Source organism: Caloenas nicobarica, chromosome 5 (assembly GCF_036013445.1).
Source record: "Caloenas nicobarica isolate bCalNic1 chromosome 5, bCalNic1.hap1, whole genome shotgun sequence".
NCBI lineage: Eukaryota > Metazoa > Chordata > Aves > Columbiformes > Columbidae > Caloenas > Caloenas nicobarica.
In genome coordinates, this window is record NC_088249.1 from 1,425,833 (window position 1) to 1,564,997 (window position 139,165).

At 46.6% G+C, this 139,165-nt stretch overlaps 9 protein-coding genes across 11 annotated transcripts; 5 read left to right on the top strand and 4 right to left on the bottom strand.

The window, feature by feature from the left end:
* Positions 1–4,375: 4,375 nt before the first annotated feature.
* RPS29 (ribosomal protein S29) lies at positions 4,376–5,418 on the bottom strand. Its single transcript, XM_065636643.1, has 3 exons — positions 5,299–5,418; positions 5,071–5,170; positions 4,376–4,497 (listed from the first exon to the last, which is right to left on the bottom strand). The coding sequence occupies exons 1-3, from the start codon at positions 5,358–5,360 to the stop codon at positions 4,489–4,491; spliced, it is 171 nt and encodes a 56-aa protein (XP_065492715.1). The 5' UTR covers positions 5,361–5,418; the 3' UTR covers positions 4,376–4,488.
* Positions 5,419–7,139: 1,721 nt separating this feature from the next.
* LRR1 (leucine rich repeat protein 1) lies at positions 7,140–15,609 on the top strand. Its single transcript, XM_065636427.1, has 4 exons — positions 7,140–7,378; positions 7,469–7,567; positions 10,877–11,604; positions 14,210–15,609. The coding sequence occupies exons 1-4, from the start codon at positions 7,199–7,201 to the stop codon at positions 14,460–14,462; spliced, it is 1,260 nt and encodes a 419-aa protein (XP_065492499.1). The 5' UTR covers positions 7,140–7,198; the 3' UTR covers positions 14,463–15,609.
* A 2,347-nt stretch (positions 15,610–17,956) lies between these two features.
* MGAT2 (alpha-1,6-mannosyl-glycoprotein 2-beta-N-acetylglucosaminyltransferase) lies at positions 17,957–19,848 on the top strand. The gene has a single exon (XM_065636317.1). It carries the CDS (start codon positions 18,011–18,013, stop codon positions 19,349–19,351), a length of 1,341 nt encoding a protein of 446 aa, XP_065492389.1. The 5' UTR covers positions 17,957–18,010; the 3' UTR covers positions 19,352–19,848.
* Positions 19,849–21,024: 1,176 nt separating this feature from the next.
* DNAAF2 (dynein axonemal assembly factor 2) lies at positions 21,025–32,882 on the bottom strand. The gene is made up of 3 exons (XM_065635487.1): positions 31,041–32,882; positions 24,028–24,174; positions 21,025–22,270 (listed from the first exon to the last, which is right to left on the bottom strand). The coding sequence occupies exons 1-3, from the start codon at positions 32,880–32,882 to the stop codon at positions 21,773–21,775; spliced, it is 2,487 nt and encodes an 828-aa protein (XP_065491559.1). The 3' UTR covers positions 21,025–21,772.
* Positions 32,883–33,941: 1,059 nt separating this feature from the next.
* POLE2 (DNA polymerase epsilon 2, accessory subunit) lies at positions 33,942–53,173 on the bottom strand. The gene is made up of 19 exons (XM_065635488.1): positions 53,106–53,173; positions 50,532–50,632; positions 48,887–48,962; positions 47,422–47,499; positions 46,539–46,632; positions 44,428–44,502; positions 43,499–43,582; positions 42,874–42,930; positions 42,467–42,515; positions 40,940–41,012; positions 40,178–40,350; positions 38,079–38,168; positions 37,825–37,879; positions 37,319–37,378; positions 37,152–37,229; positions 36,679–36,787; positions 34,777–34,953; positions 34,590–34,657; positions 33,942–33,960 (listed from the first exon to the last, which is right to left on the bottom strand). Exons 1-19 carry the CDS (start codon positions 53,171–53,173, stop codon positions 33,942–33,944), a joined length of 1,584 nt encoding a protein of 527 aa, XP_065491560.1.
* A 4,252-nt stretch (positions 53,174–57,425) lies between these two features.
* KLHDC1 (kelch domain containing 1) lies at positions 57,426–86,280 on the top strand. The gene is made up of 13 exons (XM_065636581.1): positions 57,426–57,633; positions 61,646–61,716; positions 63,861–63,978; positions 64,825–64,943; positions 66,805–66,883; positions 67,603–67,686; positions 69,655–69,738; positions 75,598–75,656; positions 79,891–80,003; positions 80,734–80,806; positions 84,734–84,818; positions 85,144–85,196; positions 85,322–86,280. Exons 1-13 carry the CDS (start codon positions 57,532–57,534, stop codon positions 85,494–85,496), a joined length of 1,215 nt encoding a protein of 404 aa, XP_065492653.1. The 5' UTR covers positions 57,426–57,531; the 3' UTR covers positions 85,497–86,280.
* Positions 86,281–86,836: 556 nt separating this feature from the next.
* On the top strand, positions 86,837–98,860 carry KLHDC2 (kelch domain containing 2). 2 transcript variants are annotated; one of them, XM_065636848.1, is made up of 14 exons: positions 86,837–86,902; positions 88,425–88,616; positions 89,449–89,528; positions 90,163–90,280; positions 91,639–91,754; positions 93,966–94,047; positions 94,136–94,219; positions 94,884–94,964; positions 95,082–95,140; positions 95,456–95,565; positions 96,025–96,097; positions 96,801–96,888; positions 97,543–97,595; positions 97,863–98,859. In XM_065636848.1, the coding sequence occupies exons 1-14, from the start codon at positions 86,876–86,878 to the stop codon at positions 97,984–97,986; spliced, it is 1,287 nt and encodes a 428-aa protein (XP_065492920.1). In that variant the 5' UTR covers positions 86,837–86,875; the 3' UTR covers positions 97,987–98,859. The 2 variants fall into 2 exon arrangements, with proteins under 2 accessions (XP_065492920.1, XP_065492921.1); XM_065636849.1 differs by lacking the exon at positions 94,136–94,219 and having other exon boundaries at positions 97,863–98,860.
* A 235-nt stretch (positions 98,861–99,095) lies between these two features.
* Positions 99,096–120,494, bottom strand: NEMF (nuclear export mediator factor). 2 transcript variants are annotated; one of them, XM_065636845.1, is made up of 33 exons: positions 120,373–120,494; positions 119,520–119,588; positions 118,925–119,027; positions 117,912–118,037; positions 117,686–117,834; positions 117,400–117,467; positions 113,630–113,716; positions 112,636–112,712; positions 112,175–112,245; positions 112,008–112,083; positions 110,967–111,029; positions 110,564–110,641; positions 109,988–110,196; positions 108,436–108,621; positions 107,883–107,946; positions 107,546–107,634; positions 106,967–107,070; positions 106,359–106,421; positions 106,009–106,121; positions 105,149–105,206; positions 104,743–104,801; positions 104,140–104,260; positions 103,683–103,953; positions 102,859–102,901; positions 102,724–102,773; positions 102,282–102,429; positions 101,939–102,016; positions 101,662–101,856; positions 101,005–101,037; positions 100,368–100,474; positions 100,239–100,282; positions 100,064–100,143; positions 99,096–99,541 (listed from the first exon to the last, which is right to left on the bottom strand). In XM_065636845.1, the coding sequence occupies exons 1-33, from the start codon at positions 120,429–120,431 to the stop codon at positions 99,464–99,466; spliced, it is 3,219 nt and encodes a 1,072-aa protein (XP_065492917.1). In that variant the 5' UTR covers positions 120,432–120,494; the 3' UTR covers positions 99,096–99,463. The 2 variants fall into 2 exon arrangements, with proteins under 2 accessions (XP_065492917.1, XP_065492916.1); XM_065636844.1 differs by having other exon boundaries at positions 103,683–103,956.
* Positions 120,495–132,478: 11,984 nt separating this feature from the next.
* Positions 132,479–134,501, top strand: ARF6 (ADP ribosylation factor 6). Its single transcript, XM_065636554.1, has one exon. The coding sequence runs from the start codon at positions 132,731–132,733 to the stop codon at positions 133,256–133,258; it is 528 nt and encodes a 175-aa protein (XP_065492626.1). The 5' UTR covers positions 132,479–132,730; the 3' UTR covers positions 133,259–134,501.
* Positions 134,502–139,165: the final 4,664 nt, after the last annotated feature.

Here is a 139,165-nt window from a genome sequence, read left to right on the forward strand (position 1 = left end):
ATCTTTTCACTTTATTTTCAAGTATGAAGCTGCTTTTCAATTGCTCTCCCTAGCTATTTTGTACAGAGGGGTTTTTATTGTTATCATTAACCATCACATTGATAACACACAGTTTACCACCCTGCAACAGCATCCACAGGGCAGAGAAAGTGCCCCAAAGCCATTTTACCATCAGAAAGGAGCTTTTTTCAGGAAAGAAGGACAAATACCCACAACTCCCTACCCGACTGCGATGTCTCTTTGCAGGTCCAAGTGCCCAAATAATTCCGACAGTGCTGCCATTTGCAAAGCCTTGTCTCTAAAGCTCAAGCAACAGCTTAATCAAGTGCTCCCAGCTGATACAAGAAATTCAGTAATTGGTTAGAAAAGCAATTAGTGTTTTCTGATTTTTCAGAATCACACCAAAGTCAAACACACCCCACAGGACTCACCGCCCTGCGTACACCAGTGGCAACTGGGAGAAAAAAAAACACCCAAAAACTATCACCAGAGGAACTAAATCTTTTTATTATTATGTATTTAGTGCAGCAGCTCACTTTTACTCTGAAGTTTCCAGATGGGAACCAGGGATTTAACCATTTCTCACTCAAATAGAGCTGCAAAGCTGACCATTCCCCAGCCCAGCACCAAACCTGGACCAGCCAAAACTCCCCAAGCGACCCTGAATCTGCGCCCATGGGTGCTACACGGGGCTGCTTTTGGTCACAGGAGCAGCAAAAGGAGCCACTTGCTGTCATCCTGCCAGGCCACAGCACATCACGGCTGGTCAGCCGTTCACATGCGATGGTCTGCACGGGATTTTGAGAATTGGTGTATTATTAGCATGTAGAAACTCTTGTAGAAATCTGCTCAGTCCAATGGCATTGCCTCAAGGCAAGGGGAAGATGGAAATCCTCTGAGCAAGACAGCCCCACACAGTTAAATTTTCATTTTTATATCAGGCTTCAGCTATTAATTGATCTTATTTAGTGCCCCAGGATTTGCTGTTCCTTCCCTATAGTTATTATAGCTCTGGGCTTAGCCCACCCCGGGCAATGAAGCAGCAGCTCTCAGGACAAAAATAATGTTTTCACATTTGTTTTGTGTTACTTACCACTTACCGCGTACTTTTCCATGTTTCATTAAATCAGACAATTCCTAAAGCACTGTTGCCAGCTGACCGACCGCAGCAGCACGTTAAAGCTCAACAAAGGACAAGAACCGCGATGTCAGGGATCTGCCCCGGCAGCTCGGCGCTGAGCTCACGCCCGCAGGATCCACATCTCTGTCACCATGAGAAGAGGCTCCGTAACAGGCAAGTACAACTGTGCTTCAGTGAGGGACTCGCCAAGGACAACAATCACAGAATCACTTTGGTTGGAAAGACATCAAGTCCAGCCATAACCCACCCCGGCACTGCCCCGTGTCCCTGAGAACCTCATGTCCGTCTGTCCAGCCCCTCCAGGGATGGTGACTCCAGCACTGCCCTGGGCAGCCTGTTCCAATGCCCCACAGCCCTTTGGGGAAGAAATTGTTCCCCAGATCCAACCTCAACCTCCCCGGGCGCAACTTGAGGCCGTTTCCTCTGGTCCTGGCGCTTGTTCCTGGGGAGCAGAGCCCGACCCCCCCTGGCTCCAAGCTCCTTCACAGAATCACAGAATGTCAGGGATTGGAAGGGACCTCGAAAGCTCACCCAGTGCAATCTCCCCGCCAGAGCAGGAACACCCAGCTGAGGTTACACAGGAAGGTGTCCAGGCGGGTTGGAATGTCTGCAGAGAAGGAGACTCCACAACCTCCCTGGGCAGCCTGGGCCAGGCTCTGGCACCCTCACCATGAAGAAGTTTCTTCTCAAATTTAAGTGGAACCTCTTGTGTTCCAGCTTGAACCCATTACCCCTTGTCTTACTGTTGGTTGTCACCGAGAAGAGCCTGGCTCCATCCTCGTGACACCCACCCTTTATATATTTGTAAACATTGATGAGGTCACCCCGCAGTCTCCTCTTCTCCAGCTCCAGAGCCCCAGCTCCTCAGCCTTTCCTCACACGGGAGATGCTCCACTCCCTTCAGCATCTTCGTGGCTGCGCTGGACTCTCTCCAGCAGTTCCCTGTCCTTCTGGAACTGAGGGGCCCAGAACTCGACACAATATTCCAGATGCAGTCTCACCAGGGCAGAGCAGAGGGGCAGGAGAACCTCTCTGACCTACTGACCACCCCCTTCTAATCCCCCCCAGGTCCCATTGCCCTTCCTGGCCACAAGGGCCCAGTGCTGGCTCATGGTCACCCTGCTGTCCACCAGGACCCCCAGGTCCCTTTCCCCTACACTGCTCTCTAACAGGTCATTCCCCAACCTATACTGGAACCTGGGGTTGTTCCTGCCCAGATGCAAGACTCTACATTTTCCCTTGTTATATTTCATTAAATTTTTCCCCGCCCAACTCTCTAGCCTGTCCAGATCTCGCTGGATGGCAGCACAGCCTCTGGCGTGTCAGCCACTCCTCCCAGCTTGGTGTCATCAGCAAACTTGCTGATAGTACACTCAATTCCCTCATCCAAGTCATTGATGAATATATTGAATAGTATTGGTCCCAGAACTGACCCTTGAGGCACTCCACTAGATACAGGCCTCCAACCAGACTCTGCCCCATTGATCATGACTCTCTGGCTTCTCTCCTTCAGCCAGTTTGCAGTCCACCTCACTACCCGATCATCCAGTCCACACTTCCTCAGTTTTGCCGTGAGGATGCTGTGGGAGACGGTGTCAAATGCTTTACTGAAGTCAAGGTAGACCACATCCACTGCCCTGCCATCGTCAATCCACCTTGTTACGTCTTCATAAAAGGCTATGAGGTTGGTCAAACACGACTTCCCCTTGGTGAAGCCATGCTGACTGTCCCTGATGACCCTCTTATCCTTGATATGTCTTAAGATGGCACCAAGGATAAGGTGTTCCATCACTTCCCCAGGGATGGAGGTGAGGCTGACCGGTCTATAGTTGCCTGGGTCCTCCTTCTTGCCCTTTCTGAAGACTGGAGTGACATTTGCTTTCCTCCAGTCCTCAGGCACCTCTCCCGTTTCCCAAGACTTGGCAAAGATGATGGAGAGTGGTCCAGCAATGACTTCAGCCAGCTCCCTCAGCACCCGCGGGTGCATCCCATCTGGACCCATGGATTTATGAGTGTCCAGATTGCTTAACTGGTCCCTAACCCAGTCCTCATCAACTGAGGCAAACTCCTCCATTGCCCTGCCTTCCTCTGGGGCCTCAGGGGTACATGGATCCCCAAGACAGCCTCCGGCAGAGTAGACAGAGGCAAAGAAGGCATTCAGTAAGTCTGCCTTCTCTGTATCTTCTGTCACCAGGGCACCCACCCCATTCATCAGTGGGCCTACATTGCCTCTGGTGTTAGTTTTATCTGCCATGTATTTGAAGAAGCTCCTCCTGTTGTCCTTGACCCCTCTTGCCAGGTTTAACTCTAAGGAGGCCTTAGCTTTCCTAGTTGCCTCCCTACATCCTTTAACAACAGCCTTATATTCTTCCCAAGTGGCCAGCCCCTCCTTTCAGGCAGTTCAGAGATCAGGTCTCCCCTCAGCTCCTGTTCTCCAGCTGAACCCCCAGCTCCCTCAGCCACTCCCATCACACTTGTGCTCCAGCCCCTTCCTTCTCTGAGGGGACAGTTCTCACCTCAGGAGAAAAGCTTTATCACCGCACAGAACAAACACCCCAGCCATCAGGCCAGTGTCTGGGTTTGTTCCCATCCTCTCCTTATCATCCCATCTTATTTAATAACCAGCCAGACAAAAAAAAAGAGCCTATTAGGGATTCGAAAACTAGACACAGAGCACTCAGCTGGAAGGGATCTCCCCATCTGCCACTTCAGATATGAACAAAACACTCGCAAGGTTACAAATCTCACCCAGGGCAGGGTAACTTCAACAGAGATGCTCCAAAACCAGCCTGGCCTGCACCCCAACACTTTTAAACCCTGTAGAGGGAACTAGAAGACTCAACTCCAGGTATTTGGCACACTTGGTGTTTCTCCTGCCCAACTCTCTTCAGTTCCACCAAACCAGCACCTGTAAGTGGCTGGAAGTCTCAGAAAACACCAGATTAATTCACTTCTACTCATGAAGGAGAAAGTTTGCACTACCCAGTACATCACACACAGCTCTGGCCCAGCAAACACCTGCCTTGTCCAAAGGTTGCCATAGGCTCCAGACACCCTCACCCTGTCATATTTTGGGATGAACTGTAGTTTTCCGCACAGCTTCCCATCCTTTGAAGCACTAGATCTCCTAAAGAAGGCTGGGGCATAAACTTTGACACCCAGCTCTGAGCTGCAGACATGTTGTAACATCAGAATTTTTTAAATCAGCAACAACAGCAAACGTGCACACATCAGTTGGGCAGGGAGACTATTTATTAAGTAAGGCTGTGCCGAGATGCTGCAGATGTGTCATGGAGGCTCAGGGAAGCCCTGGGAGCTTCTGGTGAACAGCCTCATCCTCCCAGCGCTCAGTCCAGCTGCAAGAGAGTGAGAAAGGAGAGAGGAATCAACAGGAAACAACACCACCAACCCTCCCGGAGTCCCAGTGCTGGTACTTAGAATAGAATCACACAATAGTTTTGGTTGGAAAAGACATTCTGAGACCACACATAACCCACCCCTGGCACTACCCCATGTCCCTGAGAACCTCATGTCCATCTGTCTAACCCCTCCAGGGATGGTGACTCCAGCACTGCCCTGGGCAGCCTGTTCCAATGCCCCACAGCCCTTTGGGGAAGAAATTGTTCCCCAGATCCAACCTCAACCTCCCCGGGCGCAACTTGAGGCCGTTTCCTCTGGTCCTGGCGCTTGTTCCTGGGGAGCAGAGCCCGACCCCCCCTGGCTCCAAGCTCCTTTCAGGCAGGTCAGAGATCAGAAGGTCTCCCCTCAGCTCCTGTTCTCCAGCTGAACCCCCAGCTCCCTCAGCCACTCCCATCACACTTGTGCTCCAGCCCCTTACCAGCTCCGTTCCCTTCTCTCAACTCTCTCCAGCACCTCACGGCCATTCCCGCCCTGACCCCAGGCTGGTGGCGCGGCCCCCCAGCGCTTACCTTGATGAAGCCGATGTCCTTGGCGTACTGGCGGAAGCACTGCCGGCACATGTTCAGCCCGTATTTGCGGATGAGGCCGTGGCGGTTGGAGCACACGCGGCTGTGAGGGGAGAAGAGAACGAGGCCGGTCAGGGCGGGAAATGGCGGGCCAGGGGGGGAGGAGAGACAGAGCGGGGCGCCCCATAGAGCTCAGCAGCCACCCGGGCGGCCCCGGGGCCGCGCACTGACCAGGAGCGGGAGCCCTGGCCGAACTTCCTGGGGTGGCTCCAGTAGAGCTGCTGGTGCCCCATGCTGCTCGCCGCTCGCCCAGCTCACAGAGGAAAGATGGCGGCCGGCGCCTGCGCTAATCAACCCCGCGGCGCCTCCCGGCCTGCCCCGCGCCGCGCCTGCGCGCAGCGGCCCCGCGGCCCCGCCCTGCGCGGTGACGTCGGCGGCGTGACGGCACTAGGGGCGGCGGGGCCGCGGGTTTGAGCGCCGGGCGCGGTGGCGCGTGCCTGTAGTCCCAGCTACTCGGGAGGCTGAGCCCGCCGGATCGCTTGAGCCCAGGAGTTCTGGGCTGCCGTGCGCTATGCCGAGCGGGCGTCCGCGCTAAGGCCGGCATCAATATGGTGAGTCCCGGGGAGCCGGGGGACACCAGGTTGACTAAGGAGGGGTGAACCGGCCCAGGTCGGAGACGGAGCAGGTCAAAGCTCCCGTGCCGGTCAGTAGCGGGATCGCGCCTGTGAATAGCCACTGCAGCGTAGCCTGGGCAACACAGAGAGACGCGGGCTCCTTTTGGCGCCCCCCGGCAGCGCCCGCGCTCGCCTTTTGCCTCCCGAGCCCCCGCAACACCCCGGCGCGCTACCGCCTCCTGCTGGCCGCCGGTGGAAACGCCGCGCAAGCGGCAAGGCGGACCCTGCGCGCACCGCCCCCTGCTGGCGGCCGCTGGCACCTGTGCTGCGTGCGCATGCTCCGAGCCCAGAAAAAAAAAAAAATCTATTCTAAAGTCTAAGCCCTGGACTAAAAAAATAAAATAAAATAAACGTGGAAACCCAATACTGAAAGGATTCACTGTTGTTTGTTTGTTTTTTCTCCTAATTCTGGTTAATGCACTGAAAACCCGTCAATGATTTTATTCCAGTTTCTACGGCATCCACGCTTAAAGTGACTCCTCCCAGATACTGAAATGTCGCTGTCAAATGGAGATTCCCAACCTGCCCTGCCTCTGCCAACCCACTTTTATGTTATGAATGCTTTTTTTTCCCCTCGATTTATTGAATTTCTCCCTGTTATTTTGGTAACAAGTTTTCCATAAGACCCTACATTCTCTTGTCAGTAATGAAGTGTGAGCCACTGTCATCAGAGTAGGTGGACGACAAAGGGTGACTCGGGTATCTGTATCAAGCAAATAGCAACTGCACGGTCACATTGAACAAATGTGGCTTTTTACCCCAAATTTGTTTCTCAACGCCCGTGACCGCTCTTTCTGATGGTGTTACTGTCCCCTCACACCCGCCGCCGCCTTCGAGCCTTCCCGCCGAGCGGGGTCCGAGCGGCGCCGAGCGGGGTCCGAGCGGAGCCGAGCGGGGTCCGAGCGGCACCGAGCGGGCTCCGAGCGGAGCCGAGCGGCACCGAGCGGGCTCCGAGCGGAGCCGAGCGGGGTCCGAGCGGAGCCGAGCGGAGCCGAGCGGGAGCCGAGCGGGGTCCGAGCGGGAGCCGAGCGGGGTCCGAGCGGAGCCGAGCGGCACCGAGCGGAGCCGAGCGGCACCGAGCGGGCTCCGAGCGGAGCCGAGCGGGACCGAGCGGCGCCGAGCGGGTCCGAGCGGAGCCGAGTGTCGCCGAGCGGGGCCGAGCGCCGCCGCCTCCTCCAGGGGGTGGTGGCGCTGAGGGTCCGTCTCTCGGGCTGCCCGCGGCTGCCGGTGCCGCCGGTATCGCCGGTGTCTCTTCCCGCCCTGCGATCGCGTCCCCGGGGCGGCCCCGCACTCCCTGTCCGGCAGCGGAGGCCGGCGGGCGGGATCCTGTCAACCAGGCACCGCATCGGGCGCCTGTGCGCGGGGAGCGCGGGAAGCCCCGGGGGCGGTGCCGGGAAGCCCCGGGGCGGTGCCGCCCGGGAGCGCGGCCGCGGTTCGGCGGGGCGGGCGGTTCGGCGATGCGGCTGCAGTGCGAGGTGGAGGTGATCAGCCGGCTCCTGCCCACCTGCGGGCTGCGGGGCCGCGGCCGCGCCACCCGGGCCCTCCTGTCGCTCGGCCGCCCGCCCGGGCGGGCGCGGGGCGGCGGCGTTTACCTCATGGTGTGCACGGCGCGGGACCGGGGCGGCGCTCGCTACAAGGTGGGGACGCCGCCGGGGTGAGGGGAGGGGGAAGGAAAGCCGGGTCCCCTGGTCCTGCCGCGGTTGCTGAGCAGCCGCTGTGTCTCGTAGGTGCAGGAGAACATCGAGCGGTTCTTCACGCGGTTCGTGGAGGAAGGCAAGGCCACCGTGCGGCTGCGGGAGCCCGCCGTGGATGTCTGCCTCAGCAAGGTGGGTCCGGGGGCCGTGAGGAGGGGGCACCGTGTCTCTCGGGTCCCCAGGCTGTCTGCTTGGGGTCTGTCCGGCTAATCCGCGCTCTGAGTCTGGGCTTAAGCCTCGTTTGACCTGGTGCAGCTTTGGCACAGGCGTGAGGAAGCTTGGCTCTGTGTGTCCTCAGCAAAACAGAGGGAAACCCGCTCATTTTTGTGAGCTTCTTGGCTGGGCTGAGCTCCGAGTCTCCCTTCTGCTCCCAGAGGAGCATAAAAATCCATTTTTTCCGTAGTTTTTCATCTTTTATTGAGAAAGCAATGACTTTTTTTTCATCTCTCTGACGCAACATCTTGCTCTTTGGCCGTGAGTTATGGATACAAACTGGAACACAGCAGGTTCCACTTAAATTTGAGAAGAAACTTCTTCACAGTGAGGGTGCCAGAGCCTGGCCCAGGCTGCCCAGGGAGGTTGTGGAGTCTCCTTCTCTGCAGACATTCCAACCCGCCTGGACACCTTCCTGTGTAACCTCATCTGGGTGTTCCTGCTCCGGCGGGGGGATTGGGCTGGATGAGCTTTCGAGGTCCCTTCCAATCCCTGACATTCTGTGATTCTGTGAGTTCTGTCAAACACATCATTGTTTATGGTCTTTCTAACCAAAAACTAGAAAATATTCACGTCTCGGTGGACAGGCTGTGTGCCCGCTGTGGATTTCAAAGCTGGGGACACGTGGTAAGGAGCGGCGGCACAGGCACCATCTCACCTTAGCACTTAGCTGGTGGTAGGACTCAACAATGTATTTGTTTAGAATTCACAGGATATTTGGAATCTGTAAAGTGTTTTTAATAACGCTAAACTCACCAAAAAACATCACACCTCAGCGTTCAATTTGTGGATTTTTTTTCTGTGCCTGTTCAACTAATCTTTTGTAGCCTTGTAGAAGAGGAATTGAGAAACAAGGGGAATTAATCTGTACTTAGAACAGTGGCTTAATGAAAAGAAAACAAATGTGACCCAGCAAGAAAGAAAAAGCACTTATTTGGAGGGGGAATAAGGGGAATAATTTTTTTTTTCTTGTCAGAAGCAAATGTGCTCTGTATCTTGTAAAAGGAAAAACTCACATGTGTTGTCTTAAATCCAAAATATCCACATCCTTTACTCTGAGCATTTCTGCAGAAGCATGCGAAGTCAAATAGTTTGTCTTGGAACAAAGGCACAACAGCAGACCTGTTGTAAGAGATTCTACAAGTAGTACCAAATTAGAGAGGAAAGGTCTGTGTCTTGGTGCTACGAGATCTAATTTAGACCCTCGATAGGGCCTGTAAGGAAACTGTGTGACAGACATTCGGTACGGGTAGTAATTTAGTTAAAAACTACATCTTGTTTTCTGTATGAGATGATAGTACATGATGTTGTTAGACTGAAGAGAAAGTCTCAACCGAATCTAATGAAACAGGAATTAAAATAACAACCAGAGTTGATCCTCACTTCCCATTTTTAACACAAGGCTCCAGGAACAAATCCACTAAATTCTTCCAGTGATAATATATATTCCTCTTAAATGCTTCAAATCTGGAAACCCAATTTGAGATTATTGATAATTTTTCCGTAGTGCTTCTGCTCGTCTTTCATAATTTAATTACAGAAAGGTTTCTTAACTCTCAAGGATGGACAAAAGCTTTGTAGAAAAGAAATTTCCAGGTATGAATGTAGCGATTGCATGCAACTACCATGCAACTACCCACCCTCTGTGCTCTGCCAGGCGCTGTGACTTGCTGTGTTCAGCCACATCAGAAATTAAGTTGAGAAACATCAGTCTGGAGCATTCAGCCCTGCAGCAAAAATAATAAAGTCACTGTGGGCTTTTATTTCCCTTCGACAAGCCCGTGCCTGCTGTATTGCGCACAAGGTCTGAAATCCGTGTGAGCCCTGATTGCCTTGTCATCACTTATTTAGTTCTGAAACAAAGAATTTATAAAGCATTAATGCAGATTAACCTATTTTCGTGACATTTTTCTGTGGTTGAGAGTTCAGTCTTGGGGCAGAAAATTATGTCCTGAGCAGTTCCAACTAATTCTTTGCTGTTTTTTTCTTAGATGTGTCTTAGAATTGTTCGCAACACACTCAAGGTTTCTCAACAACAGGGTTTACAGATACTACATTGCTTTTACTAAGGGATTGTGGAGGAAGTTTGTCTCAAGGATCCAGAACACAAAGTACTTTTATTTTGAAGTCATGTGAACAGCCCCTAAACTTATTTTTTATTTTTTGGCTACAAGAATCAGGTATCTCGTGCTTTGAGATCAAAGAAATATGGCCTGTAACTCAGTTCTAATGTAGAGTTATGTATTTTACTTGGTCCTTACAGATCTGGAGGACTTTTTCTCCTTGCTTCCAAATTTAATTAGCTATTTATTACCCTCAGAAACATGAGAAATCTGCCTGTAGTTATGGGGCATCACATCAGGAGCTGAAAGATGTGCATGGGATGCTTAAGGAGAAGGATCATTTCAGGTTCCTGATGCAGTCAAATATGTTTGACCTTTATTGTCTTTATTGATATCACATTAGCATCCAGAAGTCTCCAAGGTCGCTGCTCTGTTTAGAAGAGAAACAGTTGGTCACCCTGGTATTCATAAAACTTAATTATATCAGTACAACAAAGGTATCGCAGCTTTCTTGACCTTTATTTAAAATACAGGTCATCTGATAGTCCATTCATCTGACTCTTTGTCCTTATTGCCATTATATTGTATCCCACCTAACGCAAAATTAGTTGTTTGCAGGACTGCAAGTAATTATCCTCCTGCTTGATGCTGGCACAACCAAAGAGCTGTGTGTGAGCAGAAGCACTCACTTAACCTGCCTTGAAGCTTTCCACCTACCTTTATGTTGAATTTAACCTCAGCTTCCATCCTTTTCCTTCCTTGCAACTTTCAGAAACAATTGCGTCAAGTTTCAGATCTCCGATTTCCCCGTGCCTGTTTTTATAAGCTCTCCCTTTATCACGTTGCAGGTGATCACAGTGCATCAGGCTTTTTTTTCTGTGCTTCATTCCCAGCTGTGAATTCAGTGCTTTGTTCCTTTCCTGAGCAAAGCGATGCAGTTTGTTTGATCTGGATTGTTCAGAGGGGTCCTAACTTCTCATTCACATTGCACGCCGTTTGTTCTTCAATGCTGTAAACAGCACGTCAATAAGTTGTTTCCCTTTCCCGTTTTGTTGCCCTGCTGAGTTACATCTCCTGATACACATACAAAATCATTCTGAAAGTGTCAGTACAAATGAGCACAAGAGTAATGAACTTTTAATTCCACGTTTGTGTTTTCCTGTAGGCAAATGCCAGCAATTTAAAGAATTTCCTTTCAGCTGTGAGACTGGCTCACCAGGGGACTGACATTGGAGCCCTCCCGCTCTCAGCTCTGGTACCAGCAAAGACCTCCGAAGTTGAAAAACCCAAGACAAAAATGATCATAACTTCAAGAAGGGACTATCCTCTCACCAAAAACTTTCCATACTCCCTCGAACACCTCCAAGCCTCGTACTGCAAACTCGCTCGGATCGACACGCGGGTGCTTTGTTTGAAGAAACTCCGAAAACTCGACCTAAGTCATAATCATATTAAGCAGCTGCCAGCCACTATTGGTGACCTGACCTGTCTTCAGGAGCTGATTTTACACGACAATCACCTGGAGTCATTCAGTGGGGCTCTGTGCAGCTCCACCCTTCAGAAATCTCTTCAGTTCTTGGACCTCAGTCAGAACAAAATCAAAGCACTTCCAATTCAGTTTTGCCAGCTGCGACAACTCGTTAATTTAAAGCTCGATGACAATGAGCTGATTAGGTTGCCATTCAAGATTGGCCAGTTAGATCATCTGCGCTTTCTCTCAGCAGCTCGAAACAAACTTCCTTTCCTGCCCAGTGATTTTAGGAAACTCTGTCTGGAGAACTTGGATCTCTTTGGGAATCCTTTTGAACAGCCCAACCCGCTTGTTCCCAGCGTACAACTGAAAATACCATTGACTTTGTTAGAATGTGCTGCAAGGGCCACCGTCAATTACAGGTAAGAGCAGCCCGATGGGTACACATAGCACCTGCTCCGTTTCAAACCTCTCCAGTCCAAACTTTCCTGACCTGTTTGGTTTTTTCCCTGTCAGTGGCAATTGCTCTTCACCTATTAAAAGTCATAAGGTTAAAGTTGCTTTAAATTCCATTTCTAAAATCACCCTTTTGTTATACAGGATAACGTAGGAAATTGGTGACTTGGAAGCATTTAGGTGAAGCTATAGATTAAAATGTTGTTTGTGCACAAAATGGGGGCACCATAACAGAATATTTTTGCCCAGCCATAGGAAAAGTTAATCAGTTCTCCTACCCTGAACCACTTTGTACTGAGGAGTTTACAGTAGATTTTGTGGCAGGGATTGTATTTTGTGTTGGGCTCTAGCTTGGAAATTGCTTTCAAACGTGGTTGCCCTTCACCTTTTGCTCACATTAAGTGCATTAAACTGCGTGTAATACCCATTAGCCTGTCACTGCCTCTTCACGTGCGAGATTAGTGTGTTGGCAGAAGGCTACCTGCTGCCACACAGCTCCTAGTTAGACACAGATCCATCTGCCTCTGCTTTAGGTGGGACCTTCCACAAGCTCAGCAATGTCAGAAAATACCACGAGGTGGCTTCTCAGAGGGCGAACATCACGCTGGGGTTGGTGTTACCCATTCCAGGCTTCTCCCTGCCTTAGGTTTTCCTTCAGCTCTTAATTTCCTTTGATGTTGGAGTGAGAGCGTTCTGTCTTATGCAGAGAAGCCCAGTTCTGAGGTGATTTTAAACTGATCATTTAAAATGATCATCATCTTTGCCAGGCTGCTGTTTGTTACCAGTTTTCTCCCCTTTCCCCAAGCCTGGGATCTTTCTGGTACCAGTTGCTGCTACTTCTGGGTAGAAAGGGAGCAAGAAGATGGAAAAGAGTCAGAAAGGGGGTGAGAGACAGACTTGAAGTGTTCCTAATTGACATTTTATGCCCATTCGTGCCTTGAGGGTGGGGAGGACCCCATAAATCCAGGGTAATCGCTCAGAAGTTGGTGCTAAAGGTGTCTGCAGGTGTGCGGGACACGCCCTGGAAATTAGCTGAGCTCCATGTTCTGCTTCAAATCCGATCCACTTCTGACCTTGCTGATTTTATTGGAGTAATTAAACTCCACATGCCTCCTTTCCCAACTTTATATAAATTGCAGTGGTTCTGATATAAACATTAAGGCGTGCTTATTTTTCTAGGGAATATAATCCCTCGACACTGTCAGATTTTGGTGCTCAGTTATATTACCATAGTACCTAAGGATACCTGGTGATTAACCCAGCCCCTGACCCCCATGTAGTGGCCTTTAAAAATCGGCATCAGACAGAACAGAAGAGGCTTTTTCTGCTCCAGAAGCCTCAGTGAGACAAGGGGCGATGGAAACAGTCCCTGTGCCCACGGGGACAAGGGGCGATGGAAACAGTCCCTGTGCCCACGGGGACAAGGGGCAATGGAAACAGTCCCTGTGCCCACGGGTCTGCAATTACTAGGAGGCAGCATTGGTCAGATTACCTTAAATGGAAAAGAAAAAGTTTAGCAAGTGGGCAACAGACATCGTGTCTGACATCCTGGAGGTGAGAATTAACAAAGAATGAGAAAGAGGAGTGATGATGGGCTGTAAAAACCTCAAGAAAGGAAGAAAACGAGGGAAGACATAAAAGCAAATGTTTGGAAATCAATCTTCATAGTGGCATTCTGGGCAGGTACCGGAGCTGTGATAGTGCTTGTCCTGACCGGAAAAAAGGATGTCCTGAAATCGAGGTGGTAGGAAAAAAAAAAAAAAAAACACAGGAATCTCGGCTGTGTGGATGATGGTGTGGAGAAGGAATTGGGAATATGTAGGTGTAGTCAGGATGTGAGTCAGTGAGACCTGTTCCATGCGGCTGAGTGGCACCGGGCACTGCTGATACCCACGCGGTGCGCTTAACTCCACAAAGCGCCTCAGGGCAATGATTTATTTGGTGCCCCAAACACAATGCCGCTCTGCTGCGAATTTAAGAAGCAGCAATTCTTGTTCTTGTCACTGAATGTCATTATTGACATGATGGGAGAACTTTAATTTATTTCCTGCCATGTAGTACTCCTGTAAAAAGGCTCACTGCATCTCCTCTTTCTTCTGGATATGGTGTTTTTACGCCACTGCCACTTCTTCACGTTAGAGAGTGAGGAGTAAATTGTAGATGCTGTCAGGCCAGAATGAAGTACAGTGATCTTCTGGCTAATGTGAGGGAAGACCAGATACGTGCCCAGTTGTCTCATTATTCTTAATCTTCTTTCTAATTCTCTGTCACTGTCATACAGGCTGCTATGATTTGTGTGAACTACCTGGTTCTTGCTGCAGTGTCTTCTGGAGTTCAGGTCCTTGGTACTTAGGGGTCAGTAAAATCACTGCATGTTTTTAGTGACTGCCGTAGAAAGTGGTGTTTAATTCCTAACCAGTCCGATACTTCAAGTGGCAAAATTTCAGATTTATCTTGCCTGTGATCTCAGAAAAGCTTTTTCTTCCAGCTGGTGCATATGGCACGTCACTGTGTTTGAGCGACACCGGTTAATTTTGTAGTGAATTCACACTCGCTCCTCTTGTCCAACAGAATCCCTTATGGTTGTCATCTCCTTCCTTCTCACCTCTGCGAGGATCTGGAAGTGGCTAAAACGTGCCAGTGCGGCAGCGCCTGTCTGAGCAGCTTCATTCAGATCACGGTGACCATGAATCTGCACCACGTTGCTCACACCGTGGTCCTGGTGGATAACATGGGAGGCACGGAAGCGCCCGTCATCTGCTACTTCTGCTCCTTGGACTGCTACTCCCAGTTCCTCGACAGGTACCTGCAGAGTCACGGGTGACTGTTCACAGCCACAAAAGTTCTGTCCGGTCACAGAGAAGTCTGAAATCGTTTTCCGCATGTTACCTGCTCGTGCTGCCGACAGCAAATGTCAGTCTTGCGCTGAGGGACACTGTGGCCTCGCTCTGTTCCTCCGCCATACGAATCTCTCTTCGGTTGGAATAAAAAGTGTTGCTTAGCTTGAATGAATCTTCCTTAGAATGTATTTTGCTTTCTTTTTCCTATTACCGTGACTTTGTTTGGAATATCATGACAGTTTTCTTCGTTTCGTGGTGTAAGCGGTTTGGAAGGTGAGCGCACATCAAACTGCTTTGCCCGCTCACGCTTGAGGCTCTGAACTCTGCCCGCACAAAACAACCGTGTTGACTTTATCACTGGACTGGACTCTTCCCGGCTTGTTTACTGTAGAACAACGGGGTCGGCTGCTGGGAGAAGAAATTGCAGTGTGGGCAGTTCAAAACTGCTCCTGTAATTCCAGGTGGTGCTTTTGAAACAGTTCTGCTGTCACATTCTCACTTCAAGCAGGGACCAGCGCTGCCGGTTTTTTACCAGAGCAAATGTTTTTTGGTTTTATCTCTTTGTTATACAAGAAATGTCTTTTTTTCTAAATATGTGACCTAAACTTTTTTTCTTAACTCTCACCTTTTAAAGATTCCTGAATTGTTCACCGTGTGTTGAATTATTAAATTTTGAAACCTTTCTATGTACACGCGAATTGTGTTTTCTCTGAAAAACGAGTTTTTCATCCAGTACATTCTAGGGATTAGCTCCCGGCCTTTTTCCTGGTGAAGATACCGAAATACTTGCGCATATCCACACCTTCACTTCATATCTTGTCATCTGGTCCCTGGCCAGGGTGTGATAGAATCACGGAGTCATTTTGGTTGGAAAAGTGGAACAAAAGTCCCTTGAGAAGTCCTCAGGCATCCCATGCCCTGGAGCACGCGATGGCACGGAGGGAACGTGCTACACCGGTATTTTTGAAGCGGTATTGGCTGCCCAAGGGTGAATTACACATTGTGCATCACTTCGGGTTATAGAAAAACACATTGCTGTGCCAGTTAGATGTAGTCTCAATGGGAAAACAGGACTTTTATAGTTCCTGAATGCAGAACTGATCTAGACTGAGCTTCGGGTGACAGCCAGATGTGACGCACAGCGTCAGGAGCAGCCTGACAGGCTTTGGAAGAATAGACTTGGCTCACGGGTTTCGCACAACATTCCTGCACGTTTTTTAAATTATCAGTCTGAAACTCTTTACTAATCTCAGATGTTCACAGCAGAAGTAAATCCTGACGCACGCCTGCTCAAGGGCCTTTTCCTGCGGCAGAGGAACCTTTATTCTAGAAATACTGAGTGTCATTAAAACTTTGTGAATGTCAAAATAACCTGACTGTTCTTTTCATGCAGTGTTTGTAAAACAGTAACTTTTAAGCAACTACAGGAAGTTTGGGATGAATCATTCCTTAGATGTTGCTCTTCCAACAACAGAGAACTTGTGAAGGAGGAAACTGAGCGTGGCTGTTTGCCTGAACATGGGTCTGCAGAGCTGACCCAGGGATGTTTTAAAACGTTCCTGCTGCTGTACAGGGAGAGATCTCAGCCTGATTGCAGCAGCCTGAAGGTGACTCACTTAGAAAAATACCTTTTAGGTGGAGTAAAACATTAAGAGAGCGGCAGTCCCCACAAACACACTCTCTCCATGCTGTCTCGAGGGGGTGGGAAGGCTCTGGTTGCGGGTTCATCCCACAGGCAGCCCCAAGGTGAGCAAGTCGGGGTTTAGGTTTTGGGGCTGTTTTCTCGTGCTGCAAGCACAGGAGTGTGTGTGACCCAAGAGCTGTGCGGGCCTTTGGGGAGAGAAAATGGAATAAAAAAATCGTTCTCAAAAGAAATTTGTACCTCATTTCAGGACAGCCTTTTGAGCAGGGCCTGTTGTGACAGGACAAGGGGTGATGGTTTTAAACTAAAGGAGGGAGATTCAGGAAGAAATTGTTGTCCCTGAGGGTGGTGAGAGCCTGGCCCAGGTTGGCCAGAGAGGTGGTGGCTGAACCATCCCTGGAGACATCCCAGGCCAGGCTGGACGGGGCTCTGAGCAACCTGAGCTGGTGCAGATGTCCCTGCTCATGGCAGGGGGGGCACTGGGGGAGCTGGGAAGGTCCCCTCAACCCAAACCATCCTGTGATTCCATGAACTGTCACTAAAAATGCATCCAAACCAGCTCCAGCCCCTCCTGTTCACCTTGTGCCCGAGAAATCTTTAATCACCCCGATTCTCCTGAGCTTTGTGTCACCGCGGTGTGACCCTCGCCGTGTGCCATGGGGACACCGTTACCCAACCGGAGGGACACCCACAGCCCTGCAGGACGTTAAGTCCGGCTCTGCGGAGCGTGAGCTGCATTTTGGGGGCAAGAAATAGTTAAAATTACAGGAATTTGTATCGATGTGGGCGGGTGAGCCTTGGGAAGCCCCAGGCTGGGGCACAGTTGTCACCAGGGTTGTCACCACAGTTGTCAGCAGGTGCCACAGCCGGTCTGTGCCCACTGAGGGGCCGGGACACGACGGGTGCAATTGCAGTAATTCCTGCCATTATCTGTGATTGTGGAATCGTTAGAGATTCTTCTTCTAATTTTAGAATGATGGTTTCATTTCAGATAATTATTCTAATCTTAGAATGATTGTCTTACATTCTTGAATTCTAGAATAATTATTATGGCAATTCTATATTACCTTGTTCTTGCTATTCTAGAATTATTTTCCTGTATTCTTGCCATTCTAGAGTGATTTTTTTCCTTAATGTGGTGTTCTTGCAATTCTACAGTTTTCTTGTATTCTTGCCATTCTAGAATAATTTTCTTCTTCTGTATATTATTGCTCTTGCGGATCTGGTTCTAGAATTAATTCATCTTATTCCTGCAATCCCGGAGTGGATTTCTTGTTCTTGCCATTCTAGAATGATTTAATGATCTTTAAAATCTGGAATTATTTTCTTTTCGCAAGCCCAGAATTATTCCCTTATCACGTTCTTGCAATTCTATAATCATTCTTCTTGCAAATCCTGAATTATTTTCTCATTCTTGCACTGCTAAAATCATTTCATGATCTTCTCGCAGTTCCAGAGCGATTTTCTCACCTCGTTCTTCCCAATCTAGAACGACCTCATGCGATTCTCCCAACCGCAGAATTATTTTCTTCTCTTATTCTCGCTCTTGTGGAACGACCCGGGGGCTCACTCTGGCAAACCCGGAGTTCCCCGGGCCCACCGCGCCCCGTTCCTGCCAACAGAGGGCTGGGCCCCGCTCCTCCCCAGCGCCGCCGGCCCGGGGCGGCCCCGCTAATGGCGGGCGGCGCCTGCTGGGCCCCCACCGGCGGAAGCGGCGCTGAGTGGCGGCCGTGGCGGCCAATCGAGCGGCGGGGGCGGTGCCATCGGCGCCCTATGGCGTGCGGCGACGTGTGCGCGTGGGGCGGCGGCGGCGGCGCGCGCTGCCGGTGGGCGCAGTCGCGGCGGCGGCGGCGGGAGCGGCGGGAGCGGCGGCCGCCGCCGCCGGGAAGGATGCGGCTGCGGATCTACAAGCGGAAGGTGTTGGTGCTGGCGCTGGCGCTGGCGGTTTGCGCGCTGGCGTTGTGGGGAAGCGGCGGCGGGCGGAGGCGGCAGCAGCAGCAGCAGCAGCAGCAGCAGCAGCAGCGGGGCGGTCCCGGTAGCACCGGGGAGCCGCCGCGGGTCAGCGAAGCGCCGCCGCGCCGCCCCGCCGCGAACGCCTCGGCCGCATCGCCGGCGCTGCCGGTTCTCACCGAGAACGGGACGCTGAGTTACCGCTCGCTCGTTTACCGCCTCAACTTCGACCAGCCGGTGCGGAACGCGGGGCGCTTCCCGGGGCGCTCCGGCCCCGCCGCCGACGCGGTGCTGGTGGTGCAAGTGCACGACCGGGCCGAGCACCTGCGGCTGCTGCTGGAGTCGCTGCGGCGGGCGGCGGGAGTGGAGAACGTGCTGCTGGTGCTGAGCCACGACCTGTGGAGCGAGGAGCTGAACCGGCTGGCGGCCGCCGTGGATTTCTGCCCGGTGCTGCAGATCTTCTTCCCGTTCAGCATCCAGCTCTACCCCCGCGAGTTCCCGGGCCACGACCCCCGCGACTGCCCCCGCGACGTGGGCAAAGCGGCCGCCCTGCGCCTGGGCTGCATCAACGCCGAGTTCCCCGACTCGTTCGGGCACTACCGCGAAGCGCGGTTCTCCCAGACCAAGCACCACTGGTGGTGGAAGCTGCACTTCGTGTGGGAGCGGGTGCGGGCGCTGCGGGAGCACGCGGGGCCCGTCTTGTTCCTGGAGGAGGATCACTACCTGGCGCCCGACTTCTACCACGTCCTCAAGAAGCTCTGGGCCCTGCGCGAGCGGGACTGCCCCGAGTGTCAGGTCGTGTCCCTGGGCACCTACAGCCCCGTCCGCGGCGGCTTCGCCGGCCGCGCCGACAAGGTGGAGATGAAGACGTGGAAGTCCACCGAGCACAACATGGGCATGGCCTTCGGCAGAGACACCTACCAGAAGCTCATCGAGTGCACGGACGCCTTCTGCACCTACGATGACTACAACTGGGACTGGACTCTGCAGCACTTGACTGTCTCTTGTCTTCCAAAGTTCTGGAAAGTGCTGGTTCCCGAAATCCCCAGGGTTTTTCACACGGGGGACTGCGGCATGCACCACAAGAAAACCTGCAGGCCGGCCACCCAGAGTGCCAAAATCGACTCTCTCTTGAACAGCAACCAACAGTACCTGTTTCCCGAAACCATGAGTGTCAGTAAGAGGTACTCCATGGCACCCCTGTCCCCTCACGTCAAAAACGGAGGGTGGGGAGATATTAGGGACCACGAACTCTGTAAAAGTTACCGCAGACTTCAGTGAGGATCACTCTGCAGCCTTTTTCCTTTTGAGTTGTTCCGTACTGCCTTTTACAGGCACACACGTGTATAAAGAGCATTTATGAGTTGGTTTCTGCTTTAATATGAATAAACATTCTCGTAAAAGGTGTCCCGAAATAGTAATCTTTCGTGTTCGGCAACCACGTTCTGGAAACGGGTTCCTTGCTGCTGCTGGAGCGCTCGCAGCAGCGTCGCAGCCCCTGCACGAAATGCAACCGCTGCCACGTTTGCTGGGAGGAGGAGAAAACTGGTATTTAAGTGCATTTTTTCTGGTGGGAGGTTTTCCCCCACCGGGGCGGTGAGGAGTGAGCGAGGGGACCGAGCCCTCCGAGCTCCGGCACCTCCCGGCATCCCCTCATGCCTGATAACGGTGTCCTTGGTTTGGTTGTGATGCACTGATATGAAGGAAAAAAAAAGAATCATTGTTTTTACTACAATGTAGATATATATAAGATTTTTTTAGTTCTGCCGAAATAAAATTCCGTTGTTTTGTAATACCAGAGAAGTTCTTGATTCTCATGAAAAGATGATGTCAGCTTGTGTTGCTGGAAAGAAAGTCCCTGGGGGGACGGGAGGGGTTGGGTATTTTTTCTTTAATCCAGAGGACTGAACACCTGCCATCACCTCTCAGTGTGCATTTAACTTCATTACATTTTTAATGATACTAATTGAGGGCAGAATAGAGTAACAAATGCACTGCACCTCTTTTGTTTGGATCCAAATAAAAAGTTTCACTTTCAAATTCATCAGCTGTGTAAAAAAACCACTGTGTAATGGGAACGGGCTGAACTGGAGCTGAAACCACAAACCAAAGAGAGCGGAGCCGTTCATTAGCATCAAACATCGTTAACTTTTAAGTCTAACGCTACGACACATCAGTTGCACATCACTTTGAAGCACAACTGGAGGAGGTAACGCATAAGAAGCTTTTCGTAGAACAGAGAAGTATGTTAGAGAAAGAAAACGGTGCGCTCAGATAACAGATGTGCAATATTTAGAGGTGGAGTTTGTGCTGAGATTTGGAGAGGGGGGAAAAAAAAAGGCATTTTTTTTAATTAGAGAAAATGGGGTCGGTGCTCTGAGGACTCCAGCTACAACACTTAAGAATGGAGGGGTGCATTGCAAGGGTTTCCATTTGTCACCTGCTTTATGGGTTGTGAATATATCGGTTAAATGTTAATTTGAGAGAGCTGAGTTTTGTGAAATACTCCAAGTCGTACGCAGATTTATTTTGGCCACGATAAGATGCTGTCTATTCCCCAGGGTACCTGAACTGCCACGGTTCTGTACCAGCTTTGCCACTTGCTCCATTTGCGGAGTTTCACGAAGCCCCTCGGTACCTCCACGAGGAACCCAGCAGAGCCCAGGGGGTTCAACTGCACCCAAAAAACCCCTCGTGCTCCTCCCAGGTCCTGGGCCGGCGCAGAGGGTCGGGCAGATGCTTTTGGCAGCTGAACTTCCAAAATTATGGCTTACACTGCGTACCCCTGCTGCAAGTGCTCACGTTTAATGCAGTAACATGATTCCAGAGCAGCTGTGAAACAAGCCATGTTTAACTTTGTTCTAAAGCTCATTTCTCTTTTTCGACTCAAAAGAAAACAGAAGTCATTTCAGAAGCAGAAAGGGAACTGAAAGTTGTTTATTATTAGATACGTTCTTCTGGTTATCGCACTTTAGAGATGAACCAGCAAACAGCACGTCCAAGCTCATGGAGGGAACTGGTTTTGACAAGTAAATTTAATCTGGATCAAGTGAATCCATTTTACAAATTCTAAATACTTAGTAGCAGTCATGTAACAGGAGAGGATGTTTTCATGGTGCAATTGAATTTGTTCGGTTGACAGACTGGAGTATGTTTGGGTGCCGTGTTCTGAGGCGATGTACGAGTATGGAATACATGGTATAAATGCTGATTATTTCTAGGAGACTAATTAGAACTTCTCCATGTAATTAGAAATTTCATTTGATTGCTAAAAATCAGTGTGAGTCTAATCCTGCAGTTATCACAAAATGAAGGGTTTGAAAAATGATGAATACTGCTCATTTCTAGGTGGACTAAACAGCAGTTCCCCAGGGAGCCATTAAAAGACGGATAAATACAAGAACTCCCTGTCATGTAGCAAGAGACTAAGAAATTCATGTAAACAATAATGATGTGTTTTCTTCCAGGCACTCAGATTCACCTTCAACAGCATCTTCCTTGTAAGTAAAACTATTTCAGCCTATACATAGAATTAGAAAACTCTGAGCTATTAACTTCAAAAATTATTAACAACGTAAGGACTCTGTAAACAAAAATTTCAAGAGGAACCCGTGTTCTGCTCTTAGCCCTGAAGTCACAAACCAGCGCGTGGAAGTCGCAGTGAGTATCAAACAACACAAAGAAATCCTAAAAGAATTCCAACTAGTCCAATTCGTACAGCAGAGGGTTCTGGAAGGCGAGCGGGCAGCGCGTGGTGTGATCCCCGAGGATCCTCACGCTGCCGTCCCGCGGGTTCAGCTCTCGCAGGACCCCCCCGTCCCCCCGTGCGTTGTCCCCATCCCTGTCCCCTCCCGCCTGTTCTGATTCTGTGGCCACTTCGCCTCCTGTGGCAGCACCTTCTGAATCTGGTTCCTTTCTCCCACATTCTCGGGGAACCGCTGAACTGGCGTCAGAAGGTTCAGGCTGCAAACAATGGTGTGAACTACAACCTACTTTTCCTATTGTTTCAGCTGTTGTGGGAGATGTGGAAGTTCTGCTGGTTTCTGTAGCGCGTTCTCCTTTGTCCGCGGCAGCCGCCATACAGTTTGTTTCTGCGTTTGCTTGGGGGTTGTCACCGTTTGTCTTTTCAGCGAGATCCCCTCCCGAGCTGCTGAGTTTTTCTTGTTTTCCATCCTGTTGAGAGCAGACTGTTTCCTGCGGCTGTCAAGAAAAGAAACGCTTTGTTTTACAGCTGAAACGGGCTGAACACGCAGAACTGCTGTGAAGACAGGCCAAGGTGCTTGTTCCTCCAACACCCACCCCCTGAAAGCCAAGTCAGCGCCATGCTGAGGTTTTCCTGACCCTGTCCCTCCCCTTTGGCTCCCGAGGTTTCCTCTGCGATAGGAAACGGCCACGACCTCCGTTGTGATTAACAGCGGGAAGAGCCGGCGAGTCGCCGCACCCAGGCTGTTTGCTGGAACAAAATCGGCCGAGGGATCTGAACTCTCCTTGCAATAAGTGTGTTTTAACCTCGCAGCTACGGAAATTACCACCCTGTCATGTACAAAAGGGGTGACTGGGGAGCGAGCTGTATTTTTCACTCGGCCTAAGGGGTTTAAATGCAGGAGTTGCTGCGGTTTGACTCCGGAGAGGATGAACGGTGAGACCCGATGCTGTCTAAAGAGCCGTTTCCCAATTTACCGTTAGCTTTAGCGAAAACCAGCTGGTAACTCGTGTGTCCCTGGCAGTGGATGGTCAGGATCAGGGGGGCATCTCAGCTGGATTCATGGATCCAAAGACTGAGTCGCTCTCACACCCCCAGCCCCCTCTGACCCCCAAACCACCGCTCCCTCCAGCCAGAACCAAAAGAAACACCAGTAAATCCTCCTCAGCACTGGAAGATCCTCCCACATGAACGTGTAAGTGAGTTAAGACACCTCAGCCTCCCTTTGTGAGGTACCAGAACATCCACATTTGCTCTCCACCAACCAAATTTTAAATTTTTACACACAATCCACACTAGCTACAACAGTTAGCCTGCCGAGCAATGCTGGAGCTGGTGTCTTTAGGGTGAACTCCTTGGTGCTCCAGCACAGTTCCAGAAGTCGCTGCTTCACCTCAACTTGCTTTCCAAGGAGCCACCTACACATTTACTGTATGTACAGTCTCAGTTTAGGGCCACAGAAGTAACCTCATTGTTCCTGTGTATTATCTTCCTTTAAGAACACTTTTAAATGAATTTCTAATGCAATGTCTACCAAGAAATCATCTTTACAAAACTAGAATTTTGCTTTCTTCATCTGTCCATCTCCGATTTTGCAAAGGGAGGTCACTGTAACCTGTGCCAGCCCTCAGACACGGACTGCCTTGGGTCCCTCTCCGATTCCCGCTCCCAGCAGCCAAAATCCCCCAAATCCCTCCAGGTCAGTTCACTCTGGACCAAACACCTGGAAAAGTGTTTGTGCAAAAGACAGCGCGATTGAACCCTGAGCTCCAGTACATGAACCCAAACTTCTGAGTATTTGAGGGTCATGGGTCATTCCCTTTATTCCGGTTTTGTTCTGATGATGTCTGCCATGATTTTGCAGCGCGTGGTCATCAGCTCTGACCTGAAGGCACTTGGGGTCTGGATGAGGGATACTAGGTAGTTATTTAGTCTTTTTTTTCTTTTAATACCATGCCATGCCACGCTGTATTCCTGCATGGAGGAAGCACCACCTTGAACTATAGTATCGCAGTTCTCCATCTTCCCAACGAAATACAGGAGGTTTCAATCCCCCAGTCACATTAAATGGCACAAACGTGAACTTATGTTTCTAAAAACTGACATTTAGACTTGCAAATACCCCCTACTCCACCGCTTTCCCTGCTGTATTGGGACAAAACAGGAACAAAGGTGTTTCGGTCAGGTTTGATACGATCTCGCTGGAGTACATTAATCAGTTGGCAATACATACGAGTGCCAGGGAGATCCTCACCTGCAACCTCATCTGCATTCTGTCCTCAGCAACATCGAGCACTTCAATTAATGGCTGACTTTCCAGTGCTGATTGGGAGCAAGAGGAAGGGCAGAAAACCCTGCCTAGAAATCCATCAACGTTTTCTTCACTGACAAACAATCTTTCCTGGAGAAAAGAAAGAGCAGGTTATGTTCTTTTTGTACTTTACTTCATGGAGCACAAAACTCACTCCAAAGCCAGGACTGATTCACAACAGAAGTTTCGCAACACACTCGCGTCTTGATTTTAGCTGATTTCAATTTAAAGTACGGACCTGCATCACGCATAGATAAAAGAAATGGATTTTCTCTCTTTTGATATGTGACTCATGTATAGACTTTGACACCCCCTGAGGAATGATTTGCACCAACAGTTCAGTGTCTCCTTGGGCTGTCACTGCAGGATCTTTGAACCCTCAGCCTTCAGGACCAGACTTTGTAAAGCAAAAGCTACAAAACACACAAGACAATATCCACGTCACATCCATTTTGAGAAGCATAAACCCCAGCTGGAAGCAGCAGAGAGGTGTCCAGATTAAAGGCGACAGCCTGGGACGTGTTTTGAGGCTGTTAATATGCAGTTCACAAACAATGCGAAACATGTTGCTACAGGTTTAAAGATTCAAATCAGTCACAGCTAATTAAAGGTCCTAAAATATGTCCAGGAGGGGCTGTTTCATAAGAATTACAGAGCTTGCCCTGCCCTCATATTCTTCCTCAATCATCCGCTGTAGGCTGTGGGAAAGGACAGACGTTGGCACAATAAAAATGCCCTAACCTAGAGGACTATTATGTTCATGAATTACTTTTCCTGATTAACAATGAACTGCTTAACTGGACATAACAGGGAAAAGTTGCAAACCTTCTACTTTAAGTCGTACTTCTGAATTTCTCGGTCCAGTTCTACCCTCTTGCCATCCCAGTAAAAGTAAAATTCAGTTATCACTGACATCTTGCGGACTGAGAAGCAAAAAGGCAACTCTGCACATTTCTGACCCCCTGGGGATGTCGCCTTATGCACGGCCAGATGCTGCATGGTGTCTGAGGCACAAAATTTAACCGTCATCCTAAAAACAAAAAAAGAAAAATCTGTATGGGAAAAATAAAAGAGCGTCCTATTTCTTCACTGTTTAAATAATTGGAAATCATAATATGAAAAGTGATTGAAGAAAAAAAAAAAAAAAAGAAGAAAAAAAAAGAGAAAAAGCAGAAGAAAAAAAGAGGCCAGTGTGTGTTGCTGTTTTTCCTCCAAAATAACTGCTACAGGATCTCCAAAACCTGCTTGGGAAAAGAACCACTGTGGGGTTTGGGGCTCAGCAATCTTCCTCCAATACTCTCTCCTGGACTAGTGAGACTATGAACAAGTCTCTTTGCCTCCTTTTTCCCCATATAAAATGAGGAAAACAATTCTTTTTCTGCTGAACCTGTGGGGTTTTGTCTAGAAAGAGCAGAAGCCTTTTGCGAAAGGATTCTCTTACTGTGCATTTTTGCTCTTAACAAAGTTGGTCCCTGACCCTGCTCGTGTTCATAAGCAGCAGAACCACAAAAAGAAACCACAGGTACAGGAATTGGGAGAGGAGATGCTTGAAAAGCCAACAGGTAATGAAAAGCTTTCCGTTAGCTCTAAACGTTGCAAATCGCATCCTTAGATCGCTTTGTCTGAAGCAACAGGAGGATATTTTACAGGAGGATAAAAAGTAACCGCTCGCCATGATGTTCCCATCGTTTTGACTAATTACTACAAACCAACTGGACCAGGTTTCACACCAATGCCGCATTCCCAGAGCGCTACACTTTTCATTTCAAGCAAGCATTTAAAATTTTAGCACCGCGCTACCCAGTGGGCTGCCATAAATCACGGCACAAGCGGCGCTGTTCGTTATCAATATAATGATTATCATTAGCCTGCTCAGCCAGCCGCTGTAACTCAGCCTTTGCATTCACCGTGAGCATACACCGAGGCATTTATGTTGCTGCAGATGTTATCAAAGCACAGACCTTGGCAAAAACATGATTCAGGAATTTCTTTTAAAGCCTGTTTGCTCTGGCTTGGAAGAGCAGCAAAGGACAAGCATCTGCAGATGATTGCAGGGACCCTGTGAAATAATCCCTCAGTTCAAACAGTCTGTTTTCTGGTATTTATGATACTCTCTTAGCAACTCAGAAGTAAATTTGTTTTTTCCCCGCACATACTGTCGTTTGCTGTTTGGTACCCTGTGGTTTTTCCCTGTGACTAAACTGAGAGCAAATTAACACAAACGTTAGCAGGAATGACTTTGGTTCCTGTCCCCGCAGCTGTCCTTAACGCTCAAATGTTAATAGTTTGTTCTCTATCACTTTACTCAAACTCGTAGTTACCATCCAGAGCTACCTGTACTGCACCTGTACTGGGAGTGAAAGCTTTTATAAGGTTTTCATGACTGCAAAGATTAAATGGCTCAAAAGAAGCTTTCATGAGTTTAATCAGTAGGTTAATAATGTTTCCTGACATTTTTTTTTAAAGTACATTATTCCCACAACGCATCTACCGGTTAAAGGCTATTCAGAAATCAGTTTGTTGTATAGCAGAAGCAAACTAATAATGTTTCTTACTGTAGTTTGGGAAAGAGATTACTCCAAAAAAAAAAATCAGACAATAAGTTTGTTCTGTTCTCCGTCCTCCTCTGACCTCCCAAAAAACTTGCCAAGAGTCCTGAAATGCTGAGCGCAGAATTAACGGGACCAAAAATAAACTGCTGTAGGATTAAGCACAACGGTCCTAGTTTCTGTCATAGTGACCCCTAACTATGATATTAACTCTTTATAGTAGCTTGGAAGTTGAAAATCATAACCCTGGCTTTCAAAGAAAGCGTGTAGCACAACTCCAAAGAGCCAGCACGGGATCTGCCTTCTCAAGACGGACCGGACAGCACATACACGACAAATATTCAATGAGATAATGGGGGGATTAATTACAAAGCCCGCCAGCCCCTCTGTTGTAAAGACAACTAAAAATACCTGTATTAAGTGATCCTCACAAACAGCACAAGTCATGCTTAGCTCAAACCATGAACCAACCAGGAATGTTTAGTATAATATTATTCATACTGTAAATGTTATAAAAAGAACCTCATCTCAATGCATAGTAAAGCAAACATTGCTCCCTGCTGTTCTCTGGAGCTCTGGAGGGGGGTTATGTCGTTAAATCTTAATATTCTCCATGACAGAACATGGGGTTTTGTTATAATACAAAAGGGATGGGCAACCCAACAACCCCAGGAGAGCGAAAAACGTCACTCCAGTCCGCTGAGAAGGGCAGGAAGGATGTGGATCCACATGAAAGGGAATTATTACTTCAACCAATCTTCCCTCTAAATCACATGAAAATGAGCATGCATGACCCCAAAACAGCCGGCAGAATTCATTATCCACCAAACATTTCACACACCAGTATAACTGTGGCTCCAAGTCTCAGTAGTTCAGATACACCCACCAGGAAACTGGGGTTTATTTCTGTTAAGAACTGAGCATTTAACCCCAGGAGATCAAACACTACAAGACGCTGCTTTACAAAGCCACGATTTCAGTAATTTCCCAGCTCTGCCACAAACCAGGACATTCTGGGACACGCTGTTCTTGGAAACCTTTCCTGGCAGGCTTACAAATTTTATTGATGATTATTTCACTCTCAGCCGTTCTTTTTTCATCATTTACTCCCCAGGCTCTGTTGTCTCCAAACGAAGGGGAATTCTCTGATGCAGGAGTTTCCCAGGCCTGAGCTCCCAGGATTTAAACAAATGGAATAAGAAATGTCACAGGCGTTAGTGGATGAACCGCGTAACAGAGCAGCTCACAGCTGGTCCTTCGAGGCAGAAAAGTCAGCGTTGTGTGGCCTCTGGTGCAGTGACTGAGCCAAGGCCAGCGACAAAAGATAATTTTAAAATCCCTGAAATATGTGACCCCAGTCCACAAAGTCCGAAGTTACAGGATCTTTATTTTTATAGGGTTTCTGCTCAGCATAAATCTGTGCACGTTACGGTTTAGCCAAGGAGCAAAACTACTCAGAGAGAAACAGAAGCGATGGTTGCAGCCACTGATAAGTAGTTAGGGCTGAGAGTCAGCAAAGAGCCGGCTATTGTATGGGAAAGCGGTAAAATCAAAGCAACATCAAGAGCTCTCAGACAAAGGAATCCTTGTGATGACACGGTTAAAGTCGCACTGGAGAGACTTGCTGAAAATAAGCACTTGCTGGGGTGGGAATTCAGGCTGCTCAGCATCTATGGAAACTGAGCTCTAAATAGATCATCTCTCGGCATGGGGATTCAAATGTATCTGACTCGACAAAAGGAAAATCAGCCCTTGAAATTCCGTTTCAAGGATGGTGTCCCAAGGACAAGCCCGACGCAGTCTTCTGCCAATACCTGTATCAGACCAATTTCCAAGCAGACAAGATGCCGGTGTGATAACGGGACCATCACAGCTCCCCAAAGTGATTAAACAGGGTGGGTGCGTTCCCAAAACACTTCAGATGGAACTTCTTCCAGATCTCAGAGCAGGAACCGTAGCTCTGATTTACAGAACGAGATCCAAAGCGGGAAAACACCAGAGAGGACAGCAGGGAAATGGAAGAAATCAACAGAAGTAGAAGAAAAGCCACCACGAGCAAATAGTTAATGGACAGAAGACAGCATACAACAGCAGTTCTAATTAAATATTAATTTTTCTCGCTTCACTCTGAGTGAACGCAGCTATCAGCGCTGGCACAGGCACCTTTGGGAAATTAAAAAAAAGGCAAACAGAAAAAATGACTTCCTATTATTTCAATTTGCAGGCCCGGTATCCAAAAGGACCGTAGCCCTGAAGAAATGAATCTTTTTCAGCCTGCTACGTGAATGAATGGCTGGGAGGCCTATGACTAATGCCCAGTCTGCTCCTCATCCTCCTACTCCACCCAAAAGATTTTGCAATATGTAATAAATTCAGCACATTCAAAGATTCTTTAACTCACAAAACAGTAATATTAACCAAACTCTCACTACTAGATGGCCTTTAGCGACTTTCAATCAAAAGATGTTCCCTCAATCATAATAATGAAGGCACATACCAAACACTTTCAGTCATTACTCTGAGACCAAAGTGTGTGGAAATGTCCATCCATCACAGTACGAAAGACACTGCAGCAGAATTTCCTGTTCCCAAACGGAATTTTCAGCCATATCCCCACACAGAGTCACAGAAAGCTGTTGTTTTCCATTCTACATTCTCTGATTCTATGGTTAAAATCTGCATTTAGGCCTGCACGCCATAAAACAACAAGGAAATGCACGCACACGCCACAGCGCATGATGAAAGAGATTAATATTCTGTTCAGACTATCAGAAAAAGCGGATAAATGCCTGTAGTTTCTAGTCCTGCCTTCTGTACCTATACAGAAAACAGGCAGTAGTTTGCACGACGGGTTATTTGATGTCACATCGGTACCCGTATTTGATCACACCGATTAACAATAATGCCAAATATTTTGTGGTCCCGTTTGCAGAAACTCGCAGGCTCACGATCCAGTAAAAGCGAAGGAAATACCCTGGAAACAGTTCGATGTAGGCGGTTCTCAATAAATTCATCATCTTTGATACTTACCCAAAACTGTGCTAGTTTTGGGTTTCTGATAAAAAAGGCAAGCGGCCTGCTCAATGGGAAATAAACCGTGATGATTCAGCTGCACATACACTAATTGGATAAATATCTTTCAGAATCATGCAGTGTTTTCTAATTGTGGGGATGGAGCAACTAAGATACTCCAAGCCGCCCTCCCAGTGGAAATACTTTGAGCCTGCCAGTTTTCTGGACTTGCACTCCCATGGTACATCATCCAATCTGTAAAGGGTTTTATTCTAAAATAAAAGACAAACTCAAAATCACGGGGCTGAAAGGTTACGCGAGAATTGTGCAGGCTTAATCTCTGCTCATGATAAGTTGTTTGAAACTCTGAGCTTACAGAAGAACGTACTTCTCCACAAAATGTGTGTATTTCTTGACAGCAAGAGTGCCACAAGGTGAGTGTCCCTTTGTGGGGACACTGGCAGCTCTCAGATGTGCCACCCCAGGGAACATCGCTGCCTAAAGGCCCATAAAATAATAAAACCTCTAAACTAGAATCATATTCAGACCAGTACAAAGATGAAGAACTAGCCCAGCAAAATGGCAACGGGCAGCAATTCACAGTTGCTGTTTGCTGGCTGAACTAACGGGTGTTCCTCAAATCCAGCCACAGGTACACGCCACGCACACGTCTGCATTTCCTCACACCGCACACACGTGTGTGTTATAAACATCTCCTTTCTTCATGTGAACGAGCAATTTACATGGTCCTAAAGGCTGCTAAGGACATAGCACAGGCTCTGTTTTCACTTATCAGCTGAATTTCCCTTACAAAAATGCAAAAAGTCGGGAGACAAAAGTCATTTCAATCCCCTGAGGGGAGACCTCCTCACTCTCTGCAACTGCCTGAAAGGAGGTTGTAGCATGGAGGGTGTTGGTCTCTTCTCCCAAGTAGCAAGTGATAGGACATGAGGAAATGGCCTCAAGTTGTGCCAGGCGAGGTTTAGATTGGATATCAGGAAAAATTCCTTCCCGGAAAGGGCTGTCAGGATTGGAACAGGCTGCCCAGGGCAGTGGTGAAGTCACCATCCCTGGAGGTGTTCAGAAGGCATTTAGATGAGGTTCTTAGGGACATAGTTTAGTGCTAGAGGCAGGTTGTGGTTGGACTCGAAGACCCTGAGGGTCTCTTCCAACTGAAATGATTCTGTGATGAAGACGTCAGCTCTGTGATGTGACCCCTGCACTGCTCGTACGAGACCAGCGCTAATCAGGCCGTTGACCTTCCCCTTCGGGAAGCGGTTTCCGTCACTACCAACTCCTTCCAAGCTCAGACCGATAACCTGACACCTCCCTGAGCCACCACTCACACGGGGATCCGAACAGCACAAGCCAGGGAGCCATTTCCAAGCCGTTTACCTGCAGAACGGAGGCGTCGAGGCCGAAGCAGAACTTCTCCCAGGGCCCGGCGCTCCCGGGGGCCTTGGCCAGCACGATGGCCACGTTGTGGGCAGACACGCTCACGCGGGTCTCGGGGGACGCCAGCCTGTTGGCAGGAGGGAACTGTAGGAACAGGGCGAAGGTGTCGGTGTCAGTGCTGAATCGCAGGCTGTAGTGGTTGGTGCCCACGTCCCCGCTGAGGCTCTGGGGCTGGATGGCGGGCACATGGAGGAGCAGGGTGAGGGACGCCTCGTCCTGCCGGCACTGGAACGGAGGGCACATGGCGGCCCCGGGGCTGCTGGAGCCCCGGCCAAGAGCCACCTCGCCGGGGCTGCCCTCTGTGGCCGGGCTCTCGGGGGGGCACGGAGGGGCGGCCCCGCTGGGCATGGCCGGCTCGGGGGTGGCGCTCGGAGCGGGGGAAGCGGCGCCGGAGCGGGCCGGGGGCGGCTCGGCGGGAACCGGGGGAGGAGCCGCCCCGGGCTCGGCGGGACCCTCGGCCCCGGGCTCGGCCGGACCCTCGGCACCGGGTTCGCCGGGACCTTCCACCCCGGGCTCAGAGGGATCCTCGGCCCCGGGCTCAGCGGGATCCTCAGCACCCGGCCCGGCGGGACCCTCAGCCCCGGGCTCGGCCGGACCCCCCGCCCCGGGCTCGGCGGGATCCTTGGCCCCGGGCTCGGCGGGATCCTCAGCACCCGGCTCGGCGGGACCCTCCGCCCCGGGCTCGGCCGGACCTTCCGCCCCGGGCTCGGCGGGACCCTCGGCCCCGGGCTCCTCCGGCCTCTCCCCGCCCGTGGGTTCCCGCGGGCCGGGCCGCTGCAGCACGGGCAGCGTGACCTGCAGCTGCCGCTGGGCCTTGTTGAAGGCGGCGCGCCCGCCGCTCTCGTCCACGTCGTAGGGGAGGCGGAGGCGCAGGCGGTAGGCGGGACGCTGCGAGTCGAGCCGCAGCTCCCGGCCGCGGATCTCCAGCTCGGCCTGCGCTGCGGAGCGGAGCAGCGGCAGCTCCACCGTCACCACCAGCTCCCGCGGCACCGGGCTGGGCGCCGAGTCGCGGGAGCAGCGATAGTCCTGCAGGTCCACGTACGAGCGGTGGCGGATGCTCCAGCGCGGCGTGGTGGGGCCGGCGGGCGGGGCGGGCGGCGGCAGCGGGTTGTGGCGGGCGGCGGGAGGCGGCGGGCCGGGGAAGGGCGGCAGCGGGATGTCGCGGGCGGCGGGCGGGGCGGGGGCGCCGCCGGGCAGCGGGGTGCGGATGACGGGCGCCTGCGGGACGCCCTTGTACTTGGCGCGGCGGAGCACGGCGGCGTTGGCGCGGTCCAGCTGCACGGAGCAGTGCCGCTCCACGGCCTCCAGCGCCGTGTCGCTGAGCAGGCGGCGGAACCGGGCGCTGCGGGCGGCCAGGCGGAGAGCGGCCGGGTGGAAAACCACGTCGTAGAGCAGGCGGCGGTGGCGGCCGCGGCCCAGCTCTTCGCGGCCCGGCGCCAGGCTGTAGGGCAGGGCCCAGCGGTGGCCGCCGGGCTCCGGGCGGGCCTGCGGCTCCGCGATGTGCGGGTTGCTGCAGATGTTGATGAAGCAGCGGCGGGAGCCGGCTTGGCTGGTGCGGAGCACGTAGCCCGGCGCGGGGTGGACGAAGCGAACGTCTACACCGCGCTCCCGCTCCAGCGCCGCCACCTCCTCCTCGTACAGCCGCCGCTGCTCCGGGTCGGCCAGCTCCGCGGCGTACTCGGCGAACAGCGCACGGAACTTTTCGTCGCGGAAGGCCCGTTGGAGCCGCTCGGCCTCCTCGGCGCTGAGCTCCAGCTCCTCCAGCCGCCCCGGGCCCGCCATGGCTCCGGCCCCGCCGCTCGCGTTGCTGTGGAGACGCCAAACAAGATGGCGGCGGCGGCCCTCCGGTCGGTTGCTATGGAGACGCAAATATGGCGGGAGCTCTCCCAGTGGTCTTCCTCACTGGTGTGGCCGCCGTTCTGCCCTCGCTGAGCCTTTCTCCTCCTTTCACGCTGCCTCTGAGCCCTCTCTCCTGTCTTCCAGGGGAGTGGTTCTGCACCATCTCCCCTCAGCCCTCTGCAAGGCCCCGCTGTCCCCCCAGCTCGCATCTGGGAGCTGGCACTGCCTTCCCCTCCTGGCTGAGGGGCAGGAGCGCGTTCTGCAGCGCTGGCACGCTCCTGCGGTTCGGGTTTAGATCCTCTTGTACGCAGCATCCGCCCGCACCGCTATGGCAATGGCCCCTGCAGAGCCCGTACCCGCTGTCGTCCTGACCCCTGAGCCACAGCCATGTTGGTGCTGGCACAGCGCGAAGCGGCTGTGGAAAACAAAACACACAAACAAAATGGGAATCCCCTGTCCTACATCTGATCTGGGCGCTTTGGGTACCACCAGTGTGCTCCCCTGGTCTCGATGCCTGCGAGTGACTAGAGCAAATTTTTCCTTAATTTCATTTCGTAACACTATCCACAAATAAGTTACACTGCTCTCAGTAAATAACACCTCACAAATCTCCTTTAAACCTTTCCTGCCCAAAACAAAAACCCCAGCCCACATTTCCAGTATCTCCCATAGATAACTAGCTATCAGCATGGTGAAAGGCAAACTTCTCCCTGTCTTTAACCTTTTTTAAACAGTATTTCCTGTTCGATATACACACATCTGGTTCCTCCAGTTGTGTTCTTTTATTATGCTTTGCCAATTAATCTTCACTGTGACTCTATATTAGTTATCTAAACCAGCAACAGTATCTTTCCTGTAAAAGTCTGTATACAAAATACACCATTTTTGGCTTTGACATTTATTATAAACAGTCTGTAATACATCATAAAATCAATCCATCTAAAACGAGTGCGACGGTTGGCTTTACAAAGGCTCACTCCATTTTTACAGTCTCGCAGAAATTCAGAGCCCCTGAAGCTTGCTGAAAATACCAAGCAAAAACAATATTTAGTTTTTTAAAAGACAGTACACAATACTATTCTATTTCTTGATTTGTGAAAGACCTGAAAATGTTTTAAGCTATTTAAAGAGCTAAAGCAGCTCATGGTATGATGTCTTCTATACTCAAGTAAAGGTTACATGGGTCAATCTATTATCAGTTTTTTCCAGTCATTGGATGACCACAGGTGAGATGAATAAGCATGGATTTAAAATACATGAAATCAAAGCAGAAAAGTGGCTTTTGGGCTTGATAATGATCACTAAATGAATTGTTACTAAGTGTAATTAATCTCTGTAACAAGCATCATCCCCAGAAACAAACTGTTTCCCAACTGGGTCTCAATTATTGAAAATCATGTAGTATAGTCCATCTTTCCTTTTACTTTTGGATCATGCTCATCATCATTGCTCTTGACTAATTTCTAGATTTATTGTTGTCGTTCTAGACATCCGGATTTCTTGCACTGCTTTAGTATGAAGCATAAGTCTACATTAAACTGCTAGAATATTCACTCTGCTTATGTCATCGATTTTTTGTGTTCCTCCTGACAATTAGAAAGGCAGCAAATAAAGATACTTTCTTTTAAATGAAAAAACTGAAATATTTACCTGTCTTCAACTGTCTTGTTGGAGGGGTAAAATACCTTGAATGAAAATCCACTCCTTGGAAATGAACCCTGCAAAGAAAAATGTATATACCGCACCTCTGTAAGTAAAAATACTGTAGAAATATTGAGACACACTTGGATCTGACTGCACCCCCTTCTTATTTTGGTAAAGCGTGAGGAAGTCTTACAGGGTTTATGCACAGGCAGTCAGTGTTGGTGACGGTGAAGGGGTCGTATTTGTCTGCGATGACCAGCACATCTGGCACGGGGTAAACCCGCAGGGAATAGTCGTAGGCCCAGTACACGGGGCTGACGTACAGCGGCAGCGGTGTCAGGTGTGCTTGCGATAAGATCGTCTTTACAAACTGCAAGATAAACGTAAATAGTTAGTTGGAACCATTTTCTCATGCAAACTCAATCCTGCAGATGCAAATGCCCTGTTAATAAAGAAGCTTTGAACCTTTTGTGTATCTCCCTCTGATTATTAACAATTTCTAGACAAAAGCAGCAACTCCACTACAAGTCAGCTGCTGGTTTGCTTGTTGTGTTGTGGGGTTTTTTTAATACATAAAGTCCTTTCTAAAGCATATCAGCCAATATTTGAAGATGTCAGAACTTTTTCATTGATCAGACTCTCCAACAAAGAGAATCTGCTGACCTGTTCCTCCAACCTACCAAGTACCAACACTATCCTTTTATTTTGTGGGTTTTTTTCCCTCAGGGCTTTCCTCGAAGCACCAGTTAACCACGAGACCCACACTTAAACACAGTCTTTTTCCCTGAACTGGGGAAATCACTTGATTCCCAAATGACTTTGATTCCCTTGGCTGTTCTATGAGTTGCCCACCTCCGGACACCAGCTGCCCCCTTTCACTTGCTTTTTCATCTGGCAAATTCCCCCCAGGGTATTTTGGTTCCTAAACTCTCTTCTTAAGCCACACAAAAGCTTTTATTATCTCCACTCAGTCATGGAGCTGCCATTAGGCTCCATTTTCCCCAAAGAGCCAAAATCACTATGGCAACTTGGTGAAAGGGTCTGGTGTTGAAAGAAAACAATGTACCAAGCATCGGCCCAGTTATTCCAACAATACTGTATGAGGCCTGAAGTCACTATTAATTCAATCTAATGTTAGTAATGAAATTCCCCTTTCTCATTCAGCATTTTACACTGCTGGCTGAAGTAAAAAACTAGTGACAGGCAGATAAAAAGCAAAGTATGCAAAAGAAATGCAATACTCTTATGTGCAGGAAGCATTGTAATGCACAATTCCACATTTTCTTCCTGATTCCTTCCTTTCCAAGCCCTGTGTGAGCACAGGGGAGTGAGGGTTTGCTGTACACACATACATGTGTGCAAACCACTCCAAAACCAACCTGCATCAGTGTCTGCAACGGCTTCTCTATGTTCACAAAGAAACCGAGTGCTGTCGCGATGGAGCAAAGGAATAAAGAGCTAAAAGAAGCTTCTGAGTCAAATGAATTTTAAAAAATCCCTATAAAATAAACAGAAAGAGACTCTATCCATCACTGCAACGAGCCAGTACTGCCTGGATCGCTCTTGTTCAATTATATCAGTAACTCCCATCAACTCCTGCTGTGCATTCGTTAACTACAATCATAACTCAGGGAGCTGTGGCGATGTATCAAAAGCAGGATTCAGACTGGAAGTGAGAAGGCAGGAGCAGCAGAAGACCTTTTGGAAAAGCGACACGCTGCTTTACTGCAAATGTCACTGATTAATTGATTAAGTCATTTTTTAAAAAAAAGTAATTTGTATTAAGCTTTGCCTTTAGGAATCGATGTTTCTTGGTACAACGTTCGTCGCTGGCGCTATGAAGTTCTGCGTTCAAGGGCATCTGTGGTGGGACAGCGAGAATGACTCAGTGCCATCAATCAGCATCACAGCTTCAGTTATTTGACTCTCAAGATGTAAATGAAGGTAATAATCCTAAATATATAGATCCTTCTTACAATCCCTCTTGGTTACTCTAGCAACGTGTCGTGAGAACACAGATCAGAGCATCCTAAAAACAGACGTGCTGATGAAAAACAATCTCAGATCTCAGCAAGAAGTGCTGAGCACAACTCACGTGGTTGGGAATGTCCATGTTGCTGCTCGGGAAGCGGACGCAGTTTCTGCACATTTTGTTCACCAAATCTTCCCGAAAGATGATTATTTCTTGGGTGCAATATTGAATCCTAAGTGGGAAACGTTAATGAAATTAAATTAATTGAGACGAAACTAAAAGATAGGAAGCTACATTAGAAAGTTGATCTCTAATATGGCAAAATGAAAAAGCACATTTCAATTAAAATAATACTTATCCATCGTCTCATAATTCTCTCCAGATTCAGAAAAAACATGATGCTTTTGAGCAGGATTTTTATACTCACTATCAAACTTTTAGCAATACTTCCTTTTGTCACTAATTTATTTACATCTTGATGTATTTAAAACAAGTTACAATTAATGCAAGTGAGGAAATCTAATAATTTGAAAAATTCAAGACAAATTTTACCAACATTTTAAATTTTTGAAAATATCTTGAAGTTATACTGTTACCTGCAAGGATTTGTGGTGAAAACTGAAAATGGCACCAGCTGTCTGAATTCCTCAGTAATATTTTCAGCCAGGGGAGGTCTAAAGTAAATAGCAATAGATGTATCAACAGAGCATCTTACCTTCCTTAACTCAAAATTCCAAAATTTGAGAAAGTGAAGCAAACTGACCTGGGTAAAATAGAACCAGGACCAGGGTCTTCAGGGCCAGGAACAAATACAAATCGACTGCTGTAAAAAGTTCAACACGTCACTTTTATACAAAATGACCCCAGGAGTACCTGAACATCGGTTGGGTAGCCCTTAGGTGCTAATAGCAGCGTCAACACTTCAACATTAGTTTATAAAGCCGCGCGGCTTGCATAGAACTCTGCTGATTTCACAGGAATTCCCAGGAAAAAAAGGGCTCCCTCAAAGAGCACTTCTGGGGAGTCATGTTTAATCCATGTGGAAAATGTTCCAGGGAGAGACAGTTTCACCTTTGCTCACTCAATAGCAGCTTCCATGGCTTATTTTAGATAAAATCAAAACCTTACGCTGCTGCCAAAACAAACTTACAGGCCTTGCTTGCTATCTGATCATAGGTGGCTCACAATAATGAGGAAACGTAGTACCTGTTAGTTTCTTAAAGTAATTAAAGCGAAGGTTTCACAAAATAAACAAATTTCCCTGGGTACCTTTTGTGAATGCTGGGATATTCACAGATAATATCTGCAAGAGCCTTCAAAGAACCTAGAGTCAGAAAAAAAATCATGATACAACACCTGGTTAGACAATAAACACACGTTATATGAATCACCTCTATATTTCAGTACATTAAAATGTGTCACTTAAAAAATAAGGGGTTTTTTTTCAGCCCTCCCCTCTTAATTTGTTTTACCATCATTTTAATTTACTGCACATGTCCAACTGTATACAAACACCTCCCTACCTTTCAGTGACTGAATTTGATTTTTTCCATACGGTGCAGATGAAAAATTTCCACAAAAGAAAAAGCAGGTTGGAGGTGCAGAGGAATAACCTGGGAAAATAAGAGTATCTGTGAGTATGACATTGAGTATAACATCCATTCACTCCAGTCTCTGTCAGCATCCTGTCCATAAAATGAAGGGCAAAAACTGAAACAGCACTTCAAGCTCTGCTGCTATTAATACACCTGAACTATTTTCTTGATACAGGCTTCTTTTAGCTTAAAAAGGATGACAGTGATGTACAAATGCCATTTCAAGGGAACCCTCTGTTATTTTCACACCCAGTTCCAAGAACATTTTTTCTGTGTATCCAACTAAATACTGACCCAGTCACGTAATTACACAAAATACAATTATAATAAATAATACAATTTTAAAATGCACTCTTTCCTTAGAGAGAAAAATAGGGATTAGGTAGCAATGGATTACTATTAACCTCTTTGCATCATTCCAGTTCAAGGGCTCTACCAATATTTAATTCACTTTTGGGCATTATAAAGCAACAGTAACTGGAATTTCCTGGGCACTTTAAGAATCTGATGAGTCCTCACAATATCACTAATCACCCAGAAAAATGTGCTTTATAGCAAAGAGTGGAAAAACAAAACTGATTCCCATCCCTAAGAGAAAAATAAAAACATCTGCTCAGGCTTTCGCCTCACGCTCGAGGCCACTCTCCTTTTCCCTACCGTGCAGCACCAGACTTGGATCCACTTCGCTATTTTTCAATCCAGTTGGTAAACAGGACAGAATTGTTTACACCAGAGAAATGGCTCATCAATGGTTTTTTTTTTAACTTGCCATTCTGCTATTATTTTTAGCTTCTAATTATGAAGCTTATCACTTGCCTATTAAAAAACGGTCTCAAAATAGTCGATCCAACATACGTGTCTTTGCCAGCTGAGTTCGGTTTATTAACCTCACTGACCAAAGTCCCTTTATTACATCAGCACACGCAATCTTAGGTCGAGCTCAGTTTGCTTCAAGGATCTTGCCAACTTTGATCGAGATAATGAACCGGTTTCGTAACTTCTGCACAAGGGTGGTAATTTGTGGCCAATTGTCTTTAAGTAAGTAGCAGTTTCCCACCCTTAACTTTTAAATCTAATTTTTAAAGCAGCCACTGCTCTCGCACCTCCATTCTACCTGAGACAGACAGGACGAGCTGTTCCAAAACTCCTCTGGAATAGAAAGAAACAATTCACACATCTTGCAGACACTTGCTCTCCAAACGTTGTCACCATTATTAATGCAATAATGCGTGGAAGGAACAGTTCATATTTTAAGAATAACTGGCATTTTTTCATTGGTAGAACAAGAAAGCATTCGAGGGACGGCTGATCTCCGATGAAGTGGGAAGGTTTTTTTAAACTAAGCCTAGGATCAGCTTTCATAAGCAAGAGAAACATTCTTGTCACAGCGCATAAAATGGCTACTGTCCAAAACAATATTAGTACTAAGTGATTTATGAAAAGGAAGGGTCAGCTTGCAAAAATATATTACAATCCAATTTTTTAAACTGTTAGAGAAAGATCCAAAAGAGATACAATAGCAACCATGAAATGCAAATAGCTGTCGCTAAGATTAGAGTGAGACTTCACTGGCTTTGGACTTGGGTTTGGCGGGATCCTACCAAAAATGCACCAGCTGGGTTTATTCTAGCTCTCTCAAAATGGAAACTCATCAAAAATGCACAATCCAGTCATAACAAGACTCTTGAAAATTGTTGCTTTTTTCATTTAAAGGGATACTTTTGAAAAAAGGCACAAAACCCGCTGTATTCCTGTCAGTTGTTCACTGACCAGCACCCCTGGCCTGGACAGGGATGCCCACGTGGGTGACCACACCATGAGGAGTTTCACAGAGCTAAACCGGCATAAAACTCATTCTCCAAAAAAGGCAATGAGTTTTCTGCAGGAAATTAGCTCACCGTTGTGTCCACGGAGGCCACGCAGCCATCACGCTGCCTTGTTCCACCCATCAGTGCTGCGAAGCGCTAAGAGAAATGGTAAAAAAATCTCAAAACCCAAGGCTCAGAGTCAAAGCAGCTCTCACCCACCCGAAAACATCGTGTGCAGCTTTTCCAGTACTTCTGCTTGGTCCAGCCAGACGTCAGAAAGAAACACAAACATGGCATCTTCATTTTCATCCTCCAGCTGCTTCAGTTTTGCAGAAGCCTTTACCGAAGCTGAAGAAGGCCCTCCAAAGAAGTTTAGATTCCCATAGAAGGCTCTACATCAGTAAAATATTCACATTAGTTCTGTTTCCTTCCCGAATAGTTAGTAGTTTTGATTATGACTCTCTTAAAGCCATTTTAATTATTATTTTTATTACGATAAGTACCTCAGATGGCATCAATAATCATCTGATACTTCATGGAGAAACAAATAAAAAGAAACGGCAGTCGCCTAGATATAAAGCAGGGGCGCTGCCTTTCCATAATTTAACAGCTCGTCTCAGGGTAACATTTTTCCTGGGTTCTTTCCCAAATCCATTCTTAGAGCAACAAGGAATTTCTTATTCCCATGTAAAAGTTATCTGGTTTTGCAACTGAGGAGGGTTTAGATCTCAATTGTTATTAATATGCAGAACCCAAGAGCCTTTGGAAGGGTTTTCCTGCTGATGCTACAGGCTTTAGTTCTGGTCCAAGTAGACCAGCAAGTCCTAGAAATGCTTCCTTAAAATTGTATTTATTTTGAAGCATTTGGAGAGGGGGAAGAACAGCATACTTTAATGTCACAGAAATGATAAAATAATAATGTGCTTACTTAGAAACCCACAACCAAATACAGAGTGAGGCTGTGGAAAGCCAGTTTTATACCTCGTGGTGGCAGAAGGCTCAGTAGGTGGAAATCCAAAAGCGTTCACATGAAAAACTTCATCTTCGTACCAACCTAAGAGATTTTTAAACAACAGAATAACCTTTTGTTATTTCTAACAACATCACGTCCTAGACGTTAGTCAGACGGTTGGCAGCCGGTCCTGGCTCCATCCATCCCTCCTTGTGACAGCGCCGAACCAAACCAGAGATCCACAGCTGAAAAACAGGCTGAGCGAGAAAACAACTGGGTTTTTTTTACCCCGGTCACTTCTTTGAATAGATTTGCTGCATGGCCACATAAAGGACCTTCTCAACCCCAGTAAGAATGCGGGGGAACAGGAATGATTTTTGCTGCCCTGCCCTAGAAGTGTCCATCAAACTGCACCTTTTCTGGAGACGCTGCAGCTGAAACGAATTCAGCTCTCAAGGTGAACCACTTTTAGTGATCAAACTCTTGAGGCCCCCTCTGTGCCTCGTGGACCCACTTTCATAGATTCTTTTTTCACTACACTGTATGCAGAATAACAGAAGAGCAGCGCAAAAAATAAACCCCCCAGCTTAATCCCTGGATACTGTTAGCATGAAGTCCCTATTCGTCTCCTTTCTTTTACTTATTTCTTTAACTCCAACTTGAATGTGGACAAATGTTGTAGTTTCACCTGCGCTGAAGTTCACATTAATGAACATACTTGCTCCTTGGCATCATGAAGTTACAAGCAATTTAAATATTCTGCATAATAGAGGCTCTAAAATTTCATACGAAGGGGACATGCCAGCATTGAACCTAAATTTTGTGTGGAATGTTATTAAAAGCTTTCCAGACAAAAGCGCCATTTTCTGTTGAGATCAGGCATCGTCCTTCGAGCAGCTGCATATCAAGATTATTAATGGTTGGACTCCATGGTCTTAAAGGTCTTTTCCAACCAAAATGACTCTATGGCTCTGTGATACTTGTCCCCACTATCATTCTTGCTCTTGACTTCTATTTAGTTTATCTTACAGATTTTAAACCTAGAATACATTATTAGAAAATAGACTAGGATAGTGTATTTTGCACAGAGTAATAACCTACAAACAGAACATCTGTCATTTTGCTAAAACATGTCCATGTTTTGCTAAAACAAGCCCTTCCATCGTCTTAATAAGAAGACTCACCAAAGCCTCTGAAGAACCAAAGCTTTGCCAACAGAAAGCAGCATTTTCAGCCTGTTAAATCATCCTGTTGGGCTGTTCTAGTCTGTCTTCCTAATCTAGTCACACCTCCTCGCGCACGTTGGAGCCAGGCTGACTAAGGCCAGTTCTCAAAGCTGCTACAGATACTCACGTCCCACTGACACCATCAAAAAACATGAGTTTTGCTGTGCTCTGTTCTCTCCCTACAGATCCCAGGATGTAACACGGGAGGTTTATGACCAAAAATCTCAGTCACAAACCCAGCTCATGGTCAAACCTCATCAACATGTAACTGCAGCAACAGCCATTAACAGAATAACTTATTACAAGGTAAGAAAAAAACGTCTGCTTTACCTTCTGCCAGAACAAAGCACGATTCAGTGTATAAACCACTGTGGAACTGGTGCAGAAAGGTTAAGAAATGTATTTTTCTTAGATCAGGGCTCTTAAACTAGTTCTTTAGCCCAAGTTTGCTTTCCAGCTGGTGTGATACATTTGGACACTGCTGAAAATTCAGAGGCTGCCTTAAGAGCCAGGCAAACGACCCCCAAACAGGGACACGTCTGCTTCTCCGAGCAGGAAAACTGACCGTGGCCTAAAGGTCTCTGTGAAAGGGCACTGAGCTGTAGCAGCCCATTTGAAAAGAAGGAAAAAGAGCCGCAGTTCTCAATACATATTTTTCAATGGTCAGAATAGGTTTCTTATTCAATTTCAAATTCTCCAGGTCCATAGGAAATTTCTTCATCACGGAAAAAGGATATTGCTTTACTAAGGTCTAGCTGGACGACTCCTGTAGGGTCTTCTAGGAAAAACTTCCCCTAAAAAACAGGATTGATTAATAAAGCAAAATACACCCAAACACATAAATGCTTCAATAAATGCATCTATCAGTCAGCACTTAGAAATCATTTAGCCATTTTTAGCATCATAAGGTTAGAACACGCTGGCAGAGCTGAAAACACTGTAGTTTATAGTACGTGTATCTTAGCACCTTCCCTTGGAGCTGCTGCAGTTTGGATTTCTGGTGCAGCCTCTCCTGCAATCACAGCCCAACTCCATGGCAAGTCTAAATAGTCATTAGAAGCACCAGCATTTCGAGAAGGGAAATGCCTAAAAAATGTCACCGGTTCTGGTTGCTGACGTAAAGCACCACAAAATTCCATAGTGAGAAGACAAAGGCATTTTCCCTCACACACCAGCATCAACTGCTCGTGGAAAAGTCTCTTCTTAGGGAATGGATCTTGCATCACTGACATTGATGTGGGTTCTGCCTCTGACTTACGTGACAGGAGAAAGTCGTGAGATATTTAAGCCTTCTCATTTTCTAATGTATTATAACACAGAATGAATAGTGACCCAGATACTCCACAATAAAAAGCAACCTACCTCCTTGAGCTGGGTTATCATCCCAAGCACAATCACTTCTCCCACTTTAGTTGTATTGCCCAATAGAGTTTCTATTGTTTTAAGCTGTAACCAAAGGCAAAAAAAATCAAATAAAAATTAAATCAAACTCTCCATCTATCTGTTCTCCAGCAACCGAGACAAAGCATCAACAGCACCTGTGTTTACATAAATACACAAACTATGGAGAGAATTCAGGCTCATTACAAACATCAGGGACACATTTCTGAATGTCAAAATGTAGCACAGTTTAGGAAAAGATTTCCAATAATGGCTGCTAGCATCAAGAACTGCTTAGCAAGTAAATATTTATTGTGATTATTTTGCTTACAAGTGGATTAAAACTGAAAAGAACAAGTGGCAATTTCTGTTCTTGTCTAAGAATGTCAATTGTAGTAATTGGAGCCTCAGCAGGACCAGCCTGCACCCACACAGCTGCTATTTGGTACCCAGGGACACACACGCATTCATCTTTTTTAAACAATATATAGTAATTGTATAACATAGGGAGAGCATTTAATATGAGAAAGCTGAGATGGGAACAGAAGACACTAAAGTTATGACCTTATTCAGTTGTGGGTTTGTGAATTTAGTGATTTCTTATGAAAGAAAGAAGCAGAGAAAATATCCCCAAGCAGAAGGAGGCAAAGTGTAATAAGCTGGACGGCTGATGTCAAAGGCACGTTTCTCTTGCACTTCGTACCAGCCTTTGAGTGGCTTGGTCATCCTGCTGATCTGAGCCAAATAACTGCATTTTTGACACACAAGCTAAAAATGATCAAAAATAACTCATTTCCATTGACTACCCATATGGGATGTAAGATTAAGATGTCACTGGAGAACTACTGCTTCGTTAAAGAGTGACACAAGTACAGTTCCCTTTGCAAGAAAAGAAAAAGCAGATTTTTTACCTGGAATTTGCTCGTACTGTCATTAGGGTGAGCAACGACTGCTGGGGGAGTAAACAACTCATGTCTGTGCGTCCTCTGCAGAAACCAAAATTGAAGTAATTAAGTTTAAAAATAAATGAGCACTGTCAAAAAGCCAGTTTATTACAACCACTATGAAAGCACTTTTTAAAGTTCTCTTAGTCTATGTTATCCAGCAATGTTTAATTTGTTAAGCTTCATCAGTTCTTTTGACAAGAATTCGCTTCTCAGAAATAGATACTCTATAATACCGGACAACAAAACTAAGCCCAAAAAGTAAAGTATCTGTAATGCTTCTAAAATAAGTTATTTCTGACAACCTGGAAGGAAGCGGTGAGTGAGCAAGGGAAGGTGAACTGTATTAAATGCTGACTATGTGGAAAATAGGTTTCTCTTCAGGGCAGGGCCTATTAAAAGTAAGCTTATTTTTTTTTTTTTAATAACAGGAGCAAGCTACACAAACACATAAACTGCAGAGAGCGTGAAGAAAATGCATTGTAGAAATTTTCACTTATTTTGCCTTCTTATGAGGAAAGACTGAGAGAGCTGGGGCTGTTCAGCTGGAGAAGAGAAGCTGAGAGGGATCTGATCAATGCTGATCAATATCTCAGGGTGGGTGTCAGAGGGTGACCAGCCTCTGTTCAGTGGTGCCCAGTGACAGGGTGAGGGGCAACGGGCACAGACTGAAACACAGGAGGGTCCATCTGAACACGAGGAGAAACTTCTTTGCTGGGAGGTGCCAGAGCCTGGCCCAGGCTGCCCAGAGCGGGTGTGGAGTCTTCTTCTCTGAGACATTCAAACCCGCCTGGACCGACCTGTGTGATCTGCTCTGGTGACCCTGCGTGAGCAGGGGGGTTGGACTGGGGGATCTCCAGAGGTCCCTGCAACCCCAACCATCCTGCGATTCTGTGATACCTCCAGCTGCTGTTCTCAGAAACTGTTTTGTGTGAGTGCGCCAATTCCAGCAGATTTCACTAATCCTGGTCACTGTATGAGCTAAAGCTTCTCCAGTTAATGGTTAACTGGTCTTGCAGGGTAGATGTTCCCAAATCGCAGTACACATGCTCCTCGGGGCAGCAAAGCCCCTGGCAGACAGAGAGTTGTTGCTGCTTATCTGCGTGTGTAACTACCGCATGGTCCAAAGGACGAGGCAGATCACACCAGCACAGACAAAAAGCTTCGCTCACACCTGGGTCAGGGCTGCGCACGGGCTGTCAGGGCTGCACAGAACCTGGAGCACCGAGCGGGATCTGTGCCGTGGATCTGCCGCTGCAGGTAGTGCAGACACCTGAAAAACAACTATCGAGTCGTCTGGTGAGCAACTCGCTCCTCATCCCACCGCTGCTCCCGCCGGGATGCACGGCAGAGGCAGGGGGTGAAATGGGGCTGGATCCTGACTAATTGGGCGAGGGGAAGGACGGGAAGAAGAGGGTCGTGAGCCTGTTCTGAGAGACGATCAGATGGCGAGAGCCAAGAGGCTGACTCCCCGTAGCTGTGAGCACAGCCCGGTCCAGAGCCACGACCCACAGCTGCTGGCAACACCTGGCAACACCACATCGTGGTGGTGCAGAGCACGTCACGTTGGGAAACCCTGTTCTGAAGCTACTTCCAACAGAAGACAAGACACGTGTGTCACCAAGAGATGACAAGGGGTGGCTGGCTCTCACTGAGCCTTTTGAAAACTGGAAAATTATTAAATGAACTAAACCAGAAGTGAATTTCAAAGCTTCAAGGAGAGCTTGAACAAGAGCTTCCCAGGGCTTTGGGTTTGCATTATCTCAACAAGCACAACATACAATGACACGCTAATCAAACGTAGTGTGGAGCCAGACTATAGGGCGGAAAAGAGCAAGACACACATAAAAATGCATAATCTCTTCTTACAACACGATGCTAAAATGCAGAAACACACAAATCCATCATGCTGTGTGGTGACAGTTGAGAAGCTGCTAAACCTTAGTCCAGATCCCGTTTTTATTCAGATTGTACTTCAACCGCACCTCACAAAAGCACCTCAACACAAAGCACTGTTGTACACCTAAGAACATAAAAACCAGCATTTTGTTTGTGTGTTTTATCAAACTTCTTCTGACCTGTTGCAAGATGGAGTAGCGTTCACGGAACAACTCCGCTTTATCTCTGGCAGTTCCAAATAAATTGGGTACAGGGAAGTTGGTCATGGACAGACTGCAAGAAGTTGAACACAATCAGGATTGAAAAAGGTACATTCCACACACAAAAAATGACTTATTGATCTAAAAGTTGTAGGAGGCTGCAAAAGCTAAAATACTACTGCATAACTTATTTACTCAATGAAGAAGATTACTCCTGTCTTTCTGCATTTTGAAGGCTACATCCATTTAGATTTACATCCTTTAGATTTATCTTTCCACCTGAACGGGATTCTGCTGAAAACAGTTTTCGAAAAAGCAGTTACGTGTTTCAAGTGGCCCTGAACAAGAGTATTTTCTTCCCTCTTGGTTAGCAGATTGTCTTAATGAGGTTCAAGCTTTTTAAAAGCATGGGCTCCTTTTGGCTCAGCGGCCTGGGCTGCTTGCTGTTAAAGCTAAATTCTTTAAGCTAGCAAAGCATTTACAACCAATTCCTCCAACTACTTCCTTTCTCCAACCTGGGGGGATCATCAGTTGCTCCTAATTTTTCTTTTTTAGCTTTGGTAGCTCTCCCTAGAAATCCTCCGGGGCTTCAGGGAGTTGCAGATACAGGTCCCCATTTCTGCTGCATCCTACCAGACTAAGAACCACCCCATGGATCATTGATTTATGAGCCAGCATTTATCACAGAGTGTGACGGGCTCTATAGAGACTAAGAAACACAATTGTCTCACCTTCTCACTCAAGCTCGAGATGAGCAGATCCAAGAGGGAAAAACCAGAAAACAGCCTTTTAACTATCTAGACATGGAGGATTTTTTTCTCGAAACAAGAAGCGGTTGAAAGTTAAAACATGTAAGACTTACGGCAGAAACTTCTTTCTTTCTGAATTATAAACATAACGTGGAATATCGAAGGCTCCGATAATGTTGAAAACATTTTCTCTGAAATAAGAATATATGTACAATGTTATCTGAAGAGGATGAAACAAACAGTAAGAAAACATGTTGAATATAATTATGTTCGCTTTGTTCACTATCACCCCGAGTTACCACCATTTCTCCTGCAACACTCTACCTATTGGATACTACCACATCTTCTATTAATAATCCAAAAAAGGACACTCTTCAGAAGGTGGTTCAGACATGAGAGAGGGATACATCTCCTTCCCTTACCATCCTGTGCTACCTTTTCTGACAACAGAACAGCCTTGGCATGGTTAATGTAAATAGGTTTGAACAACGGACGTGCAGAATGCTTCAGACTATTAATGGAGTTGAAATATCCCATTATATTTCCTGGTTCAGCTCTCTCCTGATGCCTCTCACTCCCCTCTTAGTGCAAGTGGATCAAATCCATCAGAGTAGATAAAATTATCCCATGAACCTTCACTAGGGCTCACAAGCACAGGACAACCGTCATTGCTGATTAGACACTGATGTCTTGGGCTTCAGAGCACATTTTAGACAAAACTTTCAAGCTTTCTGGAACATAATTCAAGAGGATTCTGTGCTGAGAATCTGCGCACACAGATTTCTCTTCACTTCTGGAGTGAAAAATACATTAAGTATATAAAGCAACACAAAGAAAAGTCACACTCAAGCCATCTGCATCATAAAGGTTCCAACTAGAAGGAGGAAAGTATAAAACAATTTTCCTTCGTAGTGAGAAACCGTGGGATCACAGTATCTAACTGACATGCCCAGCAAACCATTTATTTTCTCTCTTTGCATTACGATGTCAATACACAAGGTAAACACTAAAGGAAACACATTCATCACAATAACAAATAAAGTTCTCAGAAACTCAAGTAATTGCTCTTCACTTTGTTATCTGAGAGTGAAAATCAATCCCAGTTCTGAAAAAACAGCCCCTCTACACAAAAAAGCAGAAACAAGCACCACAGAGAAAAACTTTTCCAAGTGCTTTCAGAAAATAAGTATCTTACAAAAGTCAGCAAAATAACCTTAGATAATTGCGAACTAGAGGAAAGGAAATCAAGAAATGAACAGAATTAACAGGTTCTCCCTGCGCTGGTTTATTTTACTGGTTAATACTCAACTGGTATCACACGTAACACATAACCATAGCATTTTAATTCCAGAATGTCAGCATTATATTTAGGATCCCCTGGAGGCCTATCCATGAGAACAATTTTCCTAAGAAAGAACATTACCAACCTTCAAAGACAGCAGCAGGAAGACAAAAGCACAAAGCAATTCCTGAGTGTGCAGCACTGCAGAAAATGCCTGACATTTATTTCCCAGGAAGAAATAAGGGAATGAATACCGACTCCCATAAACCTCGAATAAAACAATAATGTCACCGTACATGGTTTCATCTGCTGCCTGGCTACACTCCTGGACCGCTGCTTCCACTGTGGATTGTTCAATCATGTCAGATGATACTGAAAAGAAAATTTCAAAATATTAAAACTGCAGCCAATGGAAAGCAGGAACAAAGAAAGCGAGGAAGTCTCAAATATTTTATGAGAAATGGTTCAGTCTTCTCAGAGGAATGTATTACACAAATAAGCATATTTTCAGTGAGCTAATGACACACAACGTTTTCTCTTTACAAATGGATCACTTAATATTCTTACCAGAAGGATACATCTCCAGAAAAAAAATAACCCACACACATACTGCGCCCACCATTAATTCCCTAAACATGGAGAATAAGACAATTTTAGTTTATGCAAAGCTGCTGAATATACTACAAATGTGTTAGATCTGAGTTTTCACATTCAGGAGGTTAATTTTGTTCCAGAACATTATCACACAGATTGCTGTCATAAATAAGTATTCAAACAGTTCAACATAATTTTGGAGATAGGCACATTGTTGTCTTCATGGATATAAACTGATCATGTAAATTAAAAAATATTTCTAAACGCTAATGTTTTGCTGAATGTAAAGGGAAGACCAATGAATGCAGATCCACAAAGGGCTTGGTCAGCGTTTCCAAGCCAAACTGCTGAGCTCCTGGAACAGAAACCAGCACGTTAAATCCTGCCCTCGAGTTCCCTGTTCAGGAAATGAGACTTAAAATGACAATTCCTTAAGTCAGTGATGAATTGCAGAGCAAAAGGGGCACTAAGGGTGCGAGCAGGACCCACAGGAGAGACCAGTGGGTCTGAATTGCATCTCTACCCCAAAGCTCAAACAAACTGGACAATATGGGAATTTATAGCACAAAATTCCGCCCTGGACAAAGACCGGTGTGGGCGAGTGCACTGAGTGCACACGCTACATTGGCCCTAGAGCTTCTGCACCGATTCAGATTTGTTCAAAAATGTGGATGTGCTAATTTGAACCATCAGGCTTTATGGTACATCAGGACCAGTTCTTCAAACTGCTTTTCCTGCCTGGCTGATCAGCTGTGATCTGTTATCCCACGGCCAGAGTAAAAACACAAAGCCAAAACTTCCGTAGTCTGTGCTCTAGTAAAACGACAAAGCGAGCACGTGTCCACCCTTGATTTAATTCGATTTAAACAGGACAGGCTGGGAAGGTTTCCTGAACTCATCTAAGGCCTAGTACTTATTTTAGATCACATTGATATATGGATTTGAGCCCTTTTCTGGACCTGGACTACTAAACAACAAGTGAATTAATTTATCATTATTTATTTCATTTATTTTCATATTTTAAAGGATAGTGTCAGATGCAAAGATGTCCATACAAACTCAGCTAGGTGCTTTTAATAACTGGCATTGAAAAATTTCGCTACTCTCGGAAGAGTCAGGAGGTACCAGGCTGCCAACTTTTTAAATGGCATAAATATATTTTGCTGATGTTACAAACTTCAGTATTTAACAAAACAAAATGTCAACAAATACATTTATCTTGATCAACCCAGTAGACTAGAATGATAGCTTAGTGTATACGCTGCTAGTAACTCTGTCTTTGTCTACATAACATTATAAGCACAAGATAAACTCAGCAAGCTTAGGAAAAATAAATTGATTACTTACAAGGCTGTTTTTCAACGGCATCGATGACATTTTCAATTGCATCGTCAAGTTCTACTTCACTGATGGACTGAAAAGCTTCGGTGAGATACTTCAGAGCATCCCTAGTTCCAATGAAGAATGTCAGCTCAAAAAGCAATTAATGTTCAATACAGTTTATACAAACTATGCCAATTCTGGCAGATGTGCCCATAATCACTAAACAGCTTGTGATTTAAAAAGTAGAAATCATTAATAATGCACTAGTTTAAGTCAAAGAAAAAAAAATCAGGATTGAAAACATTGAGGATAAGAAGCAGATACAGAGAACATCATCTTCATACAATCGTAGACAGGCTCATGTCAGAAGGGACCCATGAAATCTCCTGGTCCAGTTTTCTGCTGTAAGAGCTCCGGCCGGTCACATTTCTCATAGCGCTGTTCAGTCAAATTCTCAACATCTCTGACTTACAACCTCTCTTGGCCCTGCCCTGGTGCTTAACTACTCTTCTCGTGAACAATTTTTTTATAGGGTTGTAGAAAAGTCCAGGTTGGAAGGGACCTCTGGAGACCATCCGGTCCAACTTCCTGCTGAAAGCAAGGCCTTAGGCCACACTGTCCAGGGCCCCACCGGGCCCAGTCTAAAGTATTTCCAGTAAGGGAGATACCACCACTTCTCTAGTCAATCTACTCCAAACTTTTATTGTTCTTGCAGATTTTATTTTAAGCTTGTGCGCATTGCCTCTTGCCACCTCACTGTGCACCCCTGAGAAGAAAGTACCTCTGTCTTCTTCATAACCCCACCTTTTAGGAAGACTGGGATTAGATCCTCCTGAGCCTTCCCTTCTTGAGGCTCAATAAACCCAAATCCTTCACATTTTTTCCACATCAAGTTCTCCAATACTCTAATCATAGAATCATAGGATAGTCTGGGTTGGAGGGCCCTTCCCAGCTCCCCCAGTGCCCCCCTGCCATGAGCAGGGACATCTGCACCAGCTCAGGTTGCTCAGAGCCCCGTCCAGCCTGGCCTGGGATGTCTCCAGGGATGGTTCAGCCACCACCTCTCTGGCCAGCCTGGGCCAGGCTCTCACCACCCTCAGGGCCAACAATTCCTTCCTGAATCTCCCTCCTTTAGTTTAAAACCATCACCCCTTGTCCTGTCACAACAGGCCCTGCTGAAAAATCTGTCCCCATCTTTCTTATGGGCCCCTTTTAAGTCCGGAAAGGCCGCACTAAGGTCTCCCCAGAGCTTCTCTTCTCCAGCTGAACAGCCCAGCTCTCTCAGCCTGTCCTCCCAGCAGAGCTGTTCCAGCCTCGGGTCATTTCTGGGGCTCCTCTGGCCCCTCTCCAGCAGGTCCATGTCTGTCCTGTGCTGAGGATCCCAGAGCTGGATTATCTCGGTGGTCCTCCTCTAGACTCTCTCCATTTTTTTAATGTCTCTTGAACCGAGGGGACTAGAACTGGACAAGTGGCATTCCTTCTGTGCTCTGGCTCCTTCTCGGTAAGTCCTCATTAGGCAGTTGGATCATCCTCCCTCTCTTTTCTGCAGACCGAGCACACCCAGCTCCTCCTGCTTCCCTCGCACACCACCAGCTCCAGCCACGGCCACCTTAACAGCTCCCCGCACAACCCGCTCCAGCTCATCAGTATCTCCGAGACTGGAATTATTTAAATTCTAAATAACACAAGGATTAGAAATCTGCTTCTTTCCTCATCCTTAGACTACAGTCTCGCAGTTCAAGATGACAATTTTCTTATTAATGTCATCTGTCAGCCAATCCAAGCTGGCATTTTGGTTACCAGCCTGACCTTCAGAATGTCTCGGTTCATTTAACTGTGGGAGTCAAGAGCTCTGAACTTGCCTCCTCACTAATGAAATTGCCAGGACGTCGTCCAAAATAATCACATCCCATCCACGCCAGGAACAAAATGGAACTAATATTAACGCATGATCTGGAAAGGAAAAATATGAGCAACGGAGCCCCAGGCTCTCTTATAAATCATGACACCTTCCACAGCAAGCAAAATCACTTTTCCTTGACCTTGCAATTTCTAACCAATACACATTACCATCTACCTTTGGAAATACCATTTCTTCCCCTAGTGAGAGATGCTGAACACGGAATGGGCAAGTGCAACTTGGGAAAGAGGTCCCGGAGTTGTCAAGGACAGTGGCAGACACCAAAAAAAAAAAAAAGAAAAAAGAAAAAAAAAAGGCAAAACATCCAGCATCAGGAGGGTACCAAAGGGAGATCAGGGCAGGTTTTGGTGCTGCCTAAACCTACGGCAGGTGCTGCATGTGTGGAGGTGGATGTCAGAGGCCCACAGCAGCAGGACGGGCAAACCAACAGGGTTTTGGAGGCTCCAAGGGCCTGAGCGTGCGGACGAGGAAGAAGAGGGAAAGAAATCACCGCATCCCCGAGGAGGCGACGCGGGGCGTGCGGACCTGTCCCCGGACCAAATCCCACACGGCGAGACCCCGAAAGCAGGAGATGGGCTGGGGGGAGGTCCGAGCAGCCCGCCCAGCCCGGGCGCAGCGGGAGCCGCCGGGGGCCCGTCCCGGGCGGCGTGTCCCGCCCGCCGCCCGCCGGTACTCACGCCCTGAGCAGGAGCCCGCGCAGCCGGAACGCGGAGCTCAGGCGGCGCCGCAGCCGCTCCGGCTCCATGACGGGCGGTTGGCGCCAAACGGCTCCGCGCCGCCCCCGGCCGGCCCCGGGGAGGGCGGAGGCTCCGGGACGGCCCCGCCGCGCCCCTCGGGGCTGCGTGTGGAGAACCGTGGGGTCGAGGTGCCCGTCGACTCGGCCTCGTGTTTTCCGACGTCTGGAAGAAGCGGTGGCTGCAGCATCGCCCACCCCAGAACGGCCCCGCTTTGTGACCTGCTGACACCAGAGCTAAGGCGCAGTTTTTCCGTGAATTTCACAGCAAAAAAGGTAATGCTAAGGACACCAAATACTCTTGCTGCTGAGATATCCAGCAGAATTACCAGGGTATGATTTTGTTGCCTTACAGGCAATGTAGTTCCCAATACTTCTGCCCCCTTTCACAGAATCACAGAATGTTAGGGATTGGAAGGGACCTCGAAAGATCATCTAGTCCAATCTGCCTGCCAGGGCAGGAACACCCAGATGAGGTTACACAGGAAGGCGTCCAGGCGGGTTTTGAATGTCTCCAGAGAAGGAGACTCCACAACCTCCCTGGGCAGCCTGTTCCAGTGTTCCGTCACCCTCACTGAGAAGAAGTTTCTTCTCAAATTTAAGTGGAACCTCTTGTGTTCCAGCTTGAACCCATTACCCCTTGTCTTACTGTTGGTTGTCACCGAGAAGAGCCTGGCTCCATCCTCGTGACACCCACCCTTTATATATTTGTAAACATTGATGAGGTCACCCCTCAGTCTCCTCTTCTCCAAGCTAAAGAGACCCAGCTCCCTCAGCCTTTCCTCATAAGGGAGATGCTCCACTCCCTTAATCATCTTTGTGGCCCTGCGCTGGACTCTCTCCAGCAGTTCCCTGTCCTTCTTGAACTGAGGGGCCCAGAACTGGACACAATATTCCAGATGAGGTCTCACCAGGGCAGAGCAGAGGGGCAGGAGAACCTCTCTAGACCTACTAACCACCCCCCTTCTAATACACCCCAGGATGCCATTGGCCTTCCTGGCCACAAGGGCCCAGTGCTGGCTCATGGTCACCCTGCTGTCCACCAGGACCCCCAGGTCCCTTTCCTCTACACTGCTCTCTAATAGGTCATTCCCCAACCTATACTGGAACCTGGGGTTGTTCCTGCCCAGATGCAAGACTCTACATTTTCCCTTGTTATATTTCATTAAATTTTTCCCCGCCCAACTCTCTAGCCTGTCCAGATCTCGCTGGATGGCAGCACAGCCCTCTGGCGTGTCAGCCACTCCTCCCAGCTTCGTGTCATCAGCAAACTTGCTGATAGTACACTCAATTCCCTCATCCAAGTCATTGATGAATATATTGAATAGTATTGGTCCCAGAACTGACCCTTGAGGCACTCCACTCGATACAGGCCTCCAACCAGACTCTGCCCCATTGACCACGACTTTCTACCCTTGTGAGCCCTGGTGCAGGTTCCACGGCATCTCTCGTAGTCCAGAGTCTCTCCAGCTTCAGTTTTACCTGCCATAAAACATCCATCAAACATCACCAGCTGTGAACTACTCTCGCTTGTACCCCTGTGACTGAGCCTTGTTGTCACCCAGTGACAACTTTAGTCTGTTGGATGCCACAGGACGCTGCTCTCCCATTCTTTATTTCTTCTCACTCGTCGATCTGTCTCTCCGAAGGTTCACCAGCCCTGGATCCGGCTGCTGTTGTAGTTTTGCCTGTTGTAGTTTTTGCCTGTTGTAGTTTTGCAGTGGGTTGCTTGGTTGTATAATATCTTTTATAACTCTGCCCTGCCTTTAACCACCACTTTGTAGGACTCTTTTCTAGCTGGACGGGTACACTGGGTCCCCTTATGCTCTTACACTGACAGTGACTGTCCTACCTGGGTGCCCAGTTTCCCAGGACAGCTCTTAGTTGCCTGAGAGTTTAGTGCCTGGTAAACTCTTAGTTCTTCAGTTCATCTGCTCCCATGCCAGCACTGCCAGACGCAGGTCCCTTCCAGCCGACTCTGTCTTGGCCAACAAGCTCATGATGGTCTCCATGGCTGTTTTTACACAAAACCAGGGAACCCGCTGTTGTACATGATTTTTCCTTTGGCCCTGAGCATTTGAAGTTTGTTGCGACATATCAAGTCCCTATGTAAAGCACAATAAATAAATACACTGCGCCTCATACGGTTCCACTCTCGTGGGGCTGCTGCCTTCTCTCCAGATGAAAAATGCCGCAACGTTGCATTCAAACACTCTGAGCTCCGTCTCTCGAAGTGCCGCTTTATTCCACAGAAGACTCAAAGCAACATTCCTGGATCAAAAGACTGCAAGGATATAAAGACGGATTAAAAATATCAGCCTGTTTTCTATAGTCCATTCGCAACTGCGTAATTTATAATCACTCCTCCTCAACTGGGAGCAAACTCATGGGTGAAGCTGCATCTACTCTCTTTAGATGAAAAGCTGCCATCTGACAGGTCTCAGCTATTTTGGCAGGAAATATGATCCATTTTTCATCTCAGGCATGCAGCTAGGTGCAAATTATGAACCAAATCCTTACGTAAGTTTATTTGCTAAGATTACTGTTTATTCTCCTTTCAAGAAAATCCGAATTTGACATTGAGCGCATGTCTCCTATGAAGAAGGAACACCTGGAGAAGAAATGTACTCCTCATCTAAAAAGAAACTTCTTTTAAGATCTGACCAAACTGGGAATATAAAGCATACTCCTACAGCATCCTGCTGTATTTGAGGCTCTGTTAGGTTGCCTGGAGCCTCCCACCAGAGATATAAAAGTGTTCCAGCATGAGCTGTAGACTTTCTGTTCCACTGAACCATCTGTTTTGGGCTCTGGAAGCCGTGCCCAGCTCTTCGTCCCCACCGTCTGCCATGGCTTTGTTCGACATCTCAGCGCTACAGTCCCAGCACATGTGGCTTGAGAGCAGCCTGATGGTTTATGATTAGACGGCAAAAGGTGAATCGATGGGATTGTGTTGTAACACTGAGCACGACAAGTATAATATCTCATTTTCATGTCTATCACTGCTCCACTGGCAAAACCATGGGCTGCTGACTTTGCACTGTTCCTGAGCTTGAGACATCACACTGTAGCTCTGCCTGACCTATAGATCTATGAATAGAGTTCACCTGTTACCCATGTTTTTCTTAACTCTTCCAAATGCTTATTCCTATGTTTTAACCATTAACCATCATTACATTTCTTTATTTTAATATTAGCAGTTATTGACAGGAATAGCTCACATCTTCCCTACTGGATCCAACAGATGAAATAATATATGTCCCGCTTTCACAAGAAAATCTTTACAATTACTTTTTGGGGTCCTTCTACAAGATGTTAAAGGGCTCATTTCTCACAAGCTCGACTTTACCACTCTTTCTTAAGAGTCGTACTTGTTTTATTTTGAATCCCATTCACTCCAGCTGGATCCACAGTTCAGCTGGAACTCAACAGGTTGTTGATCTAACAGCGTAAGAGGCTATCGCTTTTCCCAGCCTCCTGTTTAAGGGCAAGCCAACACAGAGGAAAAACTATATAATGGTGTGGTTAACAGGGTGGGGAGATCCCTCAAATAATAATAAGTGTGTAGTTTGGGACATGATGGGAGGTGAGTTACCAGCACCTCTAGGATCTCCTTGAGTATTCCCTGTAGCTTCTTGCTTCGTCCGCTCCCAGGTTGGGGGTTTGGGGACAGCAATCGCAGGGTAATCTTCTCTGGGGTCAACAGTTTGAAGTCCTGTACAAGTGTTTTAATTAATATCAGCTATTTCATAGCTGCTATTTCTGGCAGGCGTGTAACTTGTCTCACCCCAGAGAGCCAGCGAGTTCCGCCATGGTTCTTAAAGCGCCTCCCATTTGGATCTCTCTACAGACCCAGCTTATCCTTCCATTCTTGCACTGGCGTCGCGTTTAGAAATTTTACTCTCAGGGATTTTTTTTCCTCCTTTCACACTTCTCACCCACAGGCTTCTACATGGTTTATTAGGCCTTAAATCTCACACCGTAACGTTCCCTGTGCCTCACCGTGTCCTGGCCCACGGCGGGCCTGTGCCCGCACGCCACCTCCATGCGGCTGCAGCGCCGCGGGAGCCGGGGCAGCGGGACGCCGGGGGGCAGCGGGACGCCGGGGGGCACCGCACCGCCCCCAACCCCCGCCCGGCCGCTCCGGCCGCGGAGCGACCCCCGGGCTCCGCACGCGGCGGGGAAAGCGCGGCGGCAGCGCCCGCCATGGCCCCTGCGCCGAGGGAAGGGTGACGCCCCACACTTTGGACCCTCCTCGCTTCCCGTCCGCCTGAGGGGAGCGCCCGGCGGAGAGCCGCAGCCTCTCCCCGAGGAGGCGGTGGCGGGACGCGAACACTGAGGCGGGCGAGCCGCTTCCTCCTCCTCCCAAGATGGCGGCAGACTCCGCGGAGCAGTTCTGCGTGGCCGAGGAGCGCAGCGGCCACTGCGCCGTGGTGGACGGGAACTTTCTCTACGTGTGGGGGGGATACGTGGTAAGGCAGGAGGAGGCGGCCGGAGGGCGCTGGGGGCGAGGACGAGCGGGGGAGTGAAGCCGAGGGAGGCGGCGGGGGGGGAAGCGAGAAGCGGAGCGGCGCGGCGCGCTGCCAGGCGGGGGGAGCCGGGCTGAGGAGCCCCGCGGCGGGCGGGAAGCGGAGCGCAGGGGCCTCCCCCGCCGCCGCCATGTCTTGCCCCAACCGCCCCCTCAGCCGGTGCAGCCCCTCGGCGGCCGGGAGCGGAGCGCGGGTCACCTCAGCGCGGGCGCTGATTGGCTGCCGGGCCTGGGGCGGGCGTTTTAAATGGCGGCGCGGGGTCGGGGCGGTGCTGAGGTGAAGGACGCGAAGGGACGGGGTGAATGTCTGTTCGCTGCCTCTAAGCATAGATGCCCCTTAGCCCATGGCCGCCTCCTTTTCCGTTTTGAGCTGCCTCCCTCACGCTGCACGTGTGGTGGAAGGGCCGGTGGAGCCGGTTTGTTTCCCCTTTCCCACAAACGAGTGGTTCCCCTGTGTTCTGGGAACACTTCTCTCGTCTCCCTTCCTCTGTGGGGTGACGGCTATAATTTGCAGTTTTTCCGGTGTGTAATTCACATGCTAGTTCCTGAGTCCCTGCATTTTTTGCTTGTTAGTAGCTGTGTGTTGCGTGCAGTGTGTTTTCCTCCCTCCAAGCAGTTCTGTCACTTCAAAAGCAAGCTGGCGGCAGACTGAGAGCACATCTGCTTTTTTTCCATTGAAAGATCAGTTCTAGTTCTGGCATAAGTAAATCCTTGTGACTCTTATCTCTCGTACTGAATTCGTCCAGAGTTATGAAGGATACTACATTAAATACAGCCAGTTCATTTTATCCACAGTGTCTGTGTGTTTTGGCCCTAAAATGTGAAAGCAGCTGGTCTTGATCGGGTTGAAAACATGTTTCTATCTGAAAGGAGGTTGTAGCGAGGTGGGGTCGGTCTCTTTTTTCCAGGTAACAAGTGACAGGATGAGAGGAAACGGCCTCAAGTTGCGCCAGGGGAGGTTGAGGTTGGATGTGGGGAACAATTTCTTCCCCAAAGGGCTGTGGGGCATTGGAACAGGCTGCCCAGGGCAGTGCTGGAGTCACCATCCCTGGAGGGGTTGGACAGACGGAGATGAGGTTCTCAGGGGCATGAGGTAGAGGTGGACTTGGCAGTGTTGAGTTAATGGTTGGACTTGGTGATTTTAAAGGTCTTTTCCAACCAATATGACTCTATGATATATCATATTGTGTCTTTTTCAAGGGCTAAGGTAAGCTTTGAAATGTGCAAGTCTTGTTCTTCTGTATTCAAGCCTATTCAGGGACTCCTGCCTTTACATTTGCAAACACATTGTTATGTTATGAGTGCGTGCAATAACAGAGGGAAGGACGTTTCTAGGGCTCTCAGGTACTGGTGGCTGGTTGTCTCTTCACATTATAGTTTGTTTTCTGGAAATGGGAATGTCCTTTTTATAACTAAAAACATTGGACTTAAAAGGCAGGGTAGAGCTGGGCAGCTTGTGGAACTTGAGTTCTGCTCCTGAGCTCGATTCATTTGACCTGGAAAGGGTTGTGCTGCTGGTGACTGCAGAAATACTGAAAATACAGATCATGTGTATTGAAATACAAGCCCTGGCCGCGGTAGGAAGCCGGGCAGCAGGTTTCACTGCCGGGGTTCCCCTGACATGCTCTTTCCAGCCTCCTGCATGGCCGGGCTTGCCCAGTACCAAACTGGAATGAAATTGGGGAGGCCTCAGGACCTGCAAACTGCTCCCACAGCTTTTCTTCCCTTTGGGGGCTCTTTGATAGGCAGTGTTTCTTGTGACTGCGAGTCATCTAGGGCTTTGAAAACCTATTTTGTAGTGTCAAGAAGTTAGTCAGCTGTAGAATAAGCATATATTTAAATAATGTGAGCCGTCTGTGACGTACAGGAAGATTTAGTGTCCTTTTCTGGCCTTAAAGTCCATAATATAACTATGCAATACTTAAATCACTGGTAACAGTCAGTAGTTCTCTATGCTTTGGTCTTTAGAAATTAAGGTTGGACAGGCTAGCGCAGTGTTTTCAAAGGTTTTCTAATAAGGGCTCCTGGGTTCATGGCACATTCAAAAAGGACAGTGTGTGTTCAGTTTAGCAGATAAACTTCGCAAACATTTTTAGTAGTTGTACATACTTATTTATGGAGAGTATTATCAAAATCATTGTTACTCTTTAAGCAGCACTTTAGTCAGGTAAATCATTTTACATTTTTACATTTTACACATTGGTTAGCCCAGCTAACTTATTTTTGGCGTCAGTGTATTTGCTCAGGGCTGGTTCTGTAGCAAATGCTCAGGCTCTGATCACTGACGTATCTGGATTAAACTGAGTAAACTTCTGCGCTTTGCGAAAGCCGCCAGCAGAGCCCACCTTGCGAAAGGCACCTGGCAGGATAAACTGTCCCCACCACAGTGTGTACGTTCCTGGTTGGCACCGTTCAAAATGAGAAGGTAAAAATAAAGTATCATTTAAAGGCAAGTGATCAAGATCAGAAACTGAACTGTTAATAATTAACTTTCGGTTTTGTTTTTGACTTCTTTTGCTCATGTTAATTTCATTTTGATTTTTTTTTTTTAATTTACTGACTGCTTGTTACCTCAGTCTTTCATTTCTGTCTAATGCTAAGACAACAATTAATGGTGTAATCGTTACTCAGCCTGAGTGCCGCAATTGCTTCCTTCTCCTGTTTGTGATTCTTCCTCATCATTATTTCCCAATTTCTTTTTCTTCTTTACACGGCCTCTGTTTAGGAGTCTTCACTGATCTGTTTTCCACAGAGGAATTAATTTTCTCCTTCATCTTATGGCATAGGTTAAGATCTTTTATATCTGACATCTTGTTCTTTCAAGTTTCTTCAATTGCTGCAAGTAACTGTTCTTTTTGTGCTTTTCAGTTATACTTTTCTCTATATTTTTCCAATATGCCAAGAATTGCCACCTCATTACACGTATCTCCTAAAGCAAAACATAATAAGTTTCAATTCAGAAGCTCCAGATCTGGTCGGGTTTATGTTGTTACGCATCTTTCCTGGCAACACGTTACGTTGGTAAATCTGTGCCTTTAATGAGTAGACCTGAGGAATGCAGTTCCTTATTTTTAAAATTAGTACTTTTTTCTGACTTCCTGTTTAGTTTTTGGGTTCTTTACCCATCTACACAACCTGGAAAAATCTCAGTTTCTGGAAAAGATGAAAAGGGCTTATGGATTAAGGAAAAAATCCTTCAGGTGAAGGAAAACGATTTTTCCTTAACGCTGCTGAAAGTCCCAAAGAAGAGTGTTAATAGTTTGCTGCTCATCTTTGTTCTGTATTTGGAGGTATGAACGCTCATAGTACAGCAAAATTTGCTCAAAGTGATCACATCAGTGTCTGAAAAAATATTTCCTTTATTAACAGCATTTTAATAGAGGGGGGAAGCACCTTTGGCAGTCTCTTTTAAGATTTTTGTCTTTTTAAATCTACGCTCATGTTACGATACCGTTGTGCTTCTTGTTAGTAGCAGTTCTGTGTGTTTCCTAATGACTTAATTGTTCACCTGTGCTATTTTCTTAATTTTACGAATTGGCTATTGTATTATATTCATTGCTTTTTGAATACTGGAACACTTATATCCCTACTTCTGATACAGCAAACATTTTTTTATCATCTTCACCCTTCAAATGAGTGACTAAAGATGCTATTAACAATCAACAAAGCTCAGTGACATCAGGAAATGCCTAACACAGTATTTTTAATAGCTTCAAAAAATGAAAAACATATTTTTTGAACTTCTGGTATAAAATGTAAAATATTAGCATTATTGAGCTGCCTGTTTAAACGTAATGATCAGAGCAATAATGTTGGGATATGACTTATGCTCTGGTAGATCATCTCCTTAAGATTATTCCATGTTGCTAAGTAACATGGTTTGGTATTTAGTTTTAAACCGTATGGTGTATAATGCATAATTGATTTAACATTTGCGAATTTTTTTTTTGTTTTAGTCAATTGAAGAAAATGAAGTTTATCTGCCTAATGATGAGCTCTGGATCTATGAAATGGATAGCGGGTTATGGTAAGTTGCATAATTTATATTTATTTTATGTATGAAGTTAAATCTTTGCATAGACTACACTTAGCTGTGGTGGGAAGACTTTGGTTACATGAGTTACTGGTCGTGTTCCCTGAGGTTTAAATAGCAGATGTTTAATGTAAAGACTGAAGAACAGACATATGTGCTTACAAATTAACTCTAGGAAACACATTAATTCCTTAAGTATAATTGTGTTTTTTTCAAGAGGATGTTTGAAATGGTCGCCTTCAGGCTCTGTTGTTAAAACAAGTGTGTTTTGTTTGGGCATTTGTTTTGGCTTAGTTCTCCATACATCAACTTTTATGTTTAAGTGAATATTTAAACACCGGATATTTACAATTACAAATTTTTTGTTATTACTTAACTGTGTTCTGAGTGTACTTGCATTAATAACTCATAACTAGCCAGATCTTGCACATCACTAGCAATTTAATCTTTACAATTGCATTCATTGTGTTCATATATTGGATGTGGGGACAGATAACAATGCTGCTTTTTAAAGTTTTCCAGTGGTTCCTATCCTATTACAATAAATAAGTTCAGTTTGGTAAAGCCATATCCATTTGGGCTTAGATGTGTTTTCTGCCAGCTGTCTTTCTAGTCTCCCACGTGTTTATATATTTCTCACATACCCATATTCAAGAGGTTCATTACGTCCCCATAGTCAGAGCAACAATTTGAAACGGAGGAAAAAGGGGAGGGCTGGACCGGGAAGGGGTTTTACAGCAGGGATGAAATTCCACATCTGTGCGGTCAAGCCACTGACTTTGAAAACAATGTTTTGCATATGGTTAGCGTGAAGTCCTAGCAAGTATTTTTTTAAAAAAAATAAAAAATTTTACCCTCACTCAGACTGTGGGTTGCTGTCTGTTCTGTTTCTTTCGTAGAAAGGATTGGCCAAAGCAACTCTCTTGTTTTTCACCCCGATGTCGCCATGTCGGTTATACTGGTACAGCTGTTCATATGGTCACACAGGAAATTGGATCAGGAAAAGTGATCTGGGTTAAATATAACTTTCATTTTTTGTCAGGTTTATTTTTAACCTGGGTCCGTTCTGATCTCATTTGGTTTACAACCCAGCCAGTTGTCATATCCAGAGCAGGGCAGGGGAAGGTGGGCTGGCCTGGGGCACCAGCCAGGACAAAGGTGTTCGGAACCAGCGCCCCAAGCAGCCTTTAGCCAGTGCCATTTTCCACAGGGACCACTTACACACGTACCATTGACATTTGGTGATTTAGCGCATAAAAAGCTTTTCCTTTGAACGGCTGCCTCCAGTTCTTTTCGGTTGGGATAAGGTCGAGCATCAGAACTCAAAGCTGTGAGAATCCTTTTCTTCAGCAATAGACAGTGAAGGTGTCTGATGTAGATGTGGATGTATCAGAGAAGGGAATAAATGGAATTGACTGTGTGTGGCGATACTGGACCTAGCAGAGAGAAGAAAAATTTGAGAGCCTAGGAAAGCTGTATTTGATGTGGATTCTTGGTTAACGCTCAGCCTTGTGGGTTCTGCAGAAATCATTTGATCAGGTAGTTGTGTAGTGCTTGAGATTTCGCGATACTAGAATTTGCATCACAGGGGGTTCCTTGTTTTTTAAGTGAGAACAGCAAGGAAAAGGCCAGGAACTGCTGCTGGAGAACAGAGAACTCATGGCTAAAGTTTGCATTATTGAAGATTTTTTAAAATTATGCTAAATACAGTGCAAAATGCAGCTTTAGGAGTGGCATATTGGGTACCAAAATTAGTGAGCAGTTCTGACCTTTATTTCTACTTCTGCCTCGGCTTTCCATTTGTAAAATGACAGCAATAACACATTCTCATTTTAGGAGTTTTCGGCGTTAATAGCATTTCCGGGTTTTGAATAATTAATGTTTCAGCTCTACTAATGCTCTTTTGATATGGGTTTCACCTTCAGAGAAATCGAGATGCTTTATAAACATATGCACAAGATTCATTTGGAAGTCCTCTTACACCACAGCAGCCTGACTTCATAGATCAGTGCTAGTTATGGCCAAAACTGTATTTTTAGCTTTAAGTCTAAAAATTATTTCTACATCTGGTTTGGTTTTGTTAATTTTAGCAGGTTTGAAAGCGCATTGTAAGACTTAAGGTATGTGCTAAATTGCAGGACAATGCACCTAATGGAAGGAGAGTTACCGACCTCCATGTCAGGGAGCTGCGGGGCGAGCATCAACGGGAAGCTGTACATTTTTGGTGGATTTGATGATAAAGGATACAGCAATCGGGTATTTATTATTTTCTTTCATAAGACATTGTATTTGAATGAATAACAATGCTGACCTTACTGTTTTGTCTGGTGTACTTTGTGTTTGAATTGAGGAGAAGTTTATTTTTGTAGAAAAAGTTCATTTTTAAACTGACAAAAACCTTTCATTTTTGTTTTAATGTTCAACTCCGGATATTTTTTTCCTGGTATTTGTCACTGAGTCGTAGCTTCAGAATGAGACTCATTACGAGCTTTAGAATGAGACCAATTGCATAAAACTCTGTTTATTTCTGAAAACTGCCAGTGCTTTCCCAATTGCCTTTTTTTTCTTTTTTTAATATGTTGCCAGCCATAATCGAAACTGATCTCAGAAATACCGCTTTTATTTTTGCTCTTTGATAGTGGTTACATTTCTTACATAAAGTTAAAATATAGGCGTCAGTTTTCCTTCTAATTGAAGGCTGGAGTAGCAAAGTAGAGGAAATGAGCTGGTTTATCGTTTAGTTTAAATGAAGTCTGAGCTCAGTCCTGATTAGAAACTCACTGAAATGGAGCCCGTAACGACATCTCAGTTTAGGGTTCACAAGCCTAGTTGGTTTTTACATGGTTTCCTAGTTAGTTTAGACAAAACTACTGACACCTCTGCCAGTAGAACTGAACTTTTTTGTGTTGTTGGTGTGTATCACAGTCTTCCCATACCTTGCTACATATTGTAAACTCCACTGTCAGTCCCTTTTTTCTTTTTTTTTTTTAAAAAAGGAAATGGTGTATTCTGAGGGTGGTGGGCTGTTCTTTTTGCTGGTGATTTGTGCTGGATTCTTTGACATCGTTTATACTGAAAATGTTGTAATTTTTTTCTTTTAAGCTGTATTATGTTAATTTGCGAACAAAAAATGGAACCTATAGGTGGAAAAAAATTACAAATTTTAAAGGTCAACCTCCTACACCACGTGACAAGCTTTCCTGCTGGGTGTATAAGGACAGGTAACACATTAAGAATATTTAATATGTGTTAATTGCAGAGAGGAAGTACTAGAAAGTGAAGAGAACACAGGTTTGGGATTCAGGAAACTCTAATTCTTAGCTTGACTTGCTGTGGGATTTTGTGTAACTCTCCTAACAACTTACTACCAGAGTTTTCTCACATGTGAGCTGAATTAATGGTGAGTATAAACGCACGTGAGGAAAGGGTTGGGAAATTTAGTGAAAGTTTCTGGAATGCTTTGAGACTTGAGATAAATATTGTTATGAATCTATTACTTATGGTTTTAATTGTAACACATGGTAAAAATCAGTGTAAAAAATTACAATTTTTTGTTACATTATGTAAGCATTACGTTATTACATGCAATAAAATATATTTAGTATATTTTCAAGGGTTTTAGTAGCATACAGATGCTGACAATTGCAAAGGCATTTTAGTGAGTATCTTTGTTTTCTAAGAACCAAGTCAGCCTAGATATTTGTGTTGTAAAAGTTACTGAGTGTCTTTAGAAAAAATACTTAGCTAAAAATGAATACTTCAGATTTTGTGTTTATTATGGAAGGTGTCTGGATATTGTGGCATATGGGGTCAAAGCAACACGTCAGTGGTTTGTTATAGAAGTCGTCATAAATAAGAATATGTTTAAAAGACGCAGAGATGAAGTTCTCAAGGACGTGTTAGAGTTGGGCTTGGCAGTGTTGGGTTAATGGTTGGACTCCATCATCTTGAAGGTCTTTTCCAACCAAGGTGATTCTAAGATATACAGTGAACACTATAAAACGTAAATGATTTCTCTGTTTCTGGACTCTGCATCTAAAGAGGTTTTGCATATACTGCATAACGCCTCTCCGTACTATATCTCGGGTTTGTAATTCTAACCTAACACTGCAAGACATACGAAATTACAGCTATTTGAACAACTCTGTAGCTGTTAACACAATACTATTCAGAACTAAATTAATCTATTCCGAGTATCACGTAATCCGTATACTGAGAAATGACCTATTTTAGGTGGCAGAGTGTAACTGCTTCATTTAACACAAGTATTTGGGGACAAGCTATGCACCTTGGCAGGAGTTTACTGTAACGTTTTACAAGCTGTGAGTTTGCAGATCAGGATGTGTTGGTGTGTTGCACAATGCTTTCCGTAACTCTGTTTCCCTAGGAATGTCAGTCTGGAATGACCTTCACCATCCCATCATTTCCTAAATTGCCTTCTCCCGAGATCACTAACAACTATGCCAAATCTCCTCAAATGTTGAAGTTAAACAAAACTTTAGGAAGCCTTACTTATGGATGGCCATTTCATGGGTGGAATATTAGGCTGGGAGGTGTGTAACGATACTTGCAATGCAATATGTTCAGTAAAAAAAATCTCTTTATAAGCTTGAGAAAGACATTGTAGGCCCCAAGCAGTCCCTGGGCTGAACTTTGGGAGCATTTGTTGTGGAAAAAATGTATACAGAAGGCTAAGAAATAGGAATTTTTATGGAAAAGGGTAGGAATTGTAGCAGAAGTGTAGGCATTTCACTGTCTTGTGTGTTCCGTGTCATTCTGAGACTCGTGTGTGAAGACGTGACTGTGATAAACTTGGAGAAATAGAGAACAGGGACTTGGAGGGATCTTGAACCTCTTTCTTTCTGTGGATTCCTGTCAGGCTTGTTGAGGAGAGTAACAATAATTACCTTAATCTTGGTAAGGTTTGCTACATAATCAGGTGCAATATGAAATATTTTAAGCTGTTTATATTGTTAATAGCACTGTAGGTAAACTAAAATTTGAAAATAATTATTACGGCTTATTCATTTGAATGTTATTTCCTAAGCAGGTCACTGTACTTATTTTTTGTTGTTCTTGTAGGCTAATATATTTTGGTGGCTATGGCTGTAGGAAGCACAATGAACTGAGTGATTGTTTTGATGTCCATGATGCGTTTTGGGTAAGAGATTTGTCACAATTCAGAGGGATTTGTAATTTCTGATTGTCAAAACATGACCTTTTATACTATACTCAGTAAGCAAGAAAATCTGTCATGATTTTTTTTTCTTTTATTTGCAGCATTTAGCAGAAACGCAAATCAAAATCTTCTACTTGGATCTGAAATATCAGATACTGCATGTTGGGAGCGCTGGGTGTTCAGGGTGTTCCAAGTACCCAGCGCTAGTCTTTGAGCACAATGAAACAAAATGCTGTGAAAGCAGGAACAAAGGCAGTATTTTAAATTCAAAGACATATTTTAAATATGAAACTCCCTGAAAACTGTAGATTTTATTTCCTTGAAGTAACAGTAGGAATTTATAACTTCACAAGTCTAACTGACAAATACTGTCAGTTAATTGTTTTGATTTGTTATCCAGAGTAAATGCCATTGCTTTAAGATGCCTGGATTAGGTAGTTTCCTATGATGATTTCTTACAGCTAATAGAGAGGAGACTAATTAGAGCATTTAGTGACAGGAATTAGTTCCTGTCCGTTCCTGAATGCTGTCGACCTTCAACTAGACCTGAGCTGCTGCCTCATTATTAAAAATATTAGCATACGTTTCTCTTAATAAAATTCTGTATTTTCTGTTTTGATAGATCACTTCTGGGTTTGTATCATTTAATCACACAAAGATTTTCAAATAAAACAAGCTTAATTTTTGAACTTCTTTTCTAGGAAGGACAGATATTCTGGGGATGGCATAACGATGTTCATGTTTTTGATACAACCACACAAACTTGGTCTCAACCAGCAATTAGAGTGAGTGGTTTTTAGCCTTATCTTTTGACACAGTTGTGATCTTACTGCATTTTGAAACGTTATTGTGCTCTAGAAATTGATATTGGGAAAAGTAATTTGAATACGCTTAGTACTGCTCAGGCTTATAATGTTAAACAGGAGGATGCTCAGTGTGTCTGCAATGTGGAAGATTCAGAAATGATATGAATTTGTTTCCCCACAGGGCGTTATTAGACTGGTGGTTCTTCTGTAATGTGGTTCTGATGCAAAAAATCCCATAAGCTTCGGAGAGGCACTAGAAGTCTGGATACGTTAGAAGATGATACAGTATTCTGTATCGAGGGGATAGTTTTGAGATAAAGCTTTGTGCTTGAGCTTTAAGACAGCTGCTGGGAATATAAAATGACGGTCAGCACTCTGTTACTGGGCAGACACGGCGCTGGGGTTCTCCAGAGAACCATTTAGTGGACACAGCAGAGTGGTGCTGAGTAACAGGGAGCGGAGGTGTTTTGGTGGCTCCTCACACAGCACATTGGCTCCTGCAGAACTGGATTACGGTGATTACGCTGATTTTGGGGTATCCTTGTAGGCCTTGCCTGGGCTTTGGCTCTGGAAGAGTTTCATGGCTGGAGCACAGCCGTTAACCCAGGCCAGCTCTGTGTTCATCAATCCCATGCCTAACGAAGGTGGTACAAACACAGGACTGGTTTTAATGGTCCTAAACTGAGGTTAACAAACTGAACTGTTTTGATATGAAGCCCATTTGCTTGACTGCGTCTGTATATAATTAATCTGCAACATAGATAAACTATCACAGATAAGAGAGTTGACCACGTGAGAGATTAAACTGCCCCAGGATTTCTTGTTCCACCTCCACCCCTTTTCCTAAAGCTCATGGGTCAGTGTGAGGGATCAAATACTGGGCTGAAAGAACAAGAGTGGTCTGTACATCCAGACTCTGGGTTCACCCTTCAGCTTTCATACATTTAAATAAGGCAAGGGGAGGGGTAGTAAACTCGCTCTATTGCGAGTTTAGGCCTTCAGTTTTCCTTTCTGAAGCAAAATTACATGTTTAGTATGCGAGGGTTGTACACTCATTGTTTTGAGCGTTGTGTGTATAGAGTTCTACTCCCTGCAAGGGCTAATGTTAAAAAAATCTTTTAAACAAATATCTCCCAGTCATGCTATATTGTTAGGATAAACAGATCAGATATTCTTCAGCAAATATGTTATTTTAATCGTCCTCCAAAATGGCATTTATACTCGCTTTTGCAGTAAATTAATAATGCACACACTTCTATTTATTGATATTAATACGATAGTATACTATAAGGCTTTATAAAATCCTGGTGACTTTACATAAGAACTTAGCAGAAGGAGTATATCGTAGTGAGTGTCTGACACGATTTTATGGTCTTTATAGGATGTTCTAGAATTCCTATAAAATTAAATGGAAAAAACCTGAAATTACCCTTGAAAAGTAAAAGCCAATTTTGCTGTCTTTATTTCTGATTTACACAGGGAAGACTTTTTGGCATGTGGCTATTGGAAGTAGCATTAAATTTTGAGATCTGATTTCCAGAGATTTTTAGTACCTGTTCCTGATGGTTCACACTTTGGAAAATAGAGCTGCACAAGAGATATCAACAATAACTTACACGTTACTGTAATTCTATGCTTAGGAATTAAGTGACATTCAATTAATTTATCTCTAAGTAAAGCAATGGTAAATCAGACCAAGAGGGAATATATTAAATATTAGCTACTGTGGGAACCCAGTCAAAGCCGTCCTTGGCAAATACGTATATCTTCAAATGTCTGTGGAATCTTGGACATGACTACAAATTATTTCCTTTCAGACTTGCAGTTCTGTCTGCACATTGATGCACGTTGGCCTGACCTTTGCGATCGCTGTGTACTGTCTTGCCACTCTCCTTGGCTGGCACTTTGGTGATGTTCTGAATGATCTTATTTTGTTTTTTTTTTCAGGGTGGAGATCCACCTCAGCCTCGAGCAGCTCATACATGTGCTGTGCTGGGAAATAAAGGTTACATCTTTGGAGGACGAGTGCTGGTTAGTGTTGAATTAAAACATTTTATTGGCAGTAATATTATTTTCTTGGCAGCTATGGGTTTTTTATAGCAGATTACTTTGTAGTAGAAAAAAATCTAACCTGTATGTTAGGGGCATTGAATCCAGGATGCTACTTTTCATCCCCCTCTACCTTACAAAAAGAAGAGTCTTTCTGTCTGTAGTAATAATGATAAAAGAAACATTGGCCCAAAAGGGGAAAAGCCAGATGTCTGCATGGTAAATGCAAATGTTTATAGATCAACTGAGGTGGCTGATGTGTGCATAACATCTCTAGGAGACGGTTCTTTGAGAGCGGAGCCAAAGCAAGCCTGCTGATAGACCAGGTTTAAATAAATGATGAGATGTCAGCACTCTGTGCTTGCCACCGCTTAGCAGATTTATACATCAAACCCACTGGCTTTTCCCCCCACTTTGACTTGATGAAAAGCTAGCAGGTAGTAAATATAACTGGGATTTTAGCTCATGCTTCCCCCCACCGCTAAAGAAAGAGGAGATGTGTAAGAACAGTCACTCACATACACATCTCATACCCTGGTGTTTACCTGCTGGGAAAGTGAAGTTCACAATAGCTGTTGGGTTACACGATTTTATATTTACAGTCGCAACATGTGGTTCTGAAGGGTAGAAAATAACAGATTGCAGTTGGCTTAATAATTGAAACTTCTGTCATTTTTTGCACATAAGCGACTGAAATACAGATGTGTGGATACAAAGGTATTAGTCTATGTACGTTGAGGCTGGTACGAGCCATGCAGCGTGTTCCCTGACAGCGCAGGCCGTTCCCATCCCGTTCAGCCTCTCCTCTGCCCTCTCAATGCCAATTTTGCAGTCTCAGCCTTCAGGATGCCCTCGATACAGAATACCTGAAGCACACGGACAGATTGCTGTTAGCAGCTTTATTCTGTGCATCCAATATAAGCTCTTTACCACCAGAGTAACGGTTGGATTTGCTTTCTTGATAGTTGATCCAAGACTCTGCTATTTAATACACTGTGGGAGAAACTTAAATCTCTTGTCCCTTAGGTAACAGTCAAAGAACTGTCTGTATAGGATGCAGTTAGTGCATATTTAAAGCAAGGTGAGATTCTTGCTGTATAATCTTAACTCTTCCTACCTCTTTTTAACTTAAAAAAGGAGGTCTTAGCCATCACCCCCCTGGTTGTGCCTAACAAACGTGAAGGCACAACCAGCAAGGAGATATTAAAACCTCTCAGCAACACACCTGATTTTTGTTTAGTACTAGTCAGAGGAGATTTTCGTATCAGTTCTTCTCTGCTGAGTGATTAATCTAAGAAATTAAGCCTGAGGCATCAATCCAATACAAAAACCATATTCCTGTCTTATGTCTGAAAACAAGGATGGTAGTAAGTAGTCTTAACTAATGCAGGCTCCCCTGTGGTTTGGAGATTGTTTGCAAGGATAGTTTTGTTATCAGCTGGAAAGCGTACCAACCCTTTTTAAACTGTTGCAAAAGCAGAGGGAAGATAATACTTTTAAAGGTCTCTGTATGAGCTGGAGTTTATCAGGAATGTGAGAAACAGATTCTGTAAGGCAAGTAAAAAACCCCCAAGTTACTGTGTACTGCTCCAGATTTTTTTTTTAAATTTAAGGGTTTTTTTACCTACAGCTAATTTAGAGTCTTTAATCATATTCTGCTGAAGGATGAGACTAGATTTTCTATCTCCATGACTATGAAAAATAACAGTGAAGAAGCTTTTGAAAGCCCCCAGCGCTGTGTTCCTATAGTTTTGTTATACGAAAGAGAAGGAATTAACTGTTGGTTGGAGATGCCTTACACTGAACATACGCCAACTTCATCTTGGAAAGCTGCCCTGCATTCTCAAGTACTTGCAAATAAAACCGCGTAAAATTGCGCTGTGTTCCCTATCCCCTGTTTTTCATGCTGTAGAAGCTGTGCTGTGCTGCAGTGTTACAAAACTCTTACTCCTGCTCGCTCAGACAGAAACCAGACGCACACAGAGGCAGGTCCACAATGGCCACACGATGTCCAGCCAGTTTTTCAGTTTGAATCACCTCCCACAGCTGCAGGAAAAGTTTTTACCCAATGACCTTTTCAGAGCAATCAGAAAAGAAGGTCACCACGATCGATCCTGTTTATTCTGCATGATGTGGCCTTTCGTACGGGCTCATACCCCATAGAATTGTTGCTAAAGCCTCAGCTTTGGCTGAGGGAGCTGCACACTGTAGCTGTGCCAGAGCTGTAGGTTTGGAAGTAACTAAGGAAATAAAGGGATATTAGGAAAGATTGCAGAAGTATCTAATCTTACTTGAATCTTGGGTGTCAGGGTGAGCTGTGCCAGGCTGAGTCCTGTACCTCTGCTAGGAACTTGCTCTTTCGTGTGTGCTGCATAAATGAACTCTTGCTGAACTGAGTCCTGCTCCTCATTTAGCAGCCCCGCAGATGTGCAAGGGAAAGAAATTCAGATTTCAAGAAGTAAACATGCAGCTCAGGACCTTCTGGCCAACCGTTTATTTCCGAACACTTCCTCGGCCTTCAGTGCTTTGCTCCCTCTGGCTTTTTGTTAGCGAGGGCTGTCTCTGCGTGGCGCAGAGAAAACCAAACAGCGTTGTGTCTGAGCTAGCGAGGGCTGCTGCACTGTGCCTGTTGCAAATGACCTGCTTTAGAACTCAAGCCAGGATTCTCGTGCAGCCTCTGCAAGTGAAATTATTAGTAGCTGGAGCTCACCTGTCATTTCTCCCCTGTGCTGTCACATGATTAGATGTGCCCTGAGAGGACGTGCCCTCTGGCTTCTATCTAACTCTGACTATTTGACTATTCAGACATACAGGGCTCTGATCTGAAAAGGTTTTTCTCTTCCTCAGGTAGCACCAGCTTCCTTAATAACCATTTGCTAAATTTCAGTGAAACCACTTGGGAACAATGTCAGAGAAAAGTGAAATTTTGGAAAGATATATTTAATTTTGTAGGAGAGCAGTGAGTGTAATTTTCACCTTAGTGATTATTATTGATTTACTTTCTATCCTAAAAGTAAATAGAAACTTACAAAAGTTAGGGGAACATTCACTGGGGCTTGAGGAATTAACGTAAGTCATGAAACAGGAGAGGAAGGCTAAAGACATCAGAAAAAAACCCCCACATTTCCTGACAACGGGAGTAACTCCTCCCCAAAGGATGAAGTCTTGCTTTTCTCCGTAAATTAAGGAGCAAATACGGGGTTGCTCTGCTCCTCCTTCTCCTTCTAGTTCACCATAATACAAATCTTCCCAGGGAAAAGGCTCTACAAGGAACCAGAAAGGGCCAGGAATGTCATGAGGCTTCTCCTATTCATCTTTCTGGGAGGAAAGGGCACCTTTTTCCAAACTTGGAGCTAGAACTGGTAAAAGAAGATGATGGTGATGATGATGATGATCAAAATCAGTTGTACCAGGAATCATTTGCAAACAGGCTCAGAAGTGTTATGTGGATTCTGTTCCTCCAAGGTAAGCCCCTGAAACAACAGAAACGGGAGAAAGTGGGAAGGAAGGAGAGTTAGTCCAAAAGTTGATGCAAGTCTCATGTGTGATTTAAGTGGAAAGTTTTCCTGTAAAGAATGATGAAGTAATAAAACAAAGTCTTTCCAGCAGCTCTTAATGCATGTTTAGATTTCCTGTTCTCCTTTCTGGCACTGAAGATCAGAAGATACATTGAGCTGCAGTCCTCCTCTTACAAAGATTTGAGCTGTAATCGCTGCCCGACTGTAAATCCAGAAGGGAGAGCTGCACAGAGTTTACTGAAACAGCAACGAGCTGTAAATATGTCACCCTTACACCTTTCATCATGCTAGAAAGCAAGCTAATCCTGAGACAAGATCAATGTTTACTGGGCTGCAAATAAATGAACATGCCGTAGATAAGTAGGATGTTTAAGGAGTCCTTGTAGCAAAAAGGGAAATGCAAACCCTCTTATGAGGCTTGATGCTTTTAAGCCAATTAAGAATCATTTTAGGACTATCAGCTAAATGATTAAATATAGTAGGTAGCATTTAGAAAAAGATGAGGAACTGCAAGAAAACTTTGCATGTGGCAAGTGTTGATATAATAATCTGTGTGCTTTACAGTTTCACAAGTAAGGGTTGGGTAGAAAGGCGTTTTCATTTGGTAAAGCTGTGATAAAGGACTGAATCTTAGACATAAATGTCCAACTCATGCTGTGTTTTGAATTCAAAATGAGGTTGATGTAATTACGCATCTGTCAATCTGTTGAATCATGAGAATGTAAAGATTGTAATACATTGATTTCCCAGGGACCAAGAAACTGAAAACTACTCCATCTTCTACCTAATGCCTAGGAAAGGAAAGTCAGCGGGGAAGTCTTGAACAGGATCTTCTTGAAACCTTAATTTCCAGCATAACAGCGACTTTCTTCCCTTTCTTTAATAGAAGTCCTCTGTATCGAACTGTGTTATTCCAAGATGATTAAATATTTTCAGGTCTAGAGGCTGGGATGTTGCTTTTTCCCCTCCCTACCCCCAAGTGTACAGGTACAGCAGATGACAGTCAGTAATTCCATTTTGCTTTCTGCTTGTATAATCTGTTCTTCATCCCATTCCAAGCCACCTGAAGGAGCAGGAAACTCAATAGACTTGTCGTGCAAGACAGATCTGTTCCGCCAGCTGTCAGCTGGACCGCACGTTATTGTTATATTCACCCTCTTGCGGGGATAAAGTTTCTCAGACAATGCCCGAAAGCCTTCGCATTCTGCTTTTCTTTAGCCTGTTGGCCTCTCTGAAGGCGTTTCCAAAATGCTCGTTACCGTTCTCTCCCCTAGGACAGAAAAGGGCTTGATAAGAGAAGGCCACAGCTATCCTGAAAACCTGAAATACCCCCCGAGATTTTCCATAGCTCTGATGGACAGCTCTGAAAGTCTCAAACTCACTCACTGGCTGAGTTCTCAGGGGTAAAACTACTCTATTCTGACTTAAATGACAAGTCTAGTTTCTGCCTCAAAGGATCTGCGAGCTGGAGAAAGGCTTATTCTAATAGATCTCGGGACTACCTTAGGAGAAAAGAAATTGGAAGGTAAGGCAAGATATATTTCCCTACTTCTCAGAAATTGTTTTGTAGCACCCAGGGGAATCACAAATACCCCTCAAGTACGTCGCAAGGCATTGAAAATATTGCTACAAAGCAAAGAAATTCTTTCTTATATTCTCTCCCCCCTTTATATTTCTAAGGCAATGGCTTTCTTCATCTCAGAACGCAGGCAGATACGCAAATGTATTGATTTCCCATTGTTCTTGTTGACACATTTTATTATTTTTTATGGCAAATGCTAAAGGGTCATAAAACGTTGTTGCAAGTAATGACGTTGTGAAAGGATTTGCCTTCTAGAAAGGAGAGGAAAACACAGATGTGATGAACTTCTTGTGGGATGTCGTGTACTGAGTCCAGTACCTACGAGAATATTTCAAGGAATAACTGACCAGGCAGGAGGATGCATAGTTCTGATCAGAATGCAAAGAAAAATAACGAGGGGAAACTCTACGTAGAGAATTATACCTTCTGCAATTACCTACCGTGAATTCTATGGATGAAAAAGAAATACATTGGCAGGAACTGAATATCACATAGTTCTTCACTATTAAAAGCTAAAATAGGTCCCATAGTGCAGTTGCATTACTGTAGATAATCCCGACAGGTAATTTTCTGAGAGTTGCATGGGGTTTTTGAGCAGAAATGCTGTTTTAAGGCAGATGGGTAGAGTTTTCTTCAAGATATCGTTACTTGGAATACTCTGTCCTGGAAGGGCCTTGCTGAAATATTTTGCTCATTGTTTGCTTAATATAACACAACTGGGCTTTTATTTCTTTGTTTTAGCAAACTAGGATGAATGATTTGCACTGCCTGAATTTAGACACTTGGACCTGGTCTGGAAGGTGGGTTTCTCTCTATAACACTTAAAAGTCGAATGTAGCATATTGAAACATATTGTAGTTCCAGTGCTAATTTTGTAGCTTTTCTGAGAGGAGAATGGGAGTTTGGGGACTATTTGAACAGCTGTTACGTCGTGATTTCAATTTAATTTAATTTGATTGTGGTTACTAAGCTTTTTCTGTTCTGCACCCAAGCGTTGATGATGCTATTTTAAGCACAGCAGGTAGTGATTTAACATCCTCATTTTCAAGTCCGGGTACATTTATCCATATGGAGTTTTAGTTTTGATGTCTCTCTGAATACTGGTTTTACTGTCTATATTTGGCTCGTTATGGTACAGAATGGGGAACGATCTCCTCCCTTCCAAGATAAGCATATTAAACATTTCTCTTTTTAATCAAGTAAAAAGCATGACTGATCTGATCCCGCACCAAGTGTGTTTTCTGAGCCCAGAGCGAGGAGAGGGAGCAGAGAATCCTCCATCCACCCTGATGGACAAGGAAGTCCCGCAGCGTCCTCTCAGAAACACTTTGAAGATTTCTTTAATTAGCACTTAGGATTAACTCATCAGTTTAATTCCCCTCTTTCTTCGTTGGGTGTTTCAAAATTAGCAATGTTCTACCTAAAAGATAGCATTGTCCCTCTTAGGCTGTGAACTTTACCTCTGAGTGGATTCATTATTCAGATTATTGCTTTAGCTGCTTACTTTTTTGTTGTTGCATGAGCAGTTGCTTTATATTCCTTTAAAAAAAGGAAACCCGTGACAGTTGAATGACAAGTCAATGAGAGGAACTTCAAGCCCTGAAGAAGTGTCAATGTCGAAGTTTTGTCCAAGTCCTCATCAGCCAGTGTCCCCTTTTGTTTGGCATATGAAAGCTAATCTTGTAGTTTTTAAAGTATTTTCTGTTCTTGACGTGAATAGAAGAGGCTGATTTTTACGTACATACACACAAACGTATCCTTAGACTGAGGATGATAATAGTAAAAGGAGCCATTCCAAAACACTAAAGATTGTTCCAGTACTTGGTTATTTCTATTAATATATTGTGATCCAAGAACAGCTCATGTGAGCTACTAAATCACACCCATGATTTAGTATTGACTCTGATCATTATAAATTTAGGAGCCTTCTATCCAGCCATTCCATAGCACCTCTGCAAGGAGTCTCTGAGAGACTGAAAAAAGAGATTTAAGAGAGACTGAAAAAAAGAGATTGAAGAGATTAGGAAAAAAAAGAGTCTTTGCAGGGTGGCCGCTGCTGTGGTGGCACCTTGCAGGAGGCCGAGTGTTCATCTTGATTCATATCTAGAGCGGTAATTAATTAAAGGCTGGACTTGAGGAAGCTTCTCAAGCCTGAACGCTGTTCTTCCTTTACTAAAGTGACTTGTGGAAACCTGAGGAATATAATTCAGACTATCACAGATGGCAGAATTTAGATGAGCCATTGTCAACTGCAAATCAGGAGGAAAAAACGGCTACTTTCCTAGGGCTAGATGATGTTTTCTCCAAACAAGTTATTAATTATCTGCTCTGGTAAAACCATCTCGTATTTCCAGGCCACCGCTCAGCATGCACACACTTACAATACCTCTTAGTGGGATTTTTATCTTCTAATTACAAGAGGAGCAAAAAGCAGTGTGTCTTTCAGGACAATATCAAATTAGTGTTTACATTTTTACTCCAATTTACAGTCTGTCCTTGCACAGATTGTTTGGAGAATTATTTTTGGCTACGCGCTTCCTCTCCTAAAATCAGTAGTAGTGGCTGTATTAGAAACTGGACATTTGTAGGGATCATCTCAAATATAAAGAACGTGGTCCCCTGAGTCCCAGTGATTCCACACACAAACATTGTAAAATAAGAGTAGATAAACAGACTGGTTTGGTTTTGCCTGAAATTTATATAGCAAAGAAATGCTGCCGAGACCAATAAAGTTATGTCTTAAGGGTGTGAAGTAAAGAAAATAACTCTCTATCCTTTGAGTAGCAGCAATAGTTTTGAACAGTTCTAATCAGACAACCCATTTCCAGCTGAAAACGGCCTCTAAAAAGTGCTGGAGTCATTCCAGCATTTTACAGGTGGGGAAATTCCTTCTGACTGGTTTGCTGTCAGAGTGAGATATTTTCTCCTCTCGGTGTTTCTTGCAAGGAACCTTTCCTTATGCTATAGCTTCAGGTTCCTTTCTACTGAAATTTCTGATCTGATAATGAATTAAAAACTGGGCAGGATGCGACCTTTCTGATCTTGAGAACAGAATTATCTTGGCCGCTCTGCAGCTGCAGAGAAATTGCCCGTGCGAATTGTCACCAAACGAGACTTGAGGATTTAATACAGATTTAAAAGCTGGGCTGAATGCCGCTGACCAAGACAAGTCACCTGCAGGTGTCTGAAGTTCTGTAAAGTCCAGATCTCCCAGCGAAGAGGACTTGGCGTGTACAGTCCTACATCCAAATTAACTTATCAGGCATCCTCTCCTAAAAGAAAAATTCCAAATGCAGTGATGATTTTGTTTAGAGCCCCGTGGCTTCTTGTTAACCAGTCACAGCATTTTTTTTTCTTATTTGACTCTATGCAGATTTCTTAAGGAATTGCTTAATATTAACCTATTAATCCAGGAATATCTTCTAGTATGAGATCGCAATATTTATTTCGGTTGCCACTACCCAGAAGTTATCTTGCCTTCCCTGAGCTCCACTGACCCCTTATTAAAAATGTTCAATGTTATGTTATTTCTGTTACTGTGATAATTTTTTGTATCAGTAGCGTGAAAGATTGAAACGTTATCACCCATCAGTACCTGGTATATTTTTCTAACCATCAAAGCCCGTTGTATCTCAGCACAGTCTGCCTCTTTTACCAATTTTAGAAGCATCTTATACAAGAGTTGTGCAGAGCCTGCACTCAAACATTGCGACTTGGCTTCAACTTCGGCGCCAAATTTAGCGGGGCAGTTTTGCAGTCACTGTTTAATTAGCTGTGATGCTGCAGTCTTTGCTTCCAGCTGGAGAACTGCAGTCACCAGTAGGGAAATTCCTGTAACCGAACTGCCTGAATTCCTCACCCCAGGAATGCTCAGTGGAGAGAAACGGGCACAGCTGCTGCCAAGGGAGACGTGGAACGTAAATCACGGGTTGTGCTTTTCAAGGACCTGTTTCTCTTCACTGATGATAAAGGAAATGCAGGTGACTGTCTCTGCACTCTGCATATTGCAGATTGAGCACATCTGTGTGTATTACACTCACTTTAGCGAAGCGGAGGGGGGAAAAAGAAACTTTATTTGGGATCCAGCCTACCTGGACTGGCCAGTCTTTTCTGACCCACTCCGGACAGTCTCCAACTAAGATTCTGACCCTGCAAGAGAGTTTACAGGTGTTTGCACCTGCTTTTTGCATCGTCTTTCCAAAAGGAGGATATACCGGGTGTGTGGTGTCCTAGATTCTGTGTGGTTAAGGGCTTTACAAGAGAAGTTGCCTCTTTGCCGAGTTAGTATCAGGATAGTAGGTGGGCTGGTGCCCTCTGGAGGTCCCTTCTCTTGGGATCCTCCTGAGACAACCATGCACCCGCTATAGGTAATCCCTTATGTTCAGGTTCTTTGCTGTTCACATTCTCATCTCAAGCATATCTAACTGTGCAGCTAAAATGAAATCCATACATAAAATCCAGAAGAAAACTATTTTTGTAACATGAGCAGATTTTTGGAATAGTAAACCTGCATCTGTTATGTACTTAGGAACTCGACTTTTTACTAAAATGTATCTCAAAGTTTGGGTGACCCACCACTGTGTTAAAAGGCACGATGGTTGAAGAGATAATAACTTTTGGAGAAAAGGTAAAGCCACAATCCCTGTGCCATTTAAGATCATTTTCCTGGGAGCAGAGACACTGTAGCCCCTTAGGATTCATTCCATTTTATCTCAGATAACAGAGTCAGTTTACATACACATACTGTGCAGTTTATTTGAATCCTTTCTTTGCTGTCCCCAGTGCCTTCAGCTGGACATTGAGCAGGTTTGATATTTACATAATTGATTGTTCAGAGAACAGTTACTGTCGGGAATTACTTTGTTTAGATTTGAACACTGCTCCAGAGTGAATTCAGGTCGTGTAAGTGCAGCGTTTTCACTGGGAAAATATCCAAGCTTGTTCTAGAACAAAGTAAATTAACGGTTACATTTTCTGGCAGGTTAATTTTCAGCATTCTTTGAAAAATTGTTTTTGTTTGTTTGTTTCACTAAGAATTAATATCAGCGGAGAGAAACCAAAAGATCGATCCTGGCACACGTTGACTCCCATAGGAGATGACAGACTTTTTCTTTTCGGTGGACTAAGTTCTGATAATGTCCCTCTAAGTAAGTAATTCAGAGATTATAATTCTATGGTACACTTTAGTACTAACCTCGGGTAGTGTGCACATTTGTCTTTCTCAAACTACTTAGACCTAAATCTCATTACAGAATTTTCATGCTGCTTGAGTATTTCTATAGATACCTTGTTGTTTTTATTGAAATATAAGAGCACATTGTGTAGTACAGTGAGAATGTATGATAGTAAATCTTCAATCAAACTACCATCTGCAAGAATAAAGGCAAGAGTCTTATGCATTTCGATATGAACAAGGGGTGCAGGAAGAAGATACAAATAATACTGGCAACATAATGTGGATTTTTGGATTAATAACAAATCACAGCTACAAAATGTTAACTAGGAAGCAGGATAGTCTTATACCGAGTTCCTTTTCTAGAAAAGGCAACTTATTTTCATGAAAAGATGTGAAATTAGTGAAAATAGTTTTGAGTGTCACAGGTATATTCTACTGGGGGGTGTGGGGGGGTGATTTTTCTCAATATATCCAAAAGAAAAAAATAAGTGTATTTCAATTCCAGATTTTAATGCAGTGAACTTTCTGCGACTTACTGGTGAAGTTAAATTACAAAGGCTGACAAGATGCAAGTTAATGTAGCAATGACATGACTGTTATCTTACTATAATGTGCTCTTAGAGCACAGAGCTTTTTGTCTAAATAAAAAAGGTGATACTTTGTCCCAAGAGAAAGTACTAATGTGTGTTCTTATATTGTAGGTGATGGCTGGATTCACAGCGTTACAACAAATGGCTGGAAACAACTCACCCATTTGCCCAAGAGTAGGCCTAGGTATACAAAATAGCTCGTGTTCGCCGAAATTTAGGCATTTTAAAAAATGGAGTCATTTTAAATTATTGATCAGTATTTTTAAACTACATTATAAGAATTTTTTAGAAAACGGATGCAATATTTAATAGTTTGCTTTACTAACTTATATTCCTTCATACCTGATACAGTTTTATTACTTTCTGTATTTGTTATAGCTGATGCTTGCTTGCATTAAAAGATTTTTTTGTGATGAAGGATCACGGTGTCCAGCTAACCTGGTGTTCTTCAGTCAAATTATTTTTATATAAGAAAATGTATACCACATAACTTTTGAGGAATGAATAACCTATGGGAATAATGAAAGTTTATTAATGTCGATACATTATTAGAAATGTGGGGGAGACAACCATGAAAATGTTGATGCACCTTTCAGACTTCCAAACAAGGTATTTTATAATACTTTTGCTGGGTTTTTACCTGAGCAGAAGCACCTAATTGTGATCACAGTTTTGCAAAACTGAATTTAGTACTAAACAGCACATGAAATGACTCTGGAGTTTTGTTATTTTGAGGACTTAACTGCCAACCAAAAAGGACCAAGTTCTAGAACGTGTATTGTTTGTACTGGCAACAACTTGTCTCTTCCAGGCTCTGTTCCCCTTCCCTCTCTAGTTTAAGACTACAAAAAAATATAAGATTATTTCAAGTTTCATGTTCTGAACCAGAAGCTGCCATTGAAAACAGGCGCTTGCTGTATCAGAGCACAGACTTATTTTTATTTTTAAACAGTTTGAAGCATTCTCTGTATTTATAATGTAAATACTATTGATTTGCTGTAGATGGTAAATATTCCGCTTCATGGAATTGATTCTATACATTCACCCAGGTACTCTCAGCACAATTTTATATCATTCTTTTAGCGTAGCGTCCAATTCTGGTCTGGCAGAATTGCCTCATGTTCTGTTTGCTGTTACTGAAATATCTTCACCTCAATTAATTTTCTTCCTGTTTTATCCTATTCTAGGGTGGCTTTTTAAATAGAATAGCACCGTTAGGCCAAATTTTCTGCTTTCTTAAATTTCAAACTCTTTCAAGTCCAAATAGACCTTAGCTTCACGGAGTATTTTCCTTTTACAATCAGTGAACTGATACATGAAGGGACTGCCTTGAATAACCATTAGCAGTCAAAGATCATATTTGTCTTCGTGTTCAGTTCCTTACATGGAAGGTCTCATAAAAGTCACCTGCTGAAGTGAGCTGCCTCACCTTGTGTAATTGTTTTTACTGGTGCATCATGAAAAAGGATCAGGAAGGGCCAGAATGTGCTTTAACTCCAGCCTAGGGAGCTGCAGCTCAGCTTTACTCTGCAGTTAAGCTGGACTAAGGTTTGTGCCTGGGATGGTGGTAGAGCTGGATGTTTGGAACCTGCGCCAAAGAGGGTTCTTGAGGCTGACACTGAGAAATTTGCTGCACACGCAGCCCAGACCCTCCTATAAAGACAGATTTTTGCTGCCAAGAGTCTCAGAGGTCCCTCAAGTCCAAACGTGTCTTACGGTTCTTCACCACCTGAAGATGCAGCCTGGAGGCTTTCATTGACCTAATTCTTTATTGAAGTAAAACACCTCCCTCCCTTAACAAAAAATTAAAAAAAATATATATATATACACATTTCAGTAACCTTTTTCGGGAAGACCTGGAAACATGGGTAAATGGAGCCATACCAAAAGCCTGTGTAAATATTGAATTAGTTTAAGTGTTAAGTACTTCGTTGTAGCACAATTGTATCCCCGTGCCCACATAGGATTACTGCGGGATCTCTGCAGCTGAAAAAGCTTTAAGTCAGTTCTATCGCTAATATGACTTTACAGCAGGGCTTAAAATGCTCTGGCAATAATATGTGTGTGCTTCTTTTATACATTTCTATTATTTTATAGTATTGTATATCACCCATGCATTAGTGTATTTTCCTGACGCTCTGCAAAATCAATTCTCTCCTTAAATTCTGTAAAGAATAATTTCCTTCATTTTTAGTAATGTCTAAAAAATTGTCTTCCAGGTTATTCTGTGATTCTGTATTGGTAGACAATATTTTTCTTCTTTCTGTCCACCAGTTGTACTTCAGCTAACATTTTGCATGCCACATTAAAACAGAGAACAAATTGTATGCTTAACCTCTCGATTCTCGCTGTTTTCATGCCCATGTCATTGTTATTCTAGTTAGAACAGCTGTGTAAAGAAAAAAAAAGGTGACATCAATTCAGCATCTGTATGATTTGAATAACGTGCTTTATTAGAATGTTTAGGTGCTAAGTTAGAGCAGCTGTGAGAGGACAATAAACTCTGTGAGTCTGTAGAAAAAAAAGCCTCAGGTTGCGAGCTAGGATGGCAACAAGCGAAGGCAGGAAAGGCTCCCCAGAGTTCCACGCTCATCAACGCCAGGCCAGACTTTCCCTAAAGCAGATAAGGCACAGACAGATCTATCCACAGGTACGAGGAGGAGAAAAGGTGGGATTACAGTTTAGCCTGAGGAGAGCGGTGAATAATTCCTGATGTGAATGGAGTAAGAAAGCGAGAATGTTGATTTTTTTTTTTTTTTTAATGAAAGTTCTAGTGGCGCGGATTGTTTTGGTGAAGTGGATGTAAAGGGCCAGAGCTCTGTGGTGATGATCATCTTGTGATATTTACTTCAGTGCTGATACACCAGCAGAAAAACCTACCAATAATAAAAAATTGAGCGAGGTGTAGCTGCTGAAGTAGCAGAATCTTTGTTAAAGCAAGATTTTACAAGTCAGGGTTTGGTTTTATACCACGTGCTTTCCTGTGCACAACACAAAATTTGTGGGTGTGATGCGAGTACTCGGCACACAGAAAATGCTCCCCAGGAACCCTGGGGGGAAACGTAAAACTGAAACAGGATAATTTGTGTTCCGAAGCTCCGGGGTAAGGGTCAGTACTGAAAACCCCACAGCCTTAAAGCCATTAGAATTGTAGTTATGGATTAGAGAAATAGTGGAAAATTTAAAATATTTTTTTTTAAAAAAAGCTGTTATTGGCTAAAGCTTTGTTTGTATAGTTATTTTGTTTTCTGAAAATTTTCCACTTGAAAATAAATAAGACAAAGTATATACAGCTAGAGTACAGAAGAGTCAAATAATGACAAAAATATGTTGTTCTGCATGAAATGTAATAATTCAGCTAAATTCTCATGGGATGGATAGTCACATTGCTCTCTCCTTTTATATTGTTAAAGCAATTAGTAATATATTTTAAGATATTATTTTTCACCTCTGAAGACTTTTAAAATAATATTTGTCTTCGTTTCCTAGGAAGTGAGGGTTACGTTATTGTGCTCTGTGCTTGGTATGGCTGCCCCTCCTCCTGCCTGTGTACATTGTGAATTGATTGACCCATTTCAGTAATATTTGAGAAAAAAAAAACAGGCAGCTCAGAGATATTAAGTCCCAACATACCCTGTGCAAATAAATGGCCAAAGAGAAAAGAAAGACTCTTGTAACCGCTGCGCTCGGTGCTCGTTCTCCGTCCTTCCATGTGAACAGAAGGTCGATCACGAACGGGCTTCGTTGTTCCTGCAGCTCACAGAGCAACTTGTGAAATACGTTCTTTTAAATTGTAATAATTCTTCTTGGGTAAGTAGCGAGGCCAGGAAGACTTTCAAGGCTCTGTGCACAAGCTGTGGAATCACAGGGTTAGAAAAGTGACCTTTCCATTTTAGTTAAAAGGAACTTGTATCCTTATAGCAAAAATATCTTCTGAAAAGAAACTTGAAGAATGGGGGAGAGTCTGTGTGAGGTGAAGAGGTTAACATACAAGTAAACTTCCCGCTTTTCTGAAACCCTTAAATATGTAGTTTTGAAATTTGTTTTGCTGATAACACACAACTGGCTGTTGTGACTTGGTCGCTAATTGAATTTATAATCTTATTTCTAGGTTGTGGCACACAGCCTGCCTCGGAAAAGAAGGAGAAGTGATGGTGTTTGGGGGCAGCAAAGATGACTTGCATTTCATGGACACGGTCAGTAAACTGAATAATGAAATCCTGGCACTATAATAATTAAAATTGAGATAAAATACAGTCGATACAATTGGGTTCATTCATGTATGGTGCTGGGAGATGTGACCTTAGGTGTTCTTGGGAAATAATTGATGAGGGTGTTTTCTTGCCCTTGTTAGGCTCATAAAAAGGAACTTATTCAGATTACTTATAAATAATTGTTAACTATTCTCAGTTTTAAGTTGTGCATGTGGTAATGAATGTTACATTGATCTAGAAAGTAGCAGTATTTCTGAGAGAAGCTCTTTGTTATTTTAATGGTGGTTGTTTTTTTTCCGTTGATCAGGGTCACTGCAGTGATTTGTTAATATTTCAGACTCAACCTTATTCGCTCCTCAGGTGAGTCGAGGTTATTGGCACCACGAGTCTGGTGTAAATCATTACGACACTGTGCTCGTACACTCAGCTCTTCAGGTTATAGACCATTTACTTAATTTTTCTTTATTTTTTTTTTCCTCCTTCAGGTTGTGTCTTGACTGCATTGGCAAAAACGCTGCTCTCCTAGAGAACCAAATACCATGTTTGCCATCCAAACTTTTGCAGCAAGTGCTGAAAAAAATAACCTTCTGGGCTGCAGTGAACCACCGGCAGGAGAAGAAAGCTGAAACGGAAAGACAAAGTCAACTAAATTCCACATGAACAACGGCAGCAAAACTGTTGAACACTTGGCTTTATTTACAGCGCACAAGCGAAGTGTTTTGTTAGTGAACTTTACTAATGCTACAGAACAATTGTATGTTAAGCTGAGTTTCTAAGTGAAGTTTGAGAACAAAGAAATCCTTTTTACGGGAGTCTCTTTTGTTTTCTGCATTCTAGAAAACTGATAAAACTTCATTTGTATATATTGTTAACTTCTGCTGTTGTGGTCTTAATGGGACAGTCCGTACAACTTGTTCTTTTTTGAAGGTGACAGATGGTACAAAATGTTTTCAGTTGGAGAAAATACCTCTTGAGTCTAAAATCTTACTACAGCCTTATCACATCGGCCTTTCTGAAAATATAAAACGAGTTCCACACCGTTATCTCTGGAAGGTTCACATTTGTCAGTCTTGAGAAAGGTAAATAATTTGCTAACACCACCAAATCTGATTATTTGATTCTACCAGACTCTGTCATCTGACTGTCTAGTCAAGTGATGGAGCCAGAACTCTTTCTCAAAGTAGGAAAATCAATATATTAACCCTGCAACTTGAGGAAAAAGCTGCCGTGAGCAGTATTACGCTTTGTATAGGAAAGCTGACAGTTCGTAATATGGTTTTACTATGGTTCTGTAATCAATGAGTCCTTTTTGAAATAGGTTGTATATTGTATTTTGGATGTGTAAAGTTTATATTTAATTCTTGTTTAAAAAAATGCTTATTTATTGTTTAAAAAGAGGCTATGTAGTACTTGGCTATTTTTCTGTTCCAAAGATTTAGTTAACAGGAGCACAGTCATTAAAATTTTATAGAGTTGAACCAAGACCCATTTTGACTAGTTTTTGATGCTTTTACAATCTGCGAAAGTTACTTAATTGGAGAAAGGGGCTTTGGAGCAAAGTTACCTCAAAAAGGGCGGGTTTGTGACTGGGTATTGTAGCAGAGCTGTAATTTTATATGTGGTGAACTTAAGCGTTTTGGTGGCTTTATTTAACCGAGGAGTGCTGGGCTTTATCTAACAGAGGGTTCTGTTTAACTGAGGAGTTGCGATCTCAGTTAACAGGGTTTTTATTCTTCACGAAGAATTATCCGAAATGTTGGTGCCTCCGTTTGCTGAGGGGGGAGAGGCGGCACCGCCGCCATTTTCCCTCCCGGGCCGCCAGCCCCGTCCCGCGGACCCGGCGCAGGGTCCCCGCAGCGCTCAAGCTCCGTGAGCACCGGCGGCGAGCGGGGCGGGGATCCCCGCTTCCCCCGCCCGGGATCCCCGCTTTCCCCGCCCAGGATCCTCGCTTCCCCCGCCCGGGATCCCCGCTCCGTCCCGGGCCCGGCGGGGCGGGACGCGCCTGCGCGGCGCTGGCGGAAGCGCCCGCCCGCCCGCGGATGTTGTCGCTGCGCGGCCCCGCTGAGGTGAGCAGGGAGCGGGGGCGGCCGTGCGGAGCGGCCCGGGCCCGGGCCCCCGCGGTGGGAGCCGGGGGCGGGAGGGGGCTCTGCAGCGCGGGCGTGGGGGCTGAGGCGCCGCGGGGAGCGGGGGGCGAAACCTGAGAGAAAGCGGGAAGGGCCGGGCGGTTGTTAACGGGCCTGGGGAGGGCGGGTTGCGGCCCTGGGTTAGGGGGATGTCGCGACAGGTGGGGTTTATCGTGAGGAAGCCGCGTCGGGGTGTCGTGTGGGCAGCCGGAGCAGGGCCGTAGAGTCACAGGATCGTTTTGGGTGGAAAAGCCCTTCACGATCATGGAGCCCAACCATAACCCACCCCCGGCACTGCCCCACGTCCTGAGCACCTCATCTCTGTCCAGCCCTCCAGGGATGGTGACTCCAGCACTGCCCTGGAGAACCGGGAATTGCAGGGTCCTGGGTTTCACTACAGGACTGAAAAATGGCTGAAAGGGGGATAGCTGTCCAGTGTGTCTTAGCTCGTTTAAAAAAAATAAAATAAAATAAAAATGCTTCACACCGGGGAGAGGTCAGTAAAAATCTGGTGAACTTGAAGCAGATCTCACTGCGATGCGAGTAAGGCTTTCCAGTTTAAAGCATAGTTAAAGCGCAAAAATAGACTGCCGAGGGTGAAGTGGTGTCTCCGTCATTGGAATGATGCAAATTAAACCAAAATCCGTCAGGGGAGGGGTAGGTGCCAGGATCTGGTGTGAGCGCAGGGTCTGACAGGCTCATTAAGGTCCTTTTCACTCCTGTTGCTTCACCTGGTTGCACAAAACCACCGCTTGGAGCGTCCAGCTTCCCTGACTTTTTGATCTGTGTCTTAAAATCTTGGTGTGGTGACGGTTTCATCCCATAACCGTAGGAAAGCTAAAGCAGAAGGGGACTTGGGAGCAGCTCCGAAGTGGAAGGTGGCTTCGTTTTTTCCTGCATTCCGGGCAGTGTCCAGCATGACCTGGCCGGGCTGACTTCAGCCTCTCCTCCTGGATCGGTTCCTCCCACCACTGGGGCTTTGAATTACCAGTGACCCCAGTGCCAGCCCCGCGCTCCTCACGTACCAGAGCTCTGCCCCAAACCACACGGCGCTTGGCAGCCCTGGGCTGTTGTCTTTCCAGGGCACGCTGGGGTTTGGCTTTTCCACGCCAGCAGGATTTGGGGCAGGGGGCTCTGTTTTGTGGGTTGTTTCTAGCGTAGATAACGTGTCCTGCATTTAACAGCTATGGGAGGTTTTGTGGGAGACTTGGCTCAGGCAGCCCGAAGGGACTTATCTGAAAAGCTGCAGGAGTTTTCACTTTTGTGAAAACCACACTATAAGCGAAGCTTTCAAGTTTATTCCTTGGCTTAAATTGGCAAGTGAAATAATTAGAAATTACACGCAACTGAGGAACCCCCATCTGAAACTTTCCCGACTGACAGGATAACTTCTTCCGCTGAAACATCCTAGTGAAAGAAACAGAGTGTAGTTTTCTCTTTCTTTTTTCCTCTGGTGGTTTCCAAGCTCCCCGCTGCTTGTTGCTCTGTGCACCGTATCGCGATGGCCGATGACAACGAAGAGCTGCAGGCGGATGAAGAGCTCCCGGCTCCGGCTGAGGACGCGTTCGAGCAGCTGGAGAACGACAGCCCTGCCGAGCGCAGCGGGCACGTGGCTGTCACCGACGGGCGCTGCATGTATGTCTGGGGAGGCTACAAGGTACGCTGTGCTTGCTAATTACCCCTTCTGCCACCCATGGTGCTGGTAATTACATCCCATTAGTTTGGGAGTGACTCTCAAATTATCCCTCCCCCAGAAAACAAAAGCTCCAGTTATCAAATTAGACTGTGACATTTAGGAGTTTTGAAATATTGAAATAAATGGTGAGTGTTAAATGCAAACAGATAACTCAAGCAGGGTGCAGGCTGTTGTTGGCCTTTGTCAACTCATGTGTCTGCTGTCAGAGAAGGAAATACTGTCTGGTTTGAAATGCACGCCCCGTAAAGTGGTGCTTTTATTTATGGCATTATCAGCACAACTATATATTGCAAGTTAATGACCGCAGGTTGGTTATTTATCGCACTGGGTTATGTGTTTACTGCCAGCAGAACCAAGTTATTTTACCATTTTGACAGGAACGAAGATGAATTGTCAGTGAATTCGGTAAATAAATGGGTAGCTCAAGACAAAGCTTTGCTGTGTTGTTCTGGTGGTGTCATGCAGGGGGTGAGGGAACTATAAAGGAAATTTTGACTCATTTCTGCACCCTAGATAACCTGCTTGGGCTGTAAAAAGGTTTAACTTCCCTGTACCGCAGTCTGTGACTCTGCTGGAAGCTCGGCTGGTCCCCAACAAAGTTAAACAGGCCAATCCCTGCTCTGCAAGGGCTGCGGGGCCGGTGAGCGGTGCCGGAATGCGGCAGACACTGCTCCTGCTGCTTTTTATTCTGTTATTAGGTCTCTGTGGGGGTGCAAACATTCTCCAGAGTCTGTAATTCAGTATGTCAAGCGTCCTTCTGATGTTGCTTTTTCTTTTCTGACCTGTTCCGCAGAATGCCCAAGTTAGGGGATTTTATGACTTCTATCTGCCTAGAGATGAAATATGGATCTACAACATGGAAACTGGAAGATGGTACGGTAAATAATTAACTTGATGGTGGGGTTTTTTGGGGAAAAAAAAAATCTTAAATTGGAATAGAAAGCCTGAGGGTCTGTGAACAGAGAGAGAATCCCCTGATCTCTTATTTCCCACGTATCAAACTGTTGCATAAACATGTAGAATGTTTCGAAATATTTTTTTTGTCTTGAAAACAACAAATAGATTTTCACCAGGTGAAGCAGGAGGGGCAGCTTGTGGGTCAGGAGAGCCTTGGCCATGGGCTGGAAGCTCACCTCTGTGGTTATGATGTTTACAAGCATTAAAAACCCAGTAGCAAACTGGAAACCTTCAGTTTAGACAGGTGCATCCTCTTTGCCTGAGGATCTTTCTGGGATTTTGAATGTGAAGGACATAACAAACTCCCAAACTGGGCAGGCGGGATTCCTCCTCCACAAAACACGTGTCCATTAAATTGCCTTTTCCCCGCCCCGCTGTCAAACTGTGTTCATCGTAAATTGTTAAACCTGTAAGGGTGTGAAGAGCTCATGACCGAATGGTCCACGGTGACCTATTCTAATTAAAAATACTGGTGGCGTTAGAAAATTCCACTCCGGATGAAATAATTATTTGTTTTTCTCAGATGAAATATTTTAAACTGTGCTTGTAGGAAGAAGAGTAAAACGGAGGGCGACATCCCGCCCTCCATGTCGGGGAGCTGCGCCGTGTGTGTGGACAGGGTGGTTTACCTGTTCGGGGGGCACCATGCCCGTGGCAACACCAACAAGGTGAGTCATCGGAACGTAAAACCCTCCTCACAAATAAGTTTATCCTCATTAGCTTTTGTTCCTATTTTTTTTATAAACTAGAGGTGGCTTTTTCAGTTAATTACAATCCATCCAAAGCAAGAAATGTATCATCCTGACAAACCACAGAAACGTCTTCCTGCGAATGACTGGACAGGCTGGATCTCATTGCAGAGCTTAAATGTTAATAACCAGGTTTTGCTAATTTTGCGTCCGGTTGCTGTGTCCTCCACGGCTTCTGCAGCAGAATATTTTCATCTGCTGGCGCTATCTCTAGTTCTTGGAAGCAGATAACTGACTTTCTCATCCTTTTCTCATCACCATGTTCTTTTTGTGCTCGCCTAAGTAGTTTTGACTAACAATATATGGTGCTTACCCCGGATTGGTGAGATCCACGCTTGGATTTTTTTCCATGCAGGGGATTATCTGCCTGATTTTTCCCAGTTCAGTGTATTAATTTCTCTGCAACAGGTCAGCTAACGTGACGTTTGCAGAACTGATCAGCCCTCAGCTCTGCATCATTTCACACGACGTGCTCTGGTAGCTTTACAGCACTGGAGAAGCGCCATGACCTGCTGTTTTTTTTGGTTACAGTGATTCTTGTGCAATTCACCCTCTAAATTGTACCACATTGGTGCTTTTGAGTTTGCTTCTTTTGAAAGATGGGAATTTCCAGAGCTCTGAGATGATATCAGGAGGTGATTCACCACTGCTCTGTAGTTATTTGAAATCGCATTCTGCTCTGGAGTCTCTGGTAATATTTTTCTGATGTTCTGAAGTGTGGTTTAAATTAAACAGGGAGGTGTTTTGCCTCCATCTTAAATATAAACTGAAAGTAGCTTGATGCGATGCTTGTGAACAGTTTGAAACAAGCTACATTTCTAAAGTGTGATTTGCTTCCTTCCTGCTGTGGTATTCTTACATTTCAGTTAGTTAATGTGTGTGTATCTGCTATTTCTCTCCATGTAAAATGATGTAACACACAGAGAAGGGATGATACTGTAAAAAAAGCACCTTTTTAAACCGTTTTTTTTAATTGTAAGACAATTGCTACTTTGTACACACCTTCATTGTGTCCCGTGTCAGCTTTTGGATGGTAAAACTCAGTGTTGATAGTCTTGTTATTTTTGTAAAAAGTGTTTGGGGCTTGAGTCTGCCGAAAGATCTTTGGATCCTCATTTTGTTCCAAACGTTGTCAATGCTCTGTGCAGCTAGAGAAAAAACTTTTAATTTATTTCTCTACCGATACATGCTAATTAAAAGTTAATATTTTAACATCAATCAGACTTAAGCCTGAAGCTAACTGTGTGGGTAAAAAAAAATCTTTTTATTTTCTACAGTTCTACATGTTAAATTCCAGATCCACGGACAAAGTGCTGCAGTGGGCCAGAGTGGAGTGTCAGGGGGTTCCCCCTTCATCAAAGGACAAACTTGGCGTCTGGGTTTACAAAAACAAGTAAGGCCCAAGGCCCAGGTGTCCTGGAGTGCGTGTTTGCTTTTAATCCCTCTCGGTCTTGTCGTTGTCTGTCTCTCAGCCTTTTAAAAGTGTTCTGTCCTCTAATGGTCGATGAGCGAAAAACCCCGCTCTGATTTGGGTGTATGTGAGCTGCAGAGTGTCTGCGTGAGTCACAATCCAACACGTGGGCTCGTTACAGGCAAATCTTCCACCAGCACATTGTTTTAGAGACATTGCATCACGGTTACTTGTATCAGCATCACCCTCTTGGCGATTCCATCGGGAGTTATTCTCCACAGAAGCCTTTCTAGGACTCCCCGTATCACACGAAACGCAATCGTTTGGTCACAAATTGTGGGACAGCTTGTGTTTCTTTGATCGCCATTTAATTTTAAAATTGCTTGTGGCTTTTTGAGCGGTGCACACGCTCGATTCAGCGTGGTTCGTGCTGGTCGCACAAAACAAGGGGTGTGCGCCGGATTGCTGTTATCTGATGTAACGTGTTGGGATGGTGTCCCACAGCTGCCAGGAGGCCTTTTGGCACCGCAAACTGTGGAAAAGATGAGGAACAGGAGGAGAAGGTATTGAAGCCAGACGAGCTGACGTGCAAAACGTTGCTGTTGCCTCGCACCCTCCTCCCCATGCTGTGGGTGTCATGCTGGTCCCTGGGCAGGGAGGTGGCTGATGAGGTTGTTCCAGCCTCTGGCAAGGGAGGGTAGACTGAGGAAAGCCCCTCTTGTAGGCGGGTAGTGTCCTACTTTCCCAAACTTCTTGTATCCCAGCTGCTCTGGAGGTTGGGGATGAAAGGGAGTTATTTCAAGGGAGAAAAGGGGCTTTTGGCTCTTGGAGCATCTCCCCAGGGCTGGTTTCTCAGAGGGTTCCTGGCTTCTGCAGAATCACAGAGCGGTTGGGGTTGAAGGGACCTCTGGAGATCCCCCAGTCCAACCCCCCTGCTCACGCAGGGTCACCAGAGCAGATCACACAGGTCGGTCCAGGCGGGTTTGAATGTCTCAGAGAAGGAGACTCCACACCCGCTCTGGGCAGCCTGGGCCAGGCTCTGGCACCTCCCAGCAAAGAAGTTTCTCCTCATGTTCACATGGACCCTCCTGTGTTTCAGTCTGTGCCTGTTGCCCCTCACCCTGGCGTTGGGCACCACTGAACAGAGTCTGGTCCACCCTCTGACACCCACCCTGAGATATTGATCAGCAGAAATAAGATCTATGTGTCCTTGCGTTTGAGCCACATATAGTGATTTTGGTCTGTAACACCAGACATGTGCTGCTTGGTCCCTTCTGTGGAGGGAAACCTCAGTGTTACGGAATTTGCTGCAGACACTTCCAAAAGATAAAGAAATTAATTGCCCGTGGTTCTTGTTTTCAGGTTCTTGATGTGGAGAGAAAGCTTAGTGTTGTGATACTTGATGTGGTTGGTTTAGATGTAAATCTGTACAAGACCGGAGCTGTGGGTGTTTAGTTAGGTGGTGTGGATTGTTTTCTGTTAGTTTATAAGTCAAAAAAAAATTCTGGCAAAACCACACCATCCAGTTCTGCTAAGTGCTAAAACCCAAACATAAAACTTAAAGGTAAATTATATTAAAAAAAAAGAGAACAGTAAAAACAGATGAGTGACTGCTCGTAGTAACTGTTCTCCAGGCTTTGAAATGAAACGCAGCAAGTACAAAGGAAAATCTTTCCCCAGAAAACCTGAAAACTCCCTAGGCAGCTTCCCTGTGGGTGTCCCCTCACACACATCTCCACAGTGTCCGTCTGGGCTGCAACGCTTTCCCTTTGCTTCTCGACTGAGTGTCTGGACATTTTGGGCTCGGGGGCATCTTTGGGCAGAGGGTTTGACAAGGGTGGAGGTGGGAAACTGCAGGAATAGACCCCGGCAGGCGCGGGGCGGGAGCTCCGGCCGCAGCCACCAAGGCACAGCAGCCCCGCTTGCCTCAGACGTTTGGAAGCAGAGCAGAGCTGGGAAGCCTGAGGCCTGGGAAACAGCGCCAGAGGGATTTAACGTGGGTGGTTGGGTTGATTAGGCAAGAAACGGGGCCCCACACCTGGGAAACATGCAGTGTGGATGGAAGTAATGAAGGCAAAAGCACTCTGCTGGTTTTCCTATCTGCTGTTTGAGTGCAGCCTTTACAGAACTTTAATTTGTAGCGACAGATGTGACAGCATTTCTAATAGATCCATGATGCACATTTTGTTTCAGGCTAATATTTTTCGGAGGCTATGGTTATTTTCCTGAAGGGAAGCAACGGGGAACTTTTGAATTTGATGAAACCTCTTTTTGGGTAAGTAAACTTGGAAGTAATTTCTATTGAAACGTTAATATTTAATTAGTGCTTATTAAAACTTGTTGCTTGTTCAATATTTTTAAAGAATTCAGGTCTTCCTAGAGGGTGGAATGACCACGTGCATGTTCTGGACACTGAAACCTTTACTTGGAGCCAGCCTATAACTACGGTAATTATTAGTCTTATGCCAGTTAATCAAGTTACAGCTCTTAATAAAAATGTGCAGTGTGCCCTGCCTCTTGTAGCATGCTATGAAAATAAGCTTGACTTTGCTAGGCCTGGCTTCACTGCTTTAATTTGTGTCAAGTTAGAAGAGGGTGCTGATGGAATGGCCTTGAATGTCCCTTCCAACCCAAACGTGGTGGTTTGGTGTGTTTCACTTGTGTGCTGAACTGTGGTCAGAACGAAACAAAACCCTCAGGAATTGCAAATATAAACCATGTGAAGTGTCTCTGACGTACCCAGAACAGTGATATTGCCACAGACATGAAATCTGAGAGAAGTAACTTCTTGTTCAGGTTACCAAAGAATCGCTTTGTCGTATTACATACAGATCCCAAAGATTTCAGAAGTAACTCTATAAAAATATTAATGATTTGTTATGTCATTGCCTCATTTACAGTCCGAGGCCTCGAGTGACAGAACCCTCTTCTAAAAGCGACATTGATGCCTTGACACTTAGAGGGAGAAAATCCCATTTCTAGTGAGTTTTCTGATCTTCCCCCACAAAAAGCACGTTTCTGCCCACAGGTTTCTGCTGAAATGGCATTTATTTTTTTTTGGTGAATGTATCCAATAAACTTACCGGTGTATTTCATGTTTCCTTTTCCCAGGGTAAAACACCGTCACCACGAGCAGCTCACGCCTGCGCCACCGTTGGGAACAGGGGCTTCGTGTTCGGCGGCAGATACAGGGTGAGCCCCGGCACGGTGTAACCACGCGTTCTCAAACCAAACCCAGAGTTTCAGCCGGGTAATATAATTTCAGTATGATTTTCAGTATTTCAAGTATTTCAGTTTCCTTTCTTGTAGGAGTCCAGGATGAACGACCTGTACTATCTGAATCTGGATACGTGGGAGTGGAATGAAATGTAGGTACTAACGCTTGAGTTCTTTTGTAACACAATAGGAAAATGCCGGTTTTATTCCCTGCTAACCATTCTAGTGAAATTTGGTAAACTTGAGCAGAACCGAGCGGCCCGAGCAGTTCTGACTCTTGCTGTCCGGCTTTTTTAAGTACTGATATGAGTAAAATTCTTTTACTGTGTCTCAAGAAATTAAACTCGCTGTAGGGTCACAAGCGATGTGCAGTGTGAAGCTGCATCCAAAATATAACCAGAGCGGGAAAGAGCAGTGGGATTTTATCGTAGCCCGTGTGTAATTCCCGGCACTTTCTCGCCCCGCAGAATCCCGCAGGGCCTTTGCCCCGTGGGCCGCTCCTGGCATTCCCTAACGCCCATCTCCTCTGACCACCTCTTTCTCTTTGGAGGATTCACCACGGACAAGCAGCCGCTAAGTGAGTCATTCCAAAGGGATTTTGTGTTGTCTTTGTGTTCTTATTGTGCACAGAAGCTTCAATTACTGCAAGGTCGCGTTAAATTCTTTCTAAGTTCTTTCCACACGCTTGTGATCCAACTCCGTATGGCCAGCAGCTCATTTCACAGAGTAGGAGTCACTGCGTGTGCAAAGACACTATTATTTATAGAAATTAATCTGCTCTAAAATGTATCTAATGTGTATTGCAATTAGTAAGAGCTTTATAACTCTCCATCTTCCCCTTCTGACTTGGCTCCCACAAATCCCTATTAAATACCTGTTTCCAGACAGGCAGCCCATTTCATAGGGTTTTTCCTAAAATTCATTTCTGTTCTGAGATAAATCATGTACTGTGTTACACCAAATTATGTGTTTATTGCAACAAACATGGCAGAACTGACAGAGCACTGTTTGTATTTGGGGTTTTGGTTGTTTTCAGGTGACGCTTGGATTTACTGTATCAGCAAGAACGAGTGGATACAGTTTGAACATAACTACTCTGAAAAACCAAGGTATGGTCGACACTTTCCTGGAAACTTAATGAGTGAGGAAGCTTTTCACAGCGGCTGTCAGAGAGAGGACACACTTTCCTCTGTAAGGCGCTTGTTTTTCTTAGCGATACAATACAAATTCTGGCTTCTGCCCCAGAATTGCGGATGTATTGAGTGTGCACACAACATACAATTTGAGCACCTGGTTGTGCGTCAGCTCGATGTTTGTGAAGCAGCAGGAAACTGGGGGATTTGGGGTTTGATCTGGGTGCACTGGGCCCAGCGCGTTCCTGCTCCCGCTTTTGTCTTCCTGCCAAGTTAATTAGAGGTGATGAGCTGCAATTTAAACGCATCAAAGCTGCTGCGATGCACGTGTGTGGCATTGAAAACACTCGTGTCGTGCTTGTTTGGGGAAGAGTTCTTGTTGGGGCTACACGAGTAACCTCAAGGCCAAGGAGAGTAGCACAAAATCTGCGTTTGACACAAGTGGGACATGAAAATGAGGTTTGTGGTGACGACAGCAGCGCCAGCACACCCGGCACAGCCTGGAGTTTGCTGACCAGTTTTCTTTTCTCTGAACGTAAACTGTTGGATTAATCACACCTCCAGCGTCCTGGTGGAAGCACAAACTTGCACGTGTTAACCTTAAATACAAACCCCAAACGTGGGTTACTGGCCAGGGTGGGTTTTCTTTGTTTAACGCAGCACTGCCTTCTGTTCGTAGGTTGTGGCACACGGCTTGTGCAAGCGAAGAGGGAGAGGTGATCGTCTTTGGCGGCTGTGCCAACAACTTACTCGCCCATTCTAAAGCTGTGAGTGTATTTTGAGTTTCCCTTCCTGCACAGCCCGGCCCTTCCCACCGGAGGGGTCTTATCACTCCTGTGAGCGCGACATGTTTGCACTCGGTGGGGTGACCCCATGAGGACTCAACACTGCATAAAGCTCAAAAGGGAAATGTTTTGCTGCTTCTCTGGAAACCAAGCCATTATTAGTTATTTAAACAAACTGGCTTACTTTCCCTCATGTGTGCTGTGCTTGGAGCCTGTCCTCACCTCCCAGCTCCTTTAGCTCTGCGCTGGGCTTCTCCTGGGGGAGTTTTCAGGGAGCCCCCCCAAAGTGCTGCTCCCGAGGGGCCTGGTGAGAAGAGGCTGCGCAGAGTGGGGCTCTGCGGCCAGGACGGGGCGTCCCCAGCGCTGGGAAGAGACAGGCAGACTGGCAACAAGACCCCAGGGCTCCCCTGGCACAAGGGGCACTTTTGATTCATCTCTAGTGCCCGTAACTTCCCACATTGTACAATTTGGAGAGTGATTCTGCTTTCAGTCTTTGTGATTTATGTCCAGTCTGCTCCCCCCCGTCAGTCTCTCCCAAGCTGGGCCACTTGCCGTCCTTTCCAGGGTCTGTTTGCGTGAGTTATGCCTCCTGCTGGAATGAGGTGAATCCACGTAACCAAACTGCTTCTCTCCCAGGCTCACAGCAACGAAATCCTCGTGTTTTCTCTACAACCACGATCTCTTGTAAGGTAAGAACGCCACACTTCAGCATTAAACTGTCATGTCCCCACCTAAGACAAGTAGTGCAGGGTTTTACCGCCAGACCCGTTTCTTATGTTCTTAAAATACATGAAAATATTTCTTACCCTAAAGAACACTGAAATAACAGCAGTTGGTTATGGGAGGTAGCATAAGATCCCTTCCAGAAGCAGGAATTTGGCGCTGCTGACGATAACAAACCCTCGCTAAGCAGCTGTAAGAATGAGTTGACCAGTTTGGCGTTTCCTCTCCCGCAGGCTGTGCCTCGAAGCCGTCATTTGCTTCAAGGAGATGCTGGCGAGTTCCTGGAACTGCCTCCCCAAGCACTTGCTGCACAGCGTCAACCAGCGCTTCGGGAGCAACAACACCTCAGGCTCCTGAGCCGTGCGGGGCTGAGGAGGTGTAATAATTGTACCCAGTGTGGCAAACATTCAACTTGTATAGGTTAAATACCCGTATCGTCGTAGGTAGGTGCTTCTTGCCTTTAAGTTGCATGTGAATGGCCTAGAGAGAACCTATTTTTGTGTAAAGATGTTTGCAATAAATGTATGTAATGCAAGTGGAGATGTATGCTGTGCTTAAGCTAAAATCTAGTTCTGGGTTTGGCCACCTTGAAGTAGGTATGGGGGCCAACGCTGGGTCAGCAAAGAGTGTGCATGTGTGGAGATACTGGTGGAGGCCCCAGTCCAGGGCTTGAGGACTTACTGGTTGTGCAGGAAACACCCAGGCACACCAGACCATAGGAGAGGAGCGCAGCTTTAGTCTGGGCTCAAGATCGCAGTCCTGGCTTAGTCTACAGCGTTACGAAACTGCTTAACATCATGCCACAAATGCTTTAAGGTCAGAGAAATGGGGTTTGGAAACTGTACCTTGTCAGAGTTGATCAGTGTTGTAAACCTGCAGCTGTGAGGGCACCGCGACTCTCTGCTTGTTCGTAGTTTTGGTTTTTTGGAACTCTCGATGTTGTGGAATTTCAATTGTGAACCCTGGGTAGCAGATACTCTGCCCTGAGAGGTGGATTGAAAGTGCTTGAGCCGTTAGCAGCCTCGTCTGTCACCTGTGGAGCTCGTGTACAGCTGGAACAGCCGGAGCCACCAAGGACCTTGGCCTGGTGCGTTACCCCGAAAAGTGGCCTCAGCTCCATCCACAGCCCCAGCAGGTGACATCGGGGACAAGGGCCAGGCTGTGCTGCTGGGGGAAAGGGGTGAAATCATGTTTAAGCTGTCCTTGAAATAAAATTTAAAATAAATAAAAACTTTGACTTCTAAAACAAAAGAATTCCTGTACTGTAGTTCCTGCACTAGTTTCCTTTGCACTAGTTTCCTTTGTAAGGCTGAGTTTGGGGAGGTGCAGCCTGGCAGAGCCGGGCTCAGGGTGGGGATGTGCTGGGGTTATTCTGACTCAAGCTCCAGCTCTTCCTCCCCTCACAGGGGTCACAACCGCAGCACTGGGGCTGTGCTGGGGAAAATAAAACTCTGTCTTCACTCAAATAAAGCATTTTGCACTGAAACTCTTACCAGACCCTCCAGTCCCCCTCAGAAGAAAGTGACAGGTATTGGGAAGAAATGACACGAGTTTTGCTGCAGAGGGAGCGCTCGGCCCCGCAGAGAACAGACAGCGTGACGTGACGGCGCTGGCCAAACGCCAGCAATTTACTCGCGTGTTTTGATGCCGTTTGTGTGGAGTTGTTACGAGTCCGTCCAAACCGCGATGCAGGAGCTGGTCCTGGTCTGCCGGCTACCACGGCAGCTCAGTTCAGTCAAATTAACAGCACGGGTCCGTCCGTCTGTCCGTCCCACCTGCAGGTGCTGGATTCTGACTGCACGCAATCCTGGGGCTGAGAAACGCAAACACCGACTCACTTCTTTTTCCTGTTCAGGAGATGAGGTGCAGACACTTTCACTTTACCGGGAATATTTCTTGATAAATCGGTGTCCTACCAAACATGAAAAATGAGAAATTAAACACGGCAGAAAAGCATTTACGAACATTTTCCTCCATGTGCCCGTTTCTGCCGGCTTTCCCCAAACAACATAAGGCTGATGTCGGGTTTCTGCTCTCGCCTCATGTTTTATTAATGAACCACTTAATGGTTTTTTTGTGCAGCTTCCACACATCAGCTCCACTTGGATGGGAGCAATTCCAGCCGCTGCCGGCAGGAATGGGAATTTCCCCTCCCAAAACTAGAGGACTTTTTGGAAGACGATGCTTTTGCCAGATGTATTTTAGATCAAGAACAACACAATACAGAAACCTAAGGGCCAGTGATACCACTGAGGCTCAACTTGTAAAGATCCTCTCCAGTCTCAGCAGTACCGACAAACACAATACTGCTAAAACAAGCCCAAAACAACAGGACATTTGTTTTGGGAGTATTTACCCCTAAAACGGCACCAGGGGACATTTTGCTCCTGCTGTTACGTTTGTACAACAGAAACTATGTAGAAAAACGAGTCACCTTCACACTGCGGAACAGGTCTTTTTCTCTTGCAGTAGCTTCTTTGGATTGCATAAAATTATGCAAGGCGATCTTTGCAGCTGGAAAAAACACGGGAAAGATTTAAACGGGACGTGGAAAGGTGCTGGTCCAACAGGCAGGGGACTGAACAGGATTTGAGTGCTTTATCACATACCTTTGCCCTTCTTTTGGGTGCCTGGAGTGAGCTTGACTTTATACCTTTCAAAAGCAAAGGTTCTGTGAGCGGAACGCAGCTGCGCTTGGCCGGCGCCGCCAAACCCTCCCCGCAGCGCGCCGGACTTACTTGTAGTTGGTCATGGCGGTGTAGGGAGCGCAGACGGGAATGGCGAAGAGCAGAACGTCCTCGGGGTGCGGCTGCCCCGTCAGGGAGTCCAGCAGTGCCTCGCTCTCCTGGGCGGGGAGAGGAGCTGCGCTGAGAAATGAGCGTGTCCCACACCCTCCCCTGCCTGTTCCTCCACAGGGGCACCCCCAGCTGCACCTACACCTTCACAGTCCCCAAAAGCTTCTCCCCGTTATCCTCCTTCGGTAAAGGATTTAAATAAATCGACTTATTTCCAGCCTTGGGGAACACCCACAGCCTGTAATTAGGGGTAACTTTGAAATAATTTTAGATGTAAATAAATTTCTAAACTAAAGAGTAACTTGCGCTGCATCGTACTGTGCCATCTGCCAGCCCAGAGCCACCGTCACCGGGGGTGCAAACGCCTCCAGAGGCAAAGACAAGGGACAAACCTCCATTTTGCCAGTCCCTGGTTTCTACAGGGGTTGTACGTGATAAAGCAAGGTGGGAATTAAAAGAAATTATGTTTTTTAAAAACAAAGTTGGGTTCAAATAGCCAGAGGCAAGACGGGGACTGCGAACAGCAGAGCGTGCGTCACACAGGAATAAAACCTTTTCCTTATCAAACACGAGCATTTACCTCAACTCCCGGCTGATCCTGGTCCTGCTCCTCCTGTACACACAAACAAAGGAGACAGCAGAGCTGAAATGAGCACACGACTGCTTTTGCACCCCCAGCCCTGGAGGAAATAAGTTCTTTTATCAGCAGTACACAGAAAGGCACATTCTCACTGCAAACTGAATTTTACCTGTTTTAAAGCAACGGTAAGAAGAGCACTTTTACGTGGGTGGGAGGAAGAATATTTCTTTCAACACTCGAATTTGCTTGGCACACGCCAAGCTGGGAGGAGAGAGATGGGCTGTGGTTCAGAGATACTGAATCACAACAAATGTGGAGTGCGCCCGGGTACATTTCGGCTGCAGCGAGTGGGAGGTTTTGACTTAACCGGATCCTCGGCAGCACAGTGAGCCCTCGGTTCCCCGCCCCGAGCCCTCGTTCCGGCTGTACTGGGAGGGCAGCGTGCGTGCACAACGATCGCTGCACGGTTCTGCTGCTCCTTCAAACCAATGTGCTCCCAGAGTCGCAGCATTAGGCACAGCGTTTGCCACAGTGCCCCAAAACCAACGAAAGCTGCTCAGGCTCCCGGCAGAAGGGAGCTAGGCAGTGCCAGGAGAGCCAGGGCACAGAGTGAGAAGGGACGGACGTGTGGACAGGACAGGAGAGCGTGCTGCTCACCTTCTCATCCTGCGGCTCCTCCAGCGCTGGCTCCTGCGACTCGTGCAGCAGGACTCCCACTGGCAGCGTCTCCTTGCCCCCCGCAGCACCACGACGCACGGCCTTGGGTTTCTGCTGCTGCTTCTTCGCCGGCTCTTCTTTTGTCTTCCCCTTTTTCCCTTTTTTCCCTTTCTCCTCCTTGTTTGACCCTGCAGACTGCGGTTACACACAGCGGAGCTCAGAGCCAGCGACCCAAGCAACCGTGTCGCGGGGGGCAGAGTTCCCTCCTCTCACTCACCCCCAGCAGCTTCATGATGAGCTCCCGGTCCTCCTCGTCCTGGTCCTTGTACTTCTCCTTCATCTTCTTCATTTTACTCTGCAGAAGAAAACACACCAACAGCTTTAGCAACAAGGACTTTGTGTCCACAAACACCTAGATGCTGAACCCCCACACACATTCATTCCTCCCGGGCCTCCCGAACCTCTTTCAGAGCAGTTCATCAGTAACCAAGAGACTCCAGTTTCACCACTAAGAGTCTAAAACTATCAGGTAGCCACAGAATTCTGAGAGAAACCTGCTATTTCTGTCTACGCTTCACACGGCAGCGACTCAACCCACAGGTAACCTGGTCCCTGCCCACCTTTTGGCCCCGCTTGATGGGTGGAGGGGCCGGCGCACCCTTGCTGGCGTTGGGAGCAGGGGGAGGCTGCATCTCCATCTCCTTCTGCTTCTCTTCAGGCGGCTCCAAGTTCTCAGAGTCGTTTTGCTGCTTCTTTTTCTTCATTTCTCTAAGGAAAACCATCACTTGACACACTGCGTCTTGCTGTGACAAGAGAGGCTCCCCTGCTGGTATTACCACCCTGCACCCCGCCGCGGGGGAACCTGCGGCACGTCCGCTGGAAATAAACCCTCCTCAGTAAAACCTCCTGAGTCCACAAGTGCACAAGAAACTGTTTGTTCACAACCAGCGGTCCCAAAGGATGGGAACAGCTGCCATCCCGCACTGGAAACACAGGACGGACAATCTACGCGGACTGGGAGGTGTAAGACGTGCCCAGGTCCAGACACACAGCGGTTCTCACCTCCGCTCCTTGGCAGACAGGTGCCTCCGGCCCTGGGACTTGCTGTCGCTCTGAGAAGTGAAACGCAGTTAGAGCAGATCATGTCCGGCAGCAGCTCCCACTGCTCTGTGCCAAACATCTGAGCTGGGACCTTACCAAGTTGGGTTCTTCCTCTTTGGGGATGATTTTCTGCAGAGATCTGTCGGGAAGATCAAAATGAAGCTCATCAAAGCTCAACCACAGACGTATCACCACAGCCCGGACACTGGCTCACTTGGTTGCGCCATTTTCAGCTTTTTAGTTCTTGAAAACCCCAGTTTTGGTGAATGGAAAAGGGCAGCAGCACCGCGATTCAGTTTACAAAACAGGTACGGATCTCTGCCAGTTTTTCTCATGCACACACACACACAAGCAACAACGACAGCAGGCACTAGAGGAACCCCCGATGTTCGGCTCCCCATGCTGCGGTGTTCCCTGCAGAGCGGCCGTTTCCACCCACTCCATCCCGTCTTCCCAGGGACAGTGGGGACACGAGCTCATCTCGCAGCCACAGCAGTAACTCAGCACCCGCTGAAACAACTCCTGGCTCAAGTTCCTCAGGTCTGAACAGCTCTGAGAAGAAAACGGGGGCAGCCGCCTCCTGAGGAGCAGAATCAGGGTGTAGTGGTTGAGAGGTGCACAGGCCAAACCAGGGAGTGACAGCGACCAAAGAGCCAGACGTCCCCAAGCAGGCAACAGGCAGCTGTGCGTGTGTGTGTCAGGAGGGGGGATAAAACAAGTGGCCCACGAGGAAGAGCCGCAGGGACGTGGCAGGGAAGGGTACCCAGCCTGGCAGTGCTCCTGCAGCACAGCCTGCGGGGCTGAGCATCAAGAGAATTGACAGCGACTCACCCCGGCCCTCATCTTGGCAGCACTTTAACAGCACGGAGATTCGCAGAAGCGCCCGCTGCGCTGATAAACACAGCTGCTTCTTCACTTACCTTTGAGACTGAAGATGCGACAGATCGATTGTTGTATCTGGGTATTTTATCTCTTCCTCCTTCACTTCGCTTTTTGACTCCGGATTTTCCGCTTCATCTTCAGATTCTCCACCATCCTCTTCGGAGTCACCCTCCGGCACAGGAGGTTCGTTTGCTCTGCCCTGGTCACGGTCAGCAACGCCCTCATCACGGTTACTCTCAGACGTGGTTTCCACCCCCTCTGGTGCTTCCTGACACTCAGCTTTTTCCTCCTCACTGCTGCTGTCTCCTCCTTCTGGGGCACACGGGTGAGGAAAACATGGTTCACATCAGAAACGCCAAACCGACCCAGAACACAGTGCAGGGGACTAAACGTCAAACCGCGAATGGTCTAGTGTGCCAGCAGGACACACAGCCCCCCAGTCACACCCACTGTACCTAACAGGGACACACAGCCCCCCAGCCACACCCACTGTACCTAACAGCTCCACTTCTTCCAACACCAGCTCGCTGGCGCTGCTGGAAACCGTTTCCAGATCCTCGTCCTGCACTTTGATCTTCCTTTCTTCTCGGTGTCTCCACACGCAGCTCTCATCCACCTAAAAATGGAGATGCCTTTAGGTCAGGCCAGTACCAGTTCCAGGGATGTTCGCCACCCATTCAGAGAACACCCGACTCAGCTTTATTCTTTCCCTTTGAACACTTTCTGCCATTCAAAAGGCAAGAAAACTAAACTAGCACGTTTAAACCCTGGTCTGACCACCTAAAAAGTACAGCCAGTGAGGAGACCCACGACCCGCAGACTCCCTACACGTGCACATGCTTCAAACAGCTGGTACAAAAATCTACCAGAGGCAGGAATGTGCACAGTGTCTGTTTGCTTTACACGAAGACAGTGCAAACTGGGGGAAAACAGAAATGAAAGCAGAGTAATTCTCAGCCAGTAGCCTTTTATTGGATTTGTCCCAGTGGGAAAAGAAGTAATTTGGAATATACTGATAAGCAAGAAGCAGAAAATAAGCCTCCTACAGCTCAAACCAAATTAGAAAAGCCAGCAGGAGCTGCACAGAGAAAGCAGTACCTTAAACAAGAAGCTAAAGCCCATCATCAGATATGAAGGCGGAAGAAAATTCTTCTTCCCTGAAAAACAAAGGCAGATTCTCATGAGGAGGTTTACCAGCTATGTTACATGATGTATTTTCAAAATTCATTTTTATTAGAGGCTTTAGGCTACGAAAAAATTACACTGGGGCTTGTTCTGTCTCTTGAATGACAACAGAAGAGGAGAAACTCAAAAGCAGTTTAGCTAAGGATCTCCTGCCCAGGGTCTCAGCTCAAAATGCTGCTGCTGCCCCATATTCCCTCTAAACCGCTCTGAACAGATTTTCAGGAGCAGAGCGGGATATGTCGGCTGCCGCTGCAGGACAGCACAGCATCTTCACACTAAATGCCTCACAACAAACTCACACCGTTCCTTTGCATCTCACCTCGGATCATGAAGCTTCCTGTAGTGAGGTATTCTCCTGTAGGTGCCGTTTTAGAAACCTAAAAAAAATCGTGATATATTATAAAGAGTATCTGTCACAGGCCAGCACTGTGTGATAACGGCATGAACAGAAGCAACACTCAGCAAGCTGCATGTTTAACTCATGGGAGCAGTCTGCAGGACTCTGTTCCCGAGGGTTCTTCTGTTCTTTGTAGGGTATTTTCTTAAGAGATGTTTCGATTCAATCACTCACCCCTGGCACTATGTTTTACAAGTCCGGGGTGGGTAACTGGGTTATTCAGGAAATCAGAACACTAAAGGGACTGCGACCTTCAGCTTAATGTAATCTCTCCACCCTTACACCTGAGCTGACTGGCAGCACAGCAAGACTAGCTAATACACAAGCTAGAAGCAAAACTGAAAAAAAAGGAGAAAACTTCATTTCCAATAAAAGTCCTTGTCTCTGTTAGTAAGAACCCAAGCTTGCAACATTTCCTCTGTCATGCACATGGCATATCAGAGGTTACCCCTCCATCCCAGCCCAAAGCGCAGCAGAGTGGGAGAACCCGCAAGGAACGGTATCAGAGAACAAAAGTTTCACCTGTGTCACAGAGTCATAGAATCATTTTGCTTGGAAAAGACCCTCAAGATCATCGAGTCCAACCATAACCCACCTCTGGCACTGCCCCATGTCCCTGAGAACCTCATCTCTCTTCAACCCATCCAGGGATGGTGACTCCACCACTGCCCTGGGAGAGAAGTTCTCCCCTCAGCCTCCATCCGTTCCCACACACGCTTTGCAGTCACACACCAGTTCCTTCAGATGTTCCACCTGCAAAGCTCACGCAGGAGCGTCCTCACCTGGTTGTGGGAGACCCACCAAGCACTGGTGACAACGCGGGCGTCCCAGGCCGCGCTGTAACACAAGGCCATCGTGCCAGCCTCTGTCAGCGTTCGTGGAGGGATCGGTTCACCTACAAATAACACCCAACGCATCAGGGAATGTGGATCATGCACAACATGAAATTCTCCAACTTCCACACGCGCTGTAATCCAGCGCGAGAGCTTTAGGGGGCCCTAAGGGAAAGGTCTGCAGGAGCTGGGCAAGGGGAAGGGGAAGGCGGCTCGCAGGGTGCAGCAGCGCAGACACTGCCGGTCCGCAGTGTCCCCAAGGCTTCTACGAGTCCCCGCGTCAGCCCCACACAAGGTACCTGATGGGTTCTTGATCACACAGCTCGTGGCTCCGTGGAGATCGGCGTGCACGTATATGTCCCCTGGAAAAGAAGCCGCTCAAATCAGTCACATACGTGGTAACTACAGAGATCACTCGAGCTAAGCAGAAAGTTTAGAAACGGCTGTTTTGGCTGTGAGGAGCAGGATGGGAAGAGGATACAGGAGCCTTTCAGTCCGTCCCAGTTGTCCCAGCAGAGCCCCCAGCACCCTACAGACAACACACACACAGTCTCCAGGACTCATCATCAAAGATCCCTTTTACCTAAGACCCAGAGACCTTCCCATATCATTCTTTTACATTTACAAAACAAGAAGAGAAGGGGGGGACAAGGGAGAAGAGAGAGAAGAGAGAGAAGAGAGAGAAGAGAGAGAAGAGAGAGAAGAGAGAGAAGAGAGAGAAGAGAGAGAAGAGAAGAGAGAGAAGAGAGAGAAGAGAGAGAAGAGAGAGAAGAGAGAGAAGAGAGAGAAGAGAGAGAAGAGAGAGAAGAGAGAGAAGAGAGAGAAGAGAGAGAAGAGAGAGAAGAGAGAGAAGAGAGAGAAGAGAGAGAAGAGAGAGAAGAGATAATCCACTTAATGAGACTCTCACCTGGTTTAAGATACCGCTTTACGATCAGCTCATTCTGCTGTTGATCTCTTCCAGCAATTACAAGGTAATTCTCAGAACTAATGAACCACAGGAACTTCTCAAACCTGCCAAATTACATCAATCCATTGTGTGAAAAACACCTGGCACTGACAGAACACTACAGAGGTACATTTATACCACGCTCTAAGAATATCCATCTTGGCATCAAGTCCTCCCAAAAGACACTACAAATAGTTTCACATCCATCCATATGCCTGGGGCTTAAAAACAAAACACGGCATGAATATAATATCACTGCCAATGATATTTCGAGATGAAACAACAAGTACGATCACCACAAAGTCCAGTGGCCTACTATTTATTTTTATTTTAACAATGCAGTAGTGGACTATAAAAACCTTTGGATTTGAGGGGTTTTTGTGCAATTTTTCTTTTAACCTGCTGTTACTATTTCACAGAGCTGCCAGAAAGCTCTAATAAGAGTGAATTTCCCTCTTTTTACTAAGCCCATATTTCCAGTCACTCTAAATTCACACACACTCGCAGTACATTAGATAACGACAATTAAACTGTACTTGCCAATAGACCTTTCTCGCTTTCTGAATGGTGGTAACCGTCTGAACTTCCCGCAGCGTCTGCTTCGTCTTCTTCTCAGCCGACTTAAATGCCTGTTTAGACACAAAACATGATCAGAATCCGCCAGCAGAGAAACCACAAAATTGCTAAGTGAACAGCAGCGGAGTTGGTAGGAAATTTCTCTGAGCTTTTTCCTTAAAAGTTCAAGAATTAAACAAGCCTGGTTGGTTGGTTTTATCTTTTATGTTTCACTAGGACTACCGAGATAAAGACAGGATTTTCCACTTATCAGTGACAAGGACTTTGCTTTTAAATATCTTCTAAAACCAAGAAAAAGTACCTTTTCTGCAGCTTCTACTGTCTTCTGCGTCTTCTTAGCTGCATGTCTTTTGTGATCGTAGTACCTGTGAAACACAAGTTGTTTGTATCCCAAATCCCAGCAGATTCACTCATTTTTAAAACGTACTTATCACAGTCCTCTACATTTGCTGTTAAGCAGTCAGTTTTGAGATTTTTTTTTTTAATTTTAGCCCCAATCTTCATCTTAGTCTTCACCTGAGAAAAGCAGCCAGATGAAGTAAGTCCCTCCTCAGACAGAACATGGTGTTTGGGTTAAAATGTGGCAAAACCAGCCATTTTGTCGCAGGTGTCACTGTGCAGAATTGTACTCAGAATTAAATTAATGGGATAGCTGGAAAGCAGCCGCTGTGCAACAGTGAGATACTGGCTCTGGATCAAGAAAATGCAGGTCCTAGGGCTCAGGGCAAGGTACCCATTTCAACCGCTAACTTTTATTTTTAAAAAGAGATACACAGAGCCCTTCCTATGCTGTTATGACTAATAACTGCGAGTATACAGAAACTTCTACTATCCACATTCACTGTAAAACTTACTTTTTGGCATTGGCATATGCGGACAAACTGAGATCAACATCAACTAATGACGGTTTGTTTTTCTGAGGTTTCTTCAACTGTTTGTTTTTATTCTTCTTCTTTTTCCCCTTTGGTTCTTCTGCCTCTTCTTTTTCTACATCAGCCTCCTCCTCCTCCTCTTCCTCTTCAGATAACACATACGGGTTCCTAAAAACACACGACATCATATGATTAAGATAAGAGAACTGGTTATTTTTCACCGTTAGCTCAATGCACTCTTACTTCTCTTCTCTTACGAAGGCTGCAAGATGCCTTAAATTCGATCTGGTTTATGTCTTGGAGTCACCCAAAGTTTTGGAGAAAAAGAAAGCAAAAGCAGAAGAGCACAAATATTCCAATCCAAGGAAGTGACATTTTCCAAGGCAATTTCTTCCATCAAAAGACACGCATCTGTGCTATCAACCTAGACAAAAATCAGGACTTAAAATGAAGAACAGTCCTAAAGATCTATTTTCCTAAAGTAAAAGAAACACAAGACACTCTATGTGTGAATGCACATGAAAAGAGAACAGTCATGTCACCATCCAGATTCAGTGAACAGGACAGCAATGTGCTGGTTTAAAACCCCCAAAAATATTTGTTCCACTGGTTTCAAAGAGGTACACTGAGCACACACACGCTGGATTTGTATTTGTTTCTCACCAGGACATTAAATCTTCCCCAAAATAGCTGTACTAAGCCTGTGTAGCAAAAGGTGGTGGAGCAGCATAAAATAATGTTCTTCATAAAAGGAAAGAGATCTCCAAGTCCTCTGTACTGATGCAGCACTGGGTGCACTGACTGAGCGGTTTGATCAGCAAAGTGATCGCTGCTCAGCACTAAAACAGACGGAGAGAGCGACTGATGACACGGTTGCCAACACAGAACTCACTCCTGGGAACAAGTTTATTCTATACATTAATATTTCTGAAAATGAGGTAACTAAAAATTCATACATTAGCTTTGCCACATTACAGCTTTCATACCAAAAGTTCTAGCTATAGAAAAGAAATTCTCCCTTTTTTATCTCTAACAGTGTCAGACGAGTTTTTTAACGACACTCCACACACTGCCTCACTGCCAGCTCGCTCATCAGGACTTCTACAAAAACCAGCATCAAAACTTGAGGCTCACAACAGCTTCAGTCTTGAACCACCAGCCTTTCACTGGCACCATCGAAAGGAGCAGGATCTCAAGTAAATTTTAGATCAAAGAATAGTAAACCAGAGAGGTTTAACTGCTGACTGACAGACTGGAGCTGCTTTAGGACACCTTCCAATGGTTTAGAATATAGTCAGACAGACTCCAAAAATACTAAACCAAAAGCTGTAACAGTAATCAAATTACTATTATTTTTGGAAGCAGAAAAGGCATCCCCTCCCTGCTCACAGAACTATGTTCTCTTCAGGCTGCTGTAACAAAAACTGAATGATTTAAATACCAATACATGAGCTAAAAAAAATACCCGTCTCCCACAGAGCTCACGCCATCAGTCCTGCCTGCATTTGGTACAGGTGATTTGCAATGTCCTTACCTCAGCAGCATTGTGATATGATTTGTTTGAAGCTTTAATTCTTTGATTGCACTTGCAACAGGGTCTCCCTGGGCTTGAGCTTCTTTAACAATTGCCCCGATCTCAGTCCAGTCTATCTGGTTGGCTAACGCGCTCCGGACCACCTGGATGGCTCGGTCAACGATCTCTAGGTTCATTTCTATAAGTTCTCCTTTTATCTTATCAGCTTCCTTAAGAAAAGAAAAAGAGTTTATGTCTATTGAAGCTAAAAAGACGGTCAGTAATAGTTTAAAAAAAAAAGTAGTAATTAATATTGGGATGAAACCCAAGAATGACACAGAAGTGACCACAAAGGGCAATGGCCAAGAAGAGCAGCACGAGCAAATTTTGGTAGAGGTACAAAGAACTTGGAAGGAAGCAGAACCCACTGGGCAGGCCTGGGCTCCCCGAGGGGCTACAGGGCGCTCACAGACAAGGGAAAGCTTCGCTTTGGGGTCTAAGGCTGGCTGTAGCCAGCAGGACTAGCAGGTACAATTCTTCAAGAAACATTAAGTATCTTCTTAGTCAAAAAAAAAAAAAAAATCATCTTAACCTTACCTGAGCTTGCTGAAGAGCTTCTAGTCTGTGCTCATGATCCCTACGGACATTTTCAAGTTTCTTCAATGCTTGTTTTTCCTTTCAAAAATGAAAAAGGTGGAAAAATACATAAACAAACAACATCTTATCACCTCACCACCGCAGGACATTCAATAGAGCACTCCAGCACAGAAAAATACAGCAGCATAAGACGCAATCTCCAAAATATTGTTGTTAATGCTATTCGTATTCCAAGCAGAACCAACTGCTACATCACGTCTTGAAATCCACTCCCTGGCCACCAATGCCCCAGTGTTTCCGCAGCAAAAATCAGAAGTGACACCCCCCTCACCCCAGGCTACAAGAACCAAATCTGAAGCTCAGGGAGGCCCCTGGGCTGCTCCCCTCTGAGCTGAGCGCGTACCTGCTGCAACGCTTTCAGATCTATTTTCTGTCCCTCTAGCTTGGAGTAGAACTCGTCGGCTGCCTGCAAGAGAAAATCAGTTTTAAGGATCTCCAAATTGCACTAACTTATAGCAGAAACAAGCAGGCAGAGGAGGTTCTGCTCAAGAGAGGTGGCTGCAAAGCACTAGAAGAGGAGACATGCTAAAACGGGGCTCAGTAATCTCCTCTGTTTTACCTTCGCGTGAGATGAGTTCAGCAAGATACTCAAGGATACGTCTCACTGCAAACCAGGGCTACGCACAAGTAAATAACTGGCCAAAATACACCTAAGAAATGATGAAAAGGAAGCTGCTGTTTGACACAACATGCTTTTCAGATTAAATGATTTGCAATCGTAGACTTGTCTGCCCTGAATTCCTGCTGCTTCAGCAAGTCAAACAACCACAAAAAAACCTAGGAAGTATGTCTAAGAACTGCTCTGGTGTTCCAGCTGCCAGACACCGTGCTTAAAACTAACGAAGGTTTGGGGCTGTTTAGATCGTCAGTGCTGTGAAGGAGACAACAGAAATTCAGCCGAGCAGCAGGGTAGGAAAGCGAAACGGGAACTCTGGAGATCAAGGTCAGGAGTAACATGCAGCTAATGATTTCGGATGTTAATGAGTCAAGGACCAGGAAGGACAACACTCCAGGAAATACTAAATCGGGTGCCTGAAGCTTTCAAAGTTGTAACTGGAAATGTACAAACATGACAACTGTTTGTCTCCAGTGATAACTCAGTGTCTGAACTCCCCACTAATGAAATGTTTGACCAGGATGGGTAAGAGCCACCTTCCTCGCGGGTTCAGGACACGCTCAGCGCCGTATTTCGGCTAGAGCTGAGTTAAGACAGACAACACTGCTCAGCAGTACCAAAAGGCCCTGTTTTAATTGGTCTTTTCCACAAAAAACATTTATCCATAAAATTATGTTTTCATTAACAACTTCTGCACTATATTTTCATCACTCTTTTTAGCAGCAGTCAATTAAAGCACTAAGTACAGTATCAGCAAAAGCACTGTACCTTATTGAATGAGTCAAATTCCAAGTACGGACATTTTGAATGTTGAGAAAACAAGAAAGGATGAAATTCCTCATATCTGTAAAATACACATTTGATGTTATCACCTGAAAACTAATTTATGTTACGCAGACTAGTAAAAAAAAGAAATAAATACTTCAAATATTTACGTGTAGATATCTTCTGCTGGTTTATCTGGTTCCAGGCTTGGCTTTTTCTCCCTTTTCTGGATAATATAACCCTAAAAGAAGATATAAATATGTCATCAGGATTTGTCTTTGAAAAGGATGCCCCTTATCTTGGCAAGGCAGGAAGTTTTAGGTGCTAACCTACTCATCAGCATGAGACACTAATTAATTATAGCGCGGAAACCCTGTGGCAGAAGTGATGTGATTGACTGAGTGCAATTCTCATAGGACCTACATAAGCTTCTTGTAAATTATTTAACTGCTGCACATCCAGTGCAAGGAAGGAATTTTTACTCCTCGTCGCTACCTGGAGCCCAAGCTCACAGAATAAAACCTGTAGCTGATAAAACCAGGAGCAAACACGTGCTGAACAACACCCGCTGACCAGTTTAAACCTGCAATTCCTGCGTGACTGCTAACCAAGGTGTCCAACTGAGACCCACCTGACCACTGAAGTTGTCAGTCAGTGTCATGTATTCTTCTGCTTTCTCTAAAGCAGTGAGCACTTTTTCAACATTTTCTAAAGAGAGAGGAAGGAGGAGAGGAATATTTTAAAACACCTAGAACAGAAAGATATTTTTATATAAACACAGCACAACAGCAAACCAGCAAAAGGCCACGGCAACTGCTCTTCCAAAGAAGTGCCAACCTAACCACGTGAGGTAGGATTCTAGAATGTCTCAAAATCGCAGGTATTCTTTACCCCTGGTGCTTCACTACAGCAATTACTGTTCATTTTAAACAGGAGCCCTACTACACATTTTACGCTTGGTGAATTTCTTAATAAAATACCTATATAGATACTTCTAAGACATAATTATTTAAGTTTCATGAAAACAAGACCACAAAATTGCAAAAAATCAGACTGCACAGGCAAAGCAGAAACCAGTAGCTGTGAGAAGTTATTTGCTTGTTACAAAGGTGATTTATTACAGCACCATAATGCAGTAGGTAGTAAATAGCCTCTTGATTTATGGCAAATATAAAGCACACAAGAAAAATAAGACTATAGAAAAATCTATTCTAACTTTGCTACCCAAATCCATAATTTCCCAATAAACGTAAAGCTGCTACTCAATCAAAGCCGCACCATGTTTGCTATAGATAAAGGAAAGGTTTCATGTTCACTCTTCCATACAGGATTCTTGTAGAACATCCCCTCACACAGCCAAAGTTCAGCTGATGTTTCAGGTTGTATCTCATTATAAAACCATTCAGACTATAAGAGGAGTCTGAGGTTTTAATTCCGATATATGCACAATTCCAAGATTTTAATGTGAACAAAGTTGGTGCTCAACCTAAAAACATTACAGTATATAACCATATGGTCAGAAATATAGGTTTAAGGATTACTCATCTCTTTGGAAAAAAATACTACACAGACATAAAAATTAAAATATATACAGTACAGCCTTGAAAATATTATTTCCTACATACCTTTACTTTCCATATGCTGATCTATTTTGACATAACCAGAAAACCCAACTTCTATAAGGCAATGCTCAATGAGGGTGGCTCCATAAGCTGTTAAAAAATAATAATAAAGAATCATCTGTAGAAAACATCCACAAAGAAACTTGTATTCACATTAAAATCAACAAGCCATGGCTGCGACACTGCAGTGAACCCTCAGGGAGGCTGGGGAGAGCTCAGGAGTTGTGGTCCCGGTTCAGGAGGCAGAGCCCAGGGGGAGCAGATGCTCAGGACATCCGCGGTGACCGTCCCCAGGGCAGCTGGCTCTCAGCTCACGCCTGGTGCCTTCTTCCAAAACTTCAGGATGCTGAGGTTCATCTGGAGCTGGGAAAGGTCTAGGACAGAGCAGGGATATACAGGAAGGGCTTCGCATTGGCTAAAATGGAATGAAACCTTTAAATTTAAAAGGCAGTAGGAAAGATTCTGAACTGAAGGGTATAAGAAACCCAACTGCCTGGCTTGGGATGGGGTATTGCAAAGGGCAAAGCCACTCGAACTCTGCAGTTTCAAATAAAGCACCAGGAAAAAGCTGTGAAAGCCACACGTGAAACGAGTGGCAACAGAAACAGATGCAGCCCCGTCTGAACAGGGTGCCAAGAAGCAGCAGATGAAAACATACAAGCTCCTGCAAAGATCTTTAAAGACGAAGAAACAAGATGGGGCCGTGGAAAACCAGGTTTAACTAAGAACACATAAAGCAGAAACACGAAGAAAGCTGGACACAGAGCAGCTAAATCAGGTTTCGATCATCCCAGCCCAGCAGGACAGATGTCATGTCCTGCTGCAAGGCTGACACTCAAATTTACCTGGGTCCACGCTAGCACAACAACGGCCCAAGAAATACAGAGGCACCCTCCGTTCAAAAGGGAAGATTACATAAATCAAGAAAGCTTCTCAGAAGGAAAGAAATTAAGACAATCAATAAAAGGCAATGTCTGCAAACAACCTGCAGGCTATTTAAAGATGCTTGGTTTGGCAGTGCAGAACAAACGCATGTCACTTATTAAACAGCATTTCAGAAAAATCCAAGGAAGGCTGGCATGACTAAACAGCGGGTAAAGAGAAACTGGTAAAAGCAAAAAGTTATCTGAGGTTGTGCCCCTTGACACCAAACTCTGGCAGGTGAATGTAAAACACAGCAACACTGGCCAAAATTAATCTTGAGAAAATCTGAAAAAAAAAAAAAAAAAAAAAATCAAGATTAATAATAAAGCCTTTTCCAAATACGTCAAAAGCAGGAAGCTGCTAGGATCAGTAGGTTCAAGAAGTGATCAAAGTGCTAAAGGAACACTCAGATACGACCATAGCAGGAAAATTAAATTAATGTCTTGAGTTTCATTCATAGTGCAGGGGTACAGGTAAACTCTGGCTGGAATGCTCCTCTGCGGGCAGTATGTCAGAAAATCTGCCTTAAATCCAGTTCTCAGAAGAGGTGACAGATTCAACAGACAAAACAAGCAGCGGTAAATCCTCAGGATCATGTGGTATTCAGCCGGGTGTCTAAAAGAACTCAAGGATGGAGATGCCAAACAGTGAACTATAGCTTGCAACATCTCTCTTGCCTTAGCAGCAACAGGCACAAGGAGGTTAATGCACTGGTCATACTAAAAAGGGACTAAAAAACTACAAATTATTTTTAGCCTAAAGACTAAAACGAGCAGAGCGCTTTCCACTAGACCCAAAAGATCCAGCAGGTTTGTATTTTGCATCCTAACTCTACAAGACAGTTAAAAAGGACGGTGACAAGAGACGTCATGTAGATACGGTCTGCTTGGATTTGCAGAAAGCATTTAGCAAAGCTCTGAGAGAAAACAAACGGCCACTGGATAGCAGGATGGCTCCTGCCTGGGTTAGAAAGTGGCTGAAAAACAGGTAAAATGGGTAACAGAGGAGATATAAACTGTCAGCTTGGAGAGAGGGGAGGAAAGCTGAGCTCTCCAGGGAGCTGCACTGAGCAACATACACCTACCGGACCCAGGAAGGGGGAACAAAGGGCAAGGGGCAAAGCCAACGGATGAAACACAATTCGTCTAAGGAACAAAGACAACAGCCAGCTGTGAAAAACTGGAGAAAAATGAGTAATAGTGAGTGATTAGATCAAGAACTGACACATAAACTCCCTGTAAAACAACATAAAATGATCTACATGAGGAAAGACTATCCTGCTTGTGCATGTTTCCAACTGATTATTTCTGTTTCGGAGCAAGACTTAAAAACAGATGGTCCTGTGGAAACATAAGCTCAATTGTCAGCGAACACAAAAGAGTCAAGCTGTGTGTTGGGAATCAGTAGGAAAGGAATAGCGAGCAGACAAGGGAAATGATGCCACCATATAAATCCATGGTGCAAATGTTACGTGCACTTTTACTTATGCTGTTTCAAAACAGGGAGAACTAGAAAAGGCTCAGAGAAGGGCAACAAGCATTACCACAGGCTTGGAAGGGATTCTGTACAAGGAAAGGTTGTACAGTAGGCTGCTCAGCCTAAAAATGACCAAAACTTATAAAATGAGCGGTGTGGAGTAGATATATAGGCAGCAACTGCTCACCTCTGCAAATCCAATACTAGGACACCAAGTAAAACTGGGGAGATGAGTTTCAGAACAAAAAAAAGGAGGTGACTTTTCATGTGACATGAAGCAAGCGGAACACCTCACCACAAAAACCACGGATGCCAGAAGTTCCTACAGGTTCAAAAGGAGATTTGATAAATGCATGGAAGGAAAATCCAACCCAAGCTATAAAGTTGCCTGCTGATCAGTCATGGGAAATCTCTAAAACATAAAACTGCTGGGATCGAGGCTCTTCTGGGAAAATACCAGTGTGCTCGTTAGGGCTGCAGGTTAACGAGAGGGCTGGTGACCAGGCGCTGGCCCAACGTTAAGCAACCACATGGGATCTGAGGAACTACAGAACTGGATACGATGGTTACCAGCACGAGAAGGGACAAAAATTAGAGAAGCGGCAGGAGGGATGGTCAGATTTCACAGGCGGCTAAGGAGAAGTGGGGTGAGAAACAGCCAAACTCACACAGGAGCTGAAAGGAAGAACTGTGGACCTTTTAGAGTGGAGCTTTGCCAGACCAGCCATGCCAGGGCAGTCAGATCAGATAACGGCATCAGAAATATCAAATTTGGGTATGGATATAGCAAAACTGGGACAAATGGAGGAAAATAATTAGCAGTGTGGTTTACTGAGGAGGAGACTGGGGTGGAAAAAGAGAGGGACATGGGTGGGGAAAAAAAGAGAATTAAGAAATGGGGAAAGTAATACTTAGGTCTGAAAATCATGTGCTTTGAGCTGTTCAGAGGTTCCTGCCACACAATCCTGTGCTCGATCAACACCGCCAAACCAGGAGGACAAATCAAAATTGTTCTGACTATGTCACACAAGTCAAATTTCGTTCTGTGGTCAGGAAAACTGAGGCACAGGTGCTTTGCTACCAGAGCACACCCAGATGGACGTGTCGAGCATCCTGGTATTACTACTCTCAGGTCCTCATCACTGCAGGATCACAGCAAGGCTCAACTCTTCATGCAGTTGGCTCGGAATCAAAAAAATCTACTCTGTTTTCAAAGGCTCAGGGTTTTTGTTGTTCTTCAAACATACGTAAAAGCATATTGTCATGAACCACATCAAAACAAAGACTGCTTGAAGCTGTTCAAATTTTCAGCATCATCTAAACATAATGCATATTGACCTCATTTAATTTTCTCCCAAAACACAATTACTTACGAAGATGCGGGTTAAGAACCCTCTTCAGTTGTTCCCCTTTGGGTGCATTTGATATTATTTCAGTTAACCTACAAAAGATAATGGAGACTTGTAATTCCAAAGAAGAATGGGGTGTAAGACTACATTGTATTGCTTGGAAGCTACAAAACATTTTCAGTTTAAAAAAAAAAAGCACAAAATGGCCTGTAATATGTGAAAAGACTACCCGAAGACACACTGCCTTTCGCAGTTCCAAGCAATCTGGATTTATTCCAATATATATAATACACCATCTAAAAGCAATTACCTTTCCAAGGTTGGCAGAGGTGCAGCTGCTTTTGCATTGTCGACCGGGTATCGTTCCCGAACCGCAAATCTCACATCATCTGCTTCGTCCGTGCGAAACCTCAGAATGTTTAAAATGATGTATTCGTGGTCTGTGAGGACGACATTCCCCTGCGAGGACAGCACGGGGAACATGAGCAAGGGCCGTGCTCACGTGTCTGCTTACGGAGGACACGCTTTGCGCTCACCCTGTCGTACAGCTCAACGATGAGGTGATAAGCAGCTTCATCACTTCCAAACTGGAAATCCACAATCCTGTCTATGCCCAGCTGTTTCACACTGACAAGTCTTCTGGTCTTTAAATGCTTACGGCACTGTCAGTAACGGAGAAAATGTCTGTGAGATGATGCAAACAGAGCTGCTTGTGACGTTTTATACTGAAATACATTCTTACAGATCCCTCCTGTGACACTGACCACTTTTTACGTAATACAACCACCATGAGGGTAAAAATGCTGATCTTGGTAATATAGAGACGAGGCAGCTCTTAGCAAAATAATACCTTGATATTTATAGGCAATATAATTGTTCAAGGTTCTTAAGGTTAAGCCATTTCTGCCATTAAAACCTGCTATTTATTTAGCTCAGTGAGAAAGCAGCTAGTTAAAATTCAAAGGGTTTCTTTATAAAAAGACAAGCAGGATTACCCTGCATCCATATATGACATGGAAAGCCATTCTGGAGAATCTCTGCTGAGTCATTTCACTGAGGTGAAATCCAGAGGTGCTGGACTAAGCAGACCCATGAGAGTCACTACTGGGGTTGGATCCCTGCAGATCTACCCGCAGGAACACAACTGAGCAGCTTGGAGCAAGATCTGAACCCTCAAAGGCCAGCAGAGCAACCAGGAGGACACTATTAACATGCGGTGCTGCGTTCAGGGCCTAAAAATTTGGACAATCCAACTGGAATGACAAGGATTTTGCTGAAGTAAAATTCCAAAAGATCTGAGTGACCCAGAAAACGTCCAGCATATTAATATTAGTCATCATAAATTCACATTTTCATTGTTTCGGGCACTGAACTTCAGTGATGTGACCCCTGGACCACACTGGCTCTCCCCTTGTCTTTAGTCAGCCGCTTGATCAGGATCCACCAGGCAAATCCTTCCACTATTTTCTTCTGTCTCCAGAGACAGAACACGAACGTTGTTTTCTGATATCCAGCCATCTCGTTAAAAAGAAATCGCGGGTTAGTTTACCTTCATTGCAAAGCTAGACGGCATCATGTTTTTCGGCCACTCGAACTCCGTCGTGTGGATGCGGATACCAGATTCGAGCAGCAGCGTGGCCTTACAGTCCGGTCTGTTAACAAAAGAAAGACTCAGCACTGGGCACATGAGACTCGGCACTGGGACGAGACCAAAGCACCACAAACCAGCAGCACGCTATCTACGGAAAATATCGCTGCCCAAACCAATCAGGTCAGCGATGTGACATGAGCTCGGCCTCCCATGTGGCCTGGGCACCGGTGCCACTTACTAAATGTTGCTCCTCTTTCCTCCAAGTCCTCTCTTCCCTCCCCACAGAAAAAAAAAAAAAAAAACACTACGATTGTGCATTTTTACACTAACATCTTTGGCCTTTTGTATATTTTCTGCAGGATTTCACACTACATATGCTATCTCTCGAGAATGTCTTGGGTAAAAATCACTGTATTTTATCCAAGAACAATAGAATTTCACTGAAAAATAGTCAGAAAAGCCAAACATCTATCAACAGAAATTACACACATACAACAAAATCTAGTTCTCATATGTACGGCAACAGCATGAAGAAATTTAAAGAAGTTCTTACTTTTGAAGGCGGATAAGATACGTCTTGTTATCCACATCGTAAACATTGTTGACTCTCATTCCCAATAAGCTGTCAAAAAGAAAATACACGGAGAATACAACACACAAACCATACAAGCGGCTGAAAAAAATCCCAGCATAAATTAAAATATACAGAAGCGCAAGCTATGATAAATTGCCAAGCTGTAACTGAGGAGGCAGCGAAGGAAGATTAATAGAATGAGCTGGAAGCTGAACAACCAACAGATGGAGAAATCGCTGTTAATGGATAAGGTGCAATAAGTTGAAGCAAGAACACAGCCGAGGATGGAGGGTGGGGTTCTGGCTCCTGCAAACACCCCTTTTTGGGGCAAGGACATAAAATTTACTGGAACACCTTGCTCATCCGGGCTGACCTGCACCACTCGGGGAGCCCTTTGCCAGCACCAGTATTCCCAGTACAAGCACCAAAACGGCCTGGGGGGTCAGACTCGTCGTTATTTTCTTCACCGTGGGGCTGAATATGCAGATTGCCCTGGGCACCAGGAGGGTACGAGAGCTCCACAGGGCACAGATGTGAGGATGTCGGAGCGTGAGAGCAGCTGACGGGCCACAGCACCTTCTCCGGGCACGCTGCGGGGAACAGCGCTCACTGCTGCCCGGGGAGAGCTTGGGGGACAACGGGGAAAGGCACCGGGCCTGCCCTGACCGTGTGACGGGGGAGGCGGAGGGGACTCGGTGCCCTGTGGCGGGAGATGCGCCGGGGCCGCTCAGGCAGCACCACAGGCCCTTCAGTGGCGGGGACAGGGCCGGGCCCCGCTGAGGGGAATGAGGCGCTACCGACCGGGCCGGGCCCCGCTGAGGGGAGTCGGTACCTCTGCCGGAGCTCGGCCAGCACCGCTCGGATGTCGATGGTACTGAAGCGGGACTTCATGGCGCCGCCGCCGCCGCCGCCACCGACGCCTCCCGGTCGGCCCCACAGCGATACCGGCCGCCGCGCCTGCGCCGCCGCCCGCTACGGGTCGCGCCCCGCGCCAATTCTCTCCGCTCCGCCGCCCCCCGCGCATGCGCAGAGACACGGAGCCGGGAGGGAGCGGGGTGGTGGGTGGCGGCGCCGCCGCGGGCCGGCAGGAGGCGGTAGCGTGGCCGGGGGGCAAAACATGGGGGCGGGTGTCAAAACGAGCCCCGAGCAGTGCAAAAAGCGAGCCCGCGTTTCTTTGTGTTGCCCAGGGCCGCACTTTGCTGCGACAGCACTCCGGCCCAGGAGTCTTATATTTTGCTTTGATCCAAGTCCTCATTTACAAACCGGTGCCCCCGGCCCCACGCCTCCGGGGTTCACGCACCATAGCGCCATAGTGCGGTCTCGAACTCCTGGACTCAAGCGATTCGACGGACTCTACCTCCCGACATAGCTGGGACAACAGGCGCGCGCCACCGCGCCCGGCAGGGGCCGAGCGGCGCTGCGGCCTCTAGAGCGGTGACACCGCCCGGGACCGCCCCGCTGGGGACACCCTCCTGCTGCCCCCTGCTCCCCTTTCTCGTCCCCCTTCTCACCCCAGCCGCACACACGTCGCACCGGCTGAGCAGGCGCTGGCGGAGGAACGGCAGCCCCTTCCAGGGCAGCTGGCGCCTCCGCAGCGCAAACCCCGATTCGTTGCTGCTTGCATGATTTGGGGGTTGCTGCCAGTGCCGCACGGTGGGATCTAGCTGGGGGGCAGCAGAGGATCAGAGGCATCCCCTTGATGAAGGAGGCTCTTTAAAAGAGTGGACCCCTCCCTCTCCTTTTAGAAACATCTCTGTTTTGTTTTGGTTTTTTTTAATTTAAATTAAATTTAAATTAAATTTAAATTAATTTTATTTTATTTTATTTTTTCCCCTCTGTGCCTCTCTCCTCCCCTGCAGAAACCCCCCTGAGATCTGGTGGCTGCTCCTCCGTCCGGGCTGGGACTCCTCAGTGTGTCAGGTAACAGACCTGGTACCTCACTGCCCTGTTTCCCACGCAAAAAGAAACCAAGTCCCACTCCCTCACTACAGGGACCGTTCACAGTTGCCATCCCACTGCTGATCAGCAGGAAAGCTTTGAGCTGCTCCATCTCCAGCCTGGGCCAGTTCACACTCCATAAGTGACCTGGTGGCCCCACCATATCGACACCTACAGCCCAGAACCCCCAGGCTCCAGCCATCCACCCATTTCAGCCTCCCCAGCCCTTGGATTACGAGCACAAGCCACCATGCCCAGCTATTTTTGAAGCTTTTGCAGATTTCTCGACGCTGATCATGTTCGGGCTCTGCCTGGCCACACAGTGGCAGTGGGGAACTGAGAGATCATCCTTGGGCTGCTTGTATTTTAGGTTTAAAAATGAGTGCATGGGTAGACAGGAAAGATTTCTGAGCACAAGCAGGTTTGAGCAGCTGAGAAAGCCCAGACTTCTCGTTTTGAGCCACATCACGATGCTCTGTTTTCATTTTAAGCCAAGTGGGGCGCATCAGGGAGCTCTATCTCATTTACTGAGGAGCAGATAGGTGATGTCCCGCTCCCCGCTTTGAAATACTCCTCATAGAGAAAGGCTTCTTGATTCGCCAGTGTTTTCCTAAGAGCGTAAAGATCAGAGCCGAGCACACAAATAAGCTGTGACAGTAAATACCCGATGGAGCAGAGTAATGGGGCACTCCTGGGAGCTGGAGCCGCGTCTCGGTTCGGAGCGGGCTGCCTAAGCCAGCGCTGTTTGAGGGGTGGTACCGACTCGGGGTGTGCAGGGTCAGACAGAAACACCATGGGAAATTCTGCTGCCCGTCATTTCCCACTTTAGTAGTTAAATTTATTGGGATCATAGATTCATAGAACAGTTTAGGTTGAAGGGACCTTCCCGGCTCCCCCAGTGCCCCCCCTGCCATGAGCAGGGACATCTGCACCAGCTCGGGTTGCTCAGAGCCCCGTCCAGCCTGGCCTGGGATGTCTCCAGGGATGGTTCAGCCACCACCTCTCTGGCCAACCTGGGCCAGGCTCTCACCGCCCTCAGGGCCAACAATTTCTTCCTCATGTCCAGCCTGAATCTCCCCTCCCAGAGTTCTGGCTGGGTCCTCGCTGTGGCTTTTCCCCACTGCAAGAAATCCCAACGAACGCCACCAAAACAGGAGCACACCTGAGCGAGCAAGGCTGGGGCAGCTTCTTCAGGTAGAACACCTGCGGGAGATGCTTTTGCCTTTCCCCAGTATCACCTGACCCTTTTTTGCAGACAAGCGCAGGGTCGTGCAGGGGGAAAGATGCCAAAAGAGGCTGGGTCCCGCTCTCTCGCCCGGGCTGTGCTACAGGGACTGTTCACAGGCGCCATCCCGCTACCGAGCGGCACGGGAGCTTTGACCTGCTCCGTCTCCGACCTGGGCCGGTTCACCCCTCCTTAGGCGACCTGGTGGCCCCCGGCTCCCCCGGGACCACCATATCGATGCCGGCCTTAGCGCGGACGCCCGCTCGGCACAGCTCGCTGCAGCCCAGAACCCCCGGGCTCAAGCCGTCCGCCAGCCTCAGCCTCCCCGGCGCTTGGATTACAGGCACAAGCCACCGTGCCCGGCTTGTCACAGCTCCCGCTGCCGCCGCTCTCCAGAGCTCGGGGACCGGCTCCTCCGGCCTCACCGCGGCAGCCGGGAACTCCGGCAGTCGGATGCGTTAATGCTTCAGCAACACGGGGGAGGAGGAGCATCAAATGCAGGATGCAAAATGTAGCTCTTCACGTGAAGATTCAGCACAATACTTTGCTTTAGAAAGGCCAAGTTAAGCTGCTGCAGGGCAAAAAATTAAGTTTGTGGTCCTGGATGTGTCCCGTGAGAGCTCAGGAGGATTTGCTGAAGAGAGTCTAAGAGGCAACCTGCAGCAAACACTTGCAGATGTAATGAAGTGTTTTGATTCTCAGAGAAGGATGTAAAATTAATACAAATGTAATGCAAGGAATAAAATGCAGGAGCTTCTTGCCTTTATCCACTCACTGCTGCAACAGAAAGCTGTCTGGAAATACTTTCACAGGGTATTTGACGTCTTCACTGTGTGTTTTGACTCTCAGGGGCCCATCCAAGAAAACTCCGCCAGACACCCCATGAGAAGAACTGTGCAGCTGCTGGGGATGCTGCGGGTCTCTCACTTCTCTCTGGCTCCACAGAGACTTGCGGCCGCAAGGAAAGTTTAGATCCGATGTGTTCGGACAGCCAAGGCAGGCTTTGGTTTAACCCAGGAGCGCAGCCGCACTGCTCCTTTCCTAGCAGAACAAGTTAAGCTGATCCTAAACCATACATCGGCGCCACCAAAATGGCCTATTTTTTTTTTTTTCCCTCTTCAGATACACATTATTTCTTCAGACATGCTGAGCAGCCCCTCAGCAGGTATTTAAGCATTTCTTCCAGACTGTCTGACCCAAGTTAGCAGAGCAAAGTCCAGGGCTAAAGTACAAGCCCAGCAATCCCATCTAAGTGAAGAAAAACAAGATTTTCCCCAGTGCCGCAGAGCCCAAAGTCCTTAAGGGTCTCAGGGCTGCACAGGAGGGAGAGACATTGTGTTCTGGGCTCCTATTATCTGCTTAAGGAAGAGCTGGCAGTGACAGCTGGAGTTTTGGTTAAAGGCATTAGGATAATGACTTAAGGGTCATGGGCACGAGGAGATGTAGGCTTGACATCCACAAACGGGAGGAAGCCAAGCTGTCCACACAGAAATAACACATAACGCAGGGCTGAGCATCCCTCTCCTGTCCCCTCCTCCTCCTAGTGACACAGGGACTTTTTGGCCACAAATAGGCAAATTTTTCGTCACATGAAAAAAACATAGCAGGAGTTAATCAAGATAGCAGGGGCGTGAAATTACCTGAGAGAACTGGATGGGAATGAGCTTGGCAGACTGAGGAGGGACGAGACACAGAGTCCTGACAGTGGTGCTGATCCGCTGGCACAGAGCTGTGTCCTGGTGTTCCCGACCACCAAAGTCACACCTGAAATAAAAAATGAGGCTGCTCAGAGCTGGGGAAACCTCGTCTGCTGGGCTCTGAGCTCAGGGGGAGCTCTGCCCCGTGCTGCTCCTCTGACAGCTGGTTGCTGCATCTTGCTCAGCAGGAGCAGCTGCTCCAGGCTCCCGCTGAGCTCCCCTATGCGCGGGAGCTGCGGCTTTGTGCTAAGCTTTACGGGTAAGCTGGGCTCCAGCCTCCCAAAGAACCGGCTTCGGGATCCCAATGAGCTCCAAACCCCCGTCTCTTGCGATGACCAGGCAACGCTCACACTGTCTGGGAAAGAGAGCCTTCGAATGACAAGTAAAATGCACCTTACAGGAAAAAAAGCCCTTGGGAACTGCCTGCAAAAGCCCCTCTGCATTAGAGCGTGGATGCAGAATACAGCAGATTTCTGCCAGCCTGCAGCGCTGACTGCAAAGCATCCGCACCCTGAGCTTTCGGGCATCCCCTTGTCATTGTCCTGCTTTGCAAGACACCAGGATGGCCCAGAACGTCTTGGCATCAGCAATGGATGAGAGGAAACGGCCTCAAGTTGCGTCAGGGGAGGTTGAGGTTGGATCTTGGAACAATTTCTTCCCCAAAGGGCTGTGGGGCATTGGAACAGGCTGCCCAGGGCAGTGCTGGAGTCACCATCCCTGGAGGGGCTGGACAGACGGACATGAGGTTCTCAGGGACACGGGGCAGTGCCAGGGGTGGGTTATGGTTGGACTGGATGATCTTAAAGGTTTTTTCCAATGAAAATGACTCTGTGATTCTATGAATGGCCTGGCTGGGGGTCCATAAACCTCGGGGTGCAGGTCTCCATGGGCTCAGCCAGCGCATCCAGCTGAGTCCTGGAGGTCACTGGGGCATCTCCCACTCTGCTGCTGGGAAATACGGGGTGTGAAAATTCAAAAATCAGAGAGAAGAGGAAAAGCCTCACAAAGTATTTTTACTCTTGTTAAGGCTTCGTGATTTTTCAGGCTGATATTGTCACGGTGGCGATTCAGGATTTTGGCATATGGAATTTGGTCAGGCAGCATCCCTCACATACATTTCCTCTGTCTGCTCCTGAAAATCACCTGTGAAAGGAGAAACCAGCTTTTTTGCTGTTATAATAGTAACTGCAAAGCCATTTTGATGCACTGAAGATACAAACCAAACCCAAACAGCCTGGAGGCCAAACTGGTTTTCCTGCTGGGAAGGTCGAGGCTGGAGGAATTCCAGGGAGAAATGTGGGATTTCTAGTGAATCTTCAGGGTCCTCATCACACCATATCAGCACACGCACAGGCAAACAGAAATCTGCTGCGGTCAGAATACTCTGTAACACCTTTCCCACTTCTATTCCATCCCCAAAGGTGTTACATTAACCTTGTGGGCATGTCTCAAGGGTTTTTTTAATGCCACACTGCCAGTACAGCACACACTGCTGGAGAATTTATCCAACATAGATACTAAAATCAAAGCATTATTATGTTCCCCTTTCCTCAGAAAGCCACCAAGCTGGGAGGAGTGGCTGACACGCCAGAGGCTGTGCTGCCATCCAGCGAGATCTGGACAGGCTGGAGAGTAGGGCGGGGAAAAATTTAATGAAATATAATAAGGGAAAATGTAGAGTCTTACATCTGGGCAGGAACAACCCCAGGTTCCAGTACAGGTTGGGGAATGACCTATTAGAGAGCAGTGTAGGGGAAAGGGAGCTGGGGGTCCTGGGGACAGCAGGGTGACCATGAGCCAGCACTGGGCCCTTGTGGCCAGGAAGGGCAATGGGACCTGGGGGGGATTAGAAGGGGGTGGTCAGTAGGTCAGAGGGGTTCTCCTGTCCCTCTACTCTGCCCTGGTGAGACCGCATCTGGAATATTGTGTCGAGTTCTGGGCCCCTCAGCTCCAGAAGGACAGGGAACTGCTGGAGAGAGTCCAGCGCAGCCACGAAGATGCTGAAGGGAGTGGAGCATCTCCCGTGTGAGGAAAGGCTGAGGGAGCTGGGGCTCTTGAGCTGGAGAAGAGGAGACTGAGGGGTGACCTCATCAATGTTTACAAATATATAAAGGGTGGGTGTCACGAGGATGGAGCCAGGCTCTTCTCGGTGACAACCAACAGTAAGACAAGGGGTAACGGGTTCAAACTGGAACACAAGAGGTTCCACTTAAATTTGAGAAGAAACTTCTTCATGGTGAGGGTGCCAGAGCCTGGCCCAGGCTGCCCAGGGAGGCTGTGGAGTCTCCTTCTCTGCAGACATTCCAACCCGCCTGGACACCTTCTGTGTAACCTCATCTGGGTGTTCCTGCTCCGGCGGGGGGATTGCACTGGGTGAGCTTTCGAGGTCCCTTCCAATCCCTGACATTCTGTGATTCTGTGATTCTGTGAAAGGTCTTTGAAGGATGAGAGCAACAGTCTTTTCCCATCTCCCTCTGCCGAAAGAGGAGAGAAAAGTGAGCAAGGTGAGCTACACTACATCAAAATAGGTTTGGCCTGATAATCCAGACTGATTGGGAAGGTATTTATATTCAAAGAGATAAAAACAAAGGGGCTTATCAATGCATTTCCTCAAGGTTTGCTTATTCTGGTGCGATGGCTATGATGTAAAGTTGAAGGCGTATCATTTTCGTTCACCACTCGATTGTGACAGCACTTGGATCACTGAACACGCAAACACGTGAAAAACAAAACCATGAAAAACACTAGATGCAAACCGTGGGACCTGCACTGCCGGTAAGTTCCTTACAGAGAAAGAAAAGATAAGGAACGTAAGGAACATGCTGCCCTGCAGGCAGGCCCAGACGAGTTAGCAAAAGGTCCTACAGATACTTGCAATCTTTTTCCCCAGGCTTTAAGTCATAATCACAACATAACCATAATTGGTTTTTACTCTCTGGGCTGTAAATCCACACTGGCATAAAACAGCCTCCCCATCCAGCGACAAATTGTCAGCCAGGGCTTACTTTTAAAATATTTAACTTCTGCAGGCTACCCAGTAACTTCGCAGGTGTTGCCAAGGACCCGAAAAGGTTTTTAATTCTTAAGCAGGTATGTGAAACTGAACCCCGTCTAAGAGGTCACGTTTTTCAGATAATCCAGAACATGTCTGAGTTTTCTAAATGCTTTTGTTGGGTACTTGACCTTGAAAATCAACCAGCAACACAAGAACCTGTGCTCTATCGAGTATATGCAGTGCCAAACCTGTACCTCTTTCCCCAGGGGTGTAGATTTGTATAAACTTTCTGCAGGCTGAGCACTGAGATTAAGAGTCTGTTTTGCTCAGATCATCACACTTCTTCATCTTCGATGACACATTTCCAGCCCACAGTTACTTAACTCACTATCTTAAAAAGAAGAACCCGCCTTTTAAAACAAAAAATTGACATTTTAAAGGCTGGTGACACAAGCCACATTATCTCCTGGCTCTCCAAGGTAAGATGTGGTAACTGCAGGGACACAGCAATGGGGTTCCTCAGAAAACAAAGCCTTTATTTGCTTTACCAAGTTCTGCCATTTACATTCTGCTTCCTGCTTACCGTCCTTCCTGTTCATTTACAGAAACTGCTACGACTGCACATAAAAGTGTTTCAAAAGTAGGTGGTGCTCTCTCACTAGCTTCTCACCCATTCTCTGCAGGATTGGTAAACGTGAGCTGCAAGGATTGATGTGCAAAGAGCTTACTAGTGACTAATTTGAAATCTTAACTATTGAAAGAGCCGAGTTCTCAAATGTCTTTTTGCTCTACATCATCCCAAAGAGCAGCAAGAATTCCTTTGAAAACACATGCCAAACCGTGTAAAATCTTCTTCTGGTGCACAGACCATGCAGACAGAAAGCTTTCCTGAAGGGCAGGGAGGATCCTCACAAATAAAGCCCAGCGCAAGGTGAAAAAGCATTTGCCTGAGCGGATCCCATTTCTCTTTTGTAGCGTGTAGCCACCTCCCTGCATCCTCGACCGAGCTGTGGGTTTCCTGTGTGAAGCAGCGCAGCGTATCACTTCTCGTTGTCGGGTTTTTAGACTCCGACGACGGCAAGATCGACTTTGGGCGTTAAAGAATGCAGCAGCGTGCTGCAGCTCAGGGCTGCTCCGAGCTGAAGGGGCGACGGGCAGCAGAGGGGGAGCTCAGGGAGCTATCGGGGTGCCCAGCCGGTCCCCGTTCCAGTTGCTGAAGGTTCAGGGACCTGTGGGACAAAGTCAGTGGAGCAGAAGCTGCCGACCACAGCCTGGAGCAGCGCAGCTCATCCCGGCCACCCAGGGCAGGAGCCGGCCCGTGTTCATGGAATCACAGAACGGTTTGGGTTGCAGGGCCCTCCCCAGCGCCCCCAGTGCCCCCCCTGCCATGGGCAGGGACATCTGCACCAGCTCAGGTTGCTCAGAGCCCCGTCCAGCCTGGCCTGGGATGTCTCCAGGGATGGTTCAGCCACCACCTCTCTGGCCAACCTGGGACAGGCTCTCACCACCCTCAGGGCCAACAATTCCTTCCTCATGTCCAACCTGAATCTCCCTCCTTTAGTTTAAAACCATCACTCCTTGTCTTATCGCAACAGGCCCTGCACAAAAGTCTGTCCCCATCTTTCTTATGGGCCCCTTTTAAGCACTGAAAGGCCGCACTAAGGTCTCCCTGGAGCTTCTCTTCTCCAGCTGAACACCCTAACCCTCTGGGCCTGTCCTAAGGCTGTTTCTGGGCTGCAAGCGCACATGGCCGGCTCATGCCCCCTCTTTCTTTGTTGGCAAAGTGACAGCACAGATCGGAGCACCCTCTCGTTTGCCGATATCAAGCACGGGCAGGCAGGAACCCTGCGGGAGAGGAGCAGCTCAGGAAGTGTCACGGCCGCTGAGTCAGCAGAAGGTCTCGTCTTGCGGAGATCGGCTCCTCAGCGGCCCCGCTGCAAGAGCAGCTGCCGCCTCTGTGAAAGCAGCTCCCCGCCATGGCGTGAGTGCGAGTATTTCACAGGTCCCATCACTTCAGGATTACCAGGAGGGAGAGGAGGAACCCAGGAGAAACAGGTGGAACAGGCAAAGCCAAAGGTGGCCAAGCCCCACCTGCACAGTCCCGCAAGGAAGCGGGACAACGCAGTCACCAACAAACCTAAACAAGCCACGATTCAAGAGGAGAGACCCAAGGAATGGGACATCTAGATCCAAAACAGAAGGAGAAGATGACCGAAAAGGCATTTCCCCGCTCTGCAGTTACTCATTTTGGTTTGTCCCCCGTGGTGCCCAGCGGCGGGTGGCCCAGCGCCACAGCACGGCCACCCCGTCCCGCAGCGCAGAGGTTCGGTGCGTCACCGCCTGTCCTGGCAGAATTAACGCTGGAGATCCACGGTCCTCAGCTGGTGGATCCCGGGAGAAAGCACCAAACTCTCAGCTACCAAAAAAAGCAGAAAAACCTCACGTACGGTCACCCGCCCCACCCTTAACGCTTCACACAGGCAGAACAAAAACGCGAACAAGGCCGTCGCTTCCTGAAACCAGAAAATGCTGCTTTGAGGCCACGAGCGGTGCAATCAGTGCCTGCACATGGACAAAAGCAGCACTTCAAAGCTCCTGATGTCTCCTTTCCCAACCATTTTGGTCAAGACCCGTGGTCTCATACGACTGCTAATTTAATAAGCTGCTGCTCGCGGTCACACTGACCGGAGCCAAGTAGAAACCCACTAACATCCACACCCTGGCGTTAATTTTAGCCCTGCTCAGCAGTAAACTCTATTTACGCAAATTTCCCGTGCCGGTGAGAGCAGACTGAACTGGCTGTATCCAGTGGGATCACCGCGGCTCGCTGTAAATCCCACGCCAGTACAGTGCTTAGCTGCATGATCTGCTGCTTTAAACACCACATTATGAGCTCTGGCACCGCCTGATGCTCGCAGGGACACTCGCCACCCCGGTGTCGGCAGAACGTACCCCCGGCACAGCCTGCACCCGTTAGGAGAGGCCACGGATGGTATGTTTTCCTTGGCACTCTCCCTCGTTGCTCGCTGCACGGAAGAGCAAGGCTTCCTCGGAAACTCCTATTGTCACCCGCTCAATTCTGTAGTCTAGGAAATCTCCCATTCTTCCAGACTTCAAAGACATCAAAGCATTTCCCGTTTGCTCTTCCAAAGGGGATCGTTTTGCATGTGCCACTTGATTGCAAAAACGTCTGCTGTAAAAAATTAACTGAAAATTTGGTTTTTTTGAAGGGATAGAAGGATATGGTGAGGTCAGCCTCACCCACGTGAGAGCATTCCTGTGCTCTCCGAGGGCCGTGCAGACCAGAAGGTGATCACATCACCCGGCCTCCCTGAAGGCCAGCCCCAAAGTGACCACAGGATATCTAGCTGGGTTTTGTGTTCTGAATGCTGCATCCCATGTCTGCTCCAACAGTTCAGATGCAACTACCAACCCAGGCTCGCTCTCCACCTGCCTTCCTCCAAGCAGACACTGGGCGGGCAGACCCTGCTCCAGCACGCCAGGCCTGGAGGCCCGGCCTCGTGCTGGTTATGTGTACTGGCTTTGCTGGTGCGTCACTGGGAGTGCAGGGTTGCGACACGTTGTGCCTGTGAAACCAGCCGAACGTGTGTCTGCGATGCGTGCGGAGGGTGCTGCTCTGCGTCAGGCCGGGCGTGCTGGGGCTCCGCTCCCGGGGACGGGGATGCAGCGTTAACCAAGGGGGTGGCCACGGCTTCAGTGTCACTGGTCTGAATTACAGGGAGTGACCCAAAATAAGGAGCCATAAACCAAATGACACCGTGCATCACAGAACCGTTTGGGTTGGAGGGACCTTCAAAGCCCATCCAGCGCCCCCCCTGCCATGAGCAGGGACATCTGCACCAGCTCAGGTTGCTCAGAGCCCCGTCCAGCCTGGCCTGGGATGTCTCCAGGGATGGTTCAGCCACCACCTCTCTGGCCAACCTGGGCCAGGCTCTCACCACCCTCATCATCTAAACAAACCAACCGACCCAGCATTCTAAGACAGGGTTTTAATTTTACAAAGAAGAGGCTCCTTTGGGAGGGCTGTGGTGAGCACCCACCCCAGCAGGTCGCAGCGATGGTGGCAGGATGGTGGCAGAAGCACCCAAAGTCACGTTCCCCCCTGCGTCCCCGGCTCCTGCTGCACCTCCCCTTCCAGCCGCCCAACGCTGCACCGTGTCACCCGCCCCGGGTCACCTGGGACCCAACGCACCGCAGCAGCACCCGGGGCAGGTGACGGGCCTCGGTGCCGCCCGCCCTGGGCAGGGGCTCAGCTCCCTCCCCAGGACACCCTGTGCCCGGCCACCTCTCCCACCGGCGGGCTGGGACACTAGGGGACCGACGGGGCCCTCGCACGGGCGACAGCCCCGCGGCCGCCGCCATCGTGCTGCCTGGCCCTTTAAGACGCGCCCCTGCCGCCCTCCGCGTGTTCCTGCTGACGTGTGATCGCGTGGCGCCTCTCCCCACCGAGGCCCCGCCCCTTCCAGTGACCCGCATGCGCAGTCCCGCCCGCAGCAGCCCGGCCCCGCCCCTGCCGGACCGCCGCGCAGGCGCAGTAGCGGAGGCGGAGCTGCCCCCGGGCAAAGCGGCCGGACGCCCCGCCCCGCCCCGCCTGCCCGCGCTGTCTGCGCATGCTCTTTTTCACGCGGGAGGGGCGGGGCTCCTCCCGCGCAGGCGCAGTCCCCGCCCGAGGCCGCGCGGGAAGCGGGACGGCGCGCCCCGCCCTGGGCGGAAAAGGGCGGGGCAGAGGGGCAGGGCGAGCCGCGCCCCGCCCTCCCCACGGCGCATGCGCAGAGGGCCGCGGCGGCGGGCGGCGCCGCTGCGCGGCCCGGCGGGCGGGGCGGGGCCGCGGCGCGCAGGCGCGGTGGCGGCCGAGGGGAAGTGAGGCGGGCGCGCGCGGCGCCTTTTCCGGCGGCGCTGGCTGAGGGAGCGGCGCGGAGCGGCGCGGAGCCGGCCCCAGGTAACCCCCGCCGGGCCCTCTCCCCTTCCCCGCCCGCTCGGCCCCGCCGCCCTGGCTCACGCTCTCTCCGTCCCCTTCGCAGGCAGGAACGCGGAGCCGCCGCCCCTGAGCCGGCATCCATGAGCTGAGGCGCCGGGGCGGGAGCCAAAGGCAGGAGCCGGGCGGAGCCGCCGCCTCAGGCCCGGCGGAGGCGCGGAGCGCGGCCCCCGTTCCCCTCACCCCCCTCGCCCCGCTCCTTCCGCAGCGCCCCATGCGCTGAGCCCCGCCCGCCCTCGCCCGGACACTCGGCCCCGCTCGGGCCGCTCGGGTGGGTCCCGCTCGCCCTCTGCTTCCCCCCCCCTGCCCAAGCCCGGAGGCCCCTTGGATGCCGCCGAGATGGGCAAGGTGCTGTCCAAGATCTTCGGCAACAAGGAGATGCGGATCCTGATGCTGGGTCTGGACGCGGCGGGGAAAACCACCATCCTGTACAAACTGAAGCTGGGCCAGTCCGTCACCACCATCCCCACCGTGGGCTTCAACGTGGAGACGGTCACTTACAAAAACGTCAAGTTCAACGTGTGGGATGTGGGGGGCCAGGACAAGATCCGCCCGCTCTGGAGGCACTACTACACGGGCACGCAGGGGCTGATCTTCGTGGTGGACTGCGCCGATCGTGACCGCATCGACGAGGCCCGCCAGGAGCTGCACCGCATCATCAACGACAGGGAGATGCGGGACGCCATCATCCTCATCTTCGCCAACAAGCAGGACCTGCCCGATGCCATGAAACCCCACGAGATCCAGGAGAAACTGGGCCTGACCCGGATCAGGGATAGGAATTGGTACGTGCAGCCCTCCTGTGCTACTACAGGGGATGGACTCTATGAAGGGCTGACATGGTTAACGTCCAATTATAAATCCTAATGAGAGAATAACTGTTTAGTCTACAAAGAATTAAAGGAAAAAAAAAATAACCCACATGGCTTTCTGGAAGAATGATTCTCTACTGAAAAGTAAAACAAAAGCATCCATAGGATTATGATCATCTTTCTCCAGTTACCGCCCTTTCCTTCTGCACACTTGACTGGATTCCTGTTTTAACTCTTCTTGCTTGGCGTTAGGATGCTCTAATCTCCGAATGTGACACGAACACAAGCACTAGATGCTATGGCAGACTTCCAGCAAACAGGGGAAAGACACATTGTAGACTTGCTAAGTAACTTTTTTTCGTTTGTTTGGGTTTTTTTCTCCTCTTGATAGCCCTTAAGATGGTTTGATTATTTTGGGGGATGGTTGGGGGTGGGGTACCACTTTCAGTGTATGCTTTCTGGTTCTACTTTTTTGATTATATATATATTATTTTTTTTCCTTCTTCTATCACTTGCTGTAGATTGCTACTTTTTTGCATTCACGCAGAATATGTTGGTAGGTCTACTTCATCTAGTAAACTGAAAATTATTGCTTAAAAATCAAACTGCAGTCTGTCTTTTTATATTAAGGACTTTTTTTTAAAAAAAGTTCTGTTAATCTGTAACTAAATAGTGACTCTCAGTCTGTCTTCATATCTCAGACTAATAATGAAACGAATTCTTGCCTGCAGTGGCAGCGCGAATACCATTGTAACATGTTCAAAGTGCATTTCAGGCGCAGCGTTCGCCAGGTAATGTAAGAACCGCTTTGAAATGTCAGCTGTGAAGTTCTGAACCATACATCATGCATGAGAAGGGATGCAAATAAGTTCCCCATACTACATAGCAACCATATAGCAAATAAGGCAGGAATGATGTAATAGTTCCCGGGTAGATGCTGTTCGGTTTTTGTCTTGCATTGCAAACTTTAAAAGATGTTTTAGCTGCAGTTTTTCCTACTTGTGTCAGTCTCCGATCCCATAGGTTCCTTCCAGACAACGCAGCAATAACGTGTAAGCATTGCAACAAGTTTTACTTTAAATCACGGATGTTTAGGCGCAAATCTCGCACTGACTTGCCTGTCTTGCGATCGAGAGGAATTGCTCCCGTCTCAAGACAGTCTAAGGCATCTAAATCTTAAAGATTTCGGATTCTTTCTGAAATTCATCTCGTGGAGGAAGAAATTTGGAGTTCTGTGCTAAGCTGTAACCGAGCTTGGTGATTCTGACATCTGAATAAAGGCCATTTTGAGGAAATAACTCTTTGCTTTAGTTTTCCAAGACTGGATTGAACTCGTCCGAGGAGTTGCCGTCTCTCTCGGTTGTTGCTGTGGTCCTGCGGGAAGGGAACTATGTTGGATGGCTGAAGCCCATTGAGTAAGGAGAGCAAGCGGGGAGGAGAAAGAGAGAGAGAGTAAACGACTATGAATGTAAACTTCCATAATTAGTTCTTAAAGGGCAAGCAGCTCATTTGCCATATCGCAGTTTGCAGATGTGACTGGCAAAAAAAAAAATCCTAAAAACTCCACCCACCCAGAACAAGTATTACTATAAAAACTCAAGTATTAGTGCTGGGTGTGAAAAACATTAAAGCAGCTGGTTCTTATTCAGCCTTAAGGATTAACTTCAGATTTCCTCAAGGAGTTAAACTTGATTGGGGAATTCTAGGAATGTATGCTACAAAACCAGAAGAAAATGGCTATTTTTTTCTTTTTTTAAAAATTTTTTTTCCAGCGATATGAGTTTTATGTGAAACTGGGGGCATTACACTACATTTCTGCAGTGTTGACTCCGCATGCTGAGGACATTGTACATGGAGCTCTTACCAAAGATTTATGGCAAGATAAAAATACTGAAATCAAATGCTTTGGACTACTTAAAAATTCCTTTAGAATACGGTTCCGAAAGATTTATCTCTATGTGGGTTGCAAATGGGACTGAATGGGTTCTTGGTGCTAGAAGATAGAGCATTGACTGAGTCTTCACAAGCGTAATGTAGAATAACTCTTAAATCTCAGCTCTAAAGAAGAGGTAAGATTTTTTTTTTTTTCCTTTTTTTTCACTCAAGGCTTTTTGCCACTGGAATATCATTGCTCTATTTTCTAGCTTTTTTTTTTTTTTCCTATTGATGTAACTGAACAAACAGTGTGGTGGTATAAAGACTAAAAATACAAGAATATGGTTACTGTTTTCTTCTGGAGCATAAATAAAATAGCCAAGCACAAAGTAAATGCCTAAACTGGAAAACTTGAAGCTCTATTAATGGTTCTTGAACTTTCTTAAATCTATTCTCAGTCAACATGAAAACTTCAATAACTTCATTTTTCGTCTAAGTTGATTTACTGTGTTTTCAAGTGCTGGGGCAGACTTTGCGTTAAGTTGAGTTCACGATTTTGTAACTTTGTTATTCTGTTTTTGTAGGTGAAAGGAAACTGATTACGCTTCTGAATATTTTAAGGGTTTTTTTTGGGGTGGGGGGTGGGTGGGAAGGGGAGAAAAAAGTTGCTGAAACATGTGGCAGAGACTTCACAATAAATGGCCATTGCTACTGAACAAAAGAGAAAAGGTTTCACTTTCAACATGTCCTTTATAGGTTGTAGCTGAACCTCACCACGAACGGGTGGCTGTCAAGCCGTCAACACAGCCTGCAGGATACAGGGGCAAATCTGTAAGAAATCCTATGATTTAAAAACTAATCTGGAGTTTTAAGTGCATCAATTTGTGTTCATGTGAATTTATGGAGTAAGTTTTGAATGGCGTTAATCGTGTCCGATAAGTGAATGAGTTTGTAGACTGTGATCTCCCTGACTAAAGTAAACAGGAATTTTGTGTTCTCAATATGGCTGTAGTGTTGGTAAAGAACTAATAAGCAGAAAATAAAGCAATTATACAGCGGAGCTCTCCTGGTATGTTACTTATATTTAATTATGAGAGAAACAGAAAGGGGCAATATGGAGCATTCTGTGACATAAAGAGGTCTCTGTTCTGTATCACACAGTTTTGAAAGCCTGTCTGTAATTCCTCGGAGACTCAGATTAGTGACTATTTTTATAAGTGGGAAGGATGATACTTCTTTAATACTCCCCACTTGCAGTTACCAACCTTGAGCAAACTTTAGTGTCAAGTTTATGTTGCGTGGGGAGGCGATGGGCTCCGTGAGCGGGCACGGAGGGACCGTCGCTGAGCGGGACGGTGCTGCGCATCACAGAAGAAATCACTCGGAAAGCGAAGAGTAAAAAACGCAGCGATGGACAAAAGGGTTGAGGAGTGAACAGGGGTGTTTGTGGATGTGAGTTCAGTGGCTGAGCAGGACACGGGAGCAGATGGAAGGACTGGGGCAGGTGCAGCGGGGCACGCGTGGGGCCGGGGGTGTGCGGGGGCCGCGGCTCCCGTGGCAGCTGCTGTCCCACAGACCCCCGGAGGAACAGCCGCCTCGCAGCGCCCGGCCCGGCCCCGCTGTGGGGCTGCTCGGGCCGTGGCTTTGGTGGCACAGGGGACAGCAGAGGTTTGGAGGCAGCTCCCACCACCCGCAGGTGTGAGGCCGCTGGGAGCCATCGCCTTGTTGCGGAGCTTTCGGGAATGTTCTTTACCCAGGTGGGGGTACCAGGGTGGTGGGTCCAGCATGGCTGCAATCCTCCGCAAAAACCTTTTTAGTCCAGGGTATTTAGGCCAGGCTCTGTCTACCTGAATGTCAGTTAAGGGTGTGGCTGTGTAAATGAACTTACTCTGACTTAATTAAACTACTTGGGAGTTTGGAGACAAGGCTCCAGAAGAGTAAACTCGTGTCTCTTTTCATTGTAGTACTGAGTCATTTTTCACAATGTCAGCACTTATCGGTTTAAATCGGACCTTTGTTTCAGCAGGAGTTAGCGTGACTCCCCAAACCGCGCCGTGACTCACGCTTCTGTGGGGATTTCTGCCACAGTCACAGGCCCCGTGGACCGGGTTTGGAAAAAAAATCTGCCGTCCCTAACTGGAAATTAACCCTGCTAATACAAGAGTCCTCGCAAAGGAATGTCCCTCGCTTTAAAAAAAAAAATTAGTCGCATTGCCAAAACAGTTGCCTGCAAGATCTGGGATAACTGGTTGCTTTGCTGGTGGACCTGAGTGTTATTTCTTGTGTTACTGGGAATGGGAGAAGCAACCGCCGGGAGCGGAGAACTTGCTCCAGAAGGGTGGAAGCTGCCTTGGTGCGGGCACCGTGACTCAGACCTCCCGCTAACGCCCGCCTGTGCTTTTTATCTTGGATTTGTTTCTAATATCTGTCCAGCCCGAAGGGTTTGGTACATGGAATCTGAAATCATTTCGGATTTAGCACTGTCTGGAAAAAATGCCCTTTCCCCTCGACTCGTGGGGAAGCGTAAGGTGCTGTCAGTGAGTTTGTGCCACCTCCGCTCATATACTTTGCTCCTCTCTGTCATCTTAAGCTCGACTTCGCCACCGACGCCGCTCAAGTCTTTAAGTTTCAAAATTACGTCTAAGCAGACGCCTTCGAGACTTCGGGCTGAGGTGGGTGACTCGAGCGCCGCGATCCATCTCACTTTCAAAATGTGGAGCGGTGTAATTTTAGCCCCGCCGCGGGTTCCGCAGGGGCGGCGGGTGAGTCAGAGCCCGTGCGCTCGGCCGCGGCCCCGACAGCCCCGGGAGCGGGTGGCAAAGGCGCCTTTTTATAGGCAGCAAAACGGGTCTGTGACGTGTGGTCCAGGAAGTTGCGCTTCTCTTGCTTAAGAACAGGTATCTCTGGCCTCCTTAAAAAAACAGAAGCGGAGGAAAAAAAAAAAAAATAAGTCAAGATGTGAGTCATCTGCTGAGCTCTCCAGCCTCAGAGTCTCGCAGCGGTTTAACAGGCTCAGGCCCTCGCTTCGCCTCAAGAGAAACGTTTTGCCTTCCAGAGGATGCGCTTCACTCTGTTACGCGTTTCTTTAGTCGTATCTCTTAGGACAGTGTTAGTTAGAAAAAAAAAATAGTCAGGATTTAATGGGTGTCTGTTTCGCGAGAGGTAGAAATTGATAATGCTCGAAAATTGATAACACTTGAAAACTGATCGCACTTGAAGCACTTTTCCATATTCAGCTGAGTGTAACCTCGAGGGGGAACCGCCAGCAGCTCCTGGCTCAGGGCAGGGCCCCCTTGTGCCCCAGCTGCACTTCAGACTTGGTGAAAACTCACTCGGAGGGTAAAAAGAGAAGAGAAGAAAGCCGAGGTGTGGATAACAAGCCGAACTCCTGAACTTGTTGCTGTGGCAGTGCCTAGAATGGATTCCTTGTTCCAAATATGATGGGGGTGACGCTGCCTGGGCCAGGTGCCGGCTTCATCCCCAAGTTTCTTTCCGATGGAGCTGGAGGGGAAGGGAGGTTTTCTCTTTTATCGTTGCAGGAGATGAAAACTTGCGGGAAGCTGCGGCAAAACGCGGCGTTGTGTGCTGATGGGGGGGTTGGCTGTTTTAGGGGAGTGCGCTCTTATTTTGCATTTCGGGGGGGTAAAAGTCAAAGACTTTGAGACAGCCCACGCTGTTCTGTTACAGGGGAGCAGGACAGATGGGGTGGGCTGGATGGCAGCAGCAAGGGAAGCATCTTCCCAGCCTTAACTAGGACTATTTGAAAAGATTCTGTTGCTGTTCGTGTGCTCAAGCTGCGGCGAGTTTTGTCCATCAGAAAAGGCACATCATGGGGAATGGGGCAGGTGGTCCCTGCCTAGATCGTCACTGCTGCAGATGGAGTGGAGGACAGCGTGCAGGGCCGACACCAGCCCCGAAATACGTCTTACGTCCATTTGAAGCTGATATTCGAAGAACAAAATCATTACACGAAGGGAGTTCAATGGGTTTGCTGCAAGGTGGATCTGACAGCGGTCCCGGCGCCGACAGCTTCTCACTCAGAGCAGCGTTTGCTGGGCGCGCTGCCTCAGAAGGAGACTTTGCACTT

Excerpts from the sequence above, each read along its gene's own strand:
- RPS29 (XM_065636643.1), bottom strand. The coding sequence starts at position 5,360 with ATGGGGCACCAGCAGCTCTACTGGAGCCACCCCAGGAAGTTCGGCCAG. Across the intron at positions 5,171-5,298 it reads GGCCAGGGCTCCCGCTCCTG|CCGCGTGTGCTCCAACCGCC; the intron begins GTCAGTGCGCGG and ends CTCCCCTCACAG.
- LRR1 (XM_065636427.1), top strand. The coding sequence starts at position 7,199 with ATGCGGCTGCAGTGCGAGGTGGAGGTGATCAGCCGGCTCCTGCCCACC. Across the intron at positions 7,379-7,468 it reads GGGGCGGCGCTCGCTACAAG|GTGCAGGAGAACATCGAGCG; the intron begins GTGGGGACGCCG and ends TGTGTCTCGTAG. Across the intron at positions 11,605-14,209 it reads AGGGCCACCGTCAATTACAG|AATCCCTTATGGTTGTCATC; the intron begins GTAAGAGCAGCC and ends CTTGTCCAACAG.
- MGAT2 (XM_065636317.1), top strand. The coding sequence starts at position 18,011 with ATGCGGCTGCGGATCTACAAGCGGAAGGTGTTGGTGCTGGCGCTGGCG.
- DNAAF2 (XM_065635487.1), bottom strand. The coding sequence starts at position 32,882 with ATGGCGGGCCCGGGGCGGCTGGAGGAGCTGGAGCTCAGCGCCGAGGAG. Across the intron at positions 24,175-31,040 it reads TCGACGCCTCCGTTCTGCAG|GAAAGATTGTTTGTCAGTGA; the intron begins GTAAACGGCTTG and ends TCTTTTCTCCAG. Across the intron at positions 22,271-24,027 it reads GAATGCAGATGAGGTTGCAG|CCGCAGGAAACAGTCTGCTC; the intron begins GTGAGGATCTCC and ends TTTTCTTGACAG.
- POLE2 (XM_065635488.1), bottom strand. The coding sequence starts at position 53,173 with ATGGAGCCGGAGCGGCTGCGGCGCCGCCTGAGCTCCGCGTTCCGGCTG. Across the intron at positions 48,963-50,531 it reads TGCCGTTGAAAAACAGCCTT|TATCATCTGACATGATTGAA; the intron begins GTAAGTAATCAA and ends TTTTCTTTTCAG. Across the intron at positions 34,658-34,776 it reads ACTGCCTGTGCATAAACCCT|GGTTCATTTCCAAGGAGTGG; the intron begins GTAAGACTTCCT and ends TTTTCTTTGCAG.
- KLHDC1 (XM_065636581.1), top strand. The coding sequence starts at position 57,532 with ATGGCGGCAGACTCCGCGGAGCAGTTCTGCGTGGCCGAGGAGCGCAGC. Across the intron at positions 61,717-63,860 it reads GAAATGGATAGCGGGTTATG|GACAATGCACCTAATGGAAG; the intron begins GTAAGTTGCATA and ends GCTAAATTGCAG. Across the intron at positions 63,979-64,824 it reads ATAAAGGATACAGCAATCGG|CTGTATTATGTTAATTTGCG; the intron begins GTATTTATTATT and ends TTTTCTTTTAAG.
- KLHDC2 (XM_065636848.1), top strand. The coding sequence starts at position 86,876 with ATGTTGTCGCTGCGCGGCCCCGCTGAG. Across the intron at positions 91,755-93,965 it reads GTCTGGGTTTACAAAAACAA|GCTAATATTTTTCGGAGGCT; the intron begins GTAAGGCCCAAG and ends ATTTTGTTTCAG. Across the intron at positions 94,965-95,081 it reads TGTTCGGCGGCAGATACAGG|GAGTCCAGGATGAACGACCT; the intron begins GTGAGCCCCGGC and ends CCTTTCTTGTAG.
- NEMF (XM_065636844.1), bottom strand. The coding sequence starts at position 120,431 with ATGAAGTCCCGCTTCAGTACCATCGACATCCGAGCGGTGCTGGCCGAG. Across the intron at positions 102,430-102,723 it reads CTGTCTGCCAAGGAGCGGAG|AGAAATGAAGAAAAAGAAGC; the intron begins GTGAGAACCGCT and ends GGTTTTCCTTAG. Across the intron at positions 101,857-101,938 it reads TCATCATGAAGCTGCTGGGG|TCTGCAGGGTCAAACAAGGA; the intron begins GTGAGTGAGAGG and ends GTGTAACCGCAG.
- ARF6 (XM_065636554.1), top strand. The coding sequence starts at position 132,731 with ATGGGCAAGGTGCTGTCCAAGATCTTCGGCAACAAGGAGATGCGGATC.